Here is a 143,411-nt window from a genome sequence, read left to right on the forward strand (position 1 = left end):
TGTATTGTTTAAATATTAATAAAGAAGTAGTTTCATCTCCATCCCCAGCAGCATCCTTTCTACACTGATTTATCTCAAGTGTAACATTGTGTGCAAGGTATCTCTAAAGCTCTGAGGAAGTAAAGACACATTTCTAATTAAATACATAAAAATAACATTTATAATTAATAAAACAACTCTGATGTCTGATCATATGAAACTATTATACTGTATGTTTTAAAGCCGAATCCAAAACAATCAAAGTATTTTTACAGATCAGTCTCTAACATCCAGTTTTGTGGGATACATATACCTGTACATCTCTACTATAATCCTTTAACTTTTTTTACCACACTAACACGGGGAATGTAATTGTATCTTCCTCTGACCAGTAATACAAGCTGACTACCCTTATGCATAATGCATAGCCAGTCTCTGTGCTGTAGTTCAAATTAGAGGTCATCTTCTGGCTGAAGACAAGGTATTATCCTTCACCAAGGGAGCAGATTCTCTTGGGCTCCCGAACAGTTGCTGGCTCTAACATCATAAAACTTTCATGGTGTTTATAATTAAATTCATATGGTTCAATTAACTCAAACTTGTTGTTTGTTTGGTTTTGTGAATAATCGCATTTCCCAACCCAAACATTTAGGATTTTGCAGACAAAAACATAGTTTGAGGGCAAAGACCAGCATTAATACACGCATAAACTACCCTCTCTCTTTCTCTCACACACCCACATGCACACACAGAAAATACACAATATATTTGATCTATTTATGTACGGTAGCCCCACTGATTAGATACATATAAGAGTTCTATATATGTCCAAGGTAGGTATGTGGACACCTGCTCAGTGTATATGCACAGCTGCTTGTAGAATCTCTCATTCCAATCATGGGCTACATGACCATCAAATCATGAGTAATAAAATAGAGTTGGTCCCCACTTTGCACTATTACCGCCTTCATTCTTGCAGGACTTGCTTCTATTCAGCCACAAGAGCATTTGTGAGGTCAGGCACTAATGCTAGTCGATTAGTACTGGCTCGCAGATGGCGTTAGGATTCTTCCCACAGGTGCTGGATGGGGTCAGGAGTCATGGTGCTATGCAGGGCAGGCCAGTCGACCAAACTCCAAACTCAATTAACCATTTATGTATGAACCTCATTTTGTGCACAGGAGCGTTATCATCCAGAAACAGAAAGGGTCCTTTCTCAAACTGTTACCACCATGTTTGAAGCACAGGATTGTCCATACCTTTATGCTTTAAGATTTCCTTCATAGCCCAAACCACGTAAGACCACAAATTGTTTCTCAAGAAAACATTATAGTTGGAATTAACTAATTACAATCTGCTGTTGGCATTTGGGCATGTCATGTTTGTTTAGGCATCTGTCAATGCCAACATAACTATATGTTGTTAACTGTGTCTGAAGATAGATAGTAAGTGTGTCTTTCATGATAACATTGAAAAATGATATTGTCCCATTTGTAAAAAAAAAAAAACTGTGCAATTAATTGTTAAATTATTTTCCATCCTATTGTAACCCAGCAGACATTGTTCACTACAAATGGCTCAAGTAGGCTCACAGTGTTATATTTTCACAAAATGTGCCAGAGAGTGGCTCATAGTTCTCCTTGCATGCATGATTGACATTCTCACATTGTAAATGCCCTCGTCTGAAACCAACCTTAACCTTGAGTTATGGCACTGCTGCCTCTAGCAATCACATTAAAAGCAACATTTCTACATTTTCACACAAGGGACCACATTTAGTAATCTCCTTAATTTAGCAAGCCTGATGAATGGTACTGCTGGTCCCTACCTCAGTCCTGATACACTTGCGCCAAAAGCAAGGTACCTTTGCACATTTTACTTGGTATATGGTTGCTGAAATCAGGCTTTAAGATTGGTGTTCATTTGGACTGTTAGTGATGTTTTACTACATTTGTGACATTTGCATGTTGCACTGTATTCTGTAGAATACAGACCATTACTTAACCACTAGTCCTTGGTTATCTGCAAAGGACATTGCTTTGTGTAAAGTTATTTTGTCGCTGTAGTCTACAATACTGTCAACACATCAATGTCAGCCATCTGATGGCATGGCCTATATTAAACACCAAACATGTATTGCATTATTTACCAAGTTACTATCAGTGAAAACTGAGGAATGGGATATTCTGCTAATAGTAATTGTGGTCAGAATAGTATTATTGAATGTGAATGGCATAATGTATAATATAAAATGTTCTTGGCTGTGTTTGGGATACTGTGTTAATAATTTTCTTTATTGATCCCGTGGGCAGTTTTACTGTTACAGCAGCAGACACAACACCATCCAAACAGGTCAGTAAAGATACAAATGACAAAATATACGGTACCAAGTATTGAATGAAATACACAATATAAATCTACAGTACAGTATATAGTACAGCAAATTGACCTTAGCGTGCCTAGTAAGTGCAAACATGCCTAAGGAAAGCAACACTGTAGTGTGAGTCAAGTATGTTGTAGTGACACTCTAGAAGCACTCTCCTGGCTGGCCCGAGTCCATCGTTTCCAGACAGTCAGGAAATTCATTTAACCTCTGATACTGGCTGGTAGGAAAAGAGCTCCGGAATGGCTCAGTTGAGCACCTTGATATGATCAGTCTGTTACGGAAGGTGCTCCTCTGCCAGACCAGATTGTCATGTAGAAGATGAGAGATATTGTCCACGGTGACAAGAATTTTGTGGAGAACATCTTTCTGTCCGCCACTTGTCCCACCTGTCCAAACTGACACCGAGGACAGAGCTAACCCCCGGGTCAGCTTCTCCCAACCTGTTTGCATCTGCTGCTGAGAGGTGCGCGTGTAGAAGAGTGTGTGTGTGTCAGTGTGTCCTTCTGTGTGTGTGTGTGTGTATGTGTGTCTGTGTGTGTTGACCTGGCGACAACAAACAGACACTGTATAACATCTGAGTCCTTCTGAGCATCCTGAGATGTAAAGTTGTCTGTCCCTTCTTGTATAGGGCTTCTGTGTTTTCTGGCTAAATCAGCCTGTTGTCCAGGTGTCCCAAGTCCTACTGTATGCAGGCCTACTTGATCGCTGGCCACTCTAACACACAGCACTGTAGCGTCACATGGTCTGCTCATCAGGCAATCTGTGATCCAGGTCACCTCCCTCATGCAATGTCCAGCGAAAAAAAGAACAAAATTGACATTCTGTTCAATTCCACAGCTTTTATCTCAACCTCCTTGTCTCGTTCTGTGTTATCTTTGATAGCTTTCGAAACAGAAGTTGCAATTCCTCAGCGTTGCAAACTAAATACAATTCGCACAGCGCCAACTAGAGATATTTGGAAAGCTTCCCTTTGGATGTTGCTTCTCAAGCAACTCGTATCGAGAATGCCAACAACAAAAAAATAACACTTCAAATAACGTTTGGGGTTATATCAAAACAAACGTGGCGGATGGAGTATTTTATATTAGTTGCCCTCATGCACGTGCCAAAAAGATTTACACAAAAAGGTACATAAATTGAATGACATGTAGCAAAGTCAAATCTGCTGCAATAAACCTATCTATACATTTTATTTTAGGAAGTTCCAGACAGATATAACAGGAAAAAGAAACAATGAATCATTAACAGATACTATATTCTCATCACATTCACGCGGGACACTCAAAGTGACACCACCTTGCTCCAATCCAAAGAGGAGTTATAATACTCGTTGGGCCAAAATGCAGACCAATGACATCGGCATGTGGGCGTGTGTTCTAAGGTGAGCTGCGTTTTTGAGTTTGGCAAATGACTGCAGCAAGAGATGCAGTGAGAACCGTCTATAGATGAATGCGCTCGACTTCAACGGAACAGCAACACTTCCAAATTTCAAGAATTTTGCCATTATTACGGATAATTGAACTTTAATAAATCCAAACGGGAGTTGTGCTTCCTGAACTTGCCCAGACAATGGAACTAGCACTATGCAGCAGTCACAACTCACCCCTGGGAGTTAACTACACAGCGAAGATCACCTGCAGAACCACAACAGTCGGCTCCGCCGCGGTACCTTCAACTACGTGTGGCTTGACAGCAACACCTTTTGGGTTTTTGGGATGCATATAAGAGAAAGCGTGAAGAAAAAAACACTTACGTATGTATGTATTTTGTGCAACAACTGTGGAATTACGCTGTTTTAGGGATATACTCGTAATTAAAATTTCCTGAGACATGGACTTTGAGACTCAGCCCACATGTTAAAATATCTGTTGAAGGAGCGTGTTAATATTCCCAGTGACTGAAAACATGAAATCTGTACGGAACGCATAGCATAGACAGTGGAATTATACATCGACCTGGCAAACGATATCCTCTAGACTACATTATCCTCGGCGTAATTCTGCAGCTGCTTTCGTCGCTATCCGTGGCACTAAAAAGTACTCCAAATTTTGGTGTTGTGAAGCACTAAAGACAGACGAAGGAAAACGATTTCATGGCCGGTGCGGTTATGAGATTCTTGTGGTTTACTTGGGACTCTTAACTGAAAAAGCTACCGAAAATTGCACAATTGGAGCTCTAAAAACATTAAAGGATTTGGAATTCTATTATTGGAGCTAATTGCTGTAGATGACCCAAATGAAACCGTCAAAAATGTACCGAATAAATGCCATGGGGATCTATTTGTGGGAAACAATAGTATTTTTCAGGTAAGCATTATTCTAATGGACTTAACAGTGTAATAGTTTGATTGTGTATTGATTTCCCTGTCTAGCCCATGTATGAACACAGTCTTGGCTCTTAACTGATTTGCTCCAGCTATCTACAAAGAGAGCCATAACCAGATTCGGTTTTGTCACGCATATCAAATAATTTCATTTTATGCTCATTCCTTCACATACTATAGATTTTTGTAAACCGAACTGAATGCAGGTGCGCTAGAGAGCTTAGAGCGAACACTAGTGGTCATTATCTGTTAAATACCTCCGCTGGTGAGACATTTGTCAACAGGCATGACAAATGAAAGTGAATAAACATTCTCTCTCTTCCTTTCTCACAGACAGTCACATATAACACATATATAAACAAAGGTAGATGTTTAAGAGCTGTTCCCAAAAATATATCTACATGAACACTTGGATGTCTCTCAGAACCTACAGTATTATATAGATGTTTGATTCCAGTTGCATGGTGATTCCCCCTATACATTTAATGATGTAATTCCTGTTCTTGTTGAATTAAGGGTATGTGACTAATGCATTTAGATTTAAATGCTGACTATTATATATTATTCTAAATCTTTGGCATGTTTATGCCTGGTTTTTGATACATTCTAAAATGTTTCCCTGGTTTTCCTTTCCAAGAATATATCGTCTGCATTGACTATCACATTCTGTAGAGGCCTGTCGTCTTTATGTGTTTATGATGGTACAGCATACCTATTTAGGTTTTAGTTTTTGTTCTTGGGTCTGTTGAATTTCAAGTGCTTGCATTGTTTTTGCATTCTGAGCACCCTGTTTAGTTAATGAACTAGAATCAGGATATTGCCATCTCAGCTCCCTGTGCTGAACCCTGCTGTTCCTCTTAATTGATATCTCTTTCCCTGTCTCAAACCAGACCCCACACCTCATTTCAAATGCTGGACTTATTACCAAACATTGATTACTCTGTCAATGCCTGGGGAAGTGGATGAATAAACATTATTCACAGTTGGTGAATAATGTTTTATGTTTAAGCATTTTTGTAGTTAAATATAGTTTGTGAAGAACTGTAAAGCTACTGTAATTTTGGATTATTGGATCACATGCAAAAGCCTAAAACAAGCTTCTTTGTCAACCTTTTTAAGAATTTAAGAAATCGGATCAGGTGAATACAGACTCTTTAAAGTAAGTGACAAGATGGCCCTATTCACATCAGAAAAGGCATAATAGGGAGGAATGCACGAATTCCAATGTGACGTACTGGGAAGCTGTGTATAGCATAGCAGAGAAGATCACATACATCATACAGTAAACATGTTTGTAAAATACACTAGTAGGAGTCATAAACCTGAATTATTTGTGTGCAGCAATATTGTCATCGAAGTTGCGTCTCACGATTGTGTAGCGAGTAAAGGCATGTTGTCTGTGTTTCAGAGTAGGCTTTTCACATTTATCTATCTTTTTTTGTTTACTGTGGCCATCTTGGTACATATTACAGGTTATATGTAAGTTAAAGTATAAGCATACAGCTGAAATTGGATTAAGCAGTGTGTATGGAATGGTTTATATTACATATTTATTTTTGCATGCATGGCAATTATCAAGATATTGGTGCCTTTGATTTCATAGCTGCTCTAAATTCAATGCATATAGGCTCAGATTCATTGCATTTATTTCCATAAACGGACTTCAGTGCAATGGTTTCCAGACTTTATAACCATGCATTGGTAATCTATAGTTCATTATACCTTATACAGTATTATTACATTTTCCCTCCAGCATCACCTGTCCAGTAGCTCACAAAGGATAACCTTGAACTGGCCTTCAAAAGCAGCACAATGACTTCCATACTATACAGTGCATATCACAGCACAGCATGCTTCACCAAATTACTTGTTATTGTTGCATGAAATTGGTCTGTATTTCCTGCAGATGGATACAAACCTATATCTATGAGTAATGCTGTTTTCTCATTGGTCAGTTGCTGTTCGCATCCACCAAATAAAAATGCTTTAGCAATGTCATAGTGGTATATATTAAAAAACCTGTATATACATGTACAATATGGATATATATATGTATGTACTGTATGTATAATGTGTGTATACAAAAATAAGTACAGTATAGGCTATACTTTAATAATATCCAGTACACCAGCATAGTAAAAACAATACAATAGCTAGTAGATATTTAGGCAGGTTCTTTTTCAAAGTTTTATGTATGACAATACATTATTTAAAAGCAAACATTGAAAAGACAGATTGCACTATAAATAACAGAACTTATTATTAATGACCTCTCATGTTAATCAATCATAGAGAAAGTGTAATTCTGTGTCTGATTTACTGCCACTCAGAAACAAACCATCCCACATTTATGTCTGAAACAGTGCCAGTTTAGCAGTCAGTTGAAGGAATTTCACCAAGAAGTTGTCTTTGGCTAACATTTCAAACAATATTGCTCTACAATATGTACGTAACAATTGACACTATAATGACAATGTGAGAAATGTGACAATGTCAATGTTTTGTTATTTGTCACTCTTGCACACAACACCTCTTACAGGTTATTGAACATAATTAAATCAATAAATAGGAAAACAAAAACTCTTCATAATGCCCATGGGTAAGAGTAGCAGAGTGGCAGAGTTTTGGAACACAGAGTGTGTGCTAGAGAAGGGCTTTGGTTTTCATGCTGTTACAAAATTCAGGGATGAGATCAATTAGGATTCTGGTCTTTAGAGGCTTGAAGAACATAATGAGGTACACTTAGGGCTAATGATTGGAGCTTCACATTAAAGTATTCTGTGTCTCAGGCTTGTTTGCATACAGTTTATTTGGCACTAGACTCAGCCTTTTTTCTTACAATGTCAGCAGTAGTCACCGTCCTCCCTGGTAGCCATGATCAGCATTGATCAGATGAATGAAATTTCCAATGAAAGCAAATCTAACTTTGATCATGAAAACTCAAGTGCGTGTTGCTTAGGAGGAGTCCAATGGAAATCTGTAATGGTTAAGATGCTACAGTTAAAGCATTTTCTGTATAGTTTGGTTACATTGTGGTTTTCAATTTGATGGTGTGATTTATAGATTTATTTGACAATGGCCAAATTATGTAAGGAGAATGACTGTGTCGCAGAATTTCACACTGTCAAACTAATTCAACCCCCTGTGTAAATCCATGCTACAGCATAATTGTCATTGTATAGAGAACGCACTCATAATCTCACTGAGACTAATCTAATTGCACTGCCAATTCATGGGAAGTATTTGTTCTGAAGTCAATTGAAACACATTTGGTATGGTTTAAGCTTATAGTATTGTCTGTCCCATGCCCAAAATTCTTGCAAGTGGGGATTTAAAACTGAGATATAGGTTGAGTCAAGTCAACGGAAATTCCAACTTTGTTTCGAAAGGGGATATTTTAATATTTTTATATCTTGAAAGTTATTTTTTTCCGTCTGATCAATTTGAAAGTAAAATTAGAATCTTTAAAATTTGTTCTGAAGGGGAATCATAGCTGGTTCCAGTAGCAGACAGCAGTGACTTTGCTTATGTGACTGCACAGCTTGGCCAGTGACCTGACAGCCTGGGTGACCGTGGCCTGCTGGTAACAGTATGGGGGCCATGCAAAGTAGTTACCCACCCTAATCTACTCCCCAGATGATGTGATCAGCCCCTCCGTGTTTACATCTGATAAGGGCCAATTTGTGAGCATGTTGCTCTGTGAATACTAAATGAGTTAGGAAGAATAAGGTTTGGTTACAGTTTTTCTTGTTCATAGAGAGTATAGACAGTAATTTGAGTAATTAAGAAATGGCGATGGAAAACCAGTAATCAGTTTACTTGGTATTGGTATATTGTTTTCGTATTAGTTTATTTTGGTATTGGTGTTTTGTTTATTTGGTGTATTTTGATTTTGATTTGGTTGGTATTAAGTTATCTTTACATTATAACTAATATTCTTTAGTCTATAAGAATGACAATTAGGATGGCTAACCTTGAGGGGTTTAGCAAGGTTTTTAACAAAGATGACAAATGTTTTTCGTTAGATTTTTACACATCTTTTGGAGATCCATGTTTGCTCCAGTTAATAGTGCCGCCTTGCTAGTGGCCCATACGGGAGTTTGGAGCATTTCATCCCAAACTTCCCACAGCTTCTTAAACAGACAGACAACGTGACATTAGGGCATTGTGGCTATTGCCTGAATCTGGAAGCATCATACCGAGCCCCTGCTACTTAAGTTTGCAAAAAGTATGGATCATATTAAGTGTTCCTATTGGGAAAATAAGCCATTGGGAAACAAATGCTATAATGAGACAAGCCTACACAAATCTCATTAGCTGCATTTCAATGGTTTGTTGCCAGTTTACCACAGCACTCTTGATGACTTGCTGTAATTTAGTCAACTAAGTATTCCATAATGTTCCAGAGTAATTAAGAGTCTGCTCAACAGCTGAAATACTATAGAGATACATTGAAATGCAATGTTTGTAGTATCGACTTGTAGGAGGGATAGCTAAGATACCAAGGGCTGGATGATGGCTGACAGACAGGTGCCTAAGGAAGCTAAATCATGCAATAAATTAGGTAGTGGATTATTGTAGTATATAATAATACTAATTTATATAATATATAATAATAAATAGAATAGTTGTAGAACTACTTACTTACATATTTAAAGCAAAATTGCGCACAATCTTTGTAATATCTCCATTGTATTTTTTTCTTCATTTTGCGATAACAATACTTTTAATGGGAGGAGTGTTTTAATGTTTGTATTTACAAATGTATTACAATATATCATATTTCAGTCTGAGCACCCATCTCCCAATTAGTTTCCTCTCTCTCTCCTTTCCAGCTTGGCAGCATCGAAAGAAGCAGCAGCGAGAAAAGCGGCCTCCCCAATGCCCCCCTCGGAGTTCCTCGACAAACTCATGGGGAAGGTGTCGGGTTATGATGCCAGAATCAGACCTAATTTTAAAGGTAGGCGTTGTCACCAACCCAAAATCGGATAACACAGAAATGTAGCCAAACATAGACCTCAAAAAGTCTTTGTAAAAAAGATTACGTTACATTGACACTGTCTTTATTGTCTTCGTAGCAGGTTCATAAAGAGATTGCAGTTTGGTAAATGTTTAGATTTGGATTATATTCATGTTTTATGTTTCCTATCTTTGTGCTTCAACTACTTAAATCCTGTCGGTTGTTATAAATGTGTTGATGTGTTTTGTTCATCCAATACAGTATGGAACAAAGGTAAATTTGCCCATTTTTAGGCACACCTTAGGTCAGATGTTAGAAAATACCTCCCTCTTACACCCTTATACTCTTATATTTACAGAATGTATGTAGCTACCATTATATGTTATCATGATATTCTTTTATTTGAATAATGAATTATCATGGTACAAGTTGGCTACATTCCTGTAAACTCCCCATACCTCCCCACTAATACAGGCTCAATATCTTGAGAGTATGTTGGTGGACAAGGTCAAATCACCTGGTGTATGTTCCTTACTGTGTCCTAATATTGATATACTGTAAGTAACCTGTCCCTGAATGGACGTTCCCATAAAGATACATGTCAGAGGTTCCTTATTCAATTACTGCTGTACCAGGTCAGTAACACAGCTAAGAGATTACAGTTTCTCAATGGTCTCACATTGTGGCAGATCAGTCTAGGAATTTTTAAAAGGTGGTTGAGCATATCCTTCTTTTAGTACAGAATATCGGTTTATGAAAAGGAATATTGTATTGCATAACTGTTTCGTACCCAATGTATGACCATGGAAGGTTGTTTGTTGCTTCCCCTTTCAGTTTTGCACATGGGAAAATATGGTACAATATTAATTCTAGAGTTGAATGAATCTATTCTTTGTGCTTGACTTGTACAAACTATCCATTTTCATGTTATACACTGAGATTATCTTAGTCCTTAAATGGTTACTGATAAAACATACTTTTGATAGGCTTTTATAAAGCAATTATTTAAGTAAATATGAAACAGTCCACATCGACTTGCTGTGGTGAGCTTTAAGTTTGTAGCTTGCTAGCTATAAACTATTATCTCTTATCTCCATTAGTACAGTATGATATCTCAGTGTATGCAGGCCTGTTTTTGAGTATGCATTATTAAACGTGTAAGAATTGAAACACATCACTCACTAATGCATTTAAAACATCTGCTCACTATGCTGTTAACAAAATAAGTTGATTTGTTGTGCTGTTTAAAGCCTTGTTTTGTGCTTCAAGGCATCCTTTGAGTTTGGTGCCTGCTCATGATTTACAATGGCATCTCAGTTTATAAGGAAGGCCACAACATACTTCTCTTATACTATGTGATCTTTAATATTCATGCTGTTGAAAATGCGATGTCTTGATTAAATTTATGCACTATGCTGTTAGTTCAAACTCAAAGTTTAATTGGAATTTGCTGCTTCCAAACCTCCCTGGCTTAAGCACTGGTGTCGTTGACCATTACAATTCATCACGTTGTATGTCCTAATGCAGATACTATTTTTGTTCGCCAAATGCTTGACATCTGTTGAGTAGCATAAACCTAGAATTCCCCAATGGGAAGTATATGTTAAATATTCATAAAGTTAGGTTTACATAATGTTTCATACTAAGATATCCCAAGTGTCTCCCAAGAGTCAGAAATGCAGGTGTTTGTCATGCCTGTCAAGCCAACATGATGTAGGAACATGAAGTTCACTCATTCACACAGTTTGTCCTCTGCTGGCACTTACATACATACAGTAAAATTTGGATTATAATCTGGATATTTCTCAGTCAAAATTGATTGAGAAATACAACAATTTAGGAAAATATTTTCAGCTTCACTAGATTTCAGACTGGAATACAGTTGGGTCTAGCTCTACAAGTTATTGAATAATAGAACAAATATTAGAACATGGAATGATAGGTCTAACTGAAATCCCATTGGAGTGATGGAAGTGTTACAACAGAATGTTAAGAACTGGAGTGTTCCGTATAACCTTCAGAAAATATGGAATGTTAGAATAGAATGTTTTGTAGCTCTTGCTGGGAATCACACATCATCAAATTACCACCAACCCTGCTAATTTAATGACACAGCAACAGTGGGGAAACAGGAAAGAGAAGAGATGAAAAGTGCCTGAAGCTACGAATGTGCCGGCATGATAGGGAATTACACTGATCATGACTGGGGCTGGCTGTGGGAAATCCTTTTAATTGATTCAGCCAATCTCTCTATTGGTTCGAAAAGAAAACAATCCGATTTTGGACATCCCATGTAAGATCCACAAATTTATTTTCTTTGACGTATATTCATCGTGCTTAATTTTTGTCTCTCTTCAAACAATGGTGAAGGTTAAGGTAGACAGAATCATTACTATGCCCTACCCTCACACACCCCCCCCACCACCACCACCTCCACCACCACCACCACCACCACCACCACCACCATCCCAACACTCCAGCACATTTTGTATGCAGGGCCTGTTTACAGATCACAGTGATATGTGAAACAAATTGGAATTCCGTGGTCACAGAGCTTGAAGAGCGCGTAGCCAGCCAGCTCCCTTTCTCCGTAGAGGGACAGGCAGGATAGTTGCAGCAGGCCTCTAATCTATGGCCTATGGTGATGAATGGTGCAAACTACAGCTGTGACTCGGCTCTCCGCTATAACCTTGTCCCTCCTCATCAGTCACACTGAAAAGCAGCCGGCCCAACAATCATGAAGTGGCGCAGATTCTACCAAAAATACATTGCTAGTTAGAACCACCGCTACCACCGCCTGTGCTGTTGTGCTCTGTCGCTGCCTCAGTCACTTGGTCTTCTTGCAAGTCACTTGCCAGTCTGAATTACAGTGATGATCAGTGTAAACCTTAATGAAACAACTGTCAATGTGCTTTTGAGCGAATGAGACTCTTATTTTTGAACTGTCTTTTTTAACAATACCTAATGTACATGTGTAAATATACAGTTTGCTGCCGTATATTTACTGTTTGGCTTCTCCTGTATTACCTCTTCTTAGTATGACATCTGTTACTGCGCACAGTATCCTCTCTATCGCTCTCTTTCTCTCTCTCTGTCTTTCTCTGCCTCTTTTTTTTATCTATGTTAGCCTTTAGAGGTGAATCATTATTAGCTGGTGGAGCTTGACGTTCATTTGGTATTATCAGCACTTGTTTAACGGCACTTTAATAGGATTCATGGGAACAGGGTGAGTGGGTGGGGTGCAGGGCTCGTTTACGAATGCAGATGTGAACCATCTGGATGGATTTGCTGAATTTGACAGATCCCGCAGACAGAAACACAGATAGTCCATCTCAATTTAAGACCTTTTTAAGTGTTTAACTACATTTAGCACGTTGAACTCCACTGTGTGTTTTTACTGGTATCATTTGTTATCAGATATTTGGATATGAGGCACTGAACACACAGAATATTTATGTTGCAGGAAAGGTGACTTAGCTCTGAGTTATGTCAAAATATTGATTATGTCAAACGGCTGCTGGATCACAAGGACAAAGCAGAATATTAAATGGATAGCATAAAAGTCAGCCAAAAGTATAAGGCTATGTCCACATCTTTGAAATGACACTGAGCTGAATATCACCCACACCATTGTAAAGTCAAACTGTGCTCTCATTTTTACATTAGGCATTCTTGTTATGAACAGGTTATGGTGGTTCGCCCTTGATCTTTTCTCCATCCAGTATCTTGGATAGGAGAGGTAGAAAATAGGATGAAATTAAATAACAAAAATACATCCTTAAAGCTTAGCTGATCGAATTTGCCAGAAATTATGCAGAACCATAAAGTAAACTAAACATGTTTGTGTGTTGACTTATTAGATTTAAAATGTATTTTGTAGACAAACCTATCCTAGAAACCAAATATGTTGTTTATAAGTATAGTTTACTGTGACAGTTTTCTAAGTACATATTTAATTCGGGAGCTCCTTTTGTGCATATGTGTTAGGCCTGAAAGTACATTTTAAATTCTATTGTAGATTGTCACACGATTATATAGTCGACAGATTCTTGCTCTACATATATGACGCACGGAGAATTGATTTTACACAGTAGTAGTACTAAACCATTTCTGGGAATATAGCCTCTAACAAAGGAAACAATCGAAGTGCCAGTCTGATGTTCTGTGCAGGTTTTCAGATTTCAAACAGATTCCTAGCCCAAAGGATTAGCTTGAAGCTTAATTTGACACAGAGGAATTGCTGTGTGTAGCAAAGGAAGGAAAGGTCTCTTGTATGGATACAGTGAGATTATATAGTTTTGCTCCCTGTCTGTTACAGTTAATGGTCATGCTGAATGCTTTCCATGTATCTTAATAGCTATTTTCCCCTCTGATGACACAGATTGTAATGTTGCAGCCTGACTTCTATAGGCTAGTCTTTATACTTCACACAGTGTCAGTTGTCAAGCTCAGTAAATCTGCCCCAGTCATGTTTTTGAACTATTCAATTCCATAGGAAGTAAATTAGTAAATAAGTAAAAACTTGTAGCCAGATTAAGTTATTAGTCCGATAAAGAGATCATATTACAGATGTTTGATCTGGATAAGCAGTATTATAAAACAAATGTGAATGAACAATGCAAACATTTAAATTATTTTTAGATTAATTTTTTACCGAAACAGCATAGGTCCGAGACAGTTACCTAGCTTATTTTGTGAATCTTTTATACAATTTATATTTTTCAGGGAGTAGGTATGAAAACAGTTTTTCCAGAAACACTTTAAAAAGTTAATTGTGAAACTGTTACTTTTCTTAAACTCTGTATTTTACATTACTGACTTCCTGAAGTTGGTTCACTATGTGGGTAGATAAAATGGTTTGGTAGGCAAAATGTATTTCCCAAAGCCTAATTATATAGCCCAGAGGAAAGTAGAAATGCAGACAGAGATCAAATTCACTACACACATACCATTTGAATCTATTTTTAAAGAACAATTAAACCACAGTTTGCAAAATTAGAAATGTGCAATTTAGGACCAAATGAGACAAATCAAACTAAGCGAAGCCGGTTTGACATGTAGTCTTTGCATTTTCCCCCTGTTCTCTCCGATGTATTGCATCTCTTTAGTGCATTTTGCTAACCCACCTTTGCCTCTTGTGAAGAGAACTGCATTGCACCCTATCCCCCCACTCCTCTCATCTCCGTGCATTGCCTTTCCTCTCCTGCCCGCTATGGCATTGATTGATTACAAACCAGTGCATCCCCCCTTCCTGCTCCTGCCTTCAGTATGTTGGCCCCTCCAGTCTTCCCCTGCCCTGCCCGCCACACACTCACTTTGTTGAAGTGTTGGCAACAGTGTGATATTAAGATAAATAAGCCGTGTGAATATGTTTTCATTGTTGTTTGCCTTCATGAGGTAAAACAACATGTTCTGTAGTAGTTCTCTGCTGTTAGAATATGATGTGTTAATCCTAATCTTTTTTTCATTAGACCCACAAGGCACCAAATCAGAAGCTACACACAAGAAAGGTACTTTCTTTTTTATCATCCTGGGGATACAGTATGCTTCGTCCGGCAGGTTTTGATAATAAAGATATTAAAAAAGCTCATGCTTGAACTCAAAATTACGTAATTACTGTGTAATGTATATGTCCCTATGGTTTCCACTTGGAGGTTGGTAAACAGCTGGCCAAAGAGCAAGTAGACCAAAACCTTTCTCCAAAGTCACATTCAATATACTTTAATGTATATTTTATGTTGACATTTCCCTCGACAAAGTGTTTCTTTTGTTTTGTTTAAAGTATAAGGTAAATCTCACTGTGCAGAGGTGATTTTACCACTTACATTTGTACAGTTACGTACAGATTCAAATGTTCTTTTGTCTGATTCTGAAACACATGAAATATTATATTATTATTATCCTATTGAAGTGATTATAATTACTGTAATTCCACTGACTGCTTCATGTGTTCCTGAAACACCCTTTTACTAACTGACCTTATTTCTAATAAGATAGATTGTATACTGTGCAAGACAAGGATTTTTGTAACTTGTCAAACCGTTGTGTGCGGTGTTGCGTAACTTCACTATTGTAGTTAGACTGGTTTAAACTTTTAAACCAAATCATGGACTGCATTAATTTGTCTCAGAATTGAAATCTGCTTCTCCAGTTCCATACCTTAATTAACGGCTGTGTAATTGAAACGGAATTCTGTAATTCTGTGTGTAAAGATGCAATGAAGTTGTATCCTGAGATTTTCTTTATACTCTTCTGTGAATACAGTTGTCCAGTTGGCAGTTGTATTTCCATAAATAGAGTGTGTGTGTGTGTGTGTGTGCATGTGCGTGTGTCAACAAAGAGGTTGACTTGCTCCAGACATGGAGCTTTGATTTTGATCTACTCTATTGGTAAAGACCAACCAAGAGGAAGATGTTGTTGCTCTGAATAGCTGCACAGTCAACACGCTTGAAAGGATACTTGAACCGTATTTTCTTGTCAAGATGGTTATTGACCCCAAACACATTGGTTTGAAATCTGCAGTACATCTTTGCCCCTAAATGAAGCACTGTAATCATCCTGTGTGTAATGCACTGAGCTAAGCTACTTTTGTTTAGCCATATTAAGGGAACTTCAGCATGTTGAAGGCAAGGGAGCTGGTTCAGCAAATTTGCAGGTCTATGCTTGAAGTATCAGCACTTGACTGGCCCACTAGTGGATTTTGATTAGAGCACCGGCATTGTTTATTAGAGGGTGTTCATATCACATAACACATGAACTATCTTCACTGAGGTTTTCTGTTGATTAATGCAAGACAAGATAAGTGGCTGTTACCTCTACACTACACTACTGTCTGGTTGTGTTTATGTAGTCCTGTACTTCTATCTCTATTGCATACAGTGTCTTCAGACAGTGTTTAAATCCTTTCACGTTAGAGACTCAAATATTTTTGCCATTAGTCTACACATAATACACTATAATAATGTATTGTTTTGGTTTTTGTGTTTTTTTTCCCCAGATAGTTTTTTTCTTAGAATTATTTTATGATTTTTTCCTTTGAGTTTTAAGTCTATGACACACCACAGTGTGGAAAAAGTAAATGGGTCTGAATACTCCATTTCCCAATCACATACAGCCATTAATTTATAAAAAAGGAAATGTATTAGAACAAATAAAACTACTTATGACACTGATCAGAGATTACAATTCTGTCTCAACAAAAGGTTGTGTCCAATAGGCCTTTAGAAGGGATCCTTAATCAAATTTATTCTAGATATTTACTGTGTTTTACATAAAAATGAGGACAAATGGATGCTGTGGAGGATTATTGTTGCATCGATCTGTGTTTGAGTTGTCAGGTTATGGTTTTTATGTGGCATCGATGTGAAATCATTAGAAGAGCTCAATAATAGTTGGATTGATTGAGCTGGCAGTCAACCGCAGCCTAATTTTATTTCCCTCTACTGCGCCTGGGTAGATTCTACTCAGTTGATTACTCTGCCAGATGACTGATACTGTACAACTCAACATATCAGGAAAGCCCATCCCCCTTCTTATGACACACATCATTCCTCTCATGATCATACAAAACAACGACACAAAAGGTTGGACATAACAAAAGACTTCTAATGCGAAATTCTAGATCGATCAATTTTGAAGATAGACACACCATGGAAGCATTGGTAATTCAGTAAACTATTCTTTATTTGCTGTATCTACACCACGGACCTGCAGTCGATTTATGTCATTCTGGACTCACACCCTTTCTAGGCTGCCATGTCTTCCCATCACTCACTGTTCCCCTCTGGCCCAAGAGAGCTTGGTGGTGATTTAGTTGACTGTCATTAATTATAGGCATGCGTCAAAACAAACTCACTGGTTCTAAGAATCTACTGTGGCACTACCATAGCAAGGCAGATATTACACCTTTTGGTAATACACACACACACACAAAAACGTACAGTACACACAAAAACACAGACAAACACACTAACATACAGTACACATATGAACATATACACACATGCCCAAATCGTTATTGTTCTCCCCTCCATCTCTCCACCCATCCACCCCTTTTTCCCAACCCTGAATTTAAATACATTTCACAATCTAATTAATCCTAGATTCCCTCTGGCATTACAGTAGTGCAGAGGAGAAGTGTAATATTGGTATTTTTCACCCACTAAGTGTTTGGGGAAATAATGTTTCTCCCAAAGTTCCCTCTGTGAAAACATGATGGATGAGAACATATCTACCTTAGAGAAACCTCTATTTCTCAAGGTGCAGTCCAATTAAAACGTAAACAAAATTGTTTCTTTTGCAGTAAAATGCTATAAAAAACAAAAAAAATCTCATGTAGCTTAACCACCACATAAATATGCCAAAATGATCTTAAATCCAAGATTCTTAATGTGATGGTACATAAATTACATAACAAACAATCTACATCTCCTATTTTTAAAAGTGATATGAGATAAGCATGTTTACACAACATACTTCAAGGTTTTCATGGAATCTGGAATTTCATCTTGCATCTTGAATCACTCTCCTGTTGATTCAGATTTTGGACATTATTAAAAAACCTACGGTTCTTCTATCTTTTGTCTGAAAGTTCTTCATTAAGAAAACCCACATTTAAAATGTAAGTTATCTTTATCTTTCTTTCTATATATCTGTCTGATCTGCTCTGCCTATTCTCTGAACAAAATGGGTTCTGCTTCAGTTCTTTCATAATGTGTAGTATATGAATTACATCAATAAAAAATTGAATTGCTTTGCAGACATCTTGTAGGATACAGACTAAGCAAAATAAATATTTAATAGCCTTTGTTTTGCTGAATACAGCACGATTGGGAAGTGGTGGTCCAGCATAGTTCCCATTTTTACTCCCAGACTTTGCGAGTGCATTTTTTTAAACGTACATTACATTATTTCACTTCAACTACTATCAGGGCAGACTTAACTGTTTTGACCTTGTGACATAGGAAACACACAGTTTTACACCATATGTGTTGCCAACGCCGTATCTTTTGAACATTCTTATTTTTTTCTTGATATATATGCACCTCTCTGACTAGAGAGACTGTCTAAGACACTCCTGACTTCTTGATTTCATCATTATGTCTGAATGTAATTTTCTCTTCTTTCAGCTGATTGATTAACTGGTATATAAATTCACGACCAGAACTTATGTCACACTGTTACAGGAGACGGGACTGATTTCTTCCAGGATCAGTTTGTGGTCAGTCAGCAATTAGAGTAAACAAATAATGAAAGGTGTCACCAAGGTGGGTGCAAACTGTAAATTGGAAAATATACTGCTGATAAGTCGTATTGGGATTCCGACTGCGGATAGGTGCCCACATGGGACACACTAGTAACTTATGTTGTGGTCTAACCGAGTCAGGGGGTGGGGGCGTTTTATCACAGTTTATGGCTGTTGTCACTTGTTTTTTAATGAGCGAGAAGGTTGGGTAAAGAAACGAGGTTCTGATGGGCAGACAACTCTGTGGAGACAAAGTTGTTGCAGAGCTTACCACACATTCACAAACGCACACACACACACACACCTACACAAACCCACATACTGGCTGCTTTCTTTGCTGGGCTCAGACTGTTTGGCACAAACACAGTAAAGGAAATAATTCTGGGCTACAGTATGAGTCACCCTGCCTTGCTTGACAGTTAATTAACTGCCGTTTTTAGCCCCCCTCATCGCTCTTGTCTCTTGTCTCTCTCTCTCTCTCTCTCTCTCTCTCTCTCTCTCTCTCTCTCTCCCTCTTTCTCCCCCTCAACTTCTCTCTCTCTCTTCCTCTCTCTGTCTCTCTCTCCCTCTTTCTGTCTCTCTTTTTGTCTCCATCTTCCTTCATTGGTGGGCTAGGAACTGAAGTGTGGAGGAGGAAGCAAGTGGCAGGACATTAGATTTACCCAAGCTTTACGTCACAAACTGCAAGGAATGTCAGGAGAAGACAAATGATTACATCCACTTCCTCTGCAGTGAAAAGAGACCACAGCATGGCAGGGCCTTAAGTAGAACAGTGTAAACCAGCTCTGCTGGAAACCATTCACAGAAAACATTTGCGATATGTTTTCCATTTCATGATGATTGAAGTATTTGTCACTCCTGACCATTGTTATGTGTTCACGCTATGCAGGCCAAACTGTAACGGACCTGTTTAATGTGACGTGGATTCAGTTATTTCTTCTTCTTTCCGCTATTTGCGTGCACACTATTGCTATGGATTATTTTTAAGCTTTTCAGTATGTCACATTCAACTCAAGGGGATTCTAAATTGTTTGTTTTTTCCACAGTGCACCACTACTACAATGAGGCTTTCTTACTTCGTGGGTTAACTAACTAGGTGTCAGTGTGTGTGTGTGTGTGTTTGTCTGTGTGTTTGTTTGTTTGTTTGTTTGTTTGTGTGTGCGTGTGTGTGTGTATTTAATCTGAATCTCAGATTATCTTCCTCTCCCGTGCCTCCAGCAACTGTGAGACTTTGACAGGAGGAGTAATTGGCCATCAGAATAATCCAGAGCCCTCTGTTCATTATTGCCTTGAGCTATCTGAATTAGAAGGACAGAACATTAAACATGGGACTGTTTGTGTTTAAACAGGCAACTTATGACCTTGAATGACAACACAATGTATGACATGAACTACAGCTACATGGACCAATAGAAGATACCGTATTTCTGTAGAATATTAAATAAATTGACGACACTTGCGACAGCTTTCTGTAATTCACAAAAATTGCAACGAATTAACAATTGTGAAGTGTTTATTGTTTCAGTTCTTTTTCAATATAGTTTCTATGTTAGAATTTCTTCTTAATTTAAAGATACAACAATTTTTGCTTGCAATAGAACTGTCACAAAAACATAACAATAGTGTTCTTATAGTTCGTTTTTTCTTGTGTATTGCACCAGTGACACAAATGTATTTACTTAATATGTATGCTTTTACTATTGATAGATGGATATATTGACAGTTTTTTTTTCATCTAAAAAAATTTCTATGTAAAATAAGGTTATCCTAGTGCCCGTCAACTGGTGCCCAGTATGGTTAGGACAGTTTCCAATGTTAACTTGGATAATATTGTAGGATGTCTGCTTCTATCCACTTCCTGACCTTCCAGACTTCACGTCCATATTTTTAAAAGGGTAATCTTATTTGTGTTTGTACAACCAGGTATTTTGGACTTAAATGTACATTCAATGCAAAATAATGCAATTTGTTCTAACCTTGACACTGTTCTTTGAAAACAACCTTGGCTATGTGGCTCTTATGATGTTATTTAGAAAATAATTTTGTATTGATTGTGTACCGGCTTCAAAGTTATATCTAGACATGCGCAGGACCTATACACATAGTGTGTGAAAATACTAAAAATATATATCTTTTTTTGCCTTTTCATTCACAGGTCCACCTGTAAACGTAACTTGCAACATTTTTATTAACAGTTTTGGATCTATTGCTGAAACAACAATGGTAAGTTATTTTTTTTTATTTTTTTTAAAGTATGCTGTTAGATACCAGTATTGCTAAATTATTATAAATTATTTTCAGAAAAAAACATATTTGAAATTATAATGTCCCTAATTTGTGGTCTGCAAAAAAAGAAAACCAGAATTTATCCACAAATGTTAAGTATATACACTTTTAGTGGTTTACTGGTTTCATTCAAAACCTAATTTCAATGTGCTATCAAATGTCTCCCGCTTATGCCAAGATAATGTTAAAATGGTTTAAAGTTTAGGACAGGAAAAAAATCCACACCAACAATATGCTCACGTCTGTACTCTTACAGACGCCAGATCCCCACGTGAGGCTTGCCTTTAAACTGCTGTGAGCAGCACAACCTGCTCATGCAGAACAAATGCTAGATTTTCCACTCTTTTCCTCCTCCAGTGCCAGTGGAATTGATTCGCATTCCGCAGCAGTCTCACTCCCTATTCTGTGAAGGCCAAGTGGTGAAACATAGAAAGGAAAGGAGGAGGAAAGAAGTAGAGAAAGACATCAATAAATCTTTAGTGCTTTAAAAGGCTGTGGTCGGAAGAACAATGGCTCATGGCATAATGATCCAACAGACTGAGCCTCACTGTGAGGGGCCGGCTCCCGTCCCCCTGGTCACCTGGTCCCCCTGGTCCCCTGGTCCGCTTTCTGTCCTAATTGTTTACTCTGCTTTAAAAGTACCATCCTCAGGAGACTGGCCATTGGCTTTCTAATTAGTTGTCAAGACTCTTCTGTTTTGTACTGTAGGGATAAAGAGTAGAGAAAATAAATTGTAAGCAGAGTTATGGCCTGTTCGAAACCTTCTACCGAACACATATATGCGAAACGTATGCAAGATACCGTGCAAATGTCATATTCTTTCTGAAAGAACATGGGTAAAGAATTCTGCAGTGTGCCATGGGCTTGGATCTTATGCGTGTGTATATTAGAGAGAGTGCACCTAGTCAATATTAATTACACTCTTGACATATTGCTATTAGTGCGCCTTGGGTTACACTGATGAATATAATGGTTTCCGTTGCATGCCTAAACTTACTCTTTTTAAACAGGGTAAGTGTTTTAATAAATATGCGGTGAATGAGTCATACTGTAGTTACAACTTTGATAATAATATTTTAATAATTTTTACTTTGAACTGATTATTCGTTGGTCTTTAAGTCTTGTTGCGACCAGTTGAAAAGGGAACATTTTATGCTATGCTAAGATAAATATAAAAGATAGACAGACATTACATACAGTACGAGTGGTCTTGAATTTTATTTCCCCAAAATAATGTAGTTATAAACAGGCCATCTTGTGGGTTTGCCTGATTGCTCTAAAAATGTCCATCTAATATTGTGGCTGATTGCCATTCTAAATGTCACCTGCTGCACTCTGGCAGGTCTGATATGTTATTCTATGACGCATTGCTGCTCCAACAGTTTAATGACCATTAAGGAATAACAGAACTGTAGATCTGTATTGTAGAGTAATTGACAATTAATGTGGAATCTTGTGGCTAAATGCCATTGCTGTAGCTCTATTTTCATTTTTACAGAGGGACATTTATATTCTGCACCAGACCGATGACTGTTCATATCTTCCTCATTAAAGGTTCTATGAAGTTGTTAAATACTGTATATAAAATGTTCCTATAACATTCCAGTTGAGGGTTATACATAAATGTTTTGTTAAAAAACAAAAAACTTGCAGTACACAGTTGAAGCTGAGAGAGCACTTTTTTTTTTTTTTTTTTAAGATGTTGGTCTCTGTGTGTCTATTTTGGGTTGGAACTCCTTCTCTTGAAAGTGCTACATTTAACCATACAATGGTTTTACAATTTGTTGAGGAACTATTTGGAAGATAGACAGATTTGTCCTAGTCACCTGATAAAATAAAGATGAGCAAAGTCTTTTTTCTTCCCTAAAGCAACTGTGAATATATTTAAGTCAACAGACAGTGGAAATATGAACTTAGTCCATATTAGTACCATCACAACATCTTATTAGTACCATCACAACATCTTTAATTCTGTAGGGGATCTATCTGTATTATGGAAAGGTCTAAAAACCCTTAAACGTGAACCAGTGTCTTCAGGTGGATGGTTGGCTGAGAACAGCAGGAATGTGGCACAGGCTGTGGGGACAAACCAGTTCTGGTCAGGACTAGTTAGGCCCAGGTCTTGAAAGGGGCAAGCACAGCAAAAACTGAATTGATAAAAGCGTATTTACTACACATGCTTTACAGCAGGACCAACAGTGGAGTGGTAAAGGCATTACAATGCAAGCTGTAGTGCAGGGTCAGATGCGATGCGTTGACCCTAGAAAATCTAGGTTTTCAGTTATTAGCTTTAGGGCAGTGTTGGTTAGCACTGAAGATGTGATACCAGTTGCCTTTTAATTCGACATTTACATTTAGTCATTTAGCAGACACTCTTATCCAGAGCGACTTACAGTAAGTACAGGGACATCCCCCCCAAGGCAAGTAGGTTGAAGTGCCTTGCCCAAGGACACATCATTTGGCACAGCCGGGAATCAAACCGCCAACCTTCTGCTTAATAGCCCGATTCCCTAACTGCTCAGCCATCTGACCCCCCCTACAATACATGCAACATGTACCTGACCGAAGCTCTGCCTAGCAGCTACTAGTTAACCACCACTGCTGCCTCTGTATTCAGCAAACACATCTAACGATCACCATTATTTGAAATGTTGACGGTTTTTGTCAGATTTTGGGTTCACAGTTAAAAACGGTTGAATTGTTATGATCAATTCTCTCCCCCAGGATTACAGAGTGAACATCTTCCTGAGGCAACAGTGGAATGATCCGCGCCTGGCCTATAGTGAGTACCCTGATGACAGCCTGGATCTGGATCCCTCTATGTTGGACTCCATCTGGAAACCTGATTTATTCTTTGCCAACGAGAAAGGAGCCAACTTCCACGAGGTCACCACCGACAACAAGTTGCTTCGGATTTCTAAAAATGGCAATGTTCTGTATAGTATAAGGTATCCTATATCCCGATGTTTCCTTTTTCTTTGTATTTTCTGATTGGATGTGTGTTTGTCAATGTGGATGAACGCATGATAAGGCCTAAAATGTAGTGAGATATTATTGCAATGTGGTGGGGCTCAATTCGAAAATGTGAGTGAAGCCATTCAGTGACAGTATATCAAAATATTGGTAATTTATTTGGAGTTAGAATGTGTGGCAACTTTGAACTTTTGTGGTTGCATTGGGAAATATCCATTACAATTTGTTTAAACTAAACCCTCATATTTCTCAGCAACAAAATGTTATCTTTGCGCATGTTTCTGAAGCAAAGTAGCAATTTTAGCAATATCGTGTTATGTTATTTTATTATTATATCATGTCATTGTTTAGCCCACTAGCTGTCTTATTATAACGGGTCCGGTCTATTTGTATTTGTCAGGATAACACTGATCCTTGCCTGTCCTATGGACCTGAAGAATTTCCCAATGGATGTGCAGACCTGTATTATGCAGCTGGAGAGCTGTAAGTACACATCCAGAAGAACGATTTATTTAGTATTCTGTGTCTATTATGGATTTATGGATGTCTCTCAGGTTGTCTGTCACATACATGAAAGTATGTGAGTGGTCTTATTTTAAACCCATCTACCTTCTTTTCAGTCGGATATACAATGAATGACCTGATATTTGAGTGGGATGAGAAGGGAGCCGTGCAGGTGGCTGACGGGCTTACGCTGCCTCAGTTCTTACTGAAAGAGGAGAAAGACCTGCGGTACTGCACAAAGCACTACAACACAGGTTGGTTTCAGCACTCGTTTCTATTCCCTTCTTCTCTTTTGTTTCTGACATTTGTTTTTCCCGTAAAAGGATTTGTGTCTGTCCATCGTTCCAATGTGCTCTCACTATTCTTTCTCTTTTTATCCCTTTCTCTAACTCTCGCTGTCTTTCTCTCGCCATCCACGTAATTTTCATTTAAAATGCATGGCAGATATGCCGGGTCACTAATTTGGCTGTTATTGATGGTGACCAGCAAAGAAGTGGCGTTACGGAGGGCATTTTAACAACATGCAACCCTTGAATATTGAGAGAAAGGAGGATGGAAAAAGCTGGAGAGGAAGGACAGTGGCTATGCTCCATTTGTCCCTCATGGTCTTTTTTCATTTAGCTGTACACCATCTGTCCAGTCAAGCCAGCCAGTCTGAAATCATCACACTCCAGATGAAACGGAAAAAAAAGAAACAGTGTGGAAACGTATGTAGTTTCAACTGCAAAACGTGGGAAGGTGAACACAAAAGAGTGTGGAAAACAGTAGGTTCATTTATTGTACTGGATTGAGTTAGTGGGTTTGTTGAGCTGACGTTCAAATATTTTCTGGTGCCTCTTCTCTTCAGACTTAATGTCATGGCACTCCATCTCCCTGATTATTTGAGAGACTGTGCCATCATTCAAAAGCAGGGTGACACTTCCAGTAGACAGGTGGAAAGATGCATAGTGTCTGTGTATGTAAGGCTCCCTCCCCAGTCTAGCAGCCTTGGCACGGCTGAGTACAGCTGCCAGATGGGCGTGATGAAACCCCCATGAACACACGCGTACACACATGCACGCCCTGAACACGCGTACACACATGCACGCCCTGAACAGTGGTCAGGTTCAAACCTTGCACAGACGACTGGAGCCCCTCTAAGCATGGGGCCAGAGAGCTGTTCTTTACTGTGCTGCCTCTGATCCCTTCTCTTTCTCCCTCTTTTTCGAAGAAAAAAAAATGTCTGCCTCTTAATTTCTTTCTGCTATCCTATTTCTTTTTCTTTCCCCTTCCCCTGTGTTGGTGAACACAAGTGAAATCCCCTCAGGGTCTCCTCTCTTTCCTGCCATCCCCTCTCTTCCATCTCCTTCCCTTCTTGGAGACAATGTCTTCAAGGACAGTTCAGCCCCTCTATATTCCCCACCCCCTCTCTTTTGCTCTCTCAATAGGGCTCTCTTTCTATCTGACTCCCCCCCCCCCCCCACCTTCCTCTCTCTCGCTGTCTCCCTCCCCCTCTCTGTAGCCCATTATTCTAGGACCATTCTGGCTTGTGTATGCGCGCTCTACTGCTCCGCAATCAACCACCATTCAGGCCTAAGTATACGTGCTCTGTTGCCCCCAATCAAGTATCAAATACGTTATATAATTAGTCTCAATTTCCTCAGATTGAACTGCTATTTCTTCTATATTGAAGATACATTTCTGGACTGGCTTTACTTTCAAGAATTGTATAGTTTATGTTGTCTGCTATCTCCATACACCCTCCTCTCGTAGAGAGATACAACCCCAGACACTGCTAGAACATTTATTGTGCTGGTGCATTGCAGTATTGACTAGATTGTCAATGTCTTTTCATTTATGACTAGAAATATAACACACGCACCATACACACAATACACACACAAACTTTACACACACGCGCAGGCCAAACTCTGAGAAAGATCCCCTTGGATGACTCCTTTCTGATGGAAAACATGGAATGTATCAGAAGAATAAATACGTTTTAATGAAGTTGCAGCCTTCCTTTACATCAGAAACAACAACTCTGATTAAATGGAAAGTCTTGGCAAATACAACTGTTTCGAATGTATCTTTACTGATTAAATGTATCTTTAGCATAGCGATTCTGGTATAACTCAGCGTACATTAGTCTCAGCCAGATCCCCCTGGGAAACAAGACCAAAACCACCAATCAAAAAAAATCCACAGAGACACAGTTACAAGAAAGGGTCTGTATGTCGTTTTTTTTTCTTATCTCCGATCCTCTTTTCTCCATCCCAGGAAAGTTCACCTGCATCGAGGTCCGTTTCCACTTGGAGCGGCAGATGGGATATTACCTGATCCAGATGTACATTCCTAGTCTGCTCATCGTCATCCTCTCCTGGGTGTCCTTCTGGATCAACATGGATGCTGCACCTGCAAGGGTGGGCCTGGGCATCACCACCGTGCTCACCATGACAACCCAGAGTTCAGGTTCCAGAGCTTCTCTGCCTAAGGTAGGACAGACACACCTGAAACAACCATTCACACACTTTTCTCTGAACTGCTTGCAATGCTTGCAATGTTTGGGACTACCTCGTTGTTATGATCAGTGACCTATGCTCTTTTGTAAAGCTTTCTCTTAGAAGTTGCTTTGGATAAAAGCGTCTGCTAAATGCGTAAATGTAAAAATGAACGAACAATACCTGGTGCTCCAGTGGTCACCACTACACACCTGAACATGCCTTCATACGCTGTTTAATACTGTGTCCACGATGGTACACATTTGCTGAGCATGGTTATACTTTGACTTTGTGATACTTTTGTTTTTTTGTTCCTGCTGTTCTATGCAGTCAGAAAACCTTGTGGATTTCACTACACAAGATATATAACATTTCCCAGAGGAAATTGTATGGATAAAAAAAGTATGCATTTGCAACAAACACTATGATATGAGGTATACAATACTAGTTTCCAAACTTCCTCAGAGTAAAATATGCAATGTCTTAGATATCTATCGATATGTATAATGCAGGGATGAACTCATTTAATTTGAGTTTTTTCTGAAGCACATGTTACCATGTTACATAACGGATTATTCAGCATGAGACACAGACCACACTTACTGTCCTTAAAATGGTCAAACTCAGTATATCAAAGGAAACCTTTTATTTAAAAAAGAAGAGAAAAAAAAATTTAGCTGGAGGGATTTTCAGATTAAAAGAGTCTTTGCATGAGGTAGTAAAATTGTATAATGATGTTCTGGGAAACTATCCTCCCCTGTTTGTTGACATTAGGTGATTCATGTGCTCTGAAAATTGAACAAGTGAACCGTGATTTCTGTGCAGTTCAGCTGTCACAATAATGATCACACACCACAGCTGAGCTAAGGTGCATCCTTCTTTGCTTCTCTTCCTTCCCATGCCAGTGTCACTGTGGCAGGGTCTATCAGAGGAAGCAAGAAAGAAAGAAAAAAAGATGGAGAAAAAAACTAATATGCGACAGTATCTGCATAGACAACATATTTAAAAATAGACAACAGACACAATGTATTGATGTGTGTATTCCACACATTCCAGCAGTGAGTACTAATTTTAGAATCGCGTCATGTATGACCGGAAAATCTTTTTACTCATGGTCTCAGAGTGCTTTATGTGCCGTTTGGCAATCTTCAGGCTGGCTGTCATATGCCTTTTACTCAGGAGTGGCCTCTGTCTAGCCACGACCATAAACTCCTGATTGATGGAGTACTGCAGAGAGGGTTGTCCTTGTGACTGGTTCTCCCATCTCTGCAGAGGAACTGAAGCTCTCTTAGAATGGCCATTTTGTTCTTATTTACCTCACTGACAGAAGCCTTTCGTGCGTGCCTAGTTACTTAGTTAACCATCTGTAGGAGGAGTGTTGGTGGTTCTGAACTTAATTTCACTATGATGGAGCCACTGTTCTCCTGAGAACTTTCAATGTTGTTGTGTTTTTAAACCCTCACCACATCTATGCCATGCCACACTTTTTAGATGTCTACAGAGAGTTTTTGCTCTGTGGTTTTTGCTGTGACATGCTTTGTGAATGACAGGGACCTTATAAAGGCATGTATATCTTGTCATGTCCTATCATTTTATTTAGCTACTTATTACACGGCTGTTCTTCAGATTTCACCCCTTCAGAACGAAGCTACACCCCTCCGCTTCGTGTCGGGGTGCTGTTTGCCCTGTCGGGGCTTATTTTACCAATAATGACCGGTGTTCTATACATTATCCGTTACATATTTAATACAATCAAGTTCTAGAACCATCTCAATAATCATCAAAGAAAACAGGATACAGCTCAATTTGGAGTGTCATAGCAAAGGCAAAGAACAGACTTTCTGTGGCTACTTGATGAGTTATAGATGGCACTGACATGGACATTCATGTAGGCCACCTCTTGTAAATATGTCTGGCGTGGAGTGGTCCATCCCAACATTTCTGTATGGCACTTTATTTGATTATTTACTTGTTTTGTGTATATATACATATAGACATGTTTGTGCACAGGGCTCCCTTGCAAAATATAAATGTCTTTTATCAACGAGATACCCTACACAAATAAAGGGTAAATCAAATTCAAGAAATAAATATACCATCTGCTTGTTTTTTATTGCCACGAAACCATACAATCCCTGTCACACCACACCAACTGCCAACCTTTCTTGTCCCACGTGGCCGATTTTGTATTATTTGAACAATCTCTTTTTACCCGAGCAGTTTGTAACACAACCTAAGATAGGATCCAGGACCACTGGCCTGTCAGAAACAGTGATCCTCAGCCAAGCAGACAGCCAGCCCTAGCTTGGTTTAGCCTCATCTGACCCAACCCATTCCCTTTTGGGTTCTATGTTCTTTCTGCCTGAGTGAGAACCTGCATGGCAAGTGAAATGACCATCCAGTGTACTGTTTTTAGGCTGGATTGACGATTCTGGAGATGTTCAAAGGTGGGATACAAAATGAAGATGATGTATCAAAGTCATTACTTTTTGTGGTTTGTCCGTCCAACGTGAAAAAAGCTAATCTTGAGCATGTGTGTTTACAAACAGGTCTCTTATGTGAAAGCCATTGACATCTGGATGGCTGTGTGCCTGCTGTTTGTGTTCTCCGCCCTGTTGGAATACGCTGCTGTCAACTTCATCGCTCGCCAACACAAGGAGCTGCTGCGATTCAGGAGGAGGAGACGACACATGAAGGTGAATCTCATTTTCACCCCTATCTTCTTATCTCTTCTACCATCTTGCAAGCATTCACACCTGCACACCTTGTATTTACCACAACAAATGCACAAGGGATTATTTCACTGTCTGGGAGTACTGAAAGTAATGGAAGTTTTGGAAATGTAATCAGGCAGACTGGCTATCAGATACATAAGCTTGTATTAACTCCCTAGGCGATGCTATTTTGCGTCAGATAATACATAATTCAAAGGATTAGGGTCAAATGATAAAATGTTATGTTTTGTAAAGAACATGTATAATATACTACACATACTATTATTACTACTACTATTTTGACTCCTGTAGCTTACATAAATCAATACAATGTTGATCATTTGACGGAACTCTTTAAACTGATTCTGGAGTGCCGCAGAGACCATTCTGGAATGCACACACAGTAACAGCAGTGAAACAGAAAAGGTAGCACTTTGCTGCTATCTAACTTGGAAACCTTTGGTCCCAAGCACATTCCCTTTACAGTACATAATGACAATGAAATAAAACAGTCTAATTTGGTGGATTTATCACATATGGACGACTTCAGCAATCCCTTAGATCTGAGGGTGTATGGTCTGCATTGATCATTGCATATACCAGAGGACAATAAGATCTAGACTTCAGATGGTTTTCTTTTTTCTTTTTAACAGTTAATCAATCTATTTTATCTGTGCAGTGTTATTAGTCTCCACCCTGGGTATCGAACAAGATGTAAACCTGTCAGTCGTGGGGAATATAAGAAAATTGCTTCGCTGAGTCTGAAGCTTAGGCAATGGATGAATGAATAAAGTCAAAGAAAAAAAACAAACATCACATGCCCCACACAAACATTGCTTAAACTGCTTAGTGTGTGTATGTGTGTTTGCATGTGAGGTTGTGTGTGCTTGTATTGCTCGCTCAGCTATTCTCAAACCACTTCAGGGTATGTGAATTCAGTCAGTCACTGAAAAGAGTAAAAAAGCTCAAAAAATAAATCCTAAATCCTTTTGTTGTAATCCCCAATCCCACTGGGATGTATGTAATAGGTGAGGGTAGATTAATAACCCTGAGCTCCAAGGTAGATCACAGCAAACAGCTACCTCACAGCTCATCGTTTTGTTAACCCTCCCTGTTCTTCATGAGGAGAGAAAGAAGCATAGAAAATCCTATAACTGGCAGGAGTGACCCAGATCCTTTACTTAATCTCTGAAATCTCAGAGTTCATGAGGATTTCTGCTGATATCATATCAAGGGTGAATCACTGTAGAGTTTTGGAAATGTGCTGAATTACATTATGGGCCGCATCACAACGTCTGATGCAATTTGAGTTCATAGTTTTTCTTGTAGTGACCACGGAGAATGCAAATTTGGATTAGGGTTATGTTGTAGGTTTGTTAAATATGCATACATACTTACATAGATATATCCATACATACATATATTCATGCATGCATGCATACACTATGTGTAAGTAAATTAATTCTACTATAGGATATCAGTGCAGCTTTTCCCACAGCAGTACAATACAAACTACAAGGATCTGGTCTCTGCATCACATATTTTAATGTCCATTAATTGTACTATGGTCACCACTGTTATGGCCCTTAGAGGCTATTTCAGTGCCTAGGCCAGCTCTTCCATTATGGCTTGTAAAGCCTATCACTCAGGTGGAGGGGACTGCAGAGGAAACTGTCACATTCAGGCTCCACACAATAAAACAAGGCAAAGGCAGTTCTGGTGCAGGCTATTTAGTCCCTCTCGTACCTAATTTCCCTCAAAGGCAGGACAACTGCAGGCAAGGAACATGCATGCATCTCTGGGATTCAAATAGATGAACCTGCAACAATTATGCTGATTTCTGTAACCGTCTACGATCGATTAATAGCACAGATTGTCTTGAGGGTGTTGCCTGTGTGTGACTGAAATCTTTTTTATTTAGTCTCTAAAATAAAATATGTGTTTTTTGATGAAGACACTGCAATACTAATATAAGGGAATTACACCTCCCCCTGCTGATAAGATATAGTAACTTCGACCCTCTCGCCATTCATCTTTAACGGATAAATTGGCCTGCAGGAACCGACTTCTTACAAAAAATTGCTTGAGATTAAAAAGAAGTGAAACCCTTGCAGATAAAAAAAAAGTAATAAAGAAAGCCGTTTTCATACGCGCACCCTGGCCATTCAGTTTCCCAACAATAAATAAACAGACAATAACCAGGTTATTCTTTTGTTGTCTAAGAAGTACAGACATACCTTTTTAGATAAAGAACAGGTGCCTAATAAAAAAAAAGGGCTAAATATTTTACACCCCTATTACCCATATTTGATTTCACAGTTTGGAGAAAAGCCATTTTGTTTAGTATTGCATGGGTGGGTAGTGTTGCCCTCAAGGCTACAACTACTAAAAGCCAGAGTCTTCTATAGCAAAACATTCAACAACAAAAAACGGCTACAGAACGAGGAGAAGAAGTGTAAGAGATTGTCTTTTGATGCCCCTGTGCCCTGGCATATCATTCATAGATGTAACAGGAAGTATGTGAAGAGGCAAGTGAGCCCACAGACACTGTTACGCTGCTTAACAATGACAGGGGCTTATTCAGTGGGAAGTTGATGACTGATGGAGGATAATCAGCTCATTAGCGATGGTCAGTGCTCAGGGGGAATCTTTCACTAGGGATCGTCTGCTCCTGTTCGTGGTGCTTTGATCTGGGGCTGTCGAAGCGTTTTGTAAACACGGAGGGATAAGAGTGAGGATTAGCAACGCAAATAAGTCTACGGTGATTCATCGAGCTAACCTCCATGCTGCATAACAGGACAGAGGCTTATTAAAGTGTTAATTGTTTTCTACTTAAAAAGACAGGTGTTTCATACTGTGTGTATATGTTTTATCCTTAATCTGATTCTGTCCACTGGAATTTAAACCAGTACTATAAATCAAGCTTTTAATGTATATCAAATAGTAATACACTTTATTTAATATGTACATGGTTGTGAAACTGTCACACTGTTTACTGTATATCATAGTAGATATACATTAGCTTTGTCTTATGAAGGTGTCATGTTCGCTCATTGTGTAATTAAATAAGATCAACTGTTTGAACTCATTTAAAGAGAGCGGGAGCTCCATAATATGTGCATAATGGTTTCAGGTCAGTGGCTTGATGAGAGAGTGGCAGTTGGACAGGCTCCCTTAATGCAACCATGTACTGCAGAATCAGGAACCTGGGTACAGGGTTACACATTCAGTTTGGATGTCACTCATCGGATGTTCACCTGGTCCACTGCACATTAATCCTAAAATATCACGGTTTCCAAAAGGAATTCTGAAATTGCCACTTTACATTTTTAAGGATATATATTAGTGAATTAATTTTACAAGATGGTAGTGGAACATGCTATTATGCCTGTGCTTTAAAATAGCACAGGATATTAAACTTAATAAACCTACTTCATCTACTAAGCCGTTTATTGATATTGTTTGCTAATGAAAAAGCTTTAGCTGATACACATGTACTTTTACCAAGCAAGAACATGTCATACCTTGCACAACGCATAGGTTCTTGGGGTTAAGCAGGGTTAAGTATTCAACTTGTGGCATTAGGTTAGAGTCAGGCTTAGTCAAACAAACAATAGAAGCACTGTGAAAAGAGTTGCATGCTGGGAGAATCTTTCTCAGACCCTTCTGTTACAAACCCAGTGGCACCAGGAATTAAACTGAATGTAATCAATCTGGCGTCACCATCCCTTACACAATCTTGATGTGTCTGCATAATAATAGTATGTGGACTGCAATGAGTGTAAAACTTAAGCATTCCCCTTGACCGATTAGGGTTTGGGCTACAGAACAAGAAGAATAAGTCCCACAGACCCCCAGTTGTTACGCCGTAACAACTTACAGTAGATGTGTGTTCATGCTTTCTATTGCAGAAGTGTGCATAATAAAAATTAATTAAAAAGAAGCTAAATGGGAAATGTAGAGAGATATTATACAGACATTATTCACAAAGAATCCAATGCTAAGCTACATTACACTTGCTAAAGCAATGGTTGTGAATAAATATTAGATTGAGGCTCTAACTAGTTGGTTTTAAGGTTCACTTTAATCTCAGCCATTAATCATGTCTGCATCGTGAGAGATATAAATACATCAATCATGAATCAATATTGTGATGGATGAAGGAGCCAAGAGGTTGTCATTTCTCTCTCTCTCTCTTTTCCTACTGCATCTCATTGCTCTCTCGTCCTCCTCCATTCCCTCTTTCTCTCCCCTTCTCCCTCTCCGTCACGACACACACCCCTCTCTCTGAATTGCAAATGCTGGAACAGGGAGGAGTGTGCTGCATCCTGATGTGCAGTCATAAATTGCTTCCCCCCAGTACAAACCCAAAGGGCATAGCTTCATTTCTCACTATTTATCTCCCTCCCCACTCTTACACACAATGTAGGAGCCAGCTAAAGCTTACCTTATTGCATTAATGGGGGGGATTTTTAATTAGGGGGTGAGGTAATGAATCAGGCTGGGCTGAAGAGGGCGTGACGCATGCAGAACTCTGCACCGCGCCACAGCCTCGTCCCTCCTTACAGCTTCACGTCACGTCCCTCCACCAGCAACATTAATCATATGGCAGGGGGAATAAAGTGGAGCATCTGTAATACTTACAAATGGCGGAGACGTCGCCACTGAAGGACGAGGTAGAGGTCAACGCATGCTGCATTGTGTGTTACCCGGGCCAGGGACACACAGTGGGACCAGGCAAAATGCACAGACTTCGCATGGACGGCCACGCCTGAATGACACATATTTTACCAACACAATAATGTTCTCTTTATCGTCTTTGAGGCAGTGTGTGTTTTTGCTCCATTCACCCCCAACAGGCATGAACAGTAATAAACGGGGTGGCATGGATGCAAGGACAGAAAGAGGACGTGGTGTCTAAAAATGGCTCCTTGAGAAGCAAAGTGCTGGTGTTGCATTGTATAAGGCAATGCTATTGACATTCTTTACATTTTCCAGTAACAGGCTGAGGTTAAAACACTGCACACCCATAACCTTAAGTGATAGTAATGCCAATACAACTATTCTGTCTGATCCATATTCACAGTGCTTAAAATGCCTAGATTGATAATGCCTGAATTTGACCTTGGGTGATCTCTAGGGGGGCAACTTGAGGTCTTTGAATGCTGAAAAAAGTGCAGTCTCATGCAGTATCTACCTATCCATCCATCTATCTACATGCCTCTATCTATCCATCCATCCGACTCTATCTATACATCTATAGATTATTAAAGACAGTGCCACGATGTGGACAAGAGAGATAATAGTGTGTAATCACTTTTTTTGATTTCTAACCAAACGAGTATTTGACTTTGTTGCAGGAGGATGAGGCTGGAGAGGGTCGATTCAGCTTCACGGCCTATGGCATGGGTCCTGCCTGCCTGCAGTCCAAGGATGGCATGGCCATCAAGGGCAACAACAACAATGCACCCACCTCCACCAACCCCCCAGAGAAAACTGTTGATGAGATGCGAAAGCTCTTCATTGGCCGAGCCAAGAGGATCGACACAGTCTCCCGTGTGGCCTTCCCTCTAGTTTTCCTCCTTTTTAACATTTTCTACTGGATCGTATACAAGATCATACGCAGTGAAGATGTCCACAAGCAGTAAGAATGAAGAGAGAAGAGATGGAGAAAAAAAACAAGTTCAATAATGCCAATCTCTCCCCCCAACTTCACTCCTTCCTGATCAATGCTCACTGGCTTTTGGGGGCGATTCCCTGGCAGAGGTATTTATCAATATCTTATTTTCCTCTTTTTTCAGTTTCAAGCCTTTTTTTCAGAATAATCCGGACCAGTGCAATAGCAATGCAGTAAAATGCATGGTATATGAATGTGGCAATATATCTACAAAAATAGAAAAATGAAAACGTAAATACTCAAGACCTTTACAGATACATTCAAGAACTTTATGATTGAATAACAGAAATTTTAAAAAGAAGAGAAGAGGCTCTTGTAAAGATGTGTTTTTGCAACTGCATTATATGAAGAAGCTGGAGCAACGTGCTGTAATATATTCTATATCTATCATAAATGAAAAAAAGTAAAGGAGATTTTAAAGGACCTAAGGCTGTTTGGTGCTTCCATAGATTAAGTGATGCAAGGACCTTCCGTCCTATATATCAAAATTTGCTTCAACGTGTATTGCAAGCACTTGTCAATGCTTTCCTTGAACCGTCAACAAATATAAACTGAGATTTCATGGGACTGATGCCGCTATCGATTACATGATTAAAACTCAATGAGAGGAGATCAAAAATATATTGTTTTATACAAGCTGTGGTCCATGTGTTACGCTATATGTGCTTACTTACTTTATTAAATTATTGCATACTTTTTTTAAAATATTTATTTCTGTGCCAAGTAAACATCATGCTGCTAATATACATTGAGCAGCTCCAGTTCTCTGGGACATCCATGTACACATCGTCATTGTACAGAAATTCCATTTATTTGTTTATGTGTTTCTTTTCTATGGTGTTGGTTCTTAATTGTCATTGATAATTGATAAGACTTGAAAGGTTATTCCACATGAACCATTGAGAAGACCAGAGAGATCTAAGTAGCAAACATTTTGTTTTTTCCTTTTTCTGTCTGCCATGGAGTCAAAGAAGGTCTCCCGATCTCCCGTAAATGTGATCACTGATTTACATATCAAATGCCTGTAACCATTGTTTGTTTTTTTGTTTTTTACGTTGCTTCCTTTAACAAACTTGCCAAAAGTTATTTTGATAATGAGCTAAGACCTGAGCTTTGGTGGCCTGCAGACATCCCAGTAAACACACAAGATCCCACCTCATAGCATGAAAAGATGGAGGCTGCGCTAATGTCAAATACTTCAATGAAATTGAAGTCAAAACCTTGTGTATCTTTTTGATCCCATGATTACATTTAACATGCATTCATGTAGTTCAACATATCAAGTATTATTTCTATTGGCTAAGTATTCTGTTAAAGACAACCCGGAACAAGTAATGATGTAATTGTGTAATTTAATAAGCTTACATAGTACAAAAAGGAGTATTTTGTAGTTTGACTTACTGTATGGAAGTGAAATGCATTGCTTTTCGTCAGGCTTCTCTATGCAATGAGTAATATATGCAATTATTTTTTTAGCTTTACAATTTCAAAAGTTCATTCGTTTTCAAATCGTGTCATTATCAGAGGTTTCATTTCAGAAATCGCAGAGAAGATTTTCAGTGGCGGACACATGTAGGCCTAAGATACAGTAATGCATTGCTCTGAACTTGCGTCATTCCTCCCTGTAAAGATGTTGCTAACTAATGGACATTTTCATGCACAACAATTTTTTTAACAACGTGAAAATTTCACAAAGATATAAAAATGTAGTCTTTTGTGAGTTTGCCTAAACTTCTGACAATTATATGGGAGAGGAGGTTAATCTATATGCAAATGTATGGATTTGATTGACAAGTTCAAACCTCCTTGCTTCTGGAGCAGGGGGACACATACTGATTGCATAGGTGTGGTCATTTGCATAAGGTTTGGAGAAACGAAAGAACAGTTTACTTGTTTAATTGGTGGAACTTACACTGACAGTTGAGATGTGGTCACCACAATGTCTGCTGATCCAGCCTTAATAATAAAAGTCTGGGGACGTGCATAAAAAGGGAATGCTATTGAAATCCTAATGGAATTAATATCTTATACTTTTGTGATTACTGTAGCAACTGCAAAAAAACAGAATCATTTGAGAGTCTTTAAACATTCTTTAAGAAATGGTACAAGGCCGAAGTATTGCAGCTTACACGTATTTGTTCTGAGCATTTTCATCTGAGAATCTGTCCTGTCCTGTGACACTTTGGCACTGAGCTGACTAAACTGAACGGACGATGACAACGAACGGATGTTGCTGAGTTCAGTCATTTGCCAAATTTTGGTTTTATACTAAAACCAAAGAAGCATTTCGTTAACCAATTATCATTGCCTTCCTGGCTTGTCATTGCTATGACAGGAGAAAGTACGATGCCACATTTTTGTATCAAATACATGTATGCAAATTATAAACAATATTGTTTATTTATAGGGACTCATGTCTAAGTTCACTCCGTTACTTCCTATTGGGATGAATTGTATACATTTACTTCTGTCTGTCGTAGCTAACAAAATGCTATAATTTGATATGAGTCACATCCTGTTTCTTTATCAATTTTTATCTTAACAATTATACAAAATGTTATACTGCATTCTGAGTTAAGTATGAGTCATTTTCTTGTAGTAATGTATGTTTATCAATAGTTCCCTACAAAATTAGGGGCTTGGTAACTTGCACAAGAATAACAATTTTCACATGAAGGTAAGAAAAATGTTACAGTAACTTGTACAGTTGGGTATCAATATGTGTTATTCAGATTTGGCTTTCTTGCAGTTGAGTCAGGCACTGACTAGATTCAGGTATCTTAGTGTGTTTACAGCCTATACTGGCTGCATGAACGACTTGAAGGGCTATGCTTTTGCATTAGGCTTCTCAAAATATTTTCAATTACAATGATTTGCCCCCCATAACAATGCATTATTAAAGTTGTTTGCAAGAATGTGGTTAAATTATTAGTCTATAACCTACTGGCTATTTTAAGATATTGGCAAAGCAATTGATTGGCCAATGTTTTGACATATGTGCAATATTCAATTGTTAAAACATATATGTGTACATTTGTTAATACATAGATTTTTGCCATGAAACTATATTATATTGAATGCAAGTCTGGACAATTCAGCCATAATGACCATTCAATAAAATCATATTGTCTTGTGCCATATACATTGTGTTGAATATGAAGCCAACGATACTAAGCATATCATGTAATAATACAACTGTCATGCTATTAACACATGTATACTGTAGTCATGGAGTGTGGGCTTATGTAGGTCTGCTCACTGTATCAAACATTACAGAAAGGTTGTCCATATTGCAGTATGGGTTTACAGTGTGGGAGTGCAATGTTCAGGTATCAAGTAGCATGTTCTGATTTAAGGATTGATATCACTGTTTTAAGTTCATTGTATTTATTATATCACAAGGGTTAGTAATGACAACAATTGAATTGAGCAAATATTACAAATAATTTGAAAAGAAAACATTCTTGAACAGATGTACTCAAAAGGGGATGCTTGTTTATTTTGTTTTTGCACTAGTTGGAATGGCCTTAATTTTAGCTTACTTGCTTAAATTGTGTATTGGCACAAAGTGCACACGTTAATTTGCTTATTACAATATCATGATATCCAAGAGTGCACTTCAAAACAGAAACGTTCAGTTAAATCCTTTTTATTTTTAATTAAAGAGAAAACAAAATGTTTTGCATGAGTATTAATACTAAGGCAGATATTTTTGGCTTGTACAAAATCTTTGGCAATTTGAAGAAAAAAGAATGTACAATTTCTGCTGTGTATGTATATAACTAAATATTTATTGAAATATGTCATAATACTAATTCAAATTACAATTAAAGGTTTTCTGAACAAAATCTCTTACCTGTTTTTGAACATTGTCAAGGTTGTTGGAGTTGGACTATTGATTTATGTTACTCAACCCAAGGATCTGTGTAATCTTTAAAAAATTATTAAAAATGCAAACAAATCACTTCACTAGGTTGTATTCATTCTCTTTCCAACTAGCAGGGTTTATGAGTCAAACTACTCTCCAGCCTATCAGTAGATCAAGCTGGCTGAAAATATACAGCATACTACCAATAGTTGTACTCAAGATAACTTACATTCATGCACAAGCACACATGTACAAACACCCTAACTCACAACCCAACCCAACAACATGCTGCCTTTCTGTACATTGTAGTAGGCATGTTATGGAACCAAGACTCCTATTGGTCGACTCTCACGAGTTTGTACATAGTAAGTAAATAACACAATCAACGGTGTAATATCATTTAATAAATTAAACTATTTGTCTTCCTAGGAATTGAAAAAGTACTCTCACTGATGACGTGTGTACTAATTGCACTGCAAAACTTCATGGATTCATCAAAAAGTACTCCTAAGTCACAATCACTGTTTTTTCCTACATATGAAGCTTTCAAATGTGGAAGAATTACCATGACCCACAAAGGACTGCAGCTCAATCATTCTCTGCCTTGGATAAAGTAATGCATAACAAGCTGCCCTTCCCCCATCTCCAGACCACCCGGTCCTCTAGATCTCCCTTCAGTCGCTCCACACTGGGACTGGAACTACATTACAGCTGACACTGAAAATCACCCTGGGGGCTTGAACCCACTGAAACATGAAGGCTCTGACAGAAATTTGTTTCTCCATGTAGAGAAAGTAGAAATGAGCTTTTCCCTCTCATGGTTGCCCAAGAAAATCAGTGCTACGCAGCCACCTTTTATAGTGTAATAATGATACGAGTTTCAAAGGAAAATATAGGCAATTGGGAAACGTGCATTCGTTTCACAATTTCATTCTTTATTGTACATGTAGACATGCATTAACTTTCAAATTCTTGCATACGCACACAGGCAGGCATGCACAAATGAACCGAAGCACACGTGCAAACGTGTCCTTTCGACGCACGTCTAAGCATGTGGCAGGCTTATTGCTTTGCAGTGCGTCATGTGTTCAAGGTGAGCTGCAGCGGGGTTGCAGGCTACAATAGCTCTGAGGCAGTTTGACAGCTTTATGAGAGCATCCATACGAGTCGTGGTGTGTGGGTGTGTATAATAATGTGTCGTCCCACATCAAGTCTCTGCGGTGAATGTGCCAGGTCATCTACTGGCAGACCTAATCATGGTGAATGGGGGTAAAAATATATTTTTACATACTATTGGGAAACAAACATGCAGGATTTAGTCTCTCTTGTCAATCTATTTAACTCCATTAAGTCTTGTCCTTTATTTTGAAAAAAAATAATCTAACTAACCCTCACTAATTTCGAAACTATCGTGAGGGTTAAGTATTAGTCATAGATCTTGTCATGGATTTAAATATTGAATTAATATGGCTTGGGCTAGGTTTTAACTTTTTCCAACACAAAGCAGATGCACAAGAATGCATCGCTTCAGCACATATTGCACACGACAGCAATAATCAAAGCAACACCATCCCATGGCATAGATGACACATCCAATGTGGCCCCAGAGCATGGCATGGAGCACGCATAGCATGGAGCACACGTCACTGTAGTCACATGGCCATAATACTGTAGCAACAAAACATGGTGCAAGCACAACAGACAAAATCATGGAAACAAGAGACAAACATGAACTCCACACTATCCTCTCCATTACTGGGTTATAGATCATCTGTCCATAACAGATTTAGAACTCTCCGGGTACTTTGCATATTGTAACCAGGTTTTCCTTTTTCCCGGCCTAGTAGTGGATGGCTGAATGTACCCTCTGAGATATCACAGATGTAATCAGCAGTATACTTGGTTACGTCTACACCAAAAGCACTTGTGAACCTTTAGATAATTGTCAGATAATACATTAAAATGTGTTCAATAAAGTGTTTCAACAACATACCCATCAATTCTGAACCGCAACACTAAACCCTTGTGTTATCTTCGGGGCATTCTGACCAATCGGTTCATTGTGACCCACCGTCGTATTGCGACAACTACACCGCGTACAAAAACAAAGTGAAGCATTTTCTTTTAACCGTTGGGCTAGCTCAGACCCCTCATATTGCAAAGGTTAAAATACAATTATGTTGATTTGTATTGGGTAAAATTGGGTTGACACAACGATGGTTTATTATCAACCTTTGGGTCATGTGATCTGAAGGCAGCACAAGGGTTATCACTAAACGGTATAACAAAATAAAATGTTTTCCCGTTTGCATAGATGGATGACAAGACATCAAATGTGCGTTAGCAGTAAATATCCTCAACAGATAAGGATGTTTATTTTATTTCTTTAATAACTCTTCTAAAGCCCTGCCCACCTACAAGTTAGCAAAACTAAGTACCTTAGGTTTGAAATGTTACCAATTGTACACAATAATTACACTCCGCTTGAAAAGTGCAATATTTCAGGAAGACTGGCCAAAATTTAAGTGGTTTCAAGACATTAATGCATTTCTTGCACTTAGTGTGCACGTTCAATTAACATTAGCTTGATCAAAAAAGATGGGACGGGAATTTCGAAACAGTATATCATGTTTATTTTTTGTTTTGTATCAGTTGATTTGCTTCTTACACTGTTCAAGTGCATTAGAAGGCATACAGGATTTCATACATGCTCAATAAAACCATTCATTCACAATCATGATTTAACATTAGCTAGTAGCCTTTTCAAATAAAACTTTACTTGCATTTGACCTTATAGATGGAGGCTGCAATACACAGGATTGCCCAAGCAGTAATAACACGTTCCAATACGAAACAGGGAGAGAACGTGAGAACCAAACCTTGGGTTTTTCCCCCCCCAATTCAAGTCGTTTTTTACCTTTTGCTGCTTGTCCATCTTCAAGTTAAGGATAAATAACGTAGACAGGAGAGAAGATAAAAGTCCAGATCATGTTGTTTTGGGGGACAGGCCGAGAAAGGGGAGTCACATTCTAGAATTCTGGATGGGACAGGAAACTAAAGCAGGACATGGAAAGACAACAAGAAGAGACGTCGTCTTGAGTAACAGGGGGGAGGGGGGGGGGGGTCGAATCAGGAAATGACATGGCTTCAGCAGGAGTGGGAAGGGTGACGCAGGCAGGCTTCACTGGCGTGCCACCGGATAACGCCCCTCGCTGGACCCACTCCCACGTCCAGAGCCAAAGCTGGGCTTCTGTGCCATTCCCCCTCTGTTTGCAGGTCCCCTGGGCCCACCTATTCTCTCGCGTGGCCCCCCCGGGCCACTGGGACCCCTGGGTCGGATGTCACGCCTATCCCCTTCTCGTGCCGAGCGAGTTTTCTTCTCCTCCACATTCAGACGCACGTCCCCTCTGAACTTTATAGGCTGAGGAGACATACGTGTAAAACAACATCAGAAACAGGATATTCTTTCGACAGAAAACAGAGCTAAAATGTAAAACAGCATCAGAGTAGAAGGAAACACTTATTTAACATGAAATCAAGTCAACGTTACCCTATTGCTTAAGATCTTCTGAACTGGCTCAGAATCGTCGAAGACCACAAATCCAAAGTTGGGAAGCTTTCCTCCACTGTTTATCCTTAACTCAAGCACAGTACCATACTCTGAAAGAGAAAACAAAAAGGTCTGATGAGAAATCATTCAACAGTTGGAGAATGTCCATTTCACTGTTTGTACGTCAAATTATCCTGTAGCCATGACATGGCCAACCAACAGAGGGCAGTACAACAGTACGTATTTACGTGTTGGCTCGGTGACTTGTTAATTGCATATCTAAATCACAAGTGTATTTCTAGTAACACTAAGCTTAACATTTAAGGTAAGCCTAATGCAAAGATCATCAAGAGGCCTATTTTGCATGGATACATTGACAAATACACAGTATCATATATTAAAATTGAGACTTACGCTCAAAGAACTCCTTAAGCTCCGTCTTGTCCACGTCGTGAGGGACGTTTCCAACGAAGAGCTGGTGGCTGTCTGGATACCTGACTGCACGACGGACCTCAGGAGGTGAATGTTCGCCTTCCCGCACTTAAGGGTAAAGATCGTTTATTTACTCTTAAATATATTCGGATCGACAGTGGAGCATCATAGAGGACACCTTTTGACATAGTACTGCGTCATACGGAAAATTCTGGAGTACCTAACTAAAGTCCTTGTTAAGGTCAGCGCTTGTTAGAAGATAAACAGGACATGATGTGTCATTGAAAGCTGATTGGTTTAGTTTGTGGTTCTGTTTCATTCCGAGATGAATATAACCATTATTATGACATGCTGCAGTGATTTTCTATTTGCATAAATGCAAGATAACAAACAGCAAATGTAGTGCAACATGTTTTATTCATTCTAATCTTTGTAGAGGCAGATGGTTTCGATCAGCAAACGAGTTGTTCGTAACAAACTGAAGGTAATGAGGAGTCTGGTAGGCCACATAAAAATGTGTGTGCACCAGTGTGAAACAGACAAGAGACGGTATTTACAACGATGGCAGGAACATGGAACAGTCTCTGATGAGCACAATGCTCCAGTTGAGTAAAACCATACTGGTGTGTGTGTGTGTGTGGCTGTACCTGGTCTGGGGCCCCTGTGTAAGGGAGTGGGTCCGGCGGGACGTGGATCTCGTGGTCGCTGGTCTCTCTGTGTTCTCTGTGTTGATGCTTGGGCTTCCGCCTTCACCTCTAACCTCGGCTACAACAGCAGAATTTAGAGAGTTTGTGTCACCAGGGTTGAACGCTTGAGGTTGGTTAACAAGGTTAGGCCATGTAGTGCACATGAAGTGTCTAGTGATTGAATTCTACTAAAATATAAGCAACATGTATTTTTTTAAATCACAAAAAAAAAAAAAAGGGACATACTGGTGCTGATGCAACTTTGACAACGTGAGGGGGGATTCCTGACACGTGGACCGCCCCACTGGGAGGAAGGTTTTTACTGGTGACCGACGCCCATGAGAATGGCTGCAAGAGGAACATTTGTTGATTAAGATACTCGGAACACATCGATAAAAATTGATTTAATAAAAAACAAATAAATTAAAACAAATTCCTACTGAAGATGAAACGTCCTGGAAAATAAATTAATAAAACTCCAGAATCCTACCCGGTTGTCCTCTACCGCAGAGGGTGCGAGGTCAGCTGGTGAGTCGGAAGCAGCAGGACATTTCTCAGCCAGTTCAGGCTCTGTGTGGGGCTCTGGCTCCAAGCTCAGCTCCTGTTCTGCCTCCACAGCCACCTGCACCTCCAGCTCCTTCTCACACTCAGGCTCTGGGGTCACAGCAGTCTCCTCCTCTTCCTCCTCCACTGGCACAGCTGGCTCTGAGCTGCAACAGCACACGCCTCATCAACTCACTGGAAATGGCATGCCATTTCCAGAAGTACCCTTTTTTTTTTTCTTTACTTTTTTTATTAGTCAATCATAACACAGATGAAACAATTCAGGCAGCCGATCTGATGTTTATTTACCAGGGTGTCTGTTCATAGAAGCCATCGGTCTGGTCTTCAACAACATCAGGTGAAGGAACTCTTTCATTTATGTCTTCAACCTCATCCTCAGACTCTGGTAAAAATGAGCACAAAACACCAAATATTTTGTACCATGTTATAGCACCTCACAATAATAAAACTCCCAATAATTCTGCATCTCTACAATGTGGATTAACCAAAATGGTTTCACTCCATTTAGTCATAAAAACAGTAGATAAACAATACAACAAATTCAGAACATTTAACAACTCACCTTCAGGAGCGTCTGAGTCCGAGTCTCCAAAAACCTCATCTTGATAGCGGAACACATCATTGTGAACGTAGAACTTGTTTGCAACAGTGCCCTAGAAAACATGATACATTGCAAGGTAAAGTAGACTTATACTCACGACATGTGTCACCATAGTAGAGACCAACTGAAATCGTCCAGCAGATATTGACAACCGAAATTGGTTGAACGTTACTCTCTAGCAACAGAAAAACCAAGGAAATATATTTCAAGTGCAGCTTTACTGCATAGAAGTATTACCAGCGTACGTACTTATCATTTTCCAAAACAAAGGATTTAGCCACGGGGCACACCAGATCAGTAACAGAGACGATGCCTCTGGCATCCATTACAGAAGGAGACCTGCACACACTCAGCAGCACCATGGAGAGAACCCCTCATCATAGCCTCCCAAGCAGGGGCACAATCACCAATTAGCCTCCAACAAGCTCCCCAGCAGCAGACAATTGGTGATTAGAGCCCAAAGAAGAAAGCCCAGAGGCAATACCAAGGGAAATGAGGTAAGACGAAGACCAAAGCGGCTAGTGACTGTTCTTTTCTGGCTCATAGACAAACTGCAACGCCAACCAGCTGACCTTCTGGGTTTGTATGGATGCATATAACCAATATACCCCCCCCTCCCGTACCAAATTAGCCATTTTTTAGAAACGTTTCAATTAGGAAAATGGTTGCAAATATATATGTACAGGACTGTGTATACCACAAAACAAGACTGTCAATTTTCTCATCAATTAATTAAGCCGAAAATATTCAATTTAAATCGGACTCTGTGGATGATCTGGCCGCCATTGTTGCCAGTCATGCAGTATTCACATAGCCCTAGGTTTCAAGTAAGCTCCCGATCTTGCTTGGTTTTAAGGGGTGCATAGCCCTACCCCCTAGCTCAAAAAGAGTATTGGGACACCACTAGCTCTCACGGGAACGCGCAAAACTAAGGGGAAGGGGTAAGGCGGAGTACTGGGATTTGGCCAAGGTACTTGATCACAAGTACCTAATGCAAGAGCCTTCCACTAAAAAGGTAGAAGATAGGGATGAATATCTAAGATTATTTTATTGTTTAAAGAGGCAATTCTACCCAAGCAGCTTACCTCAGGGGCAAGCACAAAAGTCTGCATGAACTTGCGCATAGGCTGCCTGTTGTTAGACAGCTCCCCCATGACCTGGACCACAACCCCCTCGTTCAGGGTGGAATGGGCATCCACGTGCCGGATCTTGGTGTGGCAGTCACGGAAGCTTAGGGCCAATACCTTCTTATGAATCTCCTGGCGATTACAAATAAAACAAATTTCAATGTTAAGCAGAGATATAGGTAACTTACAATTTACATTTACATTTAGCAGACGCTCTTATCCAGAGCGACTTACAGTAAGTACAGGGACATTCCCCCGAGGCAAGTAGGGTGAAGTGCCTTGCCCAAGGACACAATGTCATTTGGCACGGCTGGGAATCCGACCAGCGACCTTCAGATTACTAGCCCGATTCCTTAACCGCTCAGCCACCTGACTCCCCCAGGTAAGTGACAGTGTATGAGGAACACTGGAGTTTCTGATACTTACAGACTGACCGTACACAGCCTCGAATGGTTTTCCATTGCCGTCTATGCCTCCATGCACATAGGAAGAGTTCTTGCCATAGAACCTGAGAAGTATTAGCATCACAATACAATGGTGAGTATCAACCTTGCCAACAGACATCGAGACGATACCAAGTCATCTTGGTCAGCTTTACTAGTTTGGATGTTTTATTCATAAATGTGATGTTTTGCTTGCACCAAACAAAAAACAAAGTATTGGGACTCGGGTACTATTAAATATTATCTTTATAGTCTTGTGGAACCAGTACCTAGATTGCGTCAAGACATTACAGGTGTCCAGATTCATATGATGATTACCTGTGCAGATAGTCAGGAGCCTGGTTAAGAAGAGTGTAATACTGTCGGACAAACTCCCGCCCGACGAGCTGGGCACTTGGCTTCTCCATCACCATTTCTTTGGTCAGCTGGATGAATCTGAAGAGATGAAATGGGTTTGGTCATAGAAGTGTAAAAGATACTGACCCAACGAATTAGGACTCCGAGCTACACCCATGTATGGAAGACAGCCTTGCTCCACTTGGGGTGCGGGTCAGAGGACTACAGATAGCTTAAGCTTGCTGCTTAACCCTCTAATACACCAACGTTATATAATGCAATAACTTCTCTAAAACCACAACTGTCTACCATATTTCAAAAACACATTGAATACACATTCTGAGTGTGCCATGGCATTGTTGTTTTAAGTCTTTTCCTACAAATTTCCTTTACAAGAATATTGAAAATTTAATTCTCATTTTTTGGTAGCATTTTCGAAGCCACCTCAAATGTTAACTTTTGGGCGCTAACATATGCATCGAAGCTGATATTACCATTGCTTGTTACCAATGTATTATACCTATTTAAGATAAATCGTGGTTTACAGTACACCAGAGTACCCTCTCAGGTGTGATGTACATCACGTAACAGTACATTATACCTTATTGTAAACATGGAGTCGTTATGTGACAATAGAACATTCAATTTACGCCGAGATATATGTATGTTACGCCGGTGTATGCTATTTTGACATAAGGGGAAAGAACGCCGTTCAAGTCAATCCCTTGCAACCTAGCAAGTTATGGACGTTTGCTTGCAGGGGCAAAATACATCACGCGTACAGCAGTGAAGTTGAGGTCAATCAATGGCCCTGCTAGGATGTTCTTCTAGCTGCCTTGCTAATTAGCGAAGTACACACCCGCACGACATACCCAACCTAATCTGTTATCTAACGTTTTGACTGACACGACGGCTGTGTTAAAGAACCAACTCAAGTTATCAATTTAACTTACAACAGGTTATGAAAAGTATTTTAGATGCAGTTACCGTGAGACTAACGGTGGTCCTAGCATGAAAGCTGAATAATATAGGCTAGCTAGGCTAACATGGTCAGGCACATTACAAAGCACGTGTCGCACGACAACTCTTGCACTGAATTGTTAGCCAGTCTCGAGGATTAGCCAATTGCCCGGCTCTAATATTAGCTATTGATACAACTAGAATCATCTAATAAACAGCGCGACTTGGTTAACTTGATGTAGCCTTTTCTGTTCATGTTAAGTAATCAAATTGTATATACATTTTATATACACATACATATATACACACACACACACACACACACATATGGATCAAGTAGTACATAGGTAGCATCGTCAGTCGCTTACACAACCTATTTAGGAAACAAGGATAGAATAAAGGGACGACAAATAGATCGGTTAAAAAGATTAGACAAGCCGAATTAGCCAACTGTGCGAAATCATGGCTAGATGGAAAACTACGCTACATTACGGCCTATCCTGCTAGATACCGTAGGCAGTCAGTAGCACTTTTAATATTTTACAATACAAGATAAGATGAACGAAAAATAAGTGATCTTACCAAGAGTCAATTGTTGAAGTGTTAATTTACAGAATATCCTCCCGCTACGACCAGGAGGTTGCTAGACTAGCTGTCTAGCTAGAAAGAAGGTTTGCTAGTGGCTTAAAACGTGTTACCTTGGTTTCTTACCGGTTTTAGATACAAAACTACAACCGAACTTGAATAGGAGAACGCCAATGATTTTACAGAAGCGATTGTAGATTTCACCAATAAAATGTGTCCAATTTGAAATTGTCAGACAACAGCCAATTGTTGTGGACTATGCATGTACCTGGAGCGTTCTATACAACCAATTGCAGAGTTACTCCTTGGGCATAGCAAGCTAGATAACGCACCGAATGCGGTTCCCCTGTTCACCCTTCCTTGCGCGTGCACGAAATCATTACGTTTTCTTTTGTTGCTTGGTTGAGCTGAATGTGATTTATATAAAAAATAAAATATAAAAATAATGTGATTTATATAATTGCGTGTGTTAGCTTATAAATTGCTATAACTACTTTCCATGAGCATACGGTACATTTCATTTCTTGATGTTGGTTAGTTAATTTGCACTTACAGGCTTTAAAAGATAGTAGCCTATAGTAAGTTATTGCTCAATCACAGTAACATACATCACCAGCATCACTGTATTGCTTTATAAATGGCCAGACAAAAAGGGGGGGGGGGGGGGGGGTCGGGGTTCAAAACAGTTCAAATTGGGATATCTTAGCACTGTACGATATCTGTAACTGTAATTACTATACTATACTTTAAAGCCTGTATTTGAGTGCAAATTTACTAACAATCATCAAGAAATATACCTTATGGTCAGGTCTTAGAAAGTAGGAAGAGTACACTATAAGTTAACACGCAATTATATAAATCACATTCAGCACCAAGCAACAAGAAAGAACGTCATGATTTCGTACACGCGCAAGGAAGGGGGAAGAGGGGAACTAAATTCTCCGGAACACTGGACCATGCGTTTAACATGTGAAACCACTTGAGGGCGACACAACTCATCTAGTCTGTTGCTCATTTCGCATAATGGAATTTCGCACCAAATGTACATGTTAGTTCACTGCATAATGCTCATTAAGAATTTCAAAGTATGCTGATATGCCAGCTGACTCAAACATTACAGACAAAGAGGAATCCTCAGAGGGACGGTGTTTGAGTAAATGTAAATGTCTGGCCACGTAGGCAAAAATGGGATAATCAGTTCTACAAATAAGATAAGTTTCCAAAGGTCTAGCCGATCTGTTGTGAATTTCATGTTTAGATTTGACAACTAATGTCAAAAAGTAACTTATTATACTACGATTGACCTAAACCATATACCACTTCCATGCATCATTATAGGGTAAGCCTTAAAAGATCCGTATAAGGAAAAATGTATGACTTGAAATGATCTTCAAAATAAGTCACAAAATCACCGATAACTCCATGAGCTGAGATAGCATTCTCAAAATGATTACAGTCACTCATTGTGCTGGTGATGTACAACAGAAAGCATGGGATTTCTCTCATGGTATGAGAGGGGTGTTGCTATAGCCAATGGTTTTTTTGTGGAAAAGACTTGCTTCCGCACTTGTCAAGTCCCTACTGTCTGGCTAACAAGGCTGAGATGGTAACTAGGTGCTTTCTACACAGCTCCGCTGTGTTTCTGCACAAACCAATGGGACCTTTCCCTCTCATTGTACAATGTCAGTGGTCAACGTTTCTTATCATATAAAGAAAGTATTTGACTGGGACTACTAAATATACGGTAGATCCACTTGGAATACTATTTTGTAAGTGTTGCTTTAGTCAATGTCTTAAGGTACATGGGTACAAGCAAGCAAGTTTAAATATTGGTGATTCACATACAGTAGCCTTTTGCATTTAATCTTTTGTGTACTTTCAAGTCATTGCACAGCTTATGGTTGCACATATTCACTTCAGTAAGTATTAATTTAGGAAACATTAAAAGAATGGCAGTTAAGTATGAATACCTTATATGCGAATGTTTTTGACATTTTCGTAATTTTATTCTTGCAATATTAAAGAGTTTGTCTGCACCCAAATGGAAGAACAAATGCCACACAACAAGTTAGTGAGAAAAATTCTCAACCTGCGAGACTCTTTCCTCATCAGAGTTCAAATGAGATTTCCTTTTTATTGTTTCAGTATTAATACACTTACACCCATGTTTGTGACATATAAACTTGTTTGTTTACTGGAGCAGTAGTCAAATGAATCTGAGAATAAAAACAAAAACAAACAAAAAACAGACAAAAATGAGTCCACCACCAAAGAGTGCAAGAACTAAAATGTTAAAAGCAAGTAAATGTTTTCATTTATTTAGAAACTTTATTTTTCATTTTACAATTTGTCTCCCAAAAAATTCCAATTGTTAAATCAAAGCCCCAATAATAATAATAATAATAAAAAAGATATCATATATATAACAACCATAATCATGTTCTAAATGACTTGAACACATTTACATCTCCAGTCTTACCGCTGTGTTATTTATTTGTCTATTTGGGTAAAGAGGTTCATTTATTTTTTACAAAGACAACACAATTGAATGATCACTTTTCATGATTGTTAGTACAGACTGTGCACATCTTTTATTTTTTCAATTTTAGTGGTATAGGTAGATCGTTAGAAATTGCTGTTAGCACCGTTACTTTGAATTTAATATAATGCTCATCACCATGTCCCACTATAGTGACCAAGAACTTTCATGGATCTGCTTAGATGACAAGGTCCTTGTCCACATCCTCTGCAAAGAAAAAAGAGAAGCGATGATAGGCAAATTATTAAGAATAAAACATCAACAAGTTAAAGGGACAGTCTACCAAAATCGAATAAAAAATGCTTTTACCATTGGTCAGTTTTAGTAAACTACTCAGTACTCACGCTCTTTGATGCCAAAGCAGTTGGCCCACTCCTCCAGGGCAATATACTTGTCATTGTCAGCATCACACTGTTCAAAGAAGCGTGTAGTGCAGTGCTCCATAGGAATGAGGGGAGCCCGCAGGGGGGACAGCTCAGTGTGAGACAGATACCTATAACATTACACACACAAGTATGTTGTGGTGAGTGGTGGATGGGGTAGACAGATAAACTGTAATTGAAAAGTTAGGTACAACGTAGTCTAACTTGTGATGTATACTTCCTCTGCCAAAAAAAAAAGGATGTTGAGGTGATAGATCTGGATATCTGCACGTACCCATCAATAGGATGCTGGTCGAGCTGTCCGAACTGCCAGTGCACTGGAAAGATGTACATGTTGTAGTTCTTCTCAAAGTCACGAGCCAGAAGGTCCATGGTGTGGTCTCCAGCCTGCAGCCTCTTCTCGTTTTCATAAATTTTCTTCACCTAGACAAAGATTCACAGAGCAGCAGAAATCTTTATCAAGGGGCTTGTACATTGAACTACATCTTGTTTGTTTCGATCAGATACTTGCGTCGCTGGACACAGCAAAGCCAATCTTCTTTACGACAAGAAAAGACAATTGTATTTGACTCGATCAACAAGATGTGGTGGACGTACTCTGAGCTTCTGCTTCTCAGTGAGCAGGTTGTTGTCCTCATCTCTCTCGAAGAGGGTCACCAGGACATTCTTGAGCCAGTCCCTCATACGCATGGGGAATTCAGTCAGCTCGACGTCCACACAAGGGGCAATGACTGGGTTGGTAGGGGGTGACATTAGGAGAGATTTCAACACTGTTTCTGTGTCTATTTCATATATCACATTGTGCAACTGTAGAAATTTGCATGACACGGGCTTTTTAACTTGGATCATGACATGCAAAAAATGTCAAGTGAATGATCCTTCAAGTCAAGTGAGTGAGCTTTATCTATGTTTGAAACCATCAAAATTCATCTCCTTCTATGAGGATTAACTGTGTTTTTAGGCTTGACAGAGATTACACGCTTGGGCCTGTTTTCGTTTTGGTGCTGCAGGGCCCTGGAAGGCTGTTTTGGCCGTCCATCAATCAGTCAGCCAGACTCCGGTCATAAACTGTCCTTTTGTCAGTTTTTAAGCCTGGGGTCATGGTTGGAAATGGTCTAATCTAAGCACATAAAATAATAAAGAAAAGTCTTCTTTGGATGGTTTATTAATAACTAAATAATTTACGAACCATCAACCAACCCTGAACTATAAAGAACACAAAACATTCTTCCATCTCAGCTTGTCTATTTTGTGAAAGGAACAGTATCCAAAAAACTGGCCACGGTATTAATTTGTAAATGTGTCATTGCTTTTCTTGTCAATGTTTTCACATGCACAAACACACACAAGCACGTCACATAAACACCTATTTAGCCAGCTACCAAAACACCAAAAACCACCACAATTTGATGCTGTGTGGAGGGAATATTTACACTTAGGGGTAAGTTTAACCTTTTTTTTTCTCAGGTACATTGCTCACATTTGCAAGGCCCAATGTAATCCAGGTGCAGCTTGTGGCCCTTCTTGGTTCCCTCCAGACTGCACTTGGTGGCAAAGAAGTGGCATGAGGAGTCATAGGTTTTGTTGTCAGTGCCACAAACCTGAGAAAGAGTCACGTAAGAGAGTCATTTATTCATTGAAATCTTCAATTGACAGAAAACGATGGTTTAGTCAAACATTACCATCTAAGGACTGAATTGCACTCACTACAAGCACATTTGTTTCATGTACTGTACTTATTTTTTAGATATATTTTCAGCATTATTATGACGAGACTGTGGAGAGACAGGAAAGGCAGGAGAGAGATGGGAGGACATGCAGGAGATGGTCAGGGCCGGAATTGAACCTAATCCCCTGCCATAAGGCGTTAATATGTGGCATGCAGTTTGTGCTCATGTGCCCAGTGAACCAGAGGGGCAGCCCGGTCCGAATAACTTGTCAATAGAGGTGTGTAAGATTGTCAGCTTACATGCTCAAACTCTCCAACAGATTCTGGGCAGGTGGAGGGGTCCTGGCACACACACATTGGGCTGTTGCTTTCATCAACCTCACACACCTTACCCTTCTTGCAGTGGTGGTTCAGACAGGGATCTAAAATGGAACAAATGAAAGAGCACAAAAAGTCAGTTGAAGTGCCTATTTTTCATTATGCAGAGAGTTCCATTCTCTTCAGTTGGTCTTTTAGTTTTGTGTTGTACACCAAGTCTTTCAGCGTGCACATGACTTATTCCTGGCTTTGGCAGAGAAAACATATGGCCATTCCCCTGCCACATAAACACTGTGTTCATCTGTGTACTGCAGCTGGGTGGAACACGTAATTACAGCTCTCTGTTATGTGACAGCTAGACGTTACCATAAGCTAAACATTACCACTTTGACAGTCTAGGAAGTTTAGTCAATGTCACACAACACAAGCTGGAGTAAAAGACACTGAAATGTAGACGCTGAACCAGCAGTTATACAACAGGAAATTATGGCTTTTAAATATGAAACTATAAATTGTTTGGCATTGTTGCTTTGATTAATAAAACAAATATATACATATATGGTTGAAGCCTGTCAAGTACTTATGAAATGGAAAAATGTGTGCTTCTGAAACATTTAACATTTAGAAAAAACTTTTTTTTAAAGACAATAAAAGGCATTCATTCATCGAACAAAGACGATCTAATGGCACACTGATTGAAACTTACTCTCTGCAATAACATCCTCCACAACTTCAATGGCTTCATCAAACTCTCCAGTCTCCACCTGCACTGGGTTGGCCCCCACCTCTACTTCCTGCATGAATGAAAACACACAGTTGGATGACGTGTGTTCAGAAGACTTACTATGTCAAGTAAGCTGACATGTATCTTGTATTTCTCATCACTAACATCCGTTGTATGAGAAAGCCAAGGAAACTTGAAAGGAATTGTATCCCAAGAGTTTTTTAAAGTTTATTTCTACCAGCTATGTCCACATGTGGTAAACCAATGAAAATGTAATGGCTTCCTGTTGGCTATATTTAAGGCGTGTGGGATTTTTGTCCCTTCGGACCTTAACAACACAGGAAATTATAAGGATTCTCAAGAAAAAATTGAATTAAGACTGTATTTAAATTTAAATATACAGGATTGTATTTTATTGTATTTAAAATGGCAATAATTCGACTGCAACACCTTAGCGTAAAAAGTCAAATAGGTTGTCACTGAACAAATCACATCTTTGACTCAGAAACGACAACGTTTTTGCTGTCACTCCTGGACAAATAAGAGGATGTATGGGGAAAATGGGAAACATTTTGTGACGACACATTGTACAGCAATGAAACATAACAACTTAGACCAACAGTAGTCAGTCAAAAAGATACACAGGTGTGTGAGTTTAGGTAACTTACTGACCTCCTCCTGAATAGTCTCCTCTACAATAGGCTCCTCATCTACAATAGGGTCCTCTTCATATGGCTCCTCGACAACAGCGTCCTCCACAACAACCTCTTCCACAATAGGCTCCTCCTCAGTCTGGGAAACCAGACATGCCAATGTTTATGCTTAGATTACAGGTGCACATTTGCAAACACACAGACAGAGACATGTAAACATGTACTCACTGGAGCAGCCATGGCATGACCAGCCAGGCACAGGAGGAACACAATCCACACCCTCATCCTCAAAGCCTTTTAAGAGACAAGACATACACATGTACCGTTAGCGAACAATTGATTATGTTAGGACTGTCTTTTGTCTCTCACATGAATTGAATTGTCATGGATTATCTTTGACGTGTTGTTGTTAGTACACGGCAATGTGGTAGACCTGAGCGACAGAGAATAGGATTGGATTGTACACTGTACAGAGCCTCCTGTATCATGTAGGTAGTGATGGTCCTAAAATGGCTATTTGAAGCTTATTTTCCTAGTTCCAATTAGTTTTGCATTTGGATATAAATAAAGTAAGTAAATACAAAGCAGTACAATCAATACACACACAATTGTATTTGCAAGCCTCGGGGTCTTTTTAGTCTCTCTGTTGGCTAACCACTATGCTACCAATGGAAAAACAAAAGTCAAATATTATGATCACTATTCCTAGACAGAGTGATGGTTTGAGTCACAAATGTAGCGAAAAAGAGAGAGCTTCTCTCGCAAATGCCTAAGTGAAGGGGTTTGATGTGATGTCTCTCATTTCTCAAAAATAGTTTCCTAGTTTAAAATGCTCATCAACTAATGTGGAAATTCCTAACACTGTTTCACTTTTGAAAGGATTATTTATTTAAATTGCAAATATGGCTATTTCTATAGCAACTGCCAAGGGGAAAGGTGTCTTTCTCTTTTTAGAGAAAGAAAGCTTCACTTGAGTGATTGTAAGTGGTGTTTCGTGACTGCTCCTTAAACAAATGATTCAGATAACAAGTTAAGACATGCACCCTGAAGAAGCTAGACTTTGCATCTTGATAAAAGTTCACTGTATGAGTTGACAGGTATGCACGATACTTAGATTTTCATCTTTTTTTTTTGTCAAAATTCTTTTTGATCTATAAGCAAACTTTTTGAAATGATTGAGGGAGAGATAAAAGCAGGCTTTGGATCCCAGAGGTCAGTCAGTTAAGAATACTCTGGGTTTGACTATTGTAGATGTCTACACATATGGAAAAATACTGTGATTCTTAAAGAGACTGTAGACGATGACGTCTTTAAATGTGCTGCTAAAGGAAAGTTCTTTTTGGATGGGGGCAAAGGGGTCTTTTTTGGTCTGGACTTAGCAAATAAGAAAGCTCACGGGTGTTATTCCTAAGAATATCAACAGACTTGAAAGTTTACTGTAATCATTAAGTAACGATTTTACAGATTCTTATTTAGTTAGCACATTTCTTAAAGTTGGTAAAAAGCGAACCAATATGGTAGGGTGCTGGAGTTACAGCAAAACAAATAGTTTTTTTTGGAAAGCTGTACTCATAATCAAATAGGTCTAGGGTAAAGGGGAAACTCAACGGTATGAAGGATCCTTTTTGTCAGATATTTAATTTAGCAGGGTTGTTAGGTAAGCAAGCTGCCTTGGGGCGTAAACTAACTTGAAGTTGGGAAAACAGCAGCACATATCCTGAGTGTTTTTCAGAGGCTTTAAACAGTCCAGGATTAGAGAATTCTTTCTGCTTCTTCAGGGGTCACATAACAGGTGGTTACATGTGTGGAAAAGTAGGCTTGGGGCACAGGGACGCAGGCTCACATCCTGTTTTAAACGGGAGACAGCCATTGGAAGAAAAAACACAGAAAAAAGATCTCGCCAGGGATTGAACATTTTTTAGTTTGCAACCTGTCACTACACCTGTCCATTTGACAGCTTTGCCTAAAATTAATCAGCCTCTATATTATTATCGCTATGTCATTCCCCACTCCCCCCCTAGGCGATGAATATAGTACCCATCCATCTTTCTTATTGTAATGGTGTTATTGAAACACAACAGGAGTATATCCCACAAGCTTTGTAGATAACAGGATCACAAAACAGTTTTGCCTTGAACATTTTATTTTCATGTACTTATTCTAACACTTAAAATAGGAATGCATTGCTAATCTTGAAATGTGACCATTCACACATTAGATTTAAACATTAAAATCTTTACTATTTCGATGACCCCCCGAAAAAATGAACCAAATAAGTCTCAACTGCAGTAGATTGTTTGAAGAAAACGTTCCTGGCTATAGGGTCCATGAAACCGGAGTGTTCAGTAACATGACCTAACAGTTTTCCCCATCCCCCTATTGAATAGACCCTCTGTCAGTTTTTTCTTTCTTTCAAAGCTCCTTTTTAAAAACGTATTTCTCTGTTAAATATTTAACTGAAGTGGTTATTCTCACTAACTTGAAGCCAACTCCCGTTGTCAGTTATAAGGAATTATTTTCTACATATGATATATTTTAAGCTTTGTCTACTAATTTAAGTTTTACATTTCAAGACACATTCATTTACACTTGTTGCAATGAAGTAATGTGGGATTTGAGATTTGTGACATTTGGTTGCCTTTTCTACTAAACAAAGGCTCTCGGATATCCTCTCTTTGTACACTGTTTACAGGGATCATGGTTCCCAGCCTCACAGCTTCTCTGGTGTGCAAGGCTTCCTGAGTGAACTGTAAATCAGAACCTCATCTCTTTCTCTCTCTCTCTCTCTCTCTCTCTCTCTCTCTCTCTCTCTCTGTCATGTGCTGCTTTGACTACAGCACACTTCTCCCTCTACTTATCTTTTCTCTTGTGAGTATGATTTATACCATTTGCATCTCTCAGGTACTCAATATTTTTAAGATGTGTCAAAATGTGATGTTAGCTTCAAACTCAAGACTACTGGGAAACCAATGAGAGGTACAATGCAGCTTTCAGTCATGAACCAGGTTGCCAAGGGAATTCCAAATGTTTTCAACCCCCTTGTCCTTTCTTGGCCTGGATAAGCCCTCCAACGACAGCTACTTGTTAGCACTCAAAACCTCGTAGACAGTATTCAGGACTCATGGATTTAAGGGGGTAAAAATTCACTCAGAAAAATAAAAGAAAATTTGGTTTGATTTGATTTGGTTGACCTTTAATTTGGTTAACAAGCATTTGTCTGTAAAGAAGACTGCAAGTTTAGGAATATTGAAAGCGGATAACCCATCAACAGTCTGGAATCTGTAGATTCTCACAAAATTGTCAAACAGCTGGTGGGGGATTGCCATGGTAACTTGCATTCCTTTTGATGAAAGTAATTGGGGGGGAGGGCTCTATCTGTTTGAGAACAGTTTGTCTCTCTCAGGCTTTGTAGACTCCCATCCCCCCACCCACCCCTGCCTTTTCCAGTTCTCACTCCTCCTATTGCCTATGTGGCACACAATACCTCAACACTGTGTTGGAGAACAGTGTTGGTCCAGAGAAGCATTATAACAGACCGGATCTTACAGTTTGGTTGCAGAAGTTACATGTGACTTCTCACAAAAGAGAGAGAATAAACTCACAATAAAGTCTAATTTTTGTTATTGTGTCTATTTGAAGAGGATTATCAGAATACAGTATCACACCTGACCTTCCTCTTAAACTATTATTTACTTCCCAAAAGTAAGATCATAAAGAAGAGTTTTCCCACACAAACCTGAAACCTTTCTATGAAAGTATGTGCTACGACAAAACTACAAATTTGACTATGTTCAAACAATTGCATAGATTATACTTCTAGGTTGAGCAACACTAATCTGTAACAACAACACACTCAAGTTTAAACCGAATTCCTGAATTATAAATGACAAATGAAAGTATTTTACAAATAGTAGCCCAAGGATTGTTCTTACCTTCTGTAGACAGAGAAGAAAAGCCAAAAAAAGCAGTCAGCTGTCACAAGGGCTAGGAAGATCTAAAGCTACAAGTTCACTCAGAAGACTTGCAGAGGCAAGATTTGCAGAGGGCCCGCCTATGCAGACCCTCTAGCCTCCCCTTTTCTCCACTCATGGTGGGACGGTCCACAAGAATTAACTCTATACTCCCACTTACATGGATTGAAAGTTGTACGTTATAAAAGACCCATGTCAACTGAAAATTATTCATGCAATGCTTTATATACTTCAGAGCTTATGTTGGCTTTGGGAGCATTAACAATGTGTGATGTTTCTATATGACGGCGTATATTTTTGTTTAGATATTGATTACAAGCATAACGTGTGAAGTTTGTAGTTCATAATAACTGTATGGCTGTATGAAGGCTGTATGAAGGTCTGAGGTTGATTAAACTAAAGTATTAATTTGTTAATCACTTTTCCAATGACAGTTAAGGTGCCTACACTAGTTTAGTGTTTCATCATTTTCTGTTCTGCAGCATTTTTTAAGAAATATTTTTTGATGATTCATCATAGGCCTTTATGTTTGACTGCCCAGACAACACAATATAAAAGCTAAATTGAGAGTTTGTTCCTTAGAGGTTTAAGCAGAAATGTGTTGCACCAATGTATTTCTACATTTACATTAACTTGGACTGATGATCATGGTAATTAGGAATAGACAATTATCAGGTCAGTTTCACTACATGTCTTTTTTTACAATGGTGTCAATATATTTCACAAATAACTTTCTACTTACTCCAGAGATATCCCAGGGGACTCTGTCTCAGGAGAAGGGACACATTGATAGTGAAAACACTGAATATTTAGTTCAGATTCTGTGATTAGTGAAACTTTAAGCCCTAAACACCTGCTTTAACCTCATTTGTGATCAGATTCTGTAAATACTTAAAGGTGGTCATAGATGCACAACATGGCATGGAGATCAGTGGTAGATTATTACTGTCTGTTCCCTACAGAGCAGCAATCCCCGTGTGTAAAAAAAAACATCTGGATGAGACAACTAGAGGAAAATAGCTACCATGCAACGTGGCATTTTCCATTCTGGCTGCAGGATCAACCAGACTAAATTCAATGCAAGGCCATGGAAGAGGTGTAATTAAACTTACTGTCGCAGCCTGTAGACGTGGCACGGTCTTAGTGCTTGAAAAAAACATTGCAAATTCATTTCCAAGAGAGAATTGGGAGTGAAGATTTAACTGTCCCCTTCAAAAAAGTAAAAACACAGACTTTGATTTCATTGTCTATATAGAATATCCACTGTGTATATTTGCAATACACTTTCTGGACAAAGTTTGCAGTAAATAGACTGTATTTGACGTTGTCTATATCAATAGATCTCAAAACCTTGTGGCCCAACTACAACAAACCAATAATCATACAGCCCAAGTGGAAAACATTCGCCATTCAATTCAATGTTGAATACATGGACACACAAGGATTTCCCCCAACATTGAAAGCACTATATGACAATAGTTTATAGAACACAGAAGGAATAGACAAGCAAATGTGAAAATGAGAAGCTGTGCACTTCATACAATTGTTTCCAAATAAACAAAAACAATCCAAGAACTAGAAAATATGTTTGCAAAAGAAAACTACTTGTAATATACTCTGCAATTGACTTGTTTCCATACTTGATGACAAATGTTCATGGGTGTCCTTGGCCATTAGTTCAAAGATCTGCAGTGTCTTGTCAAATCAGAATAAGATTATATACCACCACCAAGTGGTGGAATTGTAATTGTGTATTTAATACAATGATTATCAATGTTTACTTGTTTTACAAAGAACATTTTACAAAAAAACGTATTAAATGATATAAAAAAAGAAACCAAAAAGGACAAAAATGTAGTGGAAATCTTTTAATTTACATACATGTGACGGATCTGTAGACATCATCTAGATATACATTATTATTTTTTATTACCCAACAACGTGTAAATAATAAAAGGTATTTAAGTTAAGGCAAAGCAATACCTCCCAATGATTCTGCTGTTGCAATGGTATTGAGTGTTTCATGCTGATCGTCAAGAAACAAATGCCTTTTTAAAACTAAATCCAGTGATCCCATAAGATGTGACAGTTATAGGTCTGTGGTGAAGTTGCACATGAGATCTGGTCTAGGATTCATTTTCATTCCATTTTATTATCATGTCCATTACCAGTCAAAAGTACTGTACTTGTTTAATATAGCTTTATGACCGCAAAATGGCATTCATGAGAACACAAGGTTCTTTTTTGAGAGCCATTTGCTTGAATCCCATTTTGATCATTTCTGTAACTGTATTAATACCACAAAGACATGCCGTTGGAATGTTAGATTTTGTGCTCGCAACGTTTGTGGGCCATTCAATTCTAGTGTATTTGTATGAGCTAGCCAAGAATTGAGGACAAAACTTTGAATACAATAGTGTATGTGGTATCAACGCAACTGTAGATAAGTGTAATGACTTTTGTAAAAAATAAATCCATTAGTAAAATATGAGCGTTATATTGGCTCATTTTTCCACGTGGACAGTAAGAGTAATGTGACTATTCCCATTTTCTATTTTACTTGTACGGTTAGTAAATAACATGTTTAGTGTAAGCTCATTGCACATATGATATCAGATGAATACAACCATTTTGAACATTTATCCCTACATACCAGAAGAGGAAGTGTTTACAAAGGACCCGCCGTTACTTTACAGGTGACAATGCCCATTCAACCGAGCAAGTTAGCACTTATGTATAATTTCTTCTGGTGGTATTGATCTAAATTAACTTGGCAAAAAGAAAATACTGTTGACCGCTCAGAATTGGCATTTTAAGAATATTGGGACACACCAACACCACTAGAGGATGAAGCAAATGGGAGATCAAGTTCAGCATATAAAGAGCAACTTCTCCCCAATTGTCCTGTTTCTTCCACAAAAATCAAAGGGCTTTTCATGACTGTTGACGATTCTTCACTTCACTGCATCATCAGTAACAAGCACCTGTCACACACAGAACAGACCATACATAACATTGAAGGTTGTGCTCTGACTTTTGTCTGCTAAATTGAATACTTTAGATCATGTATGTACAGACTGTAAGCTTAGACATATCACCTGTTTATAAAGAGCTAATCAGGCATCCTTATTTGGGGCCATTGTACGTGACACCTTTTCCAGTTTTCTTCAGCGTTTCAAGAAGAACATCGACATCCTTGTCCGACTCGATCCAGACCAGACGCTTGGGTAGGTCAATGTCAAATTTGACATCTTGGCCCAGCAAAGTGATATGAAAGTCACGTCACAAAGTTGCACACACAGCTCACCAAAGCAAGGTGACTTGAGTCTAGATATTATATGTATATTAGATATTTTAAAGAATGTTTCTTAAATAATTTAAAGAGAAATGACAGAGCTCTACAAACTCACCACCCAGTTTATTGAGGACTCTGGTGACTGCTCCCGAGCACCCCTCACATGTCATCTCCACTTTAAACTCGTGTCTCTGTGTAAATAATTAAACACAAGAACTACAGTAACTTGCTTCCGCATAGTACAGGACGTATACATTGCTAGTTAATTTCCAAGTACTGTAGCTGAGTTAATGTCACTGGCTGGCTGCAGATGGTAGTATTAGCTACATCAGAAATGTTTTTGAAGTATAGGTCCATGCTACTGTAATATTATTGACAAGACAAGATCTTGCTCAAGACAAGATTAACATTTGATTAAGCTAGCGAACCTACTAATATCCTACCCGTTTTACAGTGCTAACTAGACAGTACAATACTAACCTAGCTAATGTACCGAACTAGTTCTACTAGACCGGATTATTATACTAGCTTTCCCAGCTGGTTTTGCTCCGGGTTTCAAAGTGGCTAGAGCTAGTAAAACTAAAACGGAGTTCACAGGTAAACCAAAACCTTACGGTAGTCATCTTTCTGTGGTGTGACAGATTTCCAGAGCAATAATTCAATAAACCGGCTTTGGCTCCGTCTTGCAAACCGTCAGCCAGGATGTTAGAGCTACGTATGGAAAGCTACGGAATTAGAGTCAGTTTTTTTCCTTCATCTATGAAGGTTATTGCAGACTGCCACCTACTGTAGGGGAGTTTGGGGTCGATGGCTTGTAGAAACCAACCAATCAACCATAGAGTTAACCCACCAAAGATCATATCAGGGCTCCCAAGTCTCACGCAGTCGCACTGACACTTCAGACTTTTTTTGTTTCAGATTTTTGGGATCTGAATTTCACCATTTGAATGAGATTTATTTATTTTTTTGGCTAATTATAAAAAAAGTGGCTCCACTTTTTTTGTGATCAGAATTTCACCATTCTAATTCAAACACTATTTTTTCGGCTCCAAATTTTTCGTCAAATTTCAACGTTCAAATTCACAATTTATTTTGTGCAATCTGAATTTTGAACACCACCGGTCATTTTGACCGCAGTGAAGCCACAGCAAAACACCTTCACATATCAAATTCCAGAACCTTGCTTTCTTGACCCACGGATATACTGAAATGCCTTCCGGATATACTGAAATGCCTCTCTGATATACTGAACTGACTTCCGGATATACTGAAATGCCTTCCGGATATACTGAAAATGTTCCATTCTCAAAGCTTCTTACTCATCCTAAGGATGTGAAAGTGTTTCCTATGTGTCGATGCAAGCATTTTAAGGATGTGAGTTTTTAGCAGTATGAATGTGTGTGTGACCATTTCATGTGAATGTGAATGTTTCATAGGTTTTCATGTGTCTATGAGAGCATTTCACATGTGGATGTGAGTTTTCAGTAGTATGAATCAAGGGCGTAGCCACGGGTAGGCCTGGGTAGGCACAGGCACAGGCCTACCCAATTTGTTCTAAGGCCTACCCAAAAACAAAAATATCTCCAAAAAATTATGCAGCGGGTGCACATCGCAAAGTAAATAAGTAAAAAAAACTGAAAAGATGCCTATCCGTATTTTTCTAGGCCTATCTCAAAAGATTTTTCTGGCTACGCCCCTGGTATGAATGTGTGTGAATGTTTCATATGTGAATGTGTATGTGTTTGTGTAAGGACAGTCATTGACATTAGGGGGGGTCTTAGAGCCGTCTGTAAAATCTTTCAGATGAGTAAACTCTGAAACATAATTATCCCCTCGGTCACCCATATTTAGACAGCTATTACCACTCCCACTATTTTTCGAGATACACAATGTCTATCACAGATGGACCAACAACAACATCTTTAAGCTCCATAGCAGCAGCCCTCTTTGGAAATCGCAGTTGGTGCAACTGAGGAAAATGTGCAAATAAATTGATGGCCTACCCTATGTTTCAACCTGCACTGTTTACAAAAGACTGTAACAACTTGTTTTAAGGTGGGTACACAGGCAGATCCTTTCGGTGGGTGAAGTATCTCTGCAAATAGTCAAAAAGCTAGATGTTGATTATATCCTAATTAGTCAGTTCATTTTAATGATTGCTCTGTTTCCACAGATTTTGTCATCCTGCGTCGTCAAAGGTGGAGACCAAACTGGACCTACTCCCCCCTTATATATTATAGATTTTCTCTGCTGGAAAGTTACCAGGGTGCTTATCTGCTTGACCCTAGAAGACGTGAACCCAGAACATGGCAATGTGTAATATGACCCCTAAATGTGTTTGACTAACAGCATAGGCAAGGTATTTAGCATTCTGGCGCAATTCTGGTTTGTAAAATGTGTGTAAATATGATAGAATAGTGTAAAATCATTTTTCAAAACCGGGACTGTTGTTTAAAAAATTGAACAATATCCCGGCAAAATCGGGACGGGTGAAAACTATGCTGGCCCGTTTGAGTCTGTATGAAGAAGGTCGTACAACTGTGTTGATAACATCCAAGTGCACAATTCCATGGTTCACCACCAGCAAGGAGATGACCACAAGTCCCACACAATATTATGTGTAGCACACATAGCCTCAGTGATAAGAAATTAAAGAATCCTGCACCTTTCATCAGGCAAGCAGCCTTTTATTTACTTCACATGCTTTAGTTTCATATTCAATTCAATTATAGGCTATTCAATTTGTTGTTAATACCAAAGAAAATTCTAAAAGGCTAAGATTTAGGAATCTTCATTCTTGTTACCACATTATTGAGTGACTATAGGAAGGATGTGTATTTTTTTCATTGTGTGAAATAGGAATTGACCTTTACACACTGATTGAGCCGTAGTGAAGCAAAAAATTTCACAAGCCGATAAAATAACTTTGATGTTGACATGTTTGTCAGATGCAGCACTTCGCTAACTTCAGAACGACTTAAGGCGGGCCACCTGCGAGTTCCGAGATGTTGAATCAGCTGACCTGACAGGCACCATCCTCAGATCACATGATCAAGCGCTCTGTGCCATCATAAATGCACTGGTCTCTCACAGCAAAATGACAAACTCTAAGTGACCATCCTTGCTTCGACAAAATTACGATTTTCAAAATATAGCATTAGTCATATCGTAAACATATAGGAAGCATATTCTAAAACGCATGATAACAAAAGTAATATCCTGCATCTTTTTTTCAAGGTAAGTCGCCTTGCTTGAGCATGAGGTCTCAACAACAAGCTAAAGTTAGCTTGCTCGTTGAATTAATTGTTGCGACAGTAATCATTTAGTTGGTGAGTCTCTTTATTTTTGTCTTGTCAGTGGTTGTTGCTTGCTTTGTTAGCGCGCTTGCTACTTATCTCCCTTCCAAGCTAGCTGGGTAAGTTAGCTTATACTGTGTACAGTAAACCTATGCGTATAGCTAGCTCAGTCCTTTGCTGTTCTGCAAACAGGTACGTTATTTTAATATAATTAAGAACGACACAATGCCTTTCAGTGATACATTTATAGACCCAGACAAAATGACATGCGTTCAGTAGGCTAACATTTCCGTGTGCTAGCCTATCTTTGTTCATAAACTCTAGTCTGTTTAAAACCCTTCCCCACAAAGTGCCTGTCCCTGCGATGCTGGTGTGGGGAAATCATTTGGAAGATTTCCAGCTACCCCTTAGTCAAGAGAGGTTATAAATTAACACAACATACATTATGTTGTATTCAATGACGCGTTCACTGTCGATATATTTTGTAGTTTACTATCCTTCACAACAAGTGCCTTACAGTCTAATTATGAGAAGTTCCATCTCTAAATTACTGAATTATATTCGTTTTGCCAGCTACCTTCCGTTCTTCATTGGTCTTACAGGGAAGTGAGGCACAGGTGCAAATGTAATTTGCTCTGACATCAGTGCTTTTTTTTCTTCAACAATAAGCCATATTTTGTGTAGATGTGGGAAATGCTTCCTCCATTAAGTCCTTGTCTTTATATTTTTCAGAGGTTGTAAGAGAGGCGAGATCCAACCCGAGACCCAACAATGACGTCGAATCCTAATTACCAAGAAGAGGGTATACTAATTGTGTTACCTTGACATCATATGTCAATATCACGTAGTTATGAATGATGAGGAGCACAATTCAGCATTACATAGGATGACTAGAACTAGATATTTAACAAATCACGCATGGTGTACACAATTTGGTATATGATTTTTTAACCTGCTGAAAGAACATTTGTCACAGCCTGACACCTCAAATGACAGGGGTCAACACCCCATAGTGTGTAGGTTGATGAGGAGAAAAAATACCCTAGATTAATGTGTCTGAATTCTTTTCAACGCATGGTATTTCTATTTTAAATTTCAGGCCCGGTTTCACCCAACATAGCAAACAGCCCATCAGAGGAGTCTGCCCTGTGCACCCCTCCTGCTGATCATAGTCCAGCAAGTGCTCAAAACCAGTACCAACGGATAGGAGGAGAGTCAGGGACTTCGTAAGGACGGACCTTTTTACAGTGATTGTGATATGGTTATACATTCGGAGGTTATTCCATGTGAAATGGTGTATGAGATTGTGCAGGGAGTTTCTTGTAATAGGATTTTTGCATTTCAGGTTCTTCCAGACTCTGATCCACTTACTGAAAGGAAACATTGGAACAGGGTTGCTTGGTTTGCCGTTGGCTGTGAAGAACGCAGGGCTTGTGGTAAGCGTACTGTCGTTTAGACGATGGCTGTCTTTCTTGATTACGCATCTCACTGACAGAAAATTCAAACATGGCAGCTTTGATCATTTTCTTGTCTCCTCGTGTGTTTTGCATGGACTACGCACTGTTTTACAGTGTCTATGGAGCAGGTTATTTGATAGTTGAGAGGCGGGGTCGGAAGTAGTGTTGTGCACTCGGTGGAGTTTTCATTTTTACTAACCTTGTCGTGTGTGTGTGTACGTGTGTGTGTACGGGTGTGTGTACGTGTGTGTGTGCGCGTGCGTGTGTGTGTGTGTGTGTGTGTGTGTACACACAATTAATAAAAAGCTATACCTATTATTATAAGAACAAATTCACCAATAAATTATTTACCCATTTACAAAAAAATATTTAGACCTTTGCATTTATGTATTTTTTGACATATGTGGGTTGCGTAATCAAGAAAGCCCCTGATGCCGTTATTGTAGATGTGAAGCTAGACACACTCTGAAATGACCACTACAGCCATTTTTTCTTCACAGTTGGGCCCGTTGAGCCTGTTTGTCATGGGCATTATTGCAGTCCACTGTATGAACCTGCTAGTCAGATGCTCCCATCACCTCAGTGCCAAGTGAGTATCTTGAGCCGAGTTGAAATGCAATGCTCTGTGTTCCACACATTGTGTTATCGATAAGATTTTAATAAATGTTGTATGCGTGCCTGGAATATGATGATCACTGCAGAACCTCTGTGTTCAAGCCTGGACTTCAAATGCATTGTTTTGAAACTATTTTGGATTTGGGTCAGATGGAAAACGTTTCCCTTTTGCGTTTATAATTGTTCCTGATCTATGTTTGAACTTTATATGTAATTAAAATGCTGACATTCTTCTGCAACAATATACAGTTATTGATCTACAAGTGAGACACCAGATACATTGGCAGGGGATAGTTGTACAATAAAACAATACTTCCAAATTTACAAGACAGCCAGCATGATGATATTATGGTTATTACAGGATATTTGTTGTCATTGCAGGATGAACAAACCGTTCTTGAACTATGGAGATGCTGTGGAGTATGGGATGGAAAATGTCTCCTGGTTAAGAAGACACTCACTATGGGGCAGGTAAACAGCCCATATAACAACAACATGACATGATCTTTAGTCATATCGTCTTTATATAATGCAGACCTCACTTTGTAATGCAATGGCTATTTGTGACCATGTTTTTTGACTGTCCTCTCTTCTAGGCGGCTAGTGAACCTGTTTCTTATCATCACTCAGCTGGGATTCTGCTGTGTTTACTTTGTCTTCCTCAGTGACAATGTGAAGCAGGTGACCGACCGAGAAACACACATTCACCCACTCCCCAAATCAATTTCTCTGTAAAAGAGATTCAGTTGAGGTCTCCTAACAACAAAATAAAACACAATCCCCTATTGTTATTATTGTTACAAGATTCCTCTGATGTTCCACGTGTCTGTGCACTTATCTATAGTACCATAACACCACTCAATGGCAAGTGTGTCTGAACCATTATTTCCCCCAGATTGTAGAGGCTGCTAATGGGACATCCATGAACTGCAATACCAACCAGACGGCAGTGATTGTCCCCAGCTTTGATTCTCGTCTCTACATGCTCTGCTTCCTGCCTGCTTTCATCTTGCTGGTTTTCGTCCGTAATCTCACGTACTTGGCTCCGTTTTCCTTCGTGGCCAACTTGGCAATGTGTGCCAGCTTGGCGTTCATCTACTTCTACTCCTTCACGGTAGGGAGGCAAACACGCATGCGCCCACGCAGAAATGCATACAGCCACAATGACCTTTTGTTTCTGACTGACATTAGACTTGATAATGCTTTGGTATATTTTTCCCAATCGGTGGTTCCAGATTTTGCGGTAAAATACAAAGTAACCCTATATACTACAAAACATTCATTGTGCTGAGAAGAAAAATGCGAAGAAAAAAGTTTCCTTCCTTCAGTATGGTGTTCATTTAGGTATGTATTTATTTAAATGTGTTTTGTTTTACTTTTCTAGAATATCAAATACCCAATCAATCTGCCCTTGGTGGGGAAAGCCAACGACTATCCACTTTTCTTTGGAACGGCTATATTCGCTTTTGAAGGGATTGGAGTGGTAATTTCAAACTTGCACAGAAACACATGAACAATATCTCCTCCTTGTCCTTCATTACATTAAAGTAGGGCAACCAGTTCAATTATTGTGCATATGTTATTTTCAGACACCTGTCCAAGTCAACATTTTGTCATTATTTAATTCCTTTCAATCAACATTTTTGAATAAATTACTTTTCTTTCACCTATTTACAATTGAGTACAATTTAGGAAACCTATGAAATTGTCCTGACATTGTGTTGTTGAAATCCCCAGGTGCTTCCTTTAGAGAACAAGATGCAGAATTCCCAGAGTTTCAACAAGGTTCTCTATATAGGAATGGCAATGGTCACCACCTTCTACATCTCTTTAGGCACCGTCGGCTATATCTGTTTTGGAGAGGAGATAGGGGGCAGCATCACTCTCAACTTACCCAACTGTTGGTGGGGAATACTAATACACACCATATGTCCTGTATTGACAATTGTGATAATACATTTTACCCTTCGCTTTTCCTAATGAGGTTATGTGTTTTATTTTGATGATCTTGCAGGATGTACCAGATTGTGAAGCTACTCTATTGTTTCGGCATCTTCATCACATTCGCGCTGCAGTTCTATGTTCCTGCAGAAATCCTTATTCCTCTGGCCGTGGCCCGCGTCACAGAGAGATGGAATCTGCCCGTCGACTTATTCATACGCATGGCGCTTGTTATATTTACCTGTAAGCTCTACTTTTGTGCCTCTTGTATTCAGTGTGTTCTCTGATTGGATACTGTCTGTTGCTCTTAATGGTGGGCTTGTTAGTGCTACTTTAGAAATGAAGTTATTATGGACCATAACATTTACCAACTGAACCACCTTCTCTGCATAAACCTTTTATAAAAACATGACGGTCACCTACAACTCACCTACGGTCGACGGTCACCTACAACCAGAGTGACTGGTAAAGGTCACTTTCCACCTTTTTGAATAAGGAGTTGTTAGACCAAAACAACCATTGCATTATTGACCATGAGATTCTACACCCATCCACCAAGCTTTTGCTCAATATATTTTAAGGTTGAGGCATGTCCTAGGATGGACCACAGCTTAGAAAAGAATGTCTTTCATATCTCTGTCCCGCCCCACTCCTTTTTTAGGTCTCTTGGCCATTCTGATCCCTGAACTGGACCTCGTCATCTCATTGGTGGGCTCAATCAGCAGCAGCTTCCTGGCTCTCGTCTTCCCTCCCATCCTTCAGGTCCTCACGTTCCACAACGAAGGCCTGTCACCATGGTCGAAACTCAAGAACCTCATCATCAGCATGTTAGGTCTGGTGGGCTTTGTCACAGGGACCTACATATCGGTCGAACAGATCATTCAACGTAGTAGGAAACACAACTATCTTTCAGATCCAATGATCCATTGATACCTTTACTAAGATGTATTGGATTTCCAGGGGATTCCTCCTTAGAAGTTCCAAACAGTAATTGATTACATGCTGTTGTAAGCAATGGTTTGTTTGTAGGTGATCGTCCTAGTGGTACTTTATAATTGATTTACTCTGTGCAGAGCTTTGCTGGAAACTTCCTTTGAGCGTTGCATTGCACATTATCGTTGCCAAAAACACACGTGCTGGTCAAAGTTTTGAGCGCACCGCACTTTAGGAAGAAGGTGCTGATGGCACAGCATTTTCTGAGGCTTTTTTTGCAACCGTTGCAAAAGGGGAAGAAAAGATGCTGTGTGATGGCCTTATTCTGTGTCACATGCCTGATTGCTTTATTTTTTTATTATTATGAGTAACCAATAGGATATGGAATATATCCTGTAGTCTGTAAATTTGAATTTAAATTGCATTGGTTTCCTACATCTATAGAATGTATACCAAACACTGTATATCAAGGGACTGTAATTACACTTGAACAGTAAATATTTATTTTTAGTTCAGAAATGCATACATTTACAGTTGTCAAAACAACCAGATTCATTATGTTGCTGATGGCTGCTGTATTTCACAAAATGGTGGTAGGTTGTTGAGGTTTAACTATAAAGAAAGACCCCATAGCCAGGGACATGTTCACGCTACACGTCTGAGGACAGAAAGGGGAACATGGGAATAGTTACCAGTCACACACTTCCAGTCACAGACACAGAATTACGTTTTACAAAAAAGATTGTATGTCTTCGAGTCGATGTCCCCTTTTTCAAACAAAGAGGTTTTAGGTTGTGTTCGTTTCATGTTTTAATTGTGGACCATGTGGGGGCAAATAACTGTTGACGCTGGCCACCATTTTTTGTTCACTAACAATTATTATATAGATGAAATGGGTGCGTGATGCAGGGAATCTTCAAATCTTATTCACCTTCAGTTACAATTTAAATGAAAAACAATCTTGTTATTTAAAATGTATCAACTTGTGCAACATTGTGTGTTTTGTATACTGTAACATTGTAATGTATTGTAAACATGTATGTTTACGTAATTGCCAATCCAGCCAAATAAAATACTCACGGACAAACATCTACTATGGAAATTTATTTCAGAATTTTCTACTGAATAGTGTGAGCTAGGTGGAATTGTCCGTGTAAATTCCTCAATTGATGTAGGGAGTGTTGCGGCCCATTCCTCAAGTGGCTAAAAATCAACTTTACACAGTTGGTTACTAATATAAGATATTAAACAACTGTATAACATTCTCACAAAGACAACCACAATATGGGTATTTACTGACATTACAAAAATACATCTCTCACAAGAAATAAACTGTGAGCCAGCACAAAACATTTAAAGATTAAAAAAAATTGCGCACAATCATACAAGCAGCAGCAGCAGCAGCACACACATACATTACATACCATTGAGAACCTTTACGAAACAACTTCTTTCAGATGAAAGATATTCACACACTATTAATTACAGCATTGACAACATCACTTATAAATGTAATATACTGTACAAAGATAAAACTAATTGGCTTCATCAAGAATACATACATTTATACATTCATTGACTTATGGAATTCTTCTTAACAACATGATCTAGATCTCTTCATTTTCATATATATTATCCTGTAACATTAAAACAATGAATTATACAATACTATAGACAGCACTGATAACTCCACTGATCCATTCTTAGGACATCTTTAATAAAACTATATCTTTAATGTAACTGCTAATCTCTAAACCGCTTTGAGAGCTAGTTTCAGATGGACATTTTTATGCAGGTCATCATGGAAACATGTAGAAGATTGATGTATAATAAAACACACCCTTGTAAGCCTGTTAATTATTCCCTCATCAAAGATATATGACAGGCTGTTGGCTGTGCAAATGTCCTTTATTCAGTCTTGACTCTAGAACATGACCTCTTCACAGCTCCCATAGTCACTCTCAACCATGTCCGAACTATTGAAGCTGTGAGGGTTCAGTGTTGCTGGTCTTGTCTGTGCAGGTGTGGGGTTAGTGCCGTCATCATAGGAAGGCTGGGCAATGCTCAGTCGCATACTGAGTCTCCGGTAACCACTGGAAACATTATCCATACTGCGTGCATGCTGGGTAGGGTAGTAACTGATGGCTGTGTACTCGTTAGGACACTGGGAGCTAGGGAGGGGCAGGCCGTCGGGCCCCAGGAAATCATCCAGGTTCTGATTGCTGTAACAGGGAGGCAAGGGAGCGCGACGATCACAACGGTCAAGAGGGAACGGAAATCCCCCAAAACGAGAGTTCCTACGCGAGTCCATGGTGTTCACTGGAGGGTAGGAATCCTCAACAATGTCAAACTGAGGGAACTCCTGTGCTGTTGGCCGGCCATAGTAGTCTGGATCAGCAGGATATACTGCAAGAAATTTGAAACAAACTTTGATTATTTAGTGTCGATTGCAAACTGGTTGACCGTCACATATGGTGCAGATACTGTACAGGGACATAAATATCAGTTTATTGCACTGTAGTCTTATTAACTTTCCATTTTAAAATATCCTGATTATTTGTCCAACTAACTACACTGGTACAATATACTGGTTTCAGACTCAAGAGAAGTTTTGATCAAGTGAAGATGTAGAAAACAAAAAAATTTGAAAAGAAAACAAAACCAAATTTCCAGTTCATTCACGCTCATTTGCTTGTGCTCGAGTTATACCGCTCATCAATCCAATACGGTACATTGATTTAGGGTATATTCTCACACACAGCGAAAAACTGCTTGAGACGGGACATTTGTTAGTTTTTTGAGCTCGACAGGAAAGCATACCTTCATAGTCAGCGTTCCAGTTGTGTTTCATAACAGACTCGTTGTCGGAGTTGGAAGGTGGGCGAGCGGGGAAGTGAGGAGCCACGCTGCACACCACAGGCCCCTGGGTCTTGGGACTGTAGACCCCATCCTGAGAGCCCAGGTCCATTACCTGACTGCGGGGCCTGAGGGAGCGGAAGGGACTGTTCCCCAGGTCGGTCCTGGAACCCATCAGGGTGCACATCTCTAAATGGCCTTCCTGGTTGTCGACCATCATGCTCTTTGCCGCATTTGACGGAAAATACCTATGAAGTAACAATGGAGTACATTGCGGTTACATTTCTACCAACGTGAGTGTTAAAATAATGACATTACATGTTTACCATTACTAGCTTTTGGAGTGTTTGATGAACTTCCAGGTTTGACGGTCGTATTGTTGCATTCATATATCCTACACCTTCGCTCAAGTTACATCATATGTTTGAGGTACACAAGATATAATGACCATATAACCTTAAAATAAACAATAAGATGATTGTCCCCCTACCCGTTAGAGTCCTGGACGCACACAGGCTTCTTCTTCTTCTGCTGTACGTAACGTTTGCGTATGCAGACAAAGGCTCCAACCAGCAGGAGCACCCCCAGCAGGCTAGCAGCGATCTCCATGATCTCCAGGGTGCCCAGGATAGGGGACACTTGATGCAGAGGGTCACAATGGATAGAGCCACCCGAGATCTTACAGTCGTAGCCTCCAGGGCATGGATTGGATGAACAGGCATCTAACTGACACCTGAAGGGTAAGAGGATGGAAATAGAAGGTGTGATGAGTCTGTTGCCCTGCTATTTCACTGCATTCCCCCCCTCCCACCCATTATTGATGCTTGTATTTGTCTTTTTTCCTTTTAACTGTTTATATGCATGAGTGAGTGAGTGAGAGAGAGAGAGAGAGAGAGAGAGAGAGAGAGAGAGAGAGAGAGAGAGAGAGAGAGAGAGAGAGAGAGAGAGAGAGAGAGAGAGAGAGAGAGAGAGAGAGAGAGAGAGAGAGAGAGGCATACCTGCTTCCAGCCGTTTGGGGTGAACACTTGCAGATGAAACCCTGATTTAGAGGAATGCACACGCCCCCATTAACACAAGGTTGGGTCAGACAAGGGTTGTTGGTCAGTTCACAGCGGGGGCCAAAGAATTGTGCCGGACATCTACAGCTCAGCTCTGTGGAGCCAGGACACACAAACACATATGTAAACACACACAGATGACTAAATCCAACTATGCTACTGTGACAAAGGTTGTGGGTATCTTAGAGTTGAAGAGAACATATAACAGTCTGATGGCTCAATGACATTTCATAAACATTTGAAAATACATGATCTTACGGTGTATTACTATTATCAGGGTTGGTCCAAGACTTTATGGGGCCTTAAGCAGAATTGATTTGGGGGCCCCTTCGAATTTGTATTATCATTAACATAATATACGTAATTTTTTAATTAAGATGTCATTTCAGGAGCTCTTGGGGGCCCTCTGGTGGCCACAGTGGCCCTGAGCAGCCGCTTAGTTTGTACATTCCTTGGGCCAGCCCTGACTATTATATTTGACTGATACACATACATATATTAGTGTAAAGAATATATTTTATAAGTTTAAGCTCACCTCCATTTGAGTCCTCACATGTGCCTGCATTCAGACAATGGTTGTTGGCACATCCCTGCATCATGCCACAGCAGTTATACACCCCAAAAACCCTCCTGCTTCCTGGTCCAGTCCACTCCTCAAAATCGCCCGTTCTGACTGGCTGTCCGTTAAACTCCAGCCTATCCAGGCATCCGGTAAAGCCATGCAGATGAGCCCCTTTAAAAGAGGTGGGCCCAGCAAACAGCAAGGCCCCCTGAGGCTGTATCATGCGACAGGACTCTGAGAGTGCCACAGAGGCCGTGTGGTGCTGATCTAGGGTCAGTCTGAGGGCAGTGGCGTTGACCTCCAGGAGTACGTGGTGCCAGAGACCATCTGACACTGGATCAGATCTTACATGTAAGGCACCGGGGAGGACGTTTCCACAGCTGTACCTGAATGCCAACTCCCCAGCAGTTAGCTGTGAAAGAGACAGATAAATACATAAGACAACTGTACACTGACAATGTACTAAAAGTAGACAATGATGGATTAGGATTTAGTGTGTCTTATTGTTGTATTAAACTTTACAAACAGAAAATGTGTGTTACTTTTTACATTTTCATATTGTGTGTAGATGAGTAGTCAATGTATGCACTTTCTATACTACATAACAAGGGATTTAAATAATCTCAAAAGAACAAACTACGGTTACCTTTAGAGTTCCCCAGTCGGTGCTGTTGGTGGTCCAGATGACACCTTGTTGCTGAACAGTCTTAAAGCGCAGGGAGAGATGGAAGCCCTGGTTCTCCTCATCCATCTGATGGAGGTATTTTAGATAGCCCTTCCCATCAAATCCAACAGCAGATTCTAAATGGAATATAAACACCATTAGTCCTAAAATCAGAAGTTTTCATGGGTTTTCTGATTTGATGAGACAATCTGTTTCTCTTTAAAAGGGAGGGAAAACTGTAAAATGTATCTAGTGTTTGTGAGACCTTTGTTAAGACATGAAACTACTATCTGGGTACTGTGGCTCCAATATAAACAAGGAGGTTTGGTTAAGAAAACTTGCCTGGTGATGGTTCCTTCCTGAGGTGAGTCAGTACAAATGTCTCGTTAACTTAACATGACTTCATGAGACTCTCATGAAGTCATGTTAAGTTAACGGAAGCTCAGTGAATGATTAATAAATCTAAAGATCACATTTACATTTAGTCATTTAGCAGACACTCTTATCCAGAGCGACGTACAGTAAGTACAGGGACATTCCCCCCAAGGCAAGTAGGGTAAAATCCCTTGCCCAAGGACACAACGTCATTTGGCACGGCCGCGAACCGAACCAACGACCTTCTGATTACTAGCCCTATTCCCTAACCGCTCAGCCATCTGACTCCCGTTCATTTAAGATCACTCTTCAACGTCAAACAGTAGGGGTCTAAGTTATAGTACCACACACAAAGTACATCACACCTACCATTGCAAGTGCAGACACTCTCCCAGGCATGCTGGGGCGTGATGAAGCCAGCCCTGGATGTAGCATAGTGGTTCAACCCACTGAGCACTACTGAGTTTCTACAGCCCTTCGGAGGACATCCAGACCCCAGGCAACCATTATAACTCACTCTCACAACACTCAGGCCCAAAGTATCTTCTATGTCTGAGATGACCCCAGCCAGCCTGGAGGTGGAAAGGGGCTTCACAGCGCCTCCTTGTGGCCTCCAGAGGAGAAGCGCTTCAAGAACTAGTGAGTTGGGTTGCTGGAGGCTGGCCAAGTACAGGTCCTGTCGGTCTAAACCCAGAGCTGTACTCAGGGTCCTCTGCAGGCCTTTCCAGTGGTCCGCTACGAACTCCTCAGGAGACAGTCCGCTCAGCTGCAGGGTCACCCCAGAGTCCAGGGCTTTCTGATTGGCTGCCCACACATGGATTTTAACAGCTGTCCACACACTGAACTTCCCATCCGACACGCTGACGTTGAGAGAGTAAAGGCCTGGTTCGAGATCGCTGTCTGCCCAAATCCTACCATCCACTGCATCCACAGAAAATCTGTGGGACGGAGTCTCTGACACCAGCTGGTAGTAGAGAATGTCATGGAGGTCTTGGTCCGAGGCGTGGAGTTTGCCAACCACACGGTTGGAGAAGATGTTTCCTGTAGTGGTAATGAATACTTCCAGCGGAACCACAGAGGGGGGATACTTGGTCTCCTCTGTCACGTTGATGTTCACCACGCAGATAGAGGAAAGGGGAGGGTGACCACTGTCTGTTACCTGGATTGTAAAATAAACCATTAGATGTAAAATAGTGTTAATAATTATACGAGCACAAAAAAGTGATTTTGTCAGGTATTAATTTATTGTAAGTGTTTCTTTGATGTTTAAGGAACTTAAGCTGAGGTGAATCCCCCTCTTTTCTGGGCAGTTTGACATTTGCCTCTGAGCAAATGTCACAGCTACGGTATTTCTTTTCCTTAAAATGCATGCGTGTGCTTGTCTAGACTAAAAGGTGTGACACAAACAACTTCTATTCTTGACCTTAAACCTCTCACGCAGTTTCCATCGCACTGTGGGAAAGAGGCTCACCTGGATTTTCAGCAGATGCTGTGGCTTCACTTTCCTCTTGATGGGGGCAGAGAGAGACAGCAGACCACCTTGGTCCACATGGAAATGGCGGTCTTCGTTGCCTGACACGATGTGGAAGGAGAAGGGCGGCCCGTTCCTGGCCGTGTCCCTGTCTGTCACCAGCAGCTGGAGGATGGTGCTGCCCACCGCTTCACCCTCCTGGAGAACAAACAACCTGGCATTCATGATCTACTACAACCATTGTTATTCACTGCAAAGACTTACTTTATTTCCCTGTTCACACATGCCAGTAAAATTGGCTACATTTACGTACGTCATACTTACTTCACGAAAAATGGCTTTTCCGTGTGAATTCCTATTGTTTATCTATCTTTAATAACCTACCTGAATGATTAGACTGTGGTTGATCTGTGTAAAGACAGGAGGGTTGTCATTGACGTCTGATATCGTCACGGTAACCTGCACCGCTGTGGACAGTGGAGGAATGCCCTCATCAGCTGCCTGGACAGTCAAAGAGTAGTGGGTGTTCTGAGGAGATATAACACAATATTATAAGAAGAGGAAAACATGAACACATTGCATTATACTGTAAGGACCAAACATGCCAGCAATCACCTTATCTAACTATGGATATACTATTTAATTGCTTAGCCTCTAAGGCCCAGGGTCTCTCCAAGCGAGGAGGATATAGGAACTACGTTGACATTTACATTTATTCATTTAGCAGATGCTCTTATCGAGGAGTGACTTACAGTAAGTACAGGGACAAGTAGGGTGAAGTGCCTTGCCCAAGGACACAATGTCATTTTGCACGACCGGGAATCTAACCGGCAACCTTCTCATTAATAGCCCGATTCCCTAACCGCTCAGGCATTTGACCCATGAACTATGCTCTTTACATCCCTATACTGTATACATTAGGGAATTTACTAGGTATTGTAGTGTGAAGAAATTCCCCTCACCTCTTCTCTGTCCAGCGCAGTCCTGACAGTGATCTCCCCACTGCGGGAATCAATGCTAAACTGCTGGTGTGGGTCGCCACTAGCAACAGAGTAGTGGACTAGGTTGTTCAACGGCCCATCCAGGTCCCCAGCTGTCACCTAGGAGACCGGGAGGAGAGGACGACTTGTCATTAGACCCACTGAACAGCACTATCTCTGGCTCAGTGGTGATGGTTGGTAAGTGTGTTTGAGGTGGGTAACTACCTTCATGACCAGGCTCCCAGGAATCAGATCCTCATCAATTTCGACATTGTAGTCACCCTTGTCGAAGACCGGTGCGTTGTCATTAACGTCTGTGATGTTTATGACTACCATAGTCATGTCAGTAAGAGACGACTTGGCTCTGGTACCTTCCACAGACAGGTAGTACTCATGACACCGCTCAAAGTCAAGTGGCTGACTCACCGTCAGAATGCCTGTGAGCACAGGGTCCGACAGCAGTGTAAAACATTTGAACATGAAAGACTTTTCATGTCACAAAGCTGGAAACTAATCATTCAATTTTCTATCTGTGAATTCATGCTTACAGACCCTGTTTCTGTTGTTTACCCGAGATATGGGAAATTTGTGTAGTGGTGACATGCAATTCCAGAAACAAGTTTCTAGGCTACATGCCAGTCTGCTCTCCACACACCGTTGAAATAGATGGCACATTGTAATCACACAACAATTTAAACTGCCTCCAGACTCAGGCAGGTGTTGACATGGCTAGTATTTCAAATACAGAATGAGGCAATGAGAAATATTATGGATATGGTAAAGGTAAGAGATGTACGGATACAGTATCTTGCTAACATACAGCTAAATGTAAAGACTTGGTTGAATACACAATTACGTGTATTCAACCATTATTTAATTTGCTTAGGTATGGAATATATTGTTTCCTCCCCCCCCCCCCCCCCCCCCCCCCCCTTCAATGTAGTACTAGTTTATTCCTTGTGTTTGTTCTTTAACCTCACTAAACCACAAACAGATTATACGAGTATAATAAATATTTAAGGTCGTTATATTGGTTCTCCTGATCTGCTAATAGGGTTAGTCACATGCTTGCGGTATCAATCAGTCATGGTCAGGAAGCTTGTCGTCTCACAAATCAAAACCAAATTTGTGATTGAAAGGGGTCTGAACTCTGCTTAAAAGGGGCGTCACACTTTCTCTGACCCCAATAACTTTAGGGATCTACAAAGCACAAGTGTCATGTAAATCTTTCTACACTTTTGAGAAAGTGGTGTGCTTACAATTGAGATGACCCCATTGCTTCCAGGCATATAGCTAATCCTTGGTTTCCGCGCCCAGAAGATTGAATTGACAAAGACAGACAAAATGTAGGCTATATGTATTTGTAGGCTACCAAGATTAGCTACTGACTGAACGTTAGAATAGCACTTTTACGTGTTGGGCCGAGCCCGCGTATCTGCTTTAGTTTTTTAAATGACCTGTCCCCGTCGATGGAGGAGCTGGATTTTTGATATTATCAACGTCGTTTTTTTCTTAAAACATTTTCGTTTGTTCGCACATCCAATTCTTGCCATTTTATTCTGTAGCTTAGTTCGTAGTTAGCAACTTTATCAAGCAATTGTCTCAACTACGTAGGTTAACTCTCCGACCAACCATAACTCGTGTATCTTGTTAGCTAATCGAATGGTTCGTAACAGGATCAGCTGATAGTTAGAACAACCTAGGTGACCATGCGTAAGCCTACAAGTATCGGCACCACAATGGTAGCTAAGTGAGCTTTAATTAAATATTTGCTTTCCGTGTCACTGTCTGTCTGTCTTTAATTTACTTTATTTTCTTCATTTTTTAAATCAGTTGGGCACTCACTAACCTGGAGATTTAACTAGCTGGCTGTGCTCAGGATAGCCAAAAAACACAAAGAAATATGAGATTATTGAGACGTTTTTATACAACGAATACCATAATATGTAGCATATTGAAAGTGTTAATGTAGTCTTGGCTCTTCCTCTTGTGTTTAGTGGAGACTTAAAATCGACACTGGCTGACCTTGAATGGGGAGCCCTTGCAAGTGATCCCCAAAAACCCTGTAAAAAGTAATACACAACATCCGAGTTGGACTGTTTTTAAACATATGATGCTATAATGTATTCCAGGTAGAGGGTGTAATCTGTCTTTTGTCTACTTCTTGTTGAGTGTACTGTAGACTGAGCTGGCTGGTGAAGGGACCCTGAGCTGGCTGGAGATGGAAGACTGAGCTGACTGGAAATGGTAGACTGAGCTGGCTTGAAATGGTAGACTGAGCTGGCTGGAGATGGAAGACTGAGCTGGCTGGAAATGGTAAACTGAGCTGGCTGGAAATGGTAGACTGAGCTGGCTGGAGATGGTAGACTGAGCTGGCTGGAGATGGAAGACTGAGCTGACTGGAAATGGTAGACTGAGCTGGCTGGAGATGGTAGACTGAACTGGCTTGAGATGGTAGACTGAGCTGGCTGGAGATAGTAGACTGAGCTGGCTGGTGAAGGGACCACCTATTTAAATCTGGTACTAATTTAAAATAAGGTGCTGTCAAAAACAACAAGTTGGTAGTGACTGGACGAGAAGTGGAGATCACTGTTGTTCATATCTTGGATCATCGACTGAACGAAGGTCTGGCAGGATCACCCTCCGTCATCGATAGGATGCACCACGCGATAGGTCCAGATCAGAACTACTCACCGGTGTCTGGATGCAGCGTGAACCTGTTGTCCTCGTTGCCAGCGGCAATGGAGTAGACGATGCCTTCCGGACCGGTCCCATCTCTAGTGAGCGCCGAAACAGTCAGCACCTCTGCTCCCACCACAAAGGACTCTGGGACCTGGGCGGTGTATTCAGAGCTGATGAACACCGGCTGGTAGTCACTCAGGTCCACCACATAGACGGTCACGGTGGCAACAGAGTACAAGTGTCGAGGGAGCCCACGGTCAGTTGCTTTGACTTTGAGTTCAAGGGTCGGGGGAGTATCGGAAGTAAAGGGCTTCTCCAGTCGTAAAACCCCGGAGAACTCGTCTATGGAAAAGTATCCCCTGTCACCATCCATGAGTGAGTACTTCACTTCAGAGTTGATACCTGCAGGCAAGGGTGAAAACAGTTTAAAGCTCGAACTGGGCCGCCCAGGCAATGACTTTTCAATTTACTAGTCAAGTCAAATTGATTTATAAAGCACATTTAAAAGAAAACTCATGCCGACCAAAGTGCTGTAGAGTCAAAACATATAACCAACTAGACATATTTATAGGACATGACAAACATAACCAAAAATTCCTACCAAACTGCAGACTCAAATGCTAAAGAAAAAATATAGGTCATAAGGTAGAATTTTTTTTTGTTGCTACTACTAGACTAGAGGACCTAAAACAGGGCTCTCCAATTGCGGTCCTCGAGGGTCGCTGTCCTGCATGTTTTAGATGTTTCCCTGCTCCAGCACACTTGTTTCAAATGAATGGGTTGTTATCAAGCTCTGTGGAAGCCAGGTAATGACCATTCATTTAAATCAGGTGTGCTGGAGCAGGGAAACATCTAAAACATGCAGGACAGCGGCCCTCGAGGACCGCAATTGGAGAGCCCTGACCTAAAATATAAAAGTAGGCTGTTCCACAACTTTGGAGCAGCAACAGAAAAGGCATGATCTACTTTAAACTTCCAACGTCACCTTGGAACACACAAAAGCAGTTTGTTGGACGACCTAAGGTTACTTGAGGAAGGGTGTTGGCTGAGGAGGTCTGAAATATAGGAGGGTGCCGACCCATGTTGGGCCTTAAAAACACTGCATTCATGCATGCTAGAAACGGCAAAATGTTCTAAGAGCAATGTACTGTATTTCTATATGAGTGTTTGTTAACGTTTCCATGGCATTATATTTGCAAAAAGGAAGAACAAAAACGCTCAAGTCAGCTGGCTGCATGGACATCTATACAGACGTTATACTAGAATCACTATTTGCCCCTTACTGATTGCAGCAAACAAGATAACAGTGCAAGTAAATTTCTGGGTTCTCCACAAACTGTAATTAAGATAATTGTGGTGAAACTTGCCAGAAGGCAAGTAGAGGAGCGGAATACAGAGAAAGAAGAGTATAATAAGAACATCAAAAGAAAATGGATAGAAGGTGTATGGGAGACATGTTTCTGCACATCCACAGGAGGGGTTCAGTTGTGCTCGGTCCTGTTCTCTGACTAACGCTGCCTGCCAAAGAACCTCAATCCCTGGAGACAGCAAAGACCAACACACCCAAACTATTACCACATAGCTGCTCTGTGTCAGTCTTAGAAACTATAGCGCTTTCATAGAGGCTGATCCTGTTTGGACTAGCCTCAGTTAACCTTTCATTTTGTTTGGTTTCACTGATGTCACAGACAAACAAACAGACGCACAACAGTGTTCAGACTTCAAAAAGAGCTTGTAAGAAGAGTATTGTTATGTAATTACTATTACACTGTTACATAGTACTAATTTACAACAATGTATCAATGCTATGGTTCTGTAATAATTCAGTAAATGTATATGGCAAAGAATAGTAATTCTTATGTTTCCCTGGTCTGCCCTAAGGTGTAGTATGGTAAGCCGTGGGATGATGCGGTGTGGAATGATGTGAAATGATATACCAGTGTCAGGGTCATTAGCAAAGATGACGGCCACAGGAGTCCTGACTGTGGTGTTGTCAAACACGGTGACTTGGTAGTGACTGGACGAGAAGAGGGGGGCATTGTCGTTCATATCCTGGATCATCAACAGAATGTCAGCCTGGCAGGATCGCCCTCCGCCATCTGTGGCTTTGGCTACCAAATCATACTCCCCCTCCTTCTCCCGGTCAAGCACTGCCAAGGTGAACAGCTCTCCTAGAACACACAGAGGATGTCATGTCAAGGATAAAAGATAAAGCAGAGTAATAACACTGTCTTCAAGGAAGCCCTGTTATTAAGACTATATTTTGCATGTTACCTGTCTTGTGATCAAGATGGAACTTGTCGGCATTGGGCCCATGGAGGGTGTACGATACTTGACCGTTGGTGCCAATGTCTGGATCCGAGGCAGAAATCTTTAGTATGAACATACTGGATGGAGAATTCTCCATGACGACCTCTGTATACAACAGCTGAAATAAAGACGCAAAAATGTTCATTTAAAAACACATACATTACCTTAGCTTTTCCTTGGACAAAGACATTCTCATAGCACTTCAGTAGCCATCTGCGGTCAAACCAAGATAAACACATTCAGTAGCCTTGTTTTGTAAACTTTGTCACTACAAAGAGAAAGCCTGGTGAAGGATTACATTCCTATGGGCTCAGCGGGAGGGGGGGAAAGCATCCTTCAGAAGTGACATAAAGAATGCCAAAGGTGTTGGAAGTCTGTGCAAGGACTGTAACCAAAAAAAGACTAAATGTAGATACAATCTTTTGTGTCCTCAAACTGTCTTCCAAGGCCCAAAGAAAGGGACTTCTTTGTGATATTAATTAAGTTCCTCAAGTCTTAAAAAATGCAACACAAAGAAGTCCAGTAAAAAAACAATAGATAGCTGAACATTCTTATAACAACTTATTTTACTTTACCTGTTCACACAAGGGGCTATTGTCATTGATATCTAAAACATGGACGTCAACTGTGGTCTGGCCTTGAAATCTTCCATCTGTAGCCGTTATCTTTAGGGAGTATTTGTTTTTGGCTTCACGGTCCAGAGGTTCCTTTAGAATCAGCCCCCATTTCTCTTCTCCAACATCCTCGATGGCAAACTGGCCCAACGGGTCTCCGTCTAAAAAACAAGAAATATATTATTTCTCAAGAGCACGGTTTAGTTTTTGTTCCATTTATCTGTATATGTCGTATGTATGTAGATTTTGATTAAATGTGCTATAATTTTTAAATGCCCAAATAAAATGAAATAATGCCAATTACAGTGTCCATGCACCCTCATGACTCTTATATTCTTACATTATATTCTTAATACATTTACCTGTTATATAACATTGGATCAACCTGTTCTCAGGTGAAACATCCATGTCAGTGGTCGCCATGGTCACGATGACCTCTCCGGGACTGATGTTCTCCATGACAGAGGTGTGATACACGTCCTCGAGGAAGCGTGGAGGGTTGTCATTTTCATCCGTCACAATCACCTCCACTAAAGCCGAGGACGAAAGCTTGACCTCTCCGCCGTGGTCCGTAGCAACCACATGGAACCTGTAGAGCCTCGCCACTTCACAGTCCATCTCCTGAAGGGTCACTATCCAGCCGCTCTTGTCATCTATGGTGAAGACATCTGTGACGTCGTCAGGCTGGGCCTCTAGAGTGTAGGTCACCTGACCGTTGTCGTCAGTGTCCGGGTCATTGGCGGTAATCTGGATGACGGTGGTTCCAGGTGGCATGTTTTCAGACAGATAGGCTTGATACGGGTCAGCCTCGAACACTGGCTGGTTGTCGTTCACGTCCTGCACCTGGATGCTCACAGACACAAGCGACGCTACGTCTGTTCCGTTGTGATTTCCCTGAGCGATAACATCTATCTGGTACCACTTGGTCTTCTCATGGTCTATGCTCTTCTGGACTAGCAAAGTGCCGCTCTCTTTGTCCAGAGTGAAGACTTTGTCTTTGTTGCTTTCCACAGTGTTGCCATTGACCAGGCTGTATATGAGGGGCATGTCAGAGTCAGCCTTGACCGAGCCTATCTCAGTGCCCATTGGTACGTCCTCGTAGGCAGAGAAGGTGTAGAGAGGTTCTGAAAATGTGGGTAGAGAGACTTCTGGCGGAAGGACTTTAACCTGGACAGGGACTGTAGAGTTTAAAAATGGTAATCCTCCATCTCGTGCCTTCACTTTAAATTTGAAGATCTTGTTTTCTAATCCCACCGGACTTTCTTTTACAGTGATCACACCAGTGAAAGGATGAATTTCAATGATATCTTCAGTCACCTCTTCAGCCTCATCCACGGTGTAGGTGACGTCAGCGTTTTTGCCGTCGTCGGCATCGTAAGCCATGATCTGAATCACAGGAGTACCCTTGTTAACTGATGACTGGATCGACACTTGGTATTCAGACGATTTGAACTGCGGGGCATTGTCGTTCTCGTCTGTGAGAATAATCTTCACGGTGCAAAAGGCTACTTTGCCCCCTCCGTCTTTCGCCATGACTTTAATGGCTATCACTCTCTGGGAAGGATTCTCTCTATCCAGGGGTTGAGATGTGACTATCTGTCCATCGCTGTCAATAGAGAATTTCTCATCGGCCAGTTTGTTGATGATGGTGTAATCCACGCTGCCGTAGGGCCCATCGTCAGGGTCAATGGCAGCCAATCGAATCACACGAGTTCCTGATGCCGCGTTCTCTGCAAGCTCCGCTTCATAGATGTTCTGTTTGAAATAGGGGCTGTGTCTGTTTGTGTTCATCATATCTATGGTCACAGGAGCGATTTTTTGGAACACACCATCAGATACTGCCACGGTGAGGTTATAAAAGGGATCTAGATTCCTCTTGCAGACATTGGAGAAAGAGATGATCCCGGATGTGTCATTGATGTTGAAGTATCGGCCTTCATTCCCTGAGAGGATTTTGTACTGCAGGTTGTTGCTGTCTCTGCTGTCAGCATCTGAAGCTTGAATTTTGATGACTATTTGGCCACATTTAGCCAGCTCGTCTAGAGTAGTCTGATAATAATCCTTGCTGAAGTTAGGTGGGTTGTCATTCACATCAGTTACATTCACGATGACATTGGCTTCACTGCTCCGAGGGGTGGTCCCATTGTCAGTGGCTGTAACTTTGATGTGGAAATATTTGGTATTTTCATGATCCAACATTTGTTTTGTAACAATGAGTCCACTCACTGCGTTTATCTCAAAAAAGTCAGTTTCATTCCCCTCAGTTTTCAGAATTTGGTAGGTTAAATCTTTGTTTCTTCCAGAATCTCTGTCTGTGGCAGTGAGCTGCAGTACAGTTGTGCCAACGGGTAGCCCCTCTAGTACATCCACTTTGTACATCGGCTTAGAGAAAGTAGGGGAATTATCATTGACGTCTTCCACCTCTATTTCAATAGAGGCCTCTGTATAAGCTCCTGTCACAGAATCAGTGGCCCTGACAGTCAATGTGTGCATTGTCTGGCTCTCGTAGTCCAAGAGATCTGTTACTGTCAAAACTCCGGTTTTAAAATCGATATGGAAGTCTTTGGTTGCATTCTCGTCTTCTAGATTGTAGATAAGCCGATATCCCTCAGGGTTTCTTGCTTGTACATGTAGGATGGTTGTGAAGGGAGGAATGTTTTCAGGGACTTTGAGAGGGTAGAGAGAGGTTTGAAAAACTGGATTGGAGCGATTTCTCACCTGGATACTGAGCTCTGCTGTTGTAGTCCAACTAGGATAGCCCTCGTCCGAAGCCAGAACAGTCAGCACATATTTATTCAACGCCTCAAAGTCAAGAGGTCGCGATAGAGACACATCGCCAACATAAGGGTCTATCCTGAACAGATTGAAGTCCTCCTCCAGCAGGTAAATAATAGATCCGTTTTCTCCAAGATCCTTATCGGTAGCCGTCACTTGAAACCACACATCCCCCGGGTCAGATTCCTCCGACATCATCATGGAGTATGGCAGGTTCAAAAACTGGGGGGCATTGTCGTTGATGTCATCGATGTAAACTTTGACCTGAGTCAATGCCCTCCGAGGGGGCTGTCTCATGTCTCTGACCTCCACCATCACATCATACACATCCTGCTCCTCTCTGTCGAAGGGCACACCTGTGCTTTCAAACAGTCCTGATGTTGGGCTTATAGTAAATCTACCCATGGGATTTAGAAGAGAGTACACTAAAGGCTCATTCAGATGGCTGCCAGTGGCTCTCAGAACTGCTAAGGTTTTGACAGTTGTTGCGTTCTCCGTCACATTGGTTGTATATAACTTCTGTTCAAATTCGAGATCGCTACTCGTTATATTGGTCATATTTATGTTAACGATGGCCGTATCTTTGTACAGCCCATCGGAGGCTCTGACTAATAGTTGGTAAAATGGTTTAAACTGTGACACATTAGATACATAGATGATTCCAGTGTCAGGATGGATTAAAAATGCATTCTGGATATTCCCATCTGCAATGCTGTAAGCGACTACAGAGTCTGCATCTGTGGCTGTGACTTGTACAACCTCCATCTCTTTGACAGGAGGAAACATAATGGACGACTCGTATACGGGGACGGTAAATTTGGGTGCGCAGTCGTTGAGATTGAGGACATGGACGGTGACTTTGGCCGGTTCTGCTGCATACAGTGAAGGTTCTCCTGAGTCTCGTATCTGGACAGAAAAGTTATATTGAGCCTTGGCCTCAAAATCCACTGGAGCGATCAGAGAGAGTGTGCCCATGCTGGAATCTATCTTGAACACCTTCAAGGCCTCTGGTTCAAGGATCTGGTAGACCAGCAGAGCATTGGAATCTGCGTCTGCATCAGACGCCTGCATGACCAAAGGCGTGTTGTTCTCTCCCATCACCATACTGTTGATATTGGCTGACTCGCTAATCTGACCCACATACATTCTCTGAAGGAAAATCGGCGCGTTATCATTCTCGTCTATCACATAAATGTAAACAACTGTCTCAGACGAGGCACCAACTGCCGTCACGGCTTGCACATGGAGCTCGTACAAGAAATCATCCTCAAAATCGAGCTCTTTTTGGAGAGAAATGAGTCCGGTGTAGACGTTAATATGAAATGTCCCATTAGGATCTCCATTTTTGATTCCGTAATGCAGTGCAGCAGGGCTTGAGGCAGAGACGGTAACCACCGGTGTTCCTGTGCGGCTGGATTCGCTGACTTCAGTGAAGTACTGGCTGGAGAGGAAGGTAGGTGGGGTGTAGGCGGACAGCTTGACGGTGACATAGACAGAGGCAAGGTCACTGTGTTGTGGAAAACCCTGGTCTGTGGCACTCACTAACAGGTGGTACTGTTCTGGGTGCAAAATGGGGAAAGGTTTGGCCAAGCTGATGATGCCAAGTTCAGAATTGATTGCAAAGGTGCTGTCAACATTTCCTGAAATTCAAAATACACAAATTAAGATCTTACAAACAAATGCAATACTGTATGTATACTGCAGATTAATAAAAACGTGTCAAAAGTCATTTATAACTACACAGAGACAAACTGAAAACGTTTTTAACCCTTGCTATCCTACCTGAGTGAATAGAGTAGCTGATGTCAGCATTGCTGCCCATGTCTTCGTCTAACGCCTTAACCTGCAGCACCTCTGTCCCAGGTGTTGCTAAGTTTGAAATGCTGCCCTTGTACTGTGGGCTTAGGAAGGATGGAGAGTGGTCATTACAGTCCTCTACGTGAATGACAGCCTTCACAACACTCCTTTTCATTGGCAGCTCCTGGTCTCGAACCTGAGGAGGATAATGAAAATACACAAATCTTCAGTTTGATATGTTTTGTTGCAGTAGCTTGATTCTATCGTCTTCTCTTTTCTCTGACCACACTTCAGACCTCTTACAGATCTGTTATCTTATTAAACGATTATTGGATTGCCTTCTACCTTACCATTACAATGAGTGTGTGCACAGACAGTTTTTCATAGTCTAGCTCCTCAGTCATGACCAGCACTCCACTTTTGGGGTCCAGGTGGAAAGTCTTCATGCTGTCGGGATGAAGACTGTTATGGATGGAGTAGACCAGCTTGCTGTTGGAGTCTTTGTCCTGTGCGCTGATTTGCAGGATGTCCTTCCACGGAGACGTGTCTTCTGGGACTCTCACCTCGTATAGGCTTTTCAAGAACATGGGCCTGTGCTCGTTTGTGTCTACGACACGGATGTAAGCCTGGTGAAGAACGGTGGACAGGGTCAGAATTATGTGTATCAAGCTTCTTTAGATAATAAACAATCGACCAATTATTTGATACATTTGTATTTGAAAATTGTAATAACAATGATTAAGGACTTTTAATAAAAAATGATATTAACGTTGATTTGGTCAAATACATTATTCATGTAAGTGGCATTGGAAAGAAAACAAAACATTAAAAAAAGATTGTATAATAAGAGACGTATGACACCTCACCTGTGTGGTGACAGTTTGGTGGCCGTCAGTGACGCTGATCGTCAGATTATAGTTAGAGAGTTTTCCTGCATCCAAACGCCTGGCAATTACTATGGTCCCCATATTCACCTGAATGTCAAAGTCCTGCTTGTCATTTCCTCCTGGGAGAGAGATAGGAAGGAATAACAGGAGAAAGGAAATGGTCAGAATCAGTCAAAGCAACTGGTTAATACTTTCCACATCTATTGAATTGTGAAAGCACATGGTTATTAGGATATCTTTTTATAGATAGTACGATAAACAGAATATTAAAAATATATTGTAGAAGGACGTATTGACAGAAATTCAAACAGGCAAACAAAGGCACAACAGAATAAGCCACTTTCGACCTTTGAGATGATCTGTTGGATACAGTCATAAAGCGAAACTATAATCCTATCCAACACAGCCACTGTACTTGTTCTTCTAAACAATTTTCTGGCATTATAGTTTACACCCAGTATTCTAAAGACCCCACCCACTGGTACATCCCCACCCCCTGGTACACACCCCCACCCCCTGGTACACCCCCCACCCCCTGGCGCACTCCCCATCCCCTGGTACACCCCCACCCCCTGGTACACCCCCCACCCCCTGGTACACCCCCCACCCCCTGGCGCACTCCCCATCCCCTGGTACACCCCCCACCCCCTGGCGCACTCCCCATCCCCTGGTACACCCCCACCCCCTGGTACACACCCCCACCCCCTGGTACACCCCCCACCCCCTGGCGCACTCCCCATCCCCTGGTACACTCCCCACCCCCTGGTACACCCCCCCACCCCCGCCCCCTGGTGCACTCCCCACCCCCTGGTACACTCCCCACCCCCTGGTACACCCCCCTGGTACACCCCCCACCCCCTGGTACACCCCCACCCCTTGGTACACCCCCACCCCTTGGTACACCCCCCACCCCCTGGTACACCCCCACCCCTTGGTACACCCCCACCCCTTGGTACACCCCCCACCCCCTGGTACACCCCCACCCCTTGGTACACCCCCACCCCCTGGTACACACCTGGAGTGTACCAGAACACTACACAATACTTTAAAGAGAACCATTTGGCAGCAACACACTGAACAGGTGCCTGAAGCAGCGGGGGGGAAGACCCATGCTTGCTCACACAGATGGTGTTTATTAAGAAATCTACCTTTAGAAGGCTGACCGACTCCATTTTAAAGTAACAATTCCCTATTCTATAGTACTGTAACAATTTATTGCAAGTTGATGATCTTGATAATTAGACTAATTGGGGGTTTATATATGTTCACACCAAGTGGATATCTATGACAAATGTAGCCCACAGAACAATAATTATATACACATTATAACTTACTACTTCAAAGTAACAGATTAATTCCCTCCCAAATCCAAAGATAAATAAACACACACACTTGGCTGTAATTGTAACCGCTACAGACAATCAATTCCTGAGTATCCCTGGAAGTAAGAACTTTTTGTCAGGAAAGTCAGAGTTTCCATGGCCTACAGATCTAACTAGACTAATCATGATTTGACGAACAGCAGAAAATAACTTTACATTCCCAAATGCAATGTGTTGTATGAATTGTTCTGCACAGGTACAGTATGAATACATAAAGGTGATGTTTTTTAAGGTGCAGGTTTCGGCCCTTAGTTCCGCTGAAGGAGATCTTAATGTTAAGGCAAACAATGACATTCCAGACTATTCGGTACATCAACATTTCGGGCAACAGTTTGGGGAAAGCATTTCTTGTTTTGGCATAGTAATGGGCCAGTGCAGGTCCACATGGTTTGTCAAGATCGGTAGGGATTTGAAAAAGAAAGCCTTGCCATTTTCCCCATGAAACACGATGGGCTCTTCCTGTTGGGAACTGGCCCATCTTCAAAAGAAATGTGTCGCTGTTCTGTTTCCCCCTGCCAGGTAAGCATACCTCCCTACTAGAATCCATCTGAAATAGTCCTCAACACCCGACACAGGGGGTCCTTACCTATGATGTGGAACCACCTCAATCTCTGTGTCTCTGTTGTGATGAACCCCACCATGTGATTGACAGAGTCCGTTTCCATGACAGCAAAGGTAAAGTGTGGTTCGCTGAAAGACAAGATTTCAGAGCTGGGTGCCGGTCGAGTGACCCATTCAATGTCAAGGCGTGCTGTTGAAGATCGTGGTGGACTGCCGTGGTCTGTTGCTTTTATCTGGCAGAGGAGAGTGAAGACAAGGATGACTACACCATACTGATCTTAACCAGAAAATTGCTTTCCAACACCATTTACATTTGGACCTGTATAAAATACCACAAGGAACTTCTGTTAGACATGATTGAAAGGTTGTTATGACAATGATAGGGTGAGACGTAACGTATGGGAAGAGTCTTTCAAGATTTTATGTGCTGCTTTGGATTGGAAACGTTTCATTACTGTCACTTTGCCCTTTAATTAATTTGTATATCTACCCATCATCTATCCATGTTCCATAAAGCCACATACAGTGCACAATAAAACAAAAAAACAATTGTTAGAATACAAAAGATGTCTATGCTAGGGGTGACAAAAGTATCATATCTTATTTAGCATATATTATATATTCAGCATATAGCAACAGAATCAGGCCCCTTCGTTTCTCACCGTGAGGATACTGTAGTTGCCTGACTGGAAGTCCCCCTGTGATGTCACTACTCCTGTGCTGGGGTGGATCTCAAACCTCTGATCCTGATCGTTTTCCAGACTGTATGTGACCTCAGCGTTGACGCCCTCGTCATCATCTCGAGCGATCATCCTGCTCACTTCCTGCTTGTGATCCTGGCCCCTCTGCTCAACGTGCTTGACATGGAAGAGTTTGTCGGTGAACTTGGGCCGATTGTCGTTCTCGTCCAGCACCTGGATGACCACAGTGGCAGTGGAGGACAGGGCTGGAGATCCGTTGTCTGACACTACAACCTGAGGATTAGGAGATATGTGATGGGTTCATTTGCAGGATTGTAGGATTGAGACTGATTACAATCAGTGCTTTTTTTCTTTTTTTAATATTGTGAAGCAAGTGATTGTTTCAAGATGCTTATGAAGTTCAAACACTAAGTAGAAAATTAGGGGATTGAACATTAAGGGTTGAATTTGTGAGTAAATGTATGTTTGGGTAAAACAATAATCAAAACAATAATAAAACAATACATACAATACAATTGTAAATACAATAACCCTAACCCAACTGTAAAAAAGAAGACAGACTCAGCGTGGGTAAAGTTTTTAGACTTCGTACCTCAATACTGTGTTCAGATTTGTCCTCTCTGTCCAATCCTTTTACAGTGCTGATCACACCTGAATAAACACAGAGATGATTGGTTACGGTGCTGTGTGACTGCAGGCTCGTCTGCAGGTCCGAGCCTGCAGTTCCTCCTTGGCATCAAAACTGGGCTTGCTGCTTATACTGCCTCTGCACACACTGCGCTAATTAAGCAACAGCCCTATCATCTACCTACAGAGAAACGACACTGTACACACAACATACTACATTTTGACATCGAACTTGGTCGATATCAGCTTAAACATCATAGTTAAATGACGCTATTTTGAAACGTTCAATCTCACACGTCTTTAGAATGGTTCACAGTCAATAGAAAAGCAAGGATTCAAAAGTTTGATACAAGGTTCTAAGGAGCGAGGTAAAGGAGTACTGGACAGGAGAGGGAGAGCATGTGTTTGGGGGGTGGGGGTATAAGGGAGGCTTTTGTTTTGATGCTTGAGGGTGATAGTGGGGGTAGGGTGTGTGCAAGGGGTGGGGTGTGGTAGGTGGCTGGGAGTGGAAGTTCTTACTGGGGGCAATTTAGTACTTAAAACACACTAGACATACCCTGCTGGGCCTATTACTGGAGATGTTGTTTAGATAGGACACAGTCGAAAGTGTGCTTTTGTCATTAGTAAACTGGCTGAGGCCCGGGAAAACATTGAGAGTGGTCCCATTCCCTCAGTGTCCTTCTCTGTCTGTGTTCCCAGCTGGTGAATATCGTATCTAAGGGGTTCTGTTGTCAGGCACAGTGTGGACCTTTTCGGAACGTCTTGTACATCGACCTTGCCCCTGAACATTCGACCCTGCTGTGAATGACTGACTTTCCTTTCCTTAGAATAAAAACTGTGAGTTCTCATTTGTGTGAGATGTTAGTCAGACACCTCTGTGATTCATCCTTCAAGCTCAGACATGATGAACACAGCTTTAGGGAGGCAAGATCCCCCAGCAACTGACAATTTCAGGTTGTTGTTTTAGACATTTGCTTTACAAAGACCAATTCAGGTATCAAATGAAAGCTTTGATAGCTCTTTGATTAACTGTATAATCTTGTCTTTATCAGATCAACTATTAACATGGCTGAATCTTTTTTTCATCCCTACCACACAAAAGGTTTCTTGTGGATCAGCGTGTGTGGGGGTTGGAGTAATACAGGGGCTTGAGGGAGATTTGCATGTAATAGCCTGCAGCCATGCAGCAACAGTAATAACGATCATATCTTTTGGTTCTGGTGTTACAGTTTCTGGCAGAATTAAGTTCAGTTCACAAACAGCCCACCTGCTCAAAAAGGCAATGGTTGGTCGGTATGATGATTGTAATTGCATATTCATATACATACGTTCAGTTAAATAAGTTTAGCTTCATGCCCGACCTACTGGTGACACACCCATGTGCTTCTTGTGTGCTCTAACATGTTTAAGGAGTTAAATACTTAAAGTGACAAATGTTCATCTGACAAGAAAACCATTTATGGTGCCAGTAAAGTAAAAAAAACATTTTTTCCATCTGGATAGTAATATACTATTAACTGTTTATGGTCCCTCTGACGGAGAAAATTACCTGACTTGGGGTGAATGTTAAAATACGTGCGCTGTAGGTCGAGCATCTGAAAAGTGAGTTTCCCTTCTGAAGAGGAATCCATGTCTGTGGCCGACACCTTCACCACAGACTTGTCCTTGGACATATTCTCCAGGACGGAGGCGAAGTAGATGGGCTGGGAAAATTCTGGTGCATTGTCATTGCAGTCAAGGAGTTCCAGGAACACATGGGTCCACGACAGCAACGGTTCCGTCCCCATGTCCCGGGCATACACAGACAGCCAATAATGGGGGACAGACTCACGGTCCAGCATCGCAGATGTTCGAATCACCCCTGTGGACACACAGGAGGAAGTGAAGGACTGTTTAACATTCTCTATATATCATGTTAACACTGTTAATGTTATGCTGTGGTTATTATTATCGATTACAACAATTACAACCACTGTCTCTCTACAGGAGAGAGGCACCTATGTAGAGGATCAATTTCAACTTTGGGGGTGATGTCATGCTGACAAATTTGTTTTAAATGTGATGGTTATTGAAAACAATTATTAAAAAAATACAATAGTTAGTCAATGGTTAGATGTATGCCTCCAAATCATGTTTTAAAAGAGATAATCAGCACTTTAAAATTATTATTCAATTTTTTGACAATGATTTACCTGTCTCCTCATCGATGGCAAAGAGCCCAAGTCCAGAGCCATCATGAATGTGATATCTGACCACCCCATCCCTTCCCAGGTCTCTATCCGACGCTGTCAGAGTCAGCACAGACGTTCCCACCTCTGCATCCTCCATCACACTGGCCTCGTACACAAACATGGAGAAGGATGGCGGGTAGAAGTTCTCGTTCACATCCAGAACTTCAATCTCTACATAGCAGGAGGAGGACAGGGACTGAGGGAGTCCGTAGTCAACGGCCCGGACCGTGAGATTGAAGAACTGTCTTCTTTCAAAGTCCAGCTCTTTCTCGAGGGTCAGAAATCCAGTGGATGCGTCTAGGAAGAAAGCTCCATTCTCACTATCCTTCAAGTTGTAACTGATCTGGCTTCCATTACCCAGGTCAAGGTCATAACTTTCCACCCACACCAACACTGTCCCGACAGGTATATCTTCAGGGACCTTTATCTTGTAGAGCTTAGGCACAAACTTGGGCGGGTTGTCATTGATGTCAGCCAATGCCACCACCAGTTCAGTCATCGAAAAAAGTTGAGGGTCAGCTTTGGACTGGTCTCTGGCTTGGATTTTCATGTTGTATCTGGGAGACACTTCTCTGTCTAAATGACCATTCACAGTTACATCCCCAGTCAGTTTATCGATACTGAACAAATCCGATGACGTCAGCAGGGAGTATATGATGTTCCCGTTCTCCTCAACGTCCAGATCCTTAGCAACTGCTTGAAAAATACGCGTACCCACTTCAGTGTTCTCAGATATGTGTAGGACATATCTAGGCTGGTCAAACAGGGGTACGTTGTCATTGACATCCAATACATTTACTGCAATGAATTTCCATGCTGAGGTCTGGGGTGTTCCTAAATCATAGACCGTTATGTTCAAAATGTAGAATTCTTTGCTTTCTCTGTCTAAAGGACATACCACTTGGAGATTTCCAGAGAATGTATCAATACTGAAACATCCATCTTCGTTCCCACTTGAAATGACATAGACAAGCTTACTGTTAAATCCAGTGTCATTGTCGCTAGCGTTGAAGTGAAGGATGGTTGAATTCAATGGAAAGTCTTCTCTGATGTCAATAGACCCTGGGATAGCTGCATCAAATTTTGGAGAGTGACGGTTTATTATGTGAACATCGGAGAAGGAGTCCTCTTCTTCAACAGTCAGTACTGGCTTGAGGGATTCAATGAGTTTATCTGTCAACTGTTTGAAAATCCCAGTTTCCTGGCAGTTTATGGTGGCCTCTGTCCCCTTTTTGGTGACAGTGACGGTTACAATAGAAGGGTCAGACTCATGTTTGCCATCTGTTGCAGTGACCTTTAGTGTGAATGAGGGCCTCTCTGTTTTCAGTAAGTCCAGGGGAATCTCTTTGGCTAGTGTGACGGCTCCAGACACAGAGTTGATATCAAAGAGTTGGAGTTCATTGCCAGACTCGATAACAAAATGAAGCTGTTGAAGTTCATCTAAGTCAACAGCAGATAACTCTGCGATGGTGCTGCCAACAGGCGTGTCCACAGGTATTGAGGCATTGCATCCCACCCGCTCAAACAGAGGTGTGTTATCATTCACGTTCCTCAAGGTGATGGTGACAGCACACTCACTAACATGGCAGAAAGGAATGCCACTGTCGGAGGCCCATACTCTTAAGTGGTACCACCTCTTCATCAGCTCATAGTCTAACATCTCAGATGTAGATATCACCCCGGTGAAAGGATCTATTGTGAAAGGAAGGGGGCCAGTCTTAACGATGGCATATGTCACAAAACCATTCTTGTCTCTATCGTCATCCATAGCTGAGACTGTTAGGACACTGCTACCAATAGGCGCATGTTCTGGTAGTGAAGCTTGATATGAAGGTTGGGTAAACTTGGGACTGTTGTCGTTTTCATCAATTATATCAACAAGTACATGTGTCTCAGCCTCATTGTTATTGGCCTTCACTTCAATTTCATACCGGGCCTTTTTCTCATAGTCAAACTTCTCTGTTGTAATGATTATTCCTGTTTTGGGGTTTATCTTAAAGTGTGAACTATCAGGCCCATTTCTAATTTGAAATGTTACATTATTTATGGTGTCTGATTGGACTGCAACTCTAATCACATGGCTTTTGGGTGGGGAGAACTCACTCAGAAATACATGATAACTATCTTCCAGAAATGTTAGTGAAGAGAGATGTTGTGTTAAAGGGATATGGATATCTGTAACAGGAGCAACATACGAGGGGTTAGTCCTGTCTTTAGCCTGAAGGGAAATATTTAATCCATAGGGAAACTGAAACCAGTTAATTCTCTTGGTTGAGAGCAGTTGGAAGGCATTGCCTTGCAGATTCGACGGAACAATGTCAAACCATTTCTGTGGATCTCCACCAACAATGCTTAAGGAATTCACTGGCTTCCCAACTGGCTCTACACACACATCAATGGTTAATTTGTCACTCTCCTTTGAAGGGTTGGGAAAGCTAAGTAATTTTACAACAGGGGTGGTTGATGATACCTTTTGCACATTTACTATCACCCTAGCAATATTCCCAAATTTGGGAAAACCAGAGATTTTCTTGATCCGGTTTTCAGCCAGAACTGTGAGATCATATCTATCAGCTCTGCTGTGGTTTAATCTCTTGATGAGGCTGACGGTGCCAGTGAACGGATCTATGGCATATGGATGTGCTCTACTGGTGAAGGAGTAGTAGAACTCAGCGTTGCTGCCAACATCAGCGTCTGTTGCACTGACCCTGACCACAACTGACTTGAGCTGAGTGTCCTCCCTAATGGTCACATTGTAAGAGGCTGGATAAAAGAGTGGCTTCAAATCATTGGTATCCAGCACTTGAATGGATACCTTTGTTCTGGACTGGAAATCATACACGCTCTCCGTGGCCTCAATAGTGAGTGTGTAGCTGTCTTTCACCTCCCTGTTCAGCGACGCAGAGTTGCTTCTCCGTGTTTTTATTCTCAAGAAGCAGAAATCACCGACCCTGACCTCTTCGGTTTTGAAAAGATCATCGTCGTCACCGGCGACGAGGCTGAACTTGATGTCCCAAAAGGGATCTGTCAGGACGATCCCCATCTTCACGTGACTCTCGATGTACGTCTGCGGGGCTGAATTTTCATAAATGGAGGCGTTGTAGAGATGATGCGTGAATCTCATCCGTGAACTATCCTTCTCCTTTCCCAAGCTCCCCTGACATCTGGTGAGGATCAGCAGTACCGCCGCCACTGTGAGCACAAGGCTTGTAGCTAGCCAAGCCATCTTCAAGGCCTCTGCAACGATCCTCCGACCCTAGAGAGAAATAAGGACAGGGGAAGTGGAGAGTGGAGAGATACAGAACGTATATTATTTAGAACATGCCTAAGTAGATAGAAACATGTAAGCATTTTAGATATCAAATACACATTTCTATCAAATGTTGACACAGCAGTTCTTAAAGCAGATGGCAAGGAGCCACTCCCCTGTGTTTCTTTGCAGTCCTACAGGTATGCTTTACAACTGGGATGTTAGGCATACAATGACACAACACCAGAGACCCAACCTGTGCTAAAGGTATTTGTCTCCTGTTCCAACTTGCCTTTGCCAGGAGCATTTCATTGTTTAAGACCAAAATCTGCTTGGAGCAGCTTATGAACCTAACTATTATTGCTCCATTTGTAACAACAGATTATCAAAAGGACTATTTTGCCAACATGATTCAATCATAAAACTCAATGAAGTGTATTATAAAAACAGATTGAGGTGTCTATGTATTATCCTGGCATAAATATTATTCCTTGTTCATCCATGTTTTGGTTGATGTTTACTCTGTTGTTTATGGCATACGGTATGAGGGTGTACCTTATTTTTTTTTTACTGTGTTCACATCAAACCAGGTGGAGTCAGGTGGCTGAACGGTGAGGGAATCGGACTAATACACTGAAGGTTGGCAGTTCGATTTCCGGCCGAGTCAAATTACGTTGTATCCTTGGGCAAGGCACTTTACCCTACTTGCCTCGGGGGGAATGTCCCTGTACTTACTGTAACTCGCTCGGGATAAGAGCGTCTGCTAAATGACTAAATGTAAGCCACACAGGCTTTAAGGATTGGGATAGCAGTACATAGACTATAGTCAGGTGTTAGGCTTTATAAGGGGAGTGAACTATCAAGTTATCTCTCCTTTCAGTGATGTGCCATGATTCTCTTTCCTAAACATACTTTTAAATCCTAAAATCCACATGATCATAGCCTAAGTCAGACGAGAAGGGTTTACGTCCCAGACTCCTAATTCATCATGTTGCCATTACTGTACTTTCAATTTTACATTTTGTGTCAGGGATAGTCTCCGTTTACGACTGTTTATCCTTTACAGTCCAAGAAATCACCTGTTCTCAACTGTCAAAATAAAAGGAAGTGTTCATCCTTTATAAACATCTGGCAGTGCAGGATATCGACCCAGGCTGTCTTTGATTTACGAAGACCTAGAGCAGGAGGATATTCCTGCGTGTTCTTGCTCCCCAATCTAACCCCTGTGTTGCTGCTATGGCCTGTAGGCACATGCTCAGCAATTCTATACAGATCTTGTTTCCACATCGCCCTTATAAAACAGTTAAGATTTGGATAAGGCATCTTGGCTATAGCTTCTGTACATTCTGTTCATTTTCTTTCCATTTTAAATAACCTTAATGAGATGTTTAAAAAAAATCACAGAATATCATTAAAGTACATTGCGTGTGTTAGATAAACATACAATGACTCTTTCCAAGGCCAGCTACATTAGCCAGTTATCAATTTCACAATAGTAAACTTCTTCAGATTGATACATTCAGTAGAGGTGTCATCTGGAGCTCGAACACTTCTGGAGTTCTAAACAAATCTTACCACACAATTAACTGCCTTTATTCAAACAGGATCCACAACATCACTTAAAAGAGCACAATTTGTACATCCCATGATTCAACATGCCTGCTTTGCAACAGTTCCAACAGAAAATAAATGAGTTCCTGAATATGCATTGTGCAATTCTTTGCAGAAAATGCTTTCTACACAGAACCCAAACCCAATTATTTACCTTAAAAACACAGCTTGACTGCCTACAAACAATGCTTCAATTTCAATATTTTTAGGGCAGAGTAAAGATATTGCTATGCTGATTGATTACACATTTAGCTTAATATGCTTGTTTGCATATGTTGCCAAAATACGTAGTTCTTCCATTGGGGACTCAATTTATAACCAACTTACTATACAAAAATGTTAGCAATCCTTTCTATTTCTAAGCTACAACAACACGATGCATGACCCCATGACTTGTGCAGTGGTTGTCATCGTTCTCCATCTCGCTGTACTATGTGATAGATGTGACAGCTATGGGGGAGTAGTGAGAGTTTAGGTGCTCTGGGGTCACATGTTTACCCTCCAGCACCACCCTATTTGTCTTATCTTCCTATAAACTCACAAAATGTCCTGGTAATTCTCCTCAAATCCTCATATTTTGAAGAGGGTGTTGTTTGACAACCACAAAGACTGTTTCATCCCAGTTGAGAAGGATACAGGGACACAGTAACAATAACAACAATTGTAAGTACAGGTGTACATGTCTTAACTTCAGAGTGTAAACTCAAACATTATAACTTCACATTACTACTTGACAATTCAATGTTTATACAAATACTCTTCAGACAGGGGTTACTGTATAAGTAGGGGATCGCTCTATGATAGGGAAGTACTCCTTAGTGCACTAGAACACCCACAGAGATAAATGTTTCCAATGTAATTATCCAAATGACTGGAAGGCATCAGTGATGAATGGTCAGAGACAGAAGTCTTAATTGTGACATGGTGGAGTTCTAGATCCCTTGTTGTTGGGGGGCAATGCACAGCCCTTATCAAACAGCAAGGCTATGGCATCTCACTTAAAATTAAAATAATATGTTTTCCGGGGCCATTTTTCAGTTGACATTTACGAGCTGATGGTCAAGGGGTAGTAGTCATTGTGTGGACCACCTAACTTGGGAGTGGGGCTCATTGAGGTTATCTGATCAGGACATCCATCACACATGTTCAATTTACAAGTTTTCAGTTCAGGAATCTCTGTTTTAGGATTGGATACTTTGTGTATCATGTTAAATGAAAATGTATCTGAAAACAAACATGTGTCAAGGGAGGGAATGGTCACTCCAATTTAAAACATGCTGCAGATTAAATGTTGTAAATGACATATTTATATTCAATGAGATAACATTTGTAATTTAAAAGTTTACAATATACACGTTTTTATACTATCCCTTGTGCTGCCTTTGGGTCATTGTGACCCACAGTCGTGGTGCAAAAGGTGGGTCACAATGACTCGAAGGCAGCACAAGGGCTACAGTGTGTGAGTATATCAAATCATTTACACTTGTCCCTGAAAATAAATAACAGCAAATATTGTGAAGTTGCAAAATTGCATACAAGATCATAAATATGGCTTGTCAGTTAGTAGATAGTAGTTGCCATTAGCCAAAGCAGAGCAGGCAACAGTGAGAGGAGGCTTCTAAAATAAGGTAGCTTCTAAGCTAAGCTAGTTCATCAGCACTGGAATTACAAAAAAAAACCTACCCCGAGTCCTCTGTCTCAAATCAAGTTTCTTCTTATCCTTTATGCTTTAGGGATTTAAGAAAACTCCCAAAACACATGCCATAAGTCCCATAATGTCACAGGGTACAATCCATAAAAACACACAAACTTCGTCTCATCAGTTCTTCAGGCACCTTTCTCAGGAGGACTGATCTAGGTGTGCAGGAGAGGCATCATGCTCCCTCGGGAGTCCCCTCCCACTTCGCACACTGTCTCCCTTCCTCCACACAAGCTCGTGCACACACACACACACACACACACCACCCGTGTGAACAGATTGTGAGCCGTTCACTCACCCTCTGTCTTCTGGGCTGGGGCCAACACAAGACTCCAAGGTTGAGAGCACAGTATTTTGATGCCTTTTGTTTTTGATAAAGTCGGGTCTTTGGGGAAAGTAAGTGGGTTTATATTCTGAAATATTTCTGAAAAGTAAACTTTTGAAAAAAAAAAAATCCACAAAGACCTAATCTGATGTCATAATATCTGATGTCATAATATCTGATGTCATAATATCGGTTTTGGGAACTTTTTGGCTCTTTTTCTGTAATTCTGAAAGCTGACTAATTCTAACGTTCAAATCAACTTTCAACTTTTCTTAAAAATAAACCTTTCACTAAAAATACTTAAAGTGGATACAAGTGGAAGTAATTAGTAGATTGCATTTTTTAGGTCAAAACCAAATCAAGCTCTTCATAGCTCAACCAACACACACACACACACACACACACATAGCTGAAGGGAATTTTGTCTATGGCACGTCTGATACCCTGCTGCCACACAACAGGCTGATTTGTGTGTTCCTGATTGTGCATTTGCTGACCACAGGGCCACAGTGATGTTACATTTTGAATGGAGAGTGAACACAGAGAGAGAGAGTGGGAGAGAGAGGGAGAGAGAGTGTGAGCAAGAGAGAGAGAGAGAGAGAGAGAGAGAGAGAGAGAGAGAGAGAGAGAGAGAGAGAGAGAGAGAGAGAGAGAGAGAGAGAGAGAGAGAGAGAGAAGGGATACTGTAAGTAGAATTGCCTACAAATAAACAGTAACAGAAGGTGGGCATGGAGCCATGGTGCAGCAGGAAGACAAAGGGGAGCATGATGAGGTTGAGGTTATAAATGACAACACAGAGCAGCCCTTTCTTTAAAGGGGCAGTTGGTTAATTATCACTGCACTAAAATTATTTTAACCTTTAAACCTGCAGTGTGCAGGTTTTTTGAGGTGTGGGTCCTCTTGCACCATGCAGGACTGTCTCTCACTCACTCAGTCAAAAACAAATAATAACACGGTAGCCTACAACAGGGTATCTTCTAAACAAATTTGCTAGCTAACTGTGCCAACAACAACTGTTAAGTGAGAGGATTTCACAAACAAAGTGTCACTTGATAGTCTCCACTTTCAGTGTTGTTACACACAACAGCTGGGTCTGTTTAATATTTTGGCCGCTATTCATTATTTTGACCAGCAGGCGGACCTAGTGACAAAATGTCTCACTGATGCATCATCCACAATTTCGACAGTGTCAGTTATTACAAATAGCCTACATGTGAAAACTACAAATTTCAAATGTGCAATAAGATTATAATTAGGATAATATGACCATACTTCTGCATCCAAATAGTAGTTGTAACTAAGTCGCATAGAACAAGGCAAGCGCAGACCTATTAATGTATAGAAAAGAACATTCTCCTTAAAGTGATTTCGATGTTTTATTTAACTTATGCTTTCTATCACCTTCACTTCCATGAACTGGGTCCTAATATCCTTTTAAACATTTCCTTTTTTCATTCTCGTTTGTTTTTGCTACAACGTGATCTGGACATGTGATTGAGAAAGTCGGTTTTGGACACATCGGTATATACTTCCTTATTGTCTGTGTTCGCTTCCTTGTTGTGTTTGTAACTTCAGTTACACCGTGCTGCCCTAGCATTTGGACATCACGCACAAATAATGTGCAAAAAGGCCTTCATGCATATGTGTTTGGAGCTATTGACAAAGAGTATAGAATACTTCTATACTCTGCCATTGAGTCGTAGGCTAGCGAGCGAGTGGATAAAACATTTTCAGACAAGTTTTGGGACGTACCCCTTGTCACGTGATCTGTAAATGCGGAAATGTGAAACATGCCTACACACCAAGTGTAGGCTTAAACAAACAGATCATTTGCGTTTGCGACGGAGTCTTGTGCGATAAATGTAAACTTATCGCATTTACCATTGTTTTTATAAAACAGTTCGGTGAATTTATCCGCTATGATGCGCTCTATTGCTTTTATGATAGCACTTTGCATCACAGAATCTCTCCTATCACAGGGGAGCTGCAAAGTGCAAACCAAGAAAATGCTTTTAAAAAAGGCAAAGGTAAGCTGTGACATCGTTTTAAAAAAGGTATATTTGCATACTTTTCAGCCTTTTGCCAAACCATTAACTGCCGGCGTATATTCAATCTATAGATTATGGATTTCGACTGGAAGAATTGCGGGAAGCCAGACGATCCAGCTGTTCTGAAGTTGCTAACTCTGTCGCCCGATCCTATTGTTATTCCTGGAGATTTGATGGCCAGCGCGTCCGGGTCCACTGCGGTGGAACTTTCCCAGCCCCTTGCTGTGAGTTGATTTTCACAAAAAGCTGTAGCATGGCCTGGTTTATTTAGCTGATTTGTTATGCATAAGTGTTTGACTCAGTATTTTCCCTTTGCACAGGCTATAACGACTATTGTTGAAATAACTTCACACTGGCAATAAGATCACTTGAAATGTATCAGTAAAAGATAAAGATAAAAATGGTCCTCTTTCGTCCTAATTAAAAGCCCTCATTCTCTAGATTTATTTTGTGTGTCATGTCCTGTAAATCCTAATGTTTCCCCTAAGGCTCATCCCACAAATATATGTTCTTAGTCAAATATAATAATTTAGTTTAGTGAACCAAAGTTGGTGGAGGTACTCTGGTATACTAATGACCAACCTATCTGAGACCATTCTCTCTCTGCCACATGAAAAACATCTGTAAATAGCATTGCATAATCTAAAGACCTGATCTGTACAACTTGTGCTAGTTTTTAAACAGAAGCTATTTTTTTAAGGAACTGATCTGCTGTTCTATTTTATTAATTGTTGACACACTGCGGTGTAGATAGTGTCCTTCCAGTAGCCTAGGCTATTTTGATCATCTGTTCTCACCCTCCAACAAAGCCTAAAATGTAGTCGGCTATCACACTATTCATTTTCTGATTAGGCTGTTACAAAGTCTTCGCTGAAAACACTGCCAGACGGTAAAAACAAAACGAGACCTCACTATACTCCACACCTGTATCAATTAGTCCCACACTTAAGTAGGTTACATTGGCTACACACAGGGTACCCCGAATAGTTCCCATTGAAATGGATCCAACACTGTAACACTGTCCTCTTTCTATAGTTACATTAGACCTTTTTTCAATAAAGGTCAATCATAATTTTACAATCATACTGTAGGTATCTTTTAGTGAGTATCATCTTGTCAACAACTTTAGTTCTAAGTTCAAAGTCCCGTTTGTGCTAGCAACACAATTGACCAAACCCATGGGCTACAGACAACATATTTAGTAGAGATGTTTTTTTTTCCCCTCTCGTAGCTGAATGTAACACTGGAGAAGGAAGTGGCTGGTTTCTGGGTCAAGGTGCCATGTTTGGAACAAATAGGCAGTTGCCATTACCCTGACGTCTGTGACCTTCTCAACATGGCGATTCCACCAGGACAGGACTGCCCAGAGCCTCTTCACACCTATGGCCTACCCTGCCACTGCCCCTTCAAAGCTGTAAGTGTGTCAGACCACAAGGAATACAAATAAAAAAATGGTTTAAATCCTTATTGTGCAAACGTTAGTAGTGTACATTTAGTAATGTATATTTAAAACTATAAAGTGGTATGTAGAGGAAGACAAAGTATTCCATATACAACTAAAAACAACAACAATTATTTATAATTATTTACTAGCAATGGACTGGGCAAGCATATGTGTTATAGAGTATTTGAGAGCCAAGGTATTGTAGAGCCAAGGCCTTTCTGCACATTATTTGTGCGTGCTGTTCGAATGCTAGGGCAGCAAGGTAAGTTTCAAACACAACAACAAGGATGCAAACAAAATAAAATAAGGAAGTATGTACTGGTGTGTCCAAAACCCACTTCCTTGAGGAAACCCCAATACAGTGTCCAGTAACCAATGAAATGTGTATTTCCTTGTTTCACCAGATCTTGTCTCTTGCCCACATCATTTTCTCTTAACTATGAGTACTATACATCCGTATTCTTTACAGACTTGCAGATTAACATTTTGTTTTTTTTATTTCCTTGTTCCTCAGGGGACCTATTCTTTGCCAGAGTCTGACTTCTACTTGCCTGACGTTGATCTGCCTTATTGGCTAACTAATGGAAACTACAGAGCGCAGGGAGTTCTGGAATCCTTGGGAAAAGAGTTGGGTTGCCTCAAAATTGCCTTGTCTCTTCACTCAAATAACTAAATCAGGACTGTTAATGCACTTTGTTGTCAGTTGTGGTTTGTACACTGGTCACACTAGTCTAAGGTAAGTCAGACCTTGTTGTGGAGATGTACGAAATTAAGATACTCAAAAACTTGATAACCTATTTTATCAATGGAATAGAAATAACATCTATGGTGATATAGAAAGTTACTGCTCTGCAGAATCTATGGAATTGTATTGCAAATGTGCACTGTCCTGCTTGGGAATAGGTGTCAGTGGGGAAAATGCTACTGTTGCATTTGACAATGGGTGATACTGTATTTACATTGCGGTACTGTTAAGGGAACTTTTCATCACATGAAGCCAATTACATAGAACCTGACATCGGAACTCTACTTTGTCTTTGTTGTCTTTTTATTTTTTTTACTAGTACAAGTTATTGACAGACAACAATCATGAGAGCTTTAGATAAAAAAGCATGGCACAATAAACTCGTGAAAAAAAGCTACTCTAAAGCTACTCATCCAGTGATTGTTACCCAGGATATAAAGTACGTCAATGAGTTACGTATACTATTCATCAGATGGTTTTGTAGTTTGCTCCTTAATTATACTACTTTTAGTCTAATGTAGCCATAATCAGCTTGTTGAATTGACTTTTTGGTAAAGGGAATGCTGTTGTAATTCATTTGTATGGAAAAGAAGGCTTCATGCCTAATGTCGCGTTGACGCAATGCTACCTTCATTGAATCATTGTTCTATGTTGTGCCTGAAACACATTTCTACTGTATAAACCCATAGATTTATGCATTTTCTGAATAAACAAATAATAGTGCTTTTTCAAATTATTTGACTTGATTGGTATTCTCTGCATGGCCACAAGATGGTATAGAATTACATATACAGTATCCTTGTTAAATTTAAAATGGGTGGTGATGATATATATAGTGGGTAAGAACTGTTAAACATTTTGAGTTGCAGAAAGAACAATATCTTTTTACCAACAAATTATCATTAGTCCCTTCAATTTAAGGGCCAATTGTAAGTTATATAATTGAGTGAAAAGTGAAAAAAGACTGAAATGTTTGCATAATACTTGATCCTTCTGTCAGCTGTTCAATACTAATTATTATATCTACAATACAAAGTACAAGTGTATTCCAGTGTTACACCAAACCACATGCCTTGAAGTTACTGTAAATGCTTAGGCTGCTAGTGTGGGAAGGAAAACCCCCCCAAACGTATTAATAAACATGATTGAATACACCACAACACTGACCCATACCACATCTGCCACTGCACAGAACTGTGTTTATATGAAAGACGTGTGAAACGTGGTTTAATGGAAGTGCAGAGGTCTCATGATTGTTAGGTGAGTTCATGGACTCATACATTTTGCTTAACTGCCTACTTTGAACAATGTCAAGGGCAATCGTTTTCTGTATTTCCTTCTTCTGGCCAAGGAAAACTTGTGACTGGTGCGTATAACTTTTTACTCATTTTCACTCCCGATCACAAGGTGCAAAACAGTTACCTAACTGTCCACCATATACCAATAGCTCAATAACATCAGTGTAGTCTGGAGTATCTTAAGGGGACATGCAGTCATGTGTGTCCTTATCTAAGCTCTCCCTTCCAGTTGCAGGCAATGGAAAGAATGCTATCTGAAAGCCCGCTGAGGAGACGCAGACCTTTTTAAGAGGTCAGTGGCCATGTTAAAGGGCCAGTTTGCCCTTTTTTTTTTTTACTGGCACTAACACCTACCATCCAAAATCTAAATAACGGAAGTATGGCGATGTGCTCCTCATCCCCTTTCTTTATTCCAAAGTGCTTTAGGATGCAATTTGAATATGGATTGTGCCTGTGAAGATTGTGTCACTGTTGTATCTTTGGGTACAGCACCACTTATTTGTAAAGGATTACACCCAAACCTTGCAGCGATTGAAACCAAGGACTAATTAAATATATTTTGGCCTTTTTATTAAGACATATAATTTTAATATAACTAAAGCCTATTTTCTGGTTTTCACTGTGTTTATTCTTATACACCTACATATTAATGCTCCATATATCAACTGCAGCTTTACTGATGTGCAACTGGTAAGGTTGAATTCAGAAATGGTTATTAGGTTAGTTTGAACTGTAGTAAAGAAGTGTACATATGTTTGAGAATTTCTCTATGTTGTGTTCCCAAGATAATGGAGGATGTAAAGATATACAGTCCATATTGTACTATTAAATATTGTTCTAATGGGTTTGTTGTGTTGCCTTTAGCTTTCCTGCAGTAACGGACAGAAGTCATAAGTCTGTCAAGTTTGTGTTGATATAAATTTGGTAACTGAAGCCAGTGCAGCTGCCACCCCTTGGAAAGTTACTCTGTTCTCACACGTTTACTGTAACAACTGCTGCTTATTTATATGCTTGATTACGAGAAGCTAACCCTATAAATAGGTTGGCGGTTTTGACTAAAACAAAATCAGATTCCAAAGCTTTCTGTCAAGGCTTATTACAAACAATACTGCAGTCCCAAGATAGACTGGCAAATCTGTGGAGAGGAAGGAAGTTGGTGTTACAGTTGGCTTGAAAAGAAAATGTATATTTTGTGCAGAAGATTCACATTGAATTTCATAATGAGTTATTTCATAACTAAATCCTTTAAAATATAGTTGTCAACGTTAACATCAGTGCTGTGTAGTTGATTTTCTTTAATAAATTATAAACCAAAGAGTACAATATTTACTCCTTGCCAAATCAATCCTTGACTACTGATGCGTTCTGATGTTCATTAGTGCTTATATACTAGTAACCATAAACGTTTTCACAATGAAACATGCTTAAACAAGATTCTGAGATTTAAAATAAATATGAGACAAGCCAAGTGTCATTTTCTGGCAACACCAGTCAACAGAGGGCGCTCTAACAATATGACAGATGTACCAACAATAGAAAGAAGAGAACTTGATTCATTTAACAGTACAGATTTAGTCATTGTTACTGATTTATGTCTGTCACACCAGTAAAGATTTACAAAGTTAACGTTCTAAAATGTGTTTTTGGAATGGCGAGTCGCGCCACCTGCGCATACTCTGTAGTCTATACCTTATATTACGGTAAAAAAAAAAAAAAAAAAAAAACATTTTGCAGCTATGAAAGTGTCTAAATTCGGCGAAATAGGCGCTGTTCATTGATCTACAATGAACTGTCTACGGGCACATTGAACATGCTTTGTTTTGCTCCAGTACACGCAGTAAAAAAAATCTGCTTGCTGTCCACGATTTGAATTTGGATTACAAAAGATCCGCCCATTTGGTAGAGTGAGTTGTTCTGAACTTATTTGAGGAGTTGGTTTGTAAATTGACAAAACAACTACCTTTTAAGGGTTGAAGGAGCAGACGCGGAGGGACAAGGCATGGGTTGCTACCACAGTAAGGTGCGTGACAATGTTAGCATTAGCAAAAATTAATGTAAGATAGATCTCAAGCTGTATTAAAAATCTGATGTAGGCTACCATACTAAGTCTTGCAGTTTCAAAGAAAGTTAATTAGCCAGCAAACCTTTCTTCCCCTCAGTTGCCATTATCCCATCGCGGGCGGCATAGTCACTCACGATAGCGGGATACAGCTAGATGATGTAGGAAATTAACTTTGTAAATGATGCAAGTAATTTCCCTCAAGTTATGCGTAAACTCCCTAAAGTTACAGTGCAACTTGCACTACTTCACACGTTTAGGCCTACTGATTTTTACTACAAGTTTTTATTGATTTACACATTTCCGCTCATCTGTTTCCAATCGTTGCAATGGTATCTTTACTTTTTGTTGTCTACTCTTGAAGGTTATGCGGCAACCCGTTATTTTAAAATAGAATAATCCATTTTAAACAATGCTGTCTTTGATCACTAAGCATCTTGTCATGTGTTTCTCATCTGCTGAATACAAATGTATTTGACATTTTGTGGATGTCATGGCCTATGAAACTAAATGATATACTTTATTTATTACTTTCCACCTCACAGTATTTTGTTATAAACCTTAAAAGAGTCATATCAGAAAGTGTTGTTTAAGTGTATATTAAAGTTAGCAGTGACAGATTAACTTTTTGTAAATGGTCTCTCAATTTTAGAGCACTTGGTGCACTCAAAACTGTTACTTTTAGTTGGGTTGGGTTGTGCAAAAGAGTGTTGAGACATTCCATATCAAGTTGGGTCATTCCAGAGTTATCTAGTGAAAAGCTGTTTCATCCACGTTCACTCTTAAAACTACTATATTAATCAAATTCCTTTTCTTGGTGCAGTACAAATTTAGTCAAGAGTAAAGTACACAGTAATGGTACCTACACCTTCTATGCCCCCTTTTGAATAGTCAATCAAGGATTGATTTAGATTCAGCTTAATTTTCATGGAATGTAGCAGTTGATCTAGTGACTTTAACTTTTGCATCTTAGACAGTAGTATACATTGTTCTGCAACAGGATAGATAACTGGTCAAAGGATTTACAAGGTGCTATAAATCATTGTTCTCTTAGTAACCAATACTGATAAAACCTCACTCACTCCAACTAACCAGCCATTCTTCAAACAAGTAGTGTAGCCTGGCTGGTCCCTACAATATTAGTTATATCATTCCAAGTGAATATGAGTCAAGTTTTGTTTACCTTATTCAACAAGAAAAAACTATTTTCTGGAAAATGTTTTGTGGATATTGAACTAAGTGCAAATATTTCTCATAAAGGTCACACCGTATAAATTGGTGCACTGTACTAGACGTAAAGGGACATCCATTAACTTTTGGAGTGTACATTCTACCATGTCTCTGGGATTTACTTTCCGCTGAGGGTTCATGGGAAGAACACTGCAACGTCAAATGTAAAAAATGTTGTGGAAAGATGTCTATGGTTGATTTATGGATGGGTGTCAAAGAAACGTTCCAACCCTCCTCAACATGTTTCTGGAGGACCTAACTGTTTAGGAGCATTTTAGATATGAAAGTTATGAAAATAAATATCTGCCTTATGTTAGACTTGACAATACAAGTCTGTATGTGAACAGGACAATGATGTTTATAGGCTTTTCTCTATATTCCTCATGTTCTAGGGAATTTTTTACAAGTTGTAATATGGCGGCGGCGAAAGAAAAATACAGGTTTTAGACAGATTGTGGCTGAACGAGGCCTGAGTATTGCAAAAGACTTGAAGAGAGGCCTTTTAGTTTTAACAGTCTGTTGGTATTACTGCACATCTTACTGCAGTGTCGCAGTTTAAACAAACACTAATATTATTAACCTGTGACCACTTTTCAGAAGTAGACTGTAATGCCATAAAGGTTCTGTTGTATCGTCTGAGATTTTGCTAGTGGCCCTAATATTGTTCATCACTTTGTGGAAACGTATCTCTCCTCATCAAATTATCCTTAAAATGTTACATAATTGAGAAGGATTTCAGTTCCAGTCATGTGGAGAATAATCACCCTGGTATTGGCGATATGGGTCAAGTGCCCATCAGCAGGCAGATTTCGTAAGCACCCTTACTGCTCCAGTTACTAACAAAACAAAGACTTCTGTGGTTGGCACAGGCTAAATGGTGCTCGCAACATCATGCTAGGAAGCACACTGTACAAAATGGAGTATATATCATTGTATTACCAGAACGATATAAGACTTGTATTTATTCTGACATTTGGATGACATTTCTTACCAGTGGGCAACTTGATGGTTGTGGTTAGATACATTAGAATATAGTCACATGAGTCAGGTGGCTGAGCAGTTCGGGAATCGGGCTAGTAATCAGAAGGTTGCCGGTTTGATTCCCGGCAGGGAATCGTTGTGTCGTTGGGCAAGGCACTTCACCCTACTTGCCTCGGGGGGAATGTCCCTGTACTTACTGTAAGTCGCTCTGGATAAGAGTGTCTGCTAAATGACTAAATGTAAATGTACATAGTCTCTTATTAAAAGATACATTGAGAGAATCTGCAGAGACCCTAAACTTTCTGGTCTCAAGAGATCTCCATTAGGTTGAAGTCCTATCTCTGGTTTGGCCACTCGAGAACATTCACAGATTTGTTATGAAATCACTCCTGCAGTGACTTGGTTGTGTGCTGTTTAAGGTTGTTGTCCTGTTGCAAGGTAAACCTTCACCCAAGTCTTGGGTCATAAGTGCTCTGGAACAGGTTTTCATCAAAGACCTCACTGTACTTTGTTCTGTTCACCTTGTCCTCGATCCTGACTAGTGTGCCAGTTCTTGCCACATAAACAAAGGGGATGCCTGCCAGTTGATTTCTCCAGCTTTCCTCCAGATGTGATGCTAATCTTGGTTTCATCAGACCAAATAATTGTTTCTCATGATCCATGAATTTTTGGTGCCTTTTGTCAAACTCCTAAGCAGGCTGTCATGTAGCCTACCTTTTACTCAAGGGACTTTTGTCTGGGTAATTTGATAAAGGCCTCACTGGTGGAGTGCTTTAGAAGTAGTGGTTCTTCTGGGAGGTTCTCAAATTCATTGACACCTCACTCACTTGTCAGGGCTTGTTGTTTGTTGGTATGGAATGGCACTTGTCATTCTCCCCCATTTATTCTTTGTCCGTTCTCCGTTCCATTTCAGAAGAAGACAAAAGTAAAACGGGGAGAGACGAGGCTGAAGGAGGCTGAAAGCCATAAAAATGGTGGTGAGTGGTTTCCTGTTCAGCACTGCTGTGTGACAGGTTGTGCATCATCGAGTATTATGCGACGCACAACACAGCCCGTTTTTATGACTCACTCGCTGACGGCTTAAATGTCTGAATGTCTTTTACAGTAATGCATCATTTTGCACAATAAAAAAAAATTGTGAAATCAAAAAGTAACTGGACAGGGACACACATTGTAGTTTGGCATCTTTGCTCTGAACCTATCTCAATTTAACAAGAGGTTAGTGCAGACACCTTAGATGCCCTTCCTTAGTACCCAGCTGCACTAACTGATATAGGAAGTGGGTGATGACTGTCTGTTTCTCTGCTCCTGTGTACTGTTTCATGTTGCTTGGTCATGTCCCAAGTTCTCCTTGGGGTTCCATCTATTTCTGTCTAATGATTTATGGTTTGTAAAGGTTACTTAGGGTTAGCAGAAGATCATTATAGGTGTTGGTTTAAAGTGACTGTGTGTGTGTGTGTGTGTGTGTGTGTGTGTGTGTGTGTGTGTGTGTGTGTGATTTAGGTAAAGTTCCCTTGGAGGAGTCGGACATGGAGAAGCAGTTGGAAGGTAATGAGTGGCAGCTGAAGATCCTGAGAGAGGTGCAGGCCGCCAGTGGTAAGCAGGAGAGGGCAGAGCTACTGAAGGGATATTCCCTCGGAGAGTTCTGTGCATTGGTCCTGAGCATATCCGACAAGGTGAAGATCATTTAAATCTATTAAGTTTATTATAAAGCCACATTCTATGTTAACTGCCCTGTGCTGCCAACAGAGCAATAGTTATCAGAGTTACGCAATTCTAGTTTTATGAGTGGAGCCCATACTGCCCAAGTAATGTAGCCAGAGGGAACCTATGTGTAGCTAGAATTTGTATGCACCTTGGACCCTGACCTATGCTCCCCAAAACTATCCAGTAACAGCAGCCCCTCATTCTGTCTTCCAAAGGGAAACAATTCAAAAAAATCAGCAGAGAACAGCAGGGTGCAGATTTATATGTGGCTCCACTCATGAAGCTGGGGTTAAGCAAAGTTTCCTTCCCTAGTTTCCTCAGCGGCCACACTGAGTTCATGCAGGAGGATGTCAATTTTCCTTAATCTGTCTTTCTCCAGGTGAAGACTGAAACAGTTACAGAACTGAACATCCATCATGAAGAGAAAGGCAAGAAAACCTCAGAGGAACACCAGAAGGAGGTGGAGGGTAAGAACCACAGTACAAACCTTGTGAACGTAAAATCTGACCCAGGTTGAGGTAATGACACCTAACCCAAATCCATTACTTTCCAGAACTTAGAAGGATACACTGTGAAGAGAAGACTTTCTTAACTGAAACCTACCAAGCAGCTGAGAATGTGTTGAAGGTGTGTGTGTATTATTACTTAATGTTCTAAATAATAATTAATCTGTCGTATTATTACACAGCCTTTGTGGTAATTGGTCGGCACTTGCATAAAATATTTTAAAAAGTATTGCTAATGTTTCCACCATATCATCACAAAATCAACTCACTCAAATTCAAATGACCACCACAACTCTAACTCTACCGATGCACAAGAAGGTTTTATTCCTGTACATCGCTATTACACCTGTTTCAGCACCTGTAGCTGTGTTACTCTACTGTCCACAATGTTACATAGTTTTTAAGTATGATTTACAAGATCATCTTTTCGATCTTGTTTCTTAGAGAATTGTTTTGGCACCTTATGTATCCCATTAAAGGCAAAGATTGAGGTGTTGACTGCAGAGCTCAAGGTTTTTGATGAAATTAAAAGGAGAGTAAAGGAGTCAACCTTCAAGAAGGACCTTCAAAGAAACATTCAGGTGCGTATTGTTTTTGTCTGCTATGGACAAAAGACAATGGCGGTGGGACAGTGGAAGCTCTCTGGCAGATTCAATATGTAGAATCGGTTTTAGCCACAGTTTGTTTTTGAGGCTTGTTATGCAATTAAAAATGATTACACACAATTAAAATGTGACTCTTCTTATGAATTAATACAACGTTCTCCAGGCCCATGGCAGTCCTGGTGCATTCTGGGAGTCAGAGCAGGAGAGTCTGTTGTTTGTGATCGAGATGAAAACTCGGTGTGTTCAGGAGCAGGGAAACAAGCTGCTACAGATGGAGGACTTGGTAAAGACTGGTTTAGACTGGTTTAGATACTTCTGCATTGCATCCGTCAATCCTCATTTGATAGGAGCTCAACACTGATGTGACATGTTTATCCCATGTATTGTGTTCTAGGTGGAGAAGAACCTGTCATTAGAAGATCAAGTTATACATCTGCTACAACAAAATGAGGACCTCAGGATTCGCGTTGACAACTATCAAAGCCTTATACAGTATGTTTTAATTACATCACTATCATTTGTTATATAGAAATATCACCTCCATGGAAACCTCTGTTATTGTAGTTTTGGCTAAATACCATTGAAGTCTTGATTTATTTGATTCGCTATGAAACCAGTGGAGCAGTCTTGGTGTTGTGCTAACCCAACATTCACTTTCTACATGTAATCTACGGTGTAATGTTAGTACCTCGGATATATACCCACAGTATGTAGTTGTAAACCTCACGCACTTCACTTTCCATGTACATTTACGCAAGTCTTTTCAATACAGTAGATATCCCTGTGACGAATGGTGAATATGGACATCAAATGACTGAGATGTGTTGATGACATGATGTTGCCCATACTGTTTGTCATCAGTTGTCAGATATACCCAATATTTTTGGTCTCTGTTCTTCCCTAACCAGGCAGCTGTCAAAGAAGCAGCAGCAACAGCAGGGGGAGCTAGAGAGGCAGTCTCATCTCAGCCAGAGGCTTAGCCAAGAGAAAGAAGAACTCGTGTTTAAGCTGAAGCACAGGGACTCCTGCCCCTCCATCCACCTGCCAGCCATCGTGGCTGAGCTAGCCCCCAGATGACCCTACCATACCGGACTCTGCATAACCAGTGAATGTTCCAAGATCATCCAACGTAGTCCCTCGTTATTTGAGGTAAACCCAACGCTTCTAGGATCTCAATTTGAATCAGTCACTGTTTATATACTGAACATTACCAGCACCAGTGGATTCTTTCGGAAACTTCTACCAGCTGTACTATTGGGTCAGTGGCCAATTAAATAAGTCAAGTTTCTCAGACTCTGGAGAAATGTCAAGGTAGACTGTAGAGTTTACTTATCTTCAAATGCATCAAGTTTTAGGATTGTGTTCTACAAGACGAACTAACACTGTTCAGTTACACTAGTGCTCCCAGTACTGGAGGTGTATTACACATAGACATGAGTCCACATATACAGTAGCAAATGTTTATTTTATTTCTATTTTTATTTCATTTGTATTACCTGTGCCTTTCATTAAACTCATAGCAGTGGACACATCCACTTCCTTCTGGTTCTGATTGGATGTTCAGTGTACACCTGAGCTATACATTGTAGATGATCAAAGAACTGCATTGTCAACTGGATAGGTAGCATTGCAACTGTAGCTGTTACAACATGTAAACTGTATACTACTGTTTGTCTTGGTACATTTGTTTGTTCTGTGAAATATCTTTTTTGTATTGCTATTAAGGAAAATTGCCCAATTACAACAAACCAAAAGCAGTTATTGGTGTTGTTTTTTTGTTTTTTTGTATTAATATGCACTAGCACTTTTTAATCCGTGTTGAACTAATAGTGTTTGACAGAGATTTGCATTCTTGATTTTAAATGGAAAAGTGTTCATGCTTATTCAGTTTTACTTTTTCATTTACTTTGTTTTAATAACTAAGGGTGTTTATCTAGTGTGTCATCAGCCCTACCACATTTTACTTTGACAGAAAATGAATACTGGACTTGAGTCAATGTCTTTAGTTGATGTGATGCAAGTCAAATATTAAGCTGCTTTAATAAGTTTATTGAAGATGTTGAGAAGTATTATTAAATCTTACAGCACAATATCTTGTTTCCTTTACCATGTCAAATACACTTAGTTTGTAGTTTCCTTTTCAGTTTGGCAAACACAGATTTGATCTTGCCCTTTTTGCTAAGCTAAAGATGCATTTTTCCAACAAATTAAAACTTCAGTTATGATTTAAGTCTTTTAATCCCTCTGACATTAAATTAATTATTACACAACACATCCCTCTAATTATTGGTCACACAATGATGTTTTGTGCTCACATTATATGAAGATAATCGATAGTTGTCTTCAGTTCACCTTTGCTTCCACTAAGGGGCAGTAGAGGACAGTTAATGTTCTATACCTATTTAATGTGGCAGGTTGATTAAAAAAGTTTTTTAAAAGACAGTAGCTGTATGGAACATGACAAGTTTGTATTGTGTTTGTTGACACAATACTTTTTAGGCTGTTCATTGACATGACTTGGATGTGGTTCCACAGCTATCTATTAACGTTGTTCCTATTTATCCTAAAGACATGTCATCCACTCATTCATTCGCTTGATACTTAAAAGGATTAAAGATAACATGGATCTATGTAACAAAATTAATTTCGACTGCATTACCAATATAATAGGAGCTCAAACACAAAACAGGATACAAGGCTGAAGTGATTGACAGATTTATTGGTGACTTCTGAGATCCACCTACCCCATGCACTTTAACTCGAGTCTTGTCTGACCAAATGTATAGAAGTTAAAGTGTTCAGACGGCCTCCTCTCTCTGTGTGTGTCTTGTCTCGGAAGCGTTGAGCGGATGTAAAAGGATCACTATGTCAATGGATGTTTGACAAGTCAAGACAATACCCGGTGAGGCACCTTGCTAACGGAGGGTCAGACCCCTACTATGATGTCACAGTATTCCCAGGGCACTTCACAGCCACCTGGAAGCACCTCTTTCAAACGGTGAAAGGTGTGCGCATGAGACAAGCCCGAAGCCAACACCACATCCGCATATACACGTCGGCCATACTTACTGTGAGGATATCAGTCAGACTGCCACAAAGCAAAACAATACTCGAGTTAAGTAAAGTGTTTTAAGTTGCTTGCATGTGCCCTCGGTAAGCTCTTTATTTGTTTTTAAGCATACGAGAACCTTGTATGTAATAGAATAGCCAAAGCTGCACAAAGTGAGACACGTTTGGGTGGCAGAGGATGGATCTTAGGTTAGTAACCAGCCAAATACAACCACATTTTGCAATCATTGTTTGCTATTGTACTGTTCAGTAAAAAAAGAAATATTGACAAATGTTTCATCAAAGGAAGCTAGTTTGTAAAGTGACAGTTCATGCAACCCTAATTGATCACAAATTATTCGAATGATTATTTAACTGTTAAAAGAAAACACATGATTATTATTTAAGATGAACAAAAACGTAAAAAAAAAATCTTATGAATCCCAAAGAATCCATGTAGCATTCAATCACAAAGCTCCCAAGACTCATGACAGATTAGCCCCAACTCTCAACTAATCTACTGTTGAGATTTCTTTCAGAGGTAAGACAGGAAATGGGGTGAGGTGTGTTTTGAACACACCTGAATTGTACTGGTCCCGCTGAGCATTATTAGCCCTGTGAACATGACTCCCTGTACCAGTTCCTTTGTCTATAATTCTCTAATTGCTCTGCAAAAAATAACCGTCTCTATTCATTAACAATGCTGAAAATAATTGTTACATCTGTTCCCATGTCCTCATGACTGATAATGTCTGGGATATTCTCTTCGGTGATCTTATTATTGCAATTTCCATTATTTTATTACAGTAAAGATAAGCGCCTAAATTACCAAGTGGGAAATTAGAAATTAAAACAGCATGCACGTTTCCAGGTTATTGCTGGCTGCTATTTGTGGTAGTGAAGGTGTTTTTTGTCATGTTTGCTTAGAACAAGAAAGGTGAAAATTGCACCCTGGGGAAAACAGCTTTGAAGGAAAAAAGGTGTAGCTACCCTGCCACCATCCCTATTACTATGTCTGCTCTCTCTCTCTCTCTCTCTCTCTCTCTCTCTCTCTCTCTCTCTCTCTCTCTCTCTCTCTCTCTCTGTCTCTCTCTCTCTCGCTCTCTCTCTCTCTCGCTCTTTCTCTCTTTCACTTACACACGCAAATCATAATAAGCATAGTGCATTGCACTCAACAAAACAGGACATTGGTTGAAGTAAATAAATGCAAATGCTTCTGGTTATTATGTTACACACCATGTCCAGCTCCCTCAGTCATTTAGCCTAAGTACTGGAACCGCAGTTTAGAAGTAACATATCCTGTGCCGAGTGAATAAGAGTGAGACGGGTGAGGAAACCCTCTTCAGCCATGAGCACTAGGCCCTAGCGGTGGTACAACTGGCAGAAGGGCCAGAGCCATGTGCTCCTTTAGGCATCAGATCATTTACAGATGGCCAGACTCACACCCAGTTTACACTGTTTCTCCTGCAGGCTTGAGCAATTGTCTGATATGTCTTTGGATTGCCAGGACATTTAGTTGATCATATACTGTTGTATCCTTTATCCAACATATTGTAGTGCATGTATAGCCTATCATCTAATAATTATTGATACTACGTTTTCTATTTAACAATGTACAATTTTGCTTGATTCTCTTCCAAGTGTGTTACAGTAGTACACTGTGTTACAGTGTTTCCTATAAAATCAGTTGGTTTGATGGCACCGTGTATCCCTAAAACATTTGGATAAATCAATAGACAAACAATAATTAGGTGACTAAATAGGTGCTTGTCAATGTGCAGGACATCCTTCCCACGCCATGGCTGAGCATGTAACAGCACAGTCCAAAGATGAGTAAGGAGCTATGTGGGCCACTTTAATTTGTCATAGATACTGTATGAAATGAACCAACTGACTACCTACTCAGTAATAAAGTTGATATTTTACATTTTCACTTCCAAGAACAAAGTATTTTATTTCTGAAGACACTTTGACATTTCTGAGACAATTATCTAGCGTGCTGCTTTCAAAGTTAATTTACCACATAAACTGTACTTAAGGAACAATGAATTGTGTGTATTAACTCTGTCATTAATCTTCCAACCAATCTGCCAACACTTCACTTTCTCTGCCTGTCAATGGAAGCACTGTGTCAATTATTAACAAATACAACATACAGTCATAGATAATGTCCATGATATGGTGAATGTGAGCTACTTCTCATTTATCAGACTCCACATCAGCAATAGTATATGTGCCATGTCTGAGAATGCCCCAGGACATAATGAGTTATGACATTTTTGGCATAGTTCTCCTACAGGTGAAAACATGTAGAAGAAATAGATTTTTGCTACTGCTGCTACTACTCCTGGAGCAATTTGTCCTTGACAACAACACATCAATTATTCTTTAAATGCTAAGTATCCTAGCCCCATAGCTAAAATGTGTCTTGAACAACTACACTTACCAGTAGTTCAGAAGGAAGTACAGAAGGCCTACATGTTATCATCTCTGAGTCTTAAGACAGTATGATTGTCCACTTTCTAAAATGGTTTTCTCAGTTAAACACTTAGGAATAGGGGGTTTCCTTAAAACTGAAAGGGGAACTATTACTTATGCTGTTAAAGTATTAGGCATTATCAGTGCTAACAAACATTTTACTCAGTTTCTTAGAGTTAGGGTTAAGTGTAGACATACTGCATCTAAATCATTTGTATGCTGTTATAGTTAGTATCTCCTAAGAAAAATATATGGACTGGATCAAGTAACCCATTTTAATCGTTGGGAGTTCACAATGCAGTATTTTATTATTCTGTATCGTGAAGCTGATTGGTGGTTCTAAATCTTCAAGCATGATCAAGTGAAGATCAACTTACTGACCACCTCCATGTTCTGTGTTGTTGAACCATGCACCACAACAGAGCTAACTAGCTGGGGGGCTGTTTTAGCACTTGTTCAGTAGGGGCTTAGAACCATCCACATAGTGGTGATATTATGGGTCTATGTGAAATGGTAATTAGATGGATAGAAAATCCAGGAGGTGCAAGCCCATGTGTCAGGGCCTCTAGAGAGTTTCCTTTACCAACTTAATGGAGTCCCCTGTTGAGTGCACTTTGGTGCTGTGTTCACCATACTTTTTAAATCAGCTATGGCCTTTGTTCCACAGCAAGCCTATTTCATTGGAAGAACACACCATTTGATGTATATATTATTTCATCTTTTGAACAAGGCATGCAAAGTGTATGCATGTTTTTTAGGGGGGCACCCCTGTGGAAAATGTATCTGTGTGCACAGTGTAATCATGGAAATAATAGATACATGATGATAGTTTGATGCTATCTGCTGTATGTAGTTTGTTTAGTCGGCGCTACCTTTTCTCCAATGTTCCTGGCAGGATGTATACCAGGGCTTGTACACAAGACCAGACAACGGTGCAGTGTTGGAGTGTGACCTTTCTCATTGATTCTTGAGTAATGTCCAAAACCATGTCAAGACATATACTCCATCAGACAATGTACTCCCTTTCCACTGTGCTGCTCTATTGTTACACATTGTATTTGTTTTCACACTTCTCTACACAGCTCATGCAGATACTGACTGGAATTTTCATTCTGAAGGTGTGTCATTTTGAAATGATAGCCTGTCACACAAAGCCTAAAGGGGAACTGCCGGCTGCACACAGAGCATATCAGAGCATGTCAGTTACACTTCCAGTTACAGTGACAAACAGACTTGGCCTGACAACATTCCCTTCATTCAAGACCAAGACAGACAAGCACACATACATTTAACATTACTTAATTACAGACACTTTCATCTCAGTGGCATTAGGAAGATTTGGAACTGCCAATCAGACATGTCTGTCTTTTAAATTTGAGTGGCCAAGTACCTCATTTTAATTCCTATATGATATATATTTAGTTGTGGCAGCATTATTTTTACAGGGAGAATTCCTGTGATCCTCTCCAAAATATAAGAATTACATGATGTAATTTTACATAATTCAAATGTGATCCTTTTTGCATGTAAAAAAGATGAACTTACTAGATGCAATAAATAAGTTGATAGGAATGGACTATTGCATATTATATTGTCAGCTTCTTCCACCTCCAACCGCTTTGGCAGATTCATTTCTTTAGTTAACTCCTGATGAAGTTTGGTGATACACATGGATCCATTCCCTAACTACAAGACATTTCTCAATTTCAACAAACACGGACATGTCCCGCAATACATTGTTATACACACAAGGTGACAAAACACAAACTCGTCAACAGAAAGAGACTCAGGAAAACAAACAGAGGTTAGACAAGAGACGTTTAAGACCTAATTGGGCTCACCGGGGAATCACTGAAGCTGGTTAAAGCCTCTATTTAAAGACTATCACCTTCAGGGGATAGCACTAGAAACATACTACACCACAGGAAGACCCTAGGGGCTGGGGAGAAAATGCATCCTCTTTATCCCCACCTGCCCCACCCCTCCCCACCCCCCCCCCCAGCCTCCCCAGCACCCCCCCACCCCCCCTAGCACCTGCAGACAAAAGGAATGACAGGCACCTTGCCCCCACCCCTTCTGAAACCTCCTTTCCTTAAGATCTGACACCTGTCAACACATTAGGTGTCAAATAAACAGTCTTTCAACCTAGGCCGGCAGGTAAACCAAGCAAATCAAAGAGAATCCCTAACCCTGACAGGGTGAGTGTCAGCATATAGTCCAAGCTAAACAATGAGTGCATGTGTGAACATTTGTGTGCTTTTACGTACGTTCGAATGTGTGCGTCTGTCGAACCTTTTCAAAAGTCTTTAGCTACTTTTAATTCAAGGAATGTTTAAGGAAACATTCATGTCCATCCATGCTGTACCATTAATGTATTCATCTTTTGAAAAACCGTTGTAGACCTTAATACACTTTTACTCACTCTCTATTTGTCATGTTTCTTAATGGTTTATTTCTTATCTCGCATTGGGTGTTCACATGGTTGACACAACTATTGAAATCACCTCCCTCATAAATGTACCCCTGTAACATTCTCAGGAGCTAAGCCATCCCTGCCGGCAACTACCAGACACGCCCAGGGACGACACTAAATCTACCTTTATGGCTACTTAGGTGGTAATATATCGTCCAGAATTCCACAAGTGTCTTCCTAAAGTGGTCTGAATCTGATAAGACCAGACCATCCCCCTTGTCCCTTTGCCTGTCACACACACAGACACAGTCACACACTCACTGACTCTGCCCCTTGCCCTCCTCTCCCCCCAACACACACACAAACACACTTGCACACTCGCTCACCCACAGCCCAGTTCCAGACAAATAGAAGTGGAAGGAAGTTATATAAAATGACATACACCTTACCCACGGGAGACAGAAAAACAGTGAACGGTAAAAACTTGGAAATTACCTAGCACTTGCAGAGACACTAGGTTGTCCTCATGCTTCCATTTGCTGCATAATAACAGGTATTTTATCATTGAGATGAGATGATGAATGTAATGAAAGGCATTCCGACAGAGGCCCATTGGCATTTAAAATGTTAACTTGTTGCGACATGGAACGCAGCCTCATATCTATTCCTAAAACTTTATTCTACAAATGTAGAATACATACTGTTGTCTATTAACATATTTCAGTAACAATGTTTTGCAATGTACTCAATGATCTAAATAACTGGCATCAACATCAAGAATTACATTTATAATGTTATAATCAAATGAAAACATTGTGTGCTTAGTTAATGTTCCAAAAGTCAATTACAACATGTGTGTCCAGACAGAAGTATTGTATTGAGAGAAAGTAGCTGACAAACTTAATCCTTAACGGTTCCACTTCCCTGTTGACATAGTTTAGATAACACAACATGTAACAGCTACAGTATCTCAGAACAATGAATCTAAACAGGTGTGAAAAGAGAAACAATGCCTACTGTACACCAAAATATCTACCAAATAAGTGTTTGTCATTTATAATTGCAATATGTATTATTCTGCCTGACCAGAGAGCTTGAAGCAGGCTGGGAAGTGCAAGAGTCTTTTCAGTCTTCACTAGCTGTGTCTGTACTCTGAATCAAGGGGACTGGGACTGATAAAACATACAAACAAAAGACCAAGGACAAGGTGCTAGTGAGACAAAACAATAGTGACAGTAGAATGCCTTAATGTGTTGTTATTCTACAGGTGATCTACAGTGATCGCAAGTTGCCTGCAGGTAACCTTGTCAGGCATGTCACGTGGATTAACATGAGATGGATTAAGGTATCAAAAGTGTGAAAATTGATTGACAGACACAAATTCGTCTCAGTCAGTTCCTCGTGTAAACATCAGCGATGTCCGGAACAAAACCATAGTAATGGTGTGTGTGTGTGTGTGTGTGTGAGAGAGAGAGAGAGAGAGAGAGAGAGAGAGAGAGAGAGAGAGTGTGTGTGTGAATATTTGTGTGTGTGAATATGTGTGTGTGAGAGTGTGTGTGTGAAAAGTCCTAGCCAGTTATACACAGACTGCAGCACAGATGGGAGAGAGACTTATTACCCCTCCTATAGATGTATCACTCAGAGAAATGGAGAGAGAGAGAGAGAGAGAGAGAGAGAGAGAGAGAGAGATAGAGAGAGAGAAAGAGAGAGAGAGAGAGACAGAGAGAGAGAGGGGAGAGAGAAAGAAAGAAATAGAGGTAGAGACACAATAAGAGAAAGAGAGAGATTGAGAAAGAGGAGAAGGGAAAGAAAAAGGAGGCTGAAAATATTTTGAATGTTGCTGAGTTTCCTTTCCCAGAGGGGAATGATCTTGAGCAAAGCCTTCGGCCGTTGGAGGTGAGAAGTGTTAATCCTGAATTAAACGATATGGCACTTTTCAAAATATAAGACAATTACTCTGATAATTATACCAAGCCTTCACACCATGCCTGTGGGTCACAATTAGCATAATACTGACTTCACACAAGGAGCTGCACAGCATTTCTCCAGGTGTGGCTGTTTCACTGCAGAGATCTACTGTGGAGAGTGAGCCTGTATGTGTGTAGGCTAGAATTGATTCTAAAGGACAATACAGAGAGAGATTTCTGTTACAAAGTGAACATCATTTTGAAAGCCTCACAATTCCTATGATCACTTAAGTCATTTTCTCAAAGCAACCACAGTTTGCTTGGCTAGGATGATAATTCCCTCATTCACTGTCTATTATGTCATATCAAGTTATAAATTTATACAAACTAATGGCTTACCAACTTCCCAGGACGATTGGCTGGGTCTTATTATTTTCATCCATAAGAACAACTAATAGACACCATTCAGGACTCAATAGTCAACTGTATTTTCTCCTCAGGAATAATACTGACATTTAAAATGAGAGCAACTGTCTGGTGAAGGCCATCTGCACAGGCAGATTGGCTTCATGTATCAGATTTATTACAATTATCTGAAAGAGAGAGAAATTGAGCCAATCCTGAACAGCTGTTCTCCTATACTGGTGGATTGGTTCGTCACAGCAGCGGACTAAAGACCCTTTATATAACAAATATATCAGACGGTCCTAATGCACATATTTCAACGTCTGACAAAGGCTTCATTACCACAGAAGTGGTCTATTGTTAATACACTTAGACATAGTCCTCATGGCACAAGTTGATTAGATACAATATTTTAACTGTAATATGGAATGTATGGAAACTTTAGCCTTATTTTACTATGTCATCAACTAGAATGGAAAATCCATCCAATTCCAATCCAATTAAAATTTCCAACCAAATTATTTATACTTTAGTGTTCAATACTTAGGCCTACATACAAAGTATAAACTATATCAACATGCATTTAGCTGGTAGGCTAATCATTAGGGACACCAGAAGCTACGGTAGTCAGCAACACCATATGGAGAAACCTCAAGTTGTGTGTATAATTGGTCTAAATCTGACTGCCTCAGTCTCACTGTGATTCATTTGCAGTTTACATGTCTGTGAGAACTGGAGGCGTTGACTTCCACTCGGAGCAGAAAATGTTGCCATGACATATTTCACCAAACCTGCATGCCAAGTATTGCCTTTTTGGAGGCAAAGCAAGCTTATTGTATAGACGATTACACTGTGACACTGTATAATCATTCAATTTACTACTGTACTGCATGATTTGTAAATGTAATGGTGCTACAATGTGACAGGCTTGCTTTAGTACTGCTGATCCCAATTTAAACAGTAGCTTCACTATTTTGCCATCTAAGTCAAGTTTAATCCAAGTCCAAATAACTGACAATGCATATTTTGGGGGATGTAGTCATTCTTTGACACCACTTGTCCATCCATTCAAACTATATTGATTAAACTAATAAGACAAGAAGCGGTTTTGTTCAGACTTATCAGACAAATATCTATTGCTAGTACTGTATGTCCACAAGCCTACTTGTCAGAACAAGAATAGATTACCAGTTAACATTCTCACTACGAGACCATGCCTTGGCCAACAGTTCACTGGCAACCTGAATCAAGGCTGGTGTTTGTGTCTCCCTGTTTAATTTATGCAGGACATTACAACATGCCTTCTGGTTGGCCAGTTCTCTCCACCATAATAACACACATTTTATTCCTCTGTCCCCCACAGACTGTGACTGTTTTAATTCTGCCCACTGATTAGACCGAATCAATTAAAAGTACCGTGCTGGGCCCAACAGCAGCTCAGCATGGGGCACTTAGACACATTCATCAGGACCTGCCTCTTAATCACACTTTAATTACAGGCTGACACTTGTGAGATGGTGAAGGACATGGCTGCCCTCTCTAGCCATGGAGGACACGGCCATGGAGGATGGAAAGGAGGGTTTGACGACTTGGTCTTAATGCTTCTGAGTACATTTACATTCAGTCATTTAGCAGACGCTATTATCCAGAGCGACTTACAGTAAGTACAGGGACATTCCCCCCGAGGCAAGTAGGGAGAAGTGCCTTGCCCAAGGACACAACGTCGTTTTGCACAGCCGGGAATCGAACTGGCAACCTTCTGATTAATAGCCCGATTCCCTAAATGCTCAACCATCTGACCCCTGAGTAAGGCCTGAGGTTGAAAATGAAGAAGGGGAAGATAATAATTTCGTAATTTCAACTATTTCAGTTGAAGCCTGCAAAACCATTTTAAGGGACACATGTAAATGTAAATGTAGTGGAATTGAAATTCAGCACCCCAATAACTGGTCAAACACAGATATATTAATGTAACACAGAGATTTTCCTTTTTTCTAGGCGTAACTAATCCATTTTCCTTCTCTTGTTCCAAATATAAATGAAGCAAAGGGAATAACATAGTGTTAACTGGAGCGACCAATATAGACCCTAGTCTGTCAATTAAAGCTGCTAGTCAGCTAATCCCCATAGAATTGTAGGACTTTGAGGAATAAAAGGGAAACGCTTTAATGCCGCCTAATGACGTTACCGACATACTAGCCCCATACTGCTGGGAACTGGTTAATCCCGCCCTATTCCTTTTCTAGTGGCCATGTTCAAACCAACGGCCCTCTTTCTCTAAAGTTCTCCTGGTGAGATGACACAATAGGCACCTGCTGGAGACCTCAGCCAGCTCTGACTCTGATGAACACATCAATCGTTTGTCTTTCTGTGACTGGGGGGCAAATGGTATTTTATTTATTAGTTAGTAAATGCAGTGCATTGATCACTTCCTTTCCCATAAGTGAATAACCATTCCTCTGTCCCTTTAATACTGTCATTAGCAAGGATATCAATGCCAAACATTCATCCAAGAAACTTGAATTTTAAAGTGATAACTTGAATAATGTAGAAGAAAAAGCTGTCAAAATTCTATATCGAGGCATTTGTAATAACAGAATACCTCTCTTTAAAAAGCCCCACATGATGCTCAACTGTAAAATTCTACATCAAACCCTTTCCATTTCTGTAAGGTGCTGTTTGGAACCCTAAATGTTTTTTTCCACCGAAAAAGTTGTCTTTATGGAACATCACGGGGGGTTCTGTATAATAGCTTCTTTTTTTTCGAGGGTTTAGAAGTGATTCTAAATTGAACCCAATGCACATGTATTTGTACATCGAGCCATGTATTATTCTGCATGACCAGAGAGTGTAAAGCACTCTGAAGGAGACTTCACCCTTCACTAAAGCTGGAGCTGTGCTGCTCATTAGCAGTCTTATATTCGATCACTTAAAAGAAAGAGGAAATGAAAGCTTTGATGAACCTGTCTCCAAATTTCCGCCAAACTTGTCCGTGCCAATTCTTCAAATCCCTCATTCTACTTTTTGGTAATAGGGACAATGATGGGTGTGGTGGAGTGGGGGATGAAAGGTAGAGCTGTAGAGCTTAGGAGGGTATTAATGAGGTTATTAAACCCAGCTCCAACGTAATACCCAATATAAGTTCAAGTGGCTAAAATCATGTTTACTATAATTTCATGTCGGCAAATTTTGGTTCTATAGAATCCAATGGAACTAAAGCATACCTATACCTATGTTGATCTTCCAGGTAACATTGATCTCTTGTATCCAGTGAGACCCTTTATATTGCATTCCTCTTCATTTGGGGACAAGTTGGATGAGCACTTGCAATGAACTTCTCTTCAGAGAGAGGGTATCTCTCCTGGGTGCCAAGAAAGTCTCTTGTTGAAAAGAAAAGATGACAGATGGCTATTCCATTTAAAAACACTACTGCTCTTGTCCATGTTCTTCTACAGTATACTGACTCCACTGACAACACTGTGCATATCGCAAAGAGTCATGGGAAACAGATGCCAGTGCATATGGTTTTCTTCAAATGATCTGCTTCATTTAGTAGGATGAATATAGGCATTTGAAGTTGTTGTTGTTAGTACTTCTGTCTACTCTCTCTTTCCCTAACTGTGATGGGGGGACCTTAAAGGTCAACTATCTTTGATTTGGGAAAAGAGGGTTGTGTTGCTGAGAGATTGTCAGAGAGCGGCTGCTGATATGGTAGAATAGGCAGCCCATTAATAAAGTAATTAGAGAAGAGGAAGTGGGAGGAACACGCAGCCCTGTAAAGCCCCCTCATTAAGATCCAGTCTGTGACAGGCAAGACGCTGCCAACCAAGCCATTCTTTTGTAATTAACTGGGTTTCAAAGATTTACTCTTCTGTCTCTTTATACTATGCTTTGTAACCGAAAAAACAAAAGCACCTTATGAAAAACACATGGACGATACCAATGCCCATTTGAAATGCAGAGGTGACAGTAGGTGTTTGTGGTACAGTAGTTGTCATATAATACAATACAAGACAGAAGTAACAAAGAATACAACATTTCAAAAGCAGAATCAGTCATCGGGCAAAATATTATCTTTTGAAGCAAACAAGAATGATCAGGGAGTGAGTGATGATGGAAGTGTAGAGACTAAAAATACCTTGTCCCTGACAGAGGTGCCAAGCCTGCCCGAGGGTGGAGGAGGGTGGAGATGTGAAGCTTTTGTTGAGCTTACGACGGATCTTCGGAAGGCCCAGAGCAAACAATCTGTGGTGACAACAAGATGGTACCTTCATTATCGGCTTTCGCCCCACACCTTCTCTTCATCAGCGAGCCTGCCACACAGCTGAGGTGCCAAAGCTGACAGGGCGGGTGGGTGATCAGATGGGCGCTGTGGGTTTGGCTTCCTTCCGCCACGTAGCAGAGGACTCTGGGAGTGGGCACATATCTTGCCAAACTACATGCACACACATTCACAAACACACAAACACACACACACACACCTTTGTCTCCATCCCCCATGAACATACCAGTGTTTTTTTTATGTTGTTGAAATCACATAATGGTACACCAAGTAACAAAAACTAAGTGATTTCTGTCACTTACAATTCACATGGTTGAAATGTCCACTTGCATATGCATATGAGATACAGTATATTAAACACACCTGGTGCAAGATGTGTTTGCTGTAGACAAAGAAACAGCTATATAAACACAGAGAAGGATACATGTCAAAAGTTTGGAAACTTTACAGAAGACATGAATTAATTCCTAATAGACTGTGGATAAGGTTACATCCTTGTCAAGTCTAGAGAGAGAGAGAAAAAAGAGTTCTTTGTGTTCTTGTAAGTGTGCAATGTTATGAGTGTGTGTTCCACAGTGTACACGTGCACTAGAGTGTGTGTGTGTGTGTGTGTGCATCAGGTCAAGGGCCATGGACAAGCCCTGAGGCTTTGCAGGTGTGTGTATGTGTGCAATAGACAGACAGAGCTTGGGAAGCAATGACAAAGAGGATGGTAAAAATAAACAAAAAGCACAGCTAAAATGCCCCATTAAAACAGATAGAGGAGTGGTGTGACTGCCAGGGATCTTGTGGGGGAGGGGGGTAGCGGGACCAATAAGGCCCCTACTAGTGTGCTGATTCAGGGGCTCTAGTCTGGGTGAGAAATGTAAGAAGTTTTCTGTGAACTGATCCTTCCGCTTGCTGCTGCTGACTGGAGGTGTTGTGAGTGGGGAGAGAATCCCCCTGGAGCAGAGCAGTCAGGCATCCAGTGAAACTATGTGTGTGTGTGTGCATGTGTGCATGTGTGTGTGTGTGTGTGTGTGTGCTTGTGTTTGTGTACGTGCAGCTGCAGCAACCATGTAAGCCTTCTCATACTGTCCCAGACAGTGGACACCTGAGCGGCAGCTGTAATCCCAAAGCCAGAGATGGATGTATATATGGGTTCAAGTCAGCCTGCAAGGAAGGTTTTTATACAAACAGAAGTTATACAGTCGTCTGACTGTGACTGGGGGCCAAATCCATACTGTTGAGAAATCTGTGAATTTCTGAGTGCTCAAAAATGTGTTCATGATGCAATCAAAAGACTAGGTTAGGAATTTTGAGTTATTTGTCGACTATCGTATTTGTCACAACCCCCATCCCACCTCCCAACACACACACTTGAGATGATGATTGGCTGTCAGCAAATTTTTCCACACAACTACTTACAGACTAATTAACTTAAAATGTGCTATGGGTGAAGCCACACACATTGCAATATTTGAATACATGTACAAAAATTACCATAAACAATACACATTTAAAACAAATTGTGACAAGGTTGCAGGCTACATATGTACAGAACCTCCCCCCCCCAAAAAAGACAAATGTAGGCCTGATTTAACTTAACCTTCTCATAGGATATTCAGTAGTTTCTGCAAATTGCACCCTGACAACATCATGCTAACAAGGGGAGATACTTTATTTTCCTTCAGTTGGGACAATTAAACTAAAACCCCCTCTTCACACCATCTGACCCACCCCCACTGAGAAGCGATCATAGCAGTTGGATCATCCGACAAAGTGATGATCCGTCAAAGCAGTGTTTCTGTAAATATTTTATTGAACGCCTTAAGATACAATTACTTACATTTCCATATTTAATGTCTATGTTAAAAGTAGTATTTTTTTCAATTGTGACATTAGCGTTGGATTATGTTGGTTTATTACAATTATGTTGGTTTGACATATTGCAGACAGAATGAGGAATGCATTCTCCTGTCTGTGTGGTTTTCTATTGCTAGTGATTGGTATCTAGTTGTGGGCTTGTCTCAAGTTAACAATTAATTATGTGTCCTTCTGTTGTTTGTTGGTTGCATTCCTTTCATAGCCAGTTGTCCTCCCACTTGTTAAGGTCTTACAAGGTTGGGCTTTGCATTGAAAGCAGAGCAGGAACAACTTAGAGGAGTTCAGCTTCCTTCCCAAGTTATGAAAAGTAGTTTGAGGAATAGTCACGACGCATGGCTAATAGCTGGTCAGGTGGACAGACTCTCTACTGGGCCTCAGCCTGGACTGGAAAGATGTAGTGGAGAAATGTTAACTGTTCAAACTGCTGTCCATCATGAACAATGTCTCTCTGCCCATACACGATACCATGGTCAGGCAGCCAAAGGAAAAAATATAATATTATACTTAAAGCATACCTAACAAACATACAGTATATACTAAATATGTACATTATTAAGTACACTTAAACTTTTGTAGAATAATATAAATATGATTACAATGTATTATGCTCTCATTTAATACATATCAATTAGATTTATGTATAAATGTTTCTGCTTGGGAGAGGAGTACCTTCAGCCACATAGAGATCCTGCCTGATCCCGTAGACAACTGAACACAAGAGAGATCCTTTCTTGTTGTGACCTTTGGGGTTCAATTACAAAGATTTGTCATGTATCACACTGAATGTCTGTTGTATTGAGTTTTATCAATTACTTAGATAATTGTATGTTAAACCAAAAGTGTTGGTGCAGGTCATTGCAGATCAATAAAATTGGACCTATTTGACCATCAAGGATATGGGTAATGCTAAGTGCATGTTCAAAGCTGGAGGTGGATATCAGTAACTCAATCACCTTCACTGACAAGCAAACAAAAATAGCCACTGGCACTACATGAGAAGTTAGGAACTCATGAAGCTTTGATAATTGAATATACAGAATGCAAAGCATTACAACAATTACAACAAGTTGTGCAAAAGAAAAGTAAAAAAAAAAAACATTTGACATTTGTTTTCATGTACACAGGGGTAAGGACTGACAGACAAGAGAGTAGCAGGGCTAATTGTGGACATGCAATAGCTTAAATTCTCAAACCTTCATCTCAATCTATCAAAAGATTATGACATACTGTAGGATGATAAGTGACAAGTCTCTCTCTCTATCACCTCTCTGTTAGAGTGTGGGACAATAACTCTAAAAGAGAAAAAGAAGAGACTTGCCTTTGCATGCCATCTGTCCCCCTCCCTGACGCTTGCTCTAATTACCGCTTCTCCCCCTGGCTAATGCTCTCTCATTAGGCCGCCGGAGCATGTGCAATCGACACAAGCGCAGAGAAATTTGCACTAAGAACGTTCGCTGGAGCCATAATGGGATCAGAAAATCTGTCTGGTGCGAAAGGCAATTCACACTAGCGGCTAAACGCTCTTTTTGCTTTTTCTTTTCCTCGTCTGAAAAATGTGTATGTCGTCCAAACCACAACAACGCTGTTCTGGTGAGAGGGCCTGAGCACCAAGTGAAGGAGACTTGAACACGGGTCCTCTGAGGCAGGAAGGTGGAGGCTCCAGAGAGGCTTTCTGTCAGGGAGCTGTGGTTTTTACATAGGGGACTGAGAGAGAAGTACTGAAGATACAAGAAATCATAGATGGTCAATAATCTGATGTTGATGTTAGATGCTTCTATGAGATGTGTATGTTAGGTTCAAACAGATGGCAGCCCAACACAAGATACTAAAGTGGCTGTTTGCAACTTATTGTAAAGTTGTGACAGATGATGGACAGATGATGGACCTAAATTCAAGCGAGTTTGAAACTTTCTTTGAGTAGAAGGGTGTGAAACATACCAAGACACCATCTTACCCCCACCCCACACATTACTTTAAAACACCATCAGAGCTGTTTATAAAAAAGACAGGTGCAAACCAGACTGTCTCTGGTGAAGAAAAAAGCAGACACAGCCAGGGTGTACGGCCACAGACAGAACTAGAAGCCTGGATCATTCAGAACTTCTCATTATTGGATGCGACAAGACCTTGAGACCTTTTTTTTCTTTCTTAAAAAAAAAAAAAAAAAAAAATGAGATTTGTGTTTGTTTAGTTGGTAACCTGTCTAAAAATCTAAATGTGAAAGATTAAGGTTAACAAAATGGATGGACCTGAAGTGTCAGAACGTAATCAAGTGTTCTGTGCGTGTTAAACTATGCTTAATTCAAGGCCACTGATTAATCACCATTGCGTGTTAAACTATGCTTAATTCAAGGACACTGATTTATGACCTCATTTAGTAACATTGAGACCGCAGCTTAATCTGCGCCTTTGCCCAACTGCAAATAGCGGACGGTGTATTTCCGCATTTTGCGTGGTATTTATCAAAGCAGATCCTCGTCGGGCAATCAGCGCCCATTAGTGTTAATTAGCGCGCCGGTAAAAGACGGGAAAAATCGCCTGCATGTTACTGCCACCATGGGTGATTCGAGGAAAAGAAAAAAAAAAGTTCAGCGAACAGGAGCTAGAAATATACACATCCACTTTCCCTTATACCCTCCCATCAGCGGTAATCTGCGTTTTTACTCAAGTGCGCTGCCTTTGTAAATACAGTGTTTTGTGTCTTTACCTGCTATGTCACGCCTGAAATGGGCGCAATCCTGTTAGTAGGCTAAATGAGGCCCCAAGCGTTTAGTATTTTCAGGCCGCTAGCCTCTGAACTTTTCAGTGAGGCGCTAGTGTCGTCACTGTCGCTCCTTTAGCTAGCCACAGAACAAGCAGATTGTTTAAAAACGCCCGTTAAGGATTATATAGAATCTTAATTTATCAGAGTATAAACAAAAAAGTTATTTGCGCTATTAGCTGGGGTCAAAAGCTGATGAAGCGCTCCCCAGATACCCACCAATGCATGTCTGATGGAGAAAAACGCTAAATGGACACATGCCCTGAGGGCTTATCATTGTGACATCTCTTATGACATCATCCACACTTGCATGTTTAAAATATTCACTGGACTTGTAATGGGGTCATCTGATGAATGGGGGATAGGATACAGGTATTTAAAGTAGAATTTGTTGAAAAGCTCAAAATGATTCACTCATGTTAAGGCCTACAGCCTACGATTTGTAGTTGACATTTTCAGGTCAAGTAGGCCTACTGCAGTATAGAAAGGTAATACACACTGGCCCCATCACTGCTGAAATCAGCCCACAAAGCATCTCTCCTTCTACCTTTCTGTATGTTTAGAGCATAGATCCAGTGATCCTGTGTGTCCTCTTCTCTCTCCCAGGATGGCCATGCCTGTGGAGAGTGTGGCCGTGTACTCCCACCTTACAGTTACTGTCATCCGTGCTATGGGCCTGAGGGCGAAGACCTACCAGCATCGCATTAACCCCTTTGTGCTACTCCAGCTTGGCCCACATCGAGCCTCCTCGCAGGCTCTCTACGATACGCCGACCCCGCAATGGAACGCAGAGCTTTCCATCCCTCTGCCCGCCTCAGTGGATACTACTGCTGTCCTTGTTCTCACCATCATGCACAGACGGACATCCTTATTCGGCCTGTCTGACAAGTTCCTGGGAATGGTCTCCTTCCAGCTGGTTGACATCATCACAAAGGACCATGATGGACGAAAAGAGTGAGTGTGGTATGTCTACTATGTTGTAATAATGAGGAATTTAGAAAATCGAATTAACTTGCACAGATTTCTTTTTTTTTTCTTCCTGTATATTGATTTGATTGTGTCTTACACCCACAATTTATCAGGCCTATTATTTCAGCTTGATGAAAGTGCTGATGTGAACTGTTAAGAAGACACACATATGAAACGTCCATAACAGAACGTATTTTAGGAGCCTCATCTTGTACCAAAAAGAGTTTACACCCATGCATGTGCATCCAGTGACAGAACATGTGAACAAAAACAAATCTCTACAAAGGGTGTTGCCTTGTGATTAACAATTATGTGTTCCATTAACAGATCTTACATGGGGATATTAATCTTTTTACAGATGGTTCATGCTCCATTCTAAACCCAGCAAGAAACCGAAGAAGCGAGGCCATGTCGAAGTATGTTTCCGTTTAATCGGAGAGACAGACTTCCAGTCCCAAACCCAGACGTCACTATTCCAAACCCTCACACAACCCTCACAACCCCAAGGCATTTCCCAAACGAAGCCTCTATCCCTTACCACCATCCACCCTCTCTTCCCCAACCTCTCTTGGTCCCACACCCACAACCAGTCCCTGTCCAACACTCAGCCTCCCTCCATCTGGGAGAGTAGCCACATCAGCTGGGAGGGAGAGTATCTCAGCTCACCATCTTCTGTTCAGGTCAGCGCCTACAAAAATGTTACATCATTTTTGCCTTTACCAACTGACAAAAAAAATGCTCTGTGGACCCGTTCTGCAACCACCAAACTGATCTTTAAAAAATAAAATTAAAACTTTTGCGCATTTAGAATGTGATGAGAACCTTGTCAAATTGAAGGAAATAAGGTTTTTTCATCAGCTGTCTTTAGGCATGGATTATCTGACTGCCATGTAAGAAATGCAATCTATAAATGGGAACTCAAAATATAAGCGAGATATTACACACCAACAGCTGTAGAGTCGTACAAAATCCTCTAAGAATAGAAGAGAGTAGATTACAGTGTGTTGAATGGTTACCCCTCGTCATTGTATGTGCAGCCGGTTGAGGGTGAATGGATGCCAAACAAGACATCTTGTGTGGAAGGTTCTGAGCTGGACTTGGGCCCACCATCTGTAAGAGCAGCAGCCCCAGCAGGCCCTCGGGAGTCAGTCACCAGCCCAAACCATGTCAGCATCAGCAACGGTGTGTAGACTGACCACCCATCTCTTTTTTCCCCAACCAGTCATATTAGAGAGAAGGATGAAGATGAACTGAACAACAAAAATAACCCAGAACCCAAGAGAGCACCAGGGAGAAGAAAAGAAAGACAAACAAGTATTTTTATCCTCTGATTTTCTGTTTTTCCTTTTCTGTTTTATCTTTCCCGCAGACCTTGTAGCCTCCAGACCGACGTCTCTAGGGTCTGCAGAGGTGATTCAGGGCTGTGTGGATTTAGATGATGAGGAGTATCTGCTGAAATCTGAACACAGTAGCAGTTCCTCCAGGGCATCTATGTTGGACCCTCTGTGTGAACGCTACACTATCGGAACTCAGACCTCTTGCACTTTCCTTATCCAGCATTTATCTGGGAGAGCACCGTCTTTCACAGCCAAACTAAGGCAGCTGTGCTACAAGGGGAGTGCACAAGAGGAGAATGAAGAAAGTCCAAGGTTTGCACATGGCTCCACGATGTTCTCAGGCCACAGTCCAAGTTCATATGAGCAGATCCCCAAACCAAACTATGTGAGGAGGCAGCCAGGATTCTTCTCACGTCTGTTTGTCTGCTTCCAAGGAGAATAACGCACAATACAATTACTGTATACTTGGCATAGCCTATTGTGCTGTTGTCCTTCTGCCAAAACAAGTCACCTCCGTGTATAAAATCCCCAAACCAAAAAACTCTGTTTGTAGTTTCTCAGTTCCACAGTTTCTGATCTAACTTTTCTTTTTCCTTCTTTACCATCCAAACTCCAGGTAGAACTCAACTGTGTGTGATTCACAGTTTTGTTTGTGTCTGTATACCCTTTGTTGTCTTGGATAGGAAGGTGACGTTGCCTTTACACCTGAGGTGGCAGAGCTCTCACCTTCAGCAAACTACCAGGTGCGAATGCACAAACAATAGGAAAGTAGAATGATTTTTTCACATGTTAAGACCCTGATGGGTGTCACAGAGGGCTGAATGAAAAACAATTATAATTTGATTAGTAGCTGTGCATCAAACCTTAAGTGCTCTTCGGAAGAAGAAAGAAAACGAGAGAAGCTGAATTTGCTTTAGTCATGAAATATGACATGAGAGTGAATTCAGTAGGACATTTAACGGTTTTGCTGTAATTTATTACAGAGGCAAAATACCCAGAGTCCCATGACTACAACAGGAATTATGGGGTCCTTATATACATGCGGTGTTGATGCGTCTTTAGGGATGAGCATAGACAATAATGGAGATAGAAAGGTTTATGTCTTCACACCTTTGATGAGAGATCCACTGTTGAGGGTAGAAGGTGGAATAATTCATTTGGATGACTGCCATCGGTGGTGTAACATCTGTTTGACAGACAGTCATGCCAACTAGCCAAACCATAATAATTCTCCATTAAGCGAGGTCCATATGTTTTGTACTTTACATTTGATCATACTAGCTGCACATAGTAACAGCTTAATTCAATGCATAATAATTGTGTAAGACATCCAGTGGGGTCTGAAACATTTATTGGGTCAACTGAAGAATAAGAAGTCAAGTATTCTGCGACACCACAAGAAGCTGTTTGAAATATTGTCGTACCATAATGGGATAACATGGGTCATCAGGTTTTGCACAAACTTATGGAGACCAGGCCTGCTACAGTACAAAATGTCATTAAAGCAAAAGGGAGACATGCAAAATACTAAGATATTCTGAAATGTTCTGACATGTGTAATGTCCTATTTTTTCATTAAGTTCAAAACAAATGCTAAATAGAAATGCTAAATCTCCCCTAAGGTCACTGGCCCCACTGTATGACATGGTACAGTGTGGTAATAATATTTCAAATCATCAAGCAGTGTAGTGCATCATTGGACACCCACTTTTTTGGGTTGGAATACCAACTATCTAAACAAATGCGCAAAACATCTGACCCACTGCCAAGTGGGTAATGGTGTGGGCACTTAAATTGTAGTGGATGCCTTCTTACTGCTAGTCTTTTTAGCACAACACTAGCTTTTTTCTCCATCTACCCTCCCACCCATTTCTACCCCTGAATTTGTTTCTCTCACCAAATTGGCTCCTCAGACACTCATCTTCTCCTTCCCCAGTCCTCATTTAAAAAGTGAGAAATTATAATTATCTGAATTATGCTTTTAATGATGCGTTAATTAGACTCCTAGAGTGAGATAAGCAAGTGCCTATGAATTATTACCCGTGAAATCCTTCCAGATTCGTAAGGGAGTTCTCATACAGGCAACACCATGGAAATTTGCTTTGCTTAGTGATTAGTATGCCTCTAAATAACAGAACAGATTGTGGTGCATATGCTTATGATTACAACTTTTGAATGCTACAGTGTTACTCGTGTATCATGTGCTGGCAGTTTTATATGGAGGTTTTAGTGACTGAGTCTTTCTTAGGGAGTCAACCCACTTTCAATGATAACACCAAACCAGGCACATGAGGCCAAAGTAATTCTCCGGCTCATCGCTTTTATGTAAATAATGTATAGCCTTATTGCCTTGTTGTTCCAGTATTTTCCTTTTGGAATTTACATAGAAAAATAGAGTGACAAGTTTATCCTTGGAACAACTTATGGGTAACAACTTATCGCTTTCATATCTGTTTCAGTGGATACTCTCTGCTATTCTATTTGATCATATAGTCTCCAGACTAAAATATATTTGAATTGGCGTGAAGTACAATATCATAGAAACCACACTCCAGTAGTAGCAGAAGAGGGATAATATCAGGATAGCTACTAAACGTTCATCTTTACTTGGAATGACGAGTGTAGAGAGCATTTGGGTAATCTTTTCTTGTAATAACTCTGTCTACTGTGTTTTGAATCTGGGGCGCCCATCCCTGCTCAGCCACCATGACCACGACCAATCTCCTAAGGCCCTGGCATTTAGTTGTCCCTGTTGTCCAAACTCCAGGAGGGAAATGGTCCTGCTAATTTGCAGGATGTAGGATCCTCCTCCTACTTAGCATGCATGAGTGCTGCTGAAGAGGCATCGGGAGCTTGAAAAAGAAGGTCTGGCTTGCATTGTTTAAATGGCCATAGCCAGAGGCTAAGTACACATTTTTCTTCTTAAGCAAATAAAGGCTCTTCACTTCTATTCTCTGACCAGTGTTCCGACATTTTGCTTTACACTAAAGCCATTGTCAGGCTCACTGTTTAATGTTAACTTTTCTCTAACACTTTCGAAAAGTTTTTTTCCATAGAAAAGCCTCACTGTAAGTTTTGCGCTTCACCTTCAGTAGCTGGCTCATTGTACAACAGTGCTCGACTTAGTGAGTATGAAGGATCTTCTCACCAGTTAATACCACACTATTCAATGCACTCTCTGACTGCCTGGAAACTATTACTACGGTGTTAACAGTATGTTCACTACAGAATACTGTAGTCACAACAAGTGACATTTGAAAATTAATTTGTTCGTTTGCAGAACAAAGTGTAACTTTGTCAATTATAATTAGCTATTGTTTCAGACTCCCCTGCTGTATTATTTTACCACAATAATTGGGATCATAGTGGTTTCAAAATGCTGGAAGGCTTAAAGCAACAAAACAAACCACATTACAGGTGTTTTCTGGCTAGACCTCTGACTAGTCAAGAGGATATAAATATTGGCAGGCAGTTTTTGTTTAGCACAGGTTTCATGGAAATCAAGTGATGTTAACGCATATACTCCCCTTGTTATAACACTAATTAACACAGTGCTACCTGCTCAATATTTGGTAACAGAACCACTGTCTGCGGATGTAGAAATTTACAGGATTCCATTTTTAATTAGGCAAGCAAGCACAGGTGTGTTAATGAGCAGATGAGCTCGTTTGAATAAAATCCTCCTGTTTATAAAGAAAATTTGCTATAAATACTGAAATAAATTCAGAACATTTCTCAGAGAAGGAAATAGCAGTTGTTCTGAACATTGTTCGTCTTTATTGCCTGTTTTCTCTCCTTTAAATCATTATTTGATTTAATGATTGAAATGTTTTCAATCATTCACAAACCATTAGTTTAGGAAATTGCTCCACTAAAATCCATTTATTGGCCAATGTATGTGGACTCTTGACTATCACTTATTGTGATAATGACTGTGGGGATAGACAGGAAATGTAAGGTAGGACATGCAGGGACTGGCTTTTACTGGAATCAAACCAGGCCCCCTGTGGTTGGGTCTCATGTCATGGTACGTACTGTCTACCCTGTGAGAGCCACTGCTGGTGGAAATACGAATGCTAACGCATAAAATGTTATTCGACACAAATCTGTGCTTTAAACGTTGTGGCAAGAATTTGGAAAATGCCAGAACTGTTTTGGCTTGCCCCCAATAATGCACAAAGCGAGGTCCTTAGAGACATGGAAGCAAATCTCGCATCAATGTTCCAATGTCTTTTTAGAAGTGTGAACCAACCACAATTTTGGAATGGGAGGTTCAACAAACAGGTGTCTGTATACTGAGCAGAGTCCACATACTTTTTGGCCAAATAGTCGTTGTACCCAACTGTTTGTTGGGTACACATCAATGGAGAATGTCAATAAAACACAATATCAAAGTGGCTTCAATCCTTTCAGTCTAGCCTAAGAAGCACATTTAATTGTTCCTTTTCACCAGACAAAATAAAATAATAGCACTGCAGTTAATTCATGATTTGTAATTTAAATAGTTGTTAAGATAGAAGTGCTGTGTATAAGAGAAGAGGGTAATGCCAGGGTTTAGCTTCTTGGAAGACTGTTCAATGTCAACTTAACCCCAGGCTTGACATTAAAATGTTCTACTTGACTGCTTCAAGCTGCAATTAGTGAGTGTTGTGAAACAAGTGTTAAAGATACTAAATAACCCTCTCACACGAGATCTCCATGTTGAAGAGTTTCAGTCTCCTACTTGGGATCAATCTTTTTTTCTTTTTTTTTTTTACATTTCAGTAAATACTTTCATTATCAGACATGACTTAATGAACATATCACAATCATATCATGTAAATTGACAACATACTTAAAAGATAGACCACAAAGCAGCCAGGCAAGCCTCTGCACTAAGCAAATTATGTAATTAAGGAACTTTCCTGCAAGGTATGTCTCTCTGTAAATTAATGACGAGAAGAATTCATTCCAGAACCCACATCACCTGTTACCAGAACTCACATCACATTCACTAGGTAATGCCAAATAGGATGCTGCCCAGTCATGTCTCAATAAGCTTCTCTGTCTCTCGTCATCGCAGTCTTATTGCAATTATTCTTTATGCCATAGCTAAAAATGTAATTGTGTGAGTGGTGTGATCCTTGAGAGGGAAAGATAGAGAGATGGGCTTGTTGGTGTGATGAAATGGTAGGAAACCTGCTGTCAAGTGTTGGTTCTGGCTGCCTGGGAGACGCCAGGGGGGGATGCGTGTCAGATTAATAGCCCGGTCAGAAGAGGAGAGCTGTTGGCAGGGGGTGGGGTCTTGTCAATGTTTATTAATCATCAGTTAGATATGATACTGTAATAGCTGTGGTATTTTTTACACCCTACAACTAACGGAAATGTACAAAGGTACAATTTTACTTACTGTAATATCATCAGGTCTGAATAAATGCATTGCAAAACTGTAGGTGGTATAAACAAAGGAGACGGTTTTAAGCAGGTCAGCTATCAGTTAAGGACTCACTTAGAGTACTGCTAACAAGTTGAGTCATTGTGCTTCAGTGATCCAGCACACTGTAGCCTAATGTTTACTTATTATTATTATTATTATTGTCAAGGACCATTTTTCTATTCAGCCTTACATTTTGCTCCTTGTTTCTATGATTTACTTTCATACACTTTCCTTGAAAGCCCCATGGAAACCATTGTGTTTTCAATTCAGTCTTACAAAGAGTAAGCATTTGCTATTTAGTTCATTTGTTATTTAGATGACAGTAAACTGAAATTAGTTATAAAAAACAAGTGTTTGTATTCCAAACATTTCAATAATTGATGTTATGTTTTACTGCCCACTTGCATGTCTTGTTTAGTAACATCCTTTGCTATTGAAAATGTCTGTTTGCATCAGTTACAGTGTGTGTGTGTGTGTGTGTGTGTGTGTGTGTGTGTGTGTGTACGTGTGTGTGTGTGTGAGTGTGAGTGTCTATGAACGTGAATGTGCAGCATGTGTCTGTGTCAGTATTCATTTGTGTTTGTGAGTGGACATTTGATGAGAGTTAAAATCTTTAATGTATCTGTAATGTATATGAGTTCCTAGACATAATAATGGTTCAGGTTATACTGTGCTATCCCCATAGGAACCAAACAACAATTTAAAATCAATAAACTTAAAACAACATTTTATTCGCAACATTCATTATACCTTGATTAGAGCCTTTCTCTGAGTCATAAGAATCAATCTATTACTCTCCCGGACCCGACTGGCAGCACCCTGTAATTGAGTGGCTGCTTTCCTTTTCTCAAGTGCCCTAAAGCCAATCAGTGTGGAGCAAACAGGTGGTGTGTGAGGAAACAAGCTTTTCCAGTCCATAAAAGTAGCTAACTAGCTCCAGAGGCCTTGCCAACCTATCATTAGCATGTCATTTGAGTTGTAAATCAGCCTGAGTTCTTGTCATGGTATAATCAGATCCACAGCAATTTTGGAGGACTACAAATCTACCTGGTCATTTAGTAGACAGACAAAGTCAGGCAGCTCTTGTGATGCCTGAAGTGTACAGGCTGGATTGATGGCTAAGTTAGCACCTCAGGTTAGAGACTATGCTGGAGGTAAGGAACAGAGGTGGTTTGGAATGATACCTGCATAAGTAAGCTATAGCCAGTGAATATTCTTTTCTTTAGACTTTAGCTATGGTGACTCAGAGGATGTGTGGAACCGGATGCCTTTCGATTGATTCTAATCCATGTCACAGTTATTAATCAGTGTTGTAATATAATTTAAGGTGTTGGTATAAAGACGGTAAACTGCATACATTTTGACAGTTTATATAATTCTAAGACCGGTAGATTTAGTTGTCATTGTTATCTTGAAATGTCCACCATTCCTGGTGTGAGTACAGATGTAGAGATGTAGAAAGAACACTTGCAAGAAATCTAAGGCACAACATTCAGCACAGAGGCAGAAAGCAGCAATGTAAGAATTCCCCTCAGTGAACACCGTGGCATCCTCTGTTTATTGGTGCGCAGCCGTCTCTTGTCATTAAAATTTACCATATAACCTCAATCAACTGTGATCTCCTCGATTATTCTTAAATGCTATTATTCTTACATATTCTTCCATTTGAAATGATATATTGTGGGGAATATCTGACAACCACTAACAGTGAAAAGCTTTCTGAACTAGATAAATTGTGTTCCGTGGTCAGGAACTCTGGTTTGCTATGACTAATTGAAGATTGGTTGTTTAGAAAGAAGTTTCATGTGGCAGGCAAAGTTTGTTCTTTGCAAGTTGTAGTGGATTTGGCGCTGATATTTTATGGGATTTGGTTTATCAGTTGCCATCTACAGTATTTGTGCCGACACTGCAATTATGTAAACTTGACTCTTATCTTGTTTCTTGTGTGATCTCCATATGATCCAACCCAAAGTTCATAAATCTATTGTGATTGGATACTCTACATTCTAAAGAAGT

General features: G+C 40.3%; 9 protein-coding genes and 1 long non-coding RNA gene across 13 annotated transcripts; 5 read left to right on the plus strand and 5 right to left on the minus strand.

Moving 5' to 3' along the window:
• Positions 1 to 3,799: 3,799 nt before the first annotated feature.
• Positions 3,800 to 38,987, plus strand: glra1 (glycine receptor, alpha 1). Its single transcript, XM_084708114.1, has 11 exons — positions 3,800 to 4,671; positions 9,524 to 9,648; positions 10,483 to 10,503; positions 15,120 to 15,158; positions 21,048 to 21,115; positions 23,903 to 24,126; positions 24,552 to 24,634; positions 24,772 to 24,909; positions 26,915 to 27,129; positions 29,685 to 29,831; positions 35,210 to 38,987. Exons 1-11 carry the CDS (start codon positions 4,592 to 4,594, stop codon positions 35,495 to 35,497), a joined length of 1,428 nt encoding a protein of 475 aa, XP_084564240.1. The 5' UTR covers positions 3,800 to 4,591; the 3' UTR covers positions 35,498 to 38,987.
• A 3,017-nt stretch (positions 38,988 to 42,004) lies between these two features.
• On the minus strand, positions 42,005 to 48,953 carry g3bp1 (GTPase activating protein (SH3 domain) binding protein 1). The gene is made up of 12 exons (XM_084707994.1): positions 48,676 to 48,953; positions 47,116 to 47,232; positions 46,781 to 46,862; positions 46,313 to 46,486; positions 45,189 to 45,279; positions 44,915 to 45,008; positions 44,553 to 44,772; positions 44,309 to 44,410; positions 44,024 to 44,141; positions 43,359 to 43,484; positions 42,945 to 43,054; positions 42,005 to 42,815 (listed from the first exon to the last, which is right to left on the minus strand). The coding sequence occupies exons 2-12, from the start codon at positions 47,208 to 47,210 to the stop codon at positions 42,576 to 42,578; spliced, it is 1,452 nt and encodes a 483-aa protein (XP_084564120.1). The 5' UTR covers positions 47,211 to 47,232; positions 48,676 to 48,953; the 3' UTR covers positions 42,005 to 42,575.
• A 1,793-nt stretch (positions 48,954 to 50,746) lies between these two features.
• sparc (secreted protein, acidic, cysteine-rich (osteonectin)) lies at positions 50,747 to 59,032 on the minus strand. Of its 2 annotated transcripts, XM_084708321.1 has the most exons (11): positions 58,897 to 59,032; positions 55,193 to 55,258; positions 54,984 to 55,103; positions 54,294 to 54,381; positions 53,570 to 53,691; positions 53,081 to 53,201; positions 52,198 to 52,331; positions 51,875 to 52,023; positions 51,562 to 51,710; positions 51,356 to 51,424; positions 50,747 to 50,894 (listed from the first exon to the last, which is right to left on the minus strand). In XM_084708321.1, exons 2-10 carry the CDS (start codon positions 55,247 to 55,249, stop codon positions 51,396 to 51,398), a joined length of 969 nt encoding a protein of 322 aa, XP_084564447.1. In that variant the 5' UTR covers positions 55,250 to 55,258; positions 58,897 to 59,032; the 3' UTR covers positions 50,747 to 50,894; positions 51,356 to 51,395. The 2 variants fall into 2 exon arrangements, with proteins under 2 accessions (XP_084564447.1, XP_084564362.1); XM_084708236.1 differs by lacking the exon at positions 50,747 to 50,894 and having other exon boundaries at positions 50,970 to 51,424.
• A 1,758-nt stretch (positions 59,033 to 60,790) lies between these two features.
• On the minus strand, positions 60,791 to 63,005 carry atox1 (antioxidant 1 copper chaperone). The gene is made up of 4 exons (XM_084698985.1): positions 62,845 to 63,005; positions 62,346 to 62,421; positions 62,034 to 62,186; positions 60,791 to 61,919 (listed from the first exon to the last, which is right to left on the minus strand). The coding sequence occupies exons 1-3, from the start codon at positions 62,851 to 62,853 to the stop codon at positions 62,062 to 62,064; spliced, it is 210 nt and encodes a 69-aa protein (XP_084555111.1). The 5' UTR covers positions 62,854 to 63,005; the 3' UTR covers positions 60,791 to 61,919; positions 62,034 to 62,061.
• Positions 63,006 to 65,278: 2,273 nt separating this feature from the next.
• slc36a1 (solute carrier family 36 member 1) lies at positions 65,279 to 71,559 on the plus strand. Its single transcript, XM_084708439.1, has 12 exons — positions 65,279 to 65,467; positions 66,259 to 66,328; positions 66,626 to 66,752; positions 66,872 to 66,962; positions 67,484 to 67,572; positions 67,980 to 68,069; positions 68,195 to 68,279; positions 68,494 to 68,712; positions 68,983 to 69,081; positions 69,336 to 69,502; positions 69,613 to 69,782; positions 70,201 to 71,559. The coding sequence occupies exons 2-12, from the start codon at positions 66,298 to 66,300 to the stop codon at positions 70,467 to 70,469; spliced, it is 1,437 nt and encodes a 478-aa protein (XP_084564565.1). The 5' UTR covers positions 65,279 to 65,467; positions 66,259 to 66,297; the 3' UTR covers positions 70,470 to 71,559.
• A 4-nt stretch (positions 71,560 to 71,563) lies between these two features.
• fat2 (FAT atypical cadherin 2) lies at positions 71,564 to 101,679 on the minus strand. Its single transcript, XM_084708543.1, has 25 exons — positions 101,550 to 101,679; positions 94,967 to 98,261; positions 94,324 to 94,635; positions 92,740 to 92,798; positions 92,109 to 92,420; positions 91,472 to 91,679; positions 89,483 to 89,622; positions 88,967 to 89,242; positions 88,602 to 88,812; positions 84,407 to 88,459; positions 84,006 to 84,205; positions 83,395 to 83,548; positions 83,058 to 83,291; positions 81,133 to 81,522; positions 78,664 to 78,875; positions 78,421 to 78,558; positions 77,843 to 77,986; positions 77,459 to 77,656; positions 76,357 to 77,146; positions 75,595 to 75,749; positions 74,922 to 75,360; positions 74,327 to 74,480; positions 73,819 to 74,061; positions 73,293 to 73,576; positions 71,564 to 72,878 (listed from the first exon to the last, which is right to left on the minus strand). Exons 2-25 carry the CDS (start codon positions 98,229 to 98,231, stop codon positions 72,397 to 72,399), a joined length of 13,053 nt encoding a protein of 4,350 aa, XP_084564669.1. The 5' UTR covers positions 98,232 to 98,261; positions 101,550 to 101,679; the 3' UTR covers positions 71,564 to 72,396.
• A 1,998-nt stretch (positions 101,680 to 103,677) lies between these two features.
• On the plus strand, positions 103,678 to 106,860 carry LOC146302162 (ganglioside GM2 activator-like). The gene is made up of 4 exons (XM_084698986.1): positions 103,678 to 103,917; positions 104,010 to 104,162; positions 105,170 to 105,352; positions 105,897 to 106,860. The coding sequence occupies exons 1-4, from the start codon at positions 103,810 to 103,812 to the stop codon at positions 106,053 to 106,055; spliced, it is 603 nt and encodes a 200-aa protein (XP_084555112.1). The 5' UTR covers positions 103,678 to 103,809; the 3' UTR covers positions 106,056 to 106,860.
• Positions 106,861 to 109,106: 2,246 nt separating this feature from the next.
• On the plus strand, positions 109,107 to 116,768 carry ccdc69 (coiled-coil domain containing 69). Of its 2 annotated transcripts, XM_084708552.1 has the most exons (10): positions 109,107 to 109,125; positions 109,394 to 109,445; positions 112,609 to 112,672; positions 113,199 to 113,371; positions 113,782 to 113,869; positions 113,956 to 114,029; positions 114,388 to 114,489; positions 114,677 to 114,796; positions 114,908 to 115,005; positions 115,422 to 116,768. In XM_084708552.1, the coding sequence occupies exons 2-10, from the start codon at positions 109,425 to 109,427 to the stop codon at positions 115,588 to 115,590; spliced, it is 909 nt and encodes a 302-aa protein (XP_084564678.1). In that variant the 5' UTR covers positions 109,107 to 109,125; positions 109,394 to 109,424; the 3' UTR covers positions 115,591 to 116,768. The 2 variants fall into 2 exon arrangements, with proteins under 2 accessions (XP_084564678.1, XP_084564687.1); XM_084708561.1 differs by lacking the exon at positions 109,107 to 109,125 and having other exon boundaries at positions 109,161 to 109,445; positions 112,612 to 112,672.
• A 14,075-nt stretch (positions 116,769 to 130,843) lies between these two features.
• LOC146302164 (uncharacterized) lies at positions 130,844 to 133,914 on the minus strand. Its single transcript, XR_014755763.1, has 3 exons — positions 133,620 to 133,914; positions 131,582 to 131,653; positions 130,844 to 131,296 (listed from the first exon to the last, which is right to left on the minus strand). It is a non-coding gene; the product is annotated as an uncharacterized LOC146302164 (long non-coding RNA).
• An 88-nt stretch (positions 133,915 to 134,002) lies between these two features.
• On the plus strand, positions 134,003 to 136,504 carry LOC146302165 (uncharacterized). 2 transcript variants are annotated; one of them, XM_084698989.1, is made up of 5 exons: positions 134,003 to 134,161; positions 134,280 to 134,627; positions 135,001 to 135,322; positions 135,680 to 135,824; positions 136,012 to 136,504. In XM_084698989.1, exons 2-5 carry the CDS (start codon positions 134,281 to 134,283, stop codon positions 136,419 to 136,421), a joined length of 1,224 nt encoding a protein of 407 aa, XP_084555115.1. In that variant the 5' UTR covers positions 134,003 to 134,161; position 134,280; the 3' UTR covers positions 136,422 to 136,504. The 2 variants fall into 2 exon arrangements, with proteins under 2 accessions (XP_084555115.1, XP_084555113.1); XM_084698987.1 differs by having other exon boundaries at positions 134,006 to 134,045.
• The last annotated feature ends 6,907 nt before the right edge of the window (positions 136,505 to 143,411 follow it).

Source organism: Hypomesus nipponensis, chromosome 1, assembly GCF_054491055.1.
Source record: "Hypomesus nipponensis isolate SF chromosome 1, ASM5449105v1, whole genome shotgun sequence".
Taxonomy (NCBI): domain Eukaryota; kingdom Metazoa; phylum Chordata; class Actinopteri; order Osmeriformes; family Osmeridae; genus Hypomesus; species Hypomesus nipponensis.

Excerpts from the sequence above, each read along its gene's own strand:
- g3bp1 (XM_084707994.1), bottom strand. The coding sequence starts at position 47,210 with ATGGTGATGGAGAAGCCAAGTGCCCAGCTCGTCGGGCGGGAGTTTGTC. Across the intron at positions 46,487-46,780 it reads AGGCTGTGTACGGTCAGTCT|GAGATTCATAAGAAGGTATT; the intron begins GTAAGTATCAGA and ends TGTAATCGCCAG. Across the intron at positions 42,816-42,944 it reads AGAAGATCTTAAGCAATAGG|CCTATAAAGTTCAGAGGGGA; the intron begins GTAACGTTGACT and ends ATGTCTCCTCAG.
- slc36a1 (XM_084708439.1), top strand. The coding sequence starts at position 66,298 with ATGACGTCGAATCCTAATTACCAAGAAGAGG. Across the intron at positions 66,329-66,625 it reads TCCTAATTACCAAGAAGAGG|GCCCGGTTTCACCCAACATA; the intron begins GTATACTAATTG and ends TTTAAATTTCAG. Across the intron at positions 69,783-70,200 it reads GGCGCTTGTTATATTTACCT|GTCTCTTGGCCATTCTGATC; the intron begins GTAAGCTCTACT and ends CTCCTTTTTTAG.
- ccdc69 (XM_084708552.1), top strand. The coding sequence starts at position 109,425 with ATGGGTTGCTACCACAGTAAG. Across the intron at positions 114,030-114,387 it reads CAGCTGAGAATGTGTTGAAG|GCAAAGATTGAGGTGTTGAC; the intron begins GTGTGTGTGTAT and ends ATCCCATTAAAG. Across the intron at positions 114,490-114,676 it reads ACCTTCAAAGAAACATTCAG|GCCCATGGCAGTCCTGGTGC; the intron begins GTGCGTATTGTT and ends AACGTTCTCCAG.
- fat2 (XM_084708543.1), bottom strand. The coding sequence starts at position 98,231 with ATGGCTTGGCTAGCTACAAGCCTTGTGCTCACAGTGGCGGCGGTACTG. Across the intron at positions 89,243-89,482 it reads ACCAAACTGTCACCACACAG|GCTTACATCCGTGTCGTAGA; the intron begins GTGAGGTGTCAT and ends GTTCTTCACCAG. Across the intron at positions 83,292-83,394 it reads CCATCTTGATCACAAGACAG|GAGAGCTGTTCACCTTGGCA; the intron begins GTAACATGCAAA and ends TGTGTGTTCTAG.
- atox1 (XM_084698985.1), bottom strand. Across the intron at positions 62,187-62,345 it reads AGTCCTCAATAAACTGGGTG|ATGTCAAATTTGACATTGAC; the intron begins GTGAGTTTGTAG and ends TGCTGGGCCAAG.
- glra1 (XM_084708114.1), top strand. The coding sequence starts at position 4,592 with ATGACCCAAATGAAACCGTCAAAAATGTACCGAATAAATGCCATGGGG. Across the intron at positions 24,127-24,551 it reads AATGTTCTGTATAGTATAAG|GATAACACTGATCCTTGCCT; the intron begins GTATCCTATATC and ends TGTATTTGTCAG. Across the intron at positions 27,130-29,684 it reads CCAGAGCTTCTCTGCCTAAG|GTCTCTTATGTGAAAGCCAT; the intron begins GTAGGACAGACA and ends GTTTACAAACAG.
- sparc (XM_084708321.1), bottom strand. The coding sequence starts at position 55,249 with ATGAGGGTGTGGATTGTGTTCCTCCTGTGCCTGGCTGGTCATGCCATG. Across the intron at positions 55,104-55,192 it reads GTCATGCCATGGCTGCTCCA|ACTGAGGAGGAGCCTATTGT; the intron begins GTGAGTACATGT and ends CTGGTTTCCCAG. Across the intron at positions 52,024-52,197 it reads CTGAGAAGCAGAAGCTCAGA|GTGAAGAAAATTTATGAAAA; the intron begins GTACGTCCACCA and ends ATCTTTGTCTAG.
- LOC146302162 (XM_084698986.1), top strand. The coding sequence starts at position 103,810 with ATGATGCGCTCTATTGCTTTTATGATAGCACTTTGCATCACAGAATCT. Across the intron at positions 104,163-105,169 it reads AACTTTCCCAGCCCCTTGCT|CTGAATGTAACACTGGAGAA; the intron begins GTGAGTTGATTT and ends CCCCTCTCGTAG. Across the intron at positions 105,353-105,896 it reads GCCACTGCCCCTTCAAAGCT|GGGACCTATTCTTTGCCAGA; the intron begins GTAAGTGTGTCA and ends CTTGTTCCTCAG.
- LOC146302165 (XM_084698987.1), top strand. The coding sequence starts at position 134,011 with ATGGGGTCATCTGATGAATGGGGGATAGGATACAG. Across the intron at positions 134,628-135,000 it reads GACCATGATGGACGAAAAGA|ATGGTTCATGCTCCATTCTA; the intron begins GTGAGTGTGGTA and ends ATCTTTTTACAG. Across the intron at positions 135,323-135,679 it reads GCTCACCATCTTCTGTTCAG|CCGGTTGAGGGTGAATGGAT; the intron begins GTCAGCGCCTAC and ends TTGTATGTGCAG.